This window comes from Strix uralensis, chromosome 2, assembly GCF_047716275.1.
Source record: "Strix uralensis isolate ZFMK-TIS-50842 chromosome 2, bStrUra1, whole genome shotgun sequence".
NCBI classification, from domain to species: Eukaryota; Metazoa; Chordata; class Aves; order Strigiformes; family Strigidae; genus Strix; species Strix uralensis.
In genome coordinates, this window is record NC_133973.1 from 48,782,319 (window position 1) to 48,891,671 (window position 109,353).

The 109,353-nt window shown below is 40.3% G+C and overlaps 2 protein-coding genes and 2 long non-coding RNA genes across 5 annotated transcripts in view; 1 reads left to right on the forward strand and 3 right to left on the reverse strand.

Moving 5' to 3' along the window:
* PCYT1B (phosphate cytidylyltransferase 1B, choline) overlaps window positions 1-21,725 on the forward strand; it is a 47,668-nt gene extending 25,943 nt beyond the window's left edge. For both annotated transcript variants that reach the window (XM_074858592.1, XM_074858593.1), the window contains 7 exons: window positions 1,462-1,561; window positions 2,969-3,085; window positions 6,252-6,403; window positions 7,331-7,409; window positions 10,593-10,735; window positions 12,909-13,097; window positions 18,691-21,725. In XM_074858592.1, coding sequence (XP_074714693.1) covers window positions 1,462-1,561; window positions 2,969-3,085; window positions 6,252-6,403; window positions 7,331-7,409; window positions 10,593-10,735; window positions 12,909-13,097; window positions 18,691-18,897 — 987 coding nt within the window. In that variant the 3' untranslated portion in view covers window positions 18,898-21,725. The remainder of the gene's footprint in view (window positions 1-1,461; window positions 1,562-2,968; window positions 3,086-6,251; window positions 6,404-7,330; window positions 7,410-10,592; window positions 10,736-12,908; window positions 13,098-18,690) is intronic.
* Window positions 360-10,630, reverse strand: LOC141939241 (uncharacterized). Its single transcript, XR_012627514.1, has 4 exons — window positions 10,495-10,630; window positions 2,157-2,401; window positions 1,533-1,737; window positions 360-1,186 (listed from the first exon to the last, which is right to left on the reverse strand). It is a non-coding gene; the product is annotated as an uncharacterized LOC141939241 (long non-coding RNA).
* Window positions 10,619-15,360, reverse strand: LOC141939242 (uncharacterized). Its single transcript, XR_012627515.1, has 4 exons — window positions 14,879-15,360; window positions 14,615-14,776; window positions 14,433-14,527; window positions 10,619-10,703 (listed from the first exon to the last, which is right to left on the reverse strand). It is a non-coding gene; the product is annotated as an uncharacterized LOC141939242 (long non-coding RNA).
* A 10,367-nt stretch (window positions 21,726-32,092) lies between the features above and the next one.
* On the reverse strand, window positions 32,093-92,923 carry PDK3 (pyruvate dehydrogenase kinase 3). The gene is made up of 11 exons (XM_074858591.1): window positions 92,642-92,923; window positions 71,269-71,410; window positions 61,472-61,543; window positions 52,933-53,117; window positions 50,731-50,820; window positions 47,034-47,111; window positions 44,821-44,897; window positions 43,545-43,646; window positions 42,814-42,924; window positions 37,860-37,973; window positions 32,093-36,739 (listed from the first exon to the last, which is right to left on the reverse strand). The coding sequence occupies exons 1-11, from the start codon at window positions 92,745-92,747 to the stop codon at window positions 36,596-36,598; spliced, it is 1,221 nt and encodes a 406-aa protein (XP_074714692.1). The 5' UTR covers window positions 92,748-92,923; the 3' UTR covers window positions 32,093-36,595.
* Window positions 92,924-109,353: the final 16,430 nt, after the last annotated feature.

The following is a 109,353-nucleotide window of genomic DNA, read 5'->3' on the forward strand; positions in this document are numbered from 1 at the left end:
GAAATGCTGTGACTTTCATCACTAAGATACTAATGATGATGATTTCCTGCAACATTTGAGATTATGGAAAAAAAAGGGAAAGAAAAATGGAAGGAAAACCAAAGAAATCTACATACAATTTTAGTGCTTTTGATTAACAAAATTAATACTAAATCAGCAGAAGGAGCTGGATATGAATCTCTTAAGTCTTTGTTGCTGTTTTACCACTGTCCTCTGAGCTTTCCATGCAACAAGCCAGTGAGCCCAGAGGTCAGCAGCAATTAGGCATGACATGTCTTAAAGTGTCTCAGGGATCCTAAAGAAAATAGATACTCAGTGATTAAGCATTCAGCATCTAAAAGTTGAAAAAAAGTGTAAAGGGGAAGAGAGATTCTGTTACAATTGACCATGGGTGCTCAAATTGGTATGACAGCTGTACATCACACAAGTGGTCACTGTCAAAACCCAACCAAGCCACAGCTGCAAGGTCCCAGCTAAGCATGGGGGCGGCAAAGTAAGTGGTAGGTTTCCTTCGGCTTGTCTCAACCACCACCTCATCTCACAAAACCAAAGCAAACCAAAACTCAACTATGATTTCGTAAAGATTTCAAGCCAAGAGCAGTAGAAACATGTTTTTTCATATCAGACCACATGGCAGATAATAAATATCTAAGGTCCTGATCACTGATAACTTCCTACATAGGCATGGGCAGAAAATACAATTTCTGTAATCAAGTTTCCTGGCAGATAATGCCACGTCATTCTTCACACATCCTCGCTCTCTCTCTTTTATCTTTAGGTTATAAGCTCTTCAGAGCAAGTACCCTTGTGGTGCTCTGATCACAGAGCGTTTTAGTACCATTACAGTATGTGTCAGACCAGAGAAAGGAGTAGCAGGTCAGTTAGCTCTAGTTAGGTGGGACTTCTGGTTGCATTCTTGCCTTTATTTTGAATGGCTTCTCAAAATTATACAAGATTCTGATTAAAGACACAACAAAACAACCTGTAGTCCCAGTTACCTGTGCTATTATCAGTGGAAGGAACTGGTGCTTGTGAAGAAATGGCTTGTTTGCAGCTTTCTAAATCCCAGTTAGTTTTTCCACCTATTGTTTGCAGGTAGCAGAATACATTTTACATCTTGGGCCTTTGGAGTCATTGAGACCAAACCAAGGATTAAGCTGCTTCGGCCGTCAGACCTGACTTTGTTCTGCAAACAGAAAAATTATGTACCTGCACCCACCTCAAAAATGCTTAAGCTTCTCAACAAAGGATTAGGTTGCATTATATGTTTGGAAATATTTAGTTTCCTCATCATTTTACCTTGTGTGAATTGTGTATGCTTAGGGGTGACCAAAAACCAAAAATCCTCAGAGAACAAACCAGCATTAAGGCTGGTTACAGCATCCTGCCACAGTTAAATGGTTCTTTTTTAGCTACTTGATGGAAAAAACAAATTTACTTTGTGTTTTTTCCTCCTTCCAGACTCTGACGGCACCTGCTCCATTTGCAGATGAAACAAGCTGTCAGTGCCAAGCCCCCCATGAGAAACTCACCATTGCACAAGCCCGCCTGGGAACACCAGGTATGTGTAGAGAGCTACACCAGCAGGACCATGGGCGCTCCCAGAGCACAGGCTCTCCCTTACAGACATCTGTCAGTGCTCACTTGTGCCTTCCACTTGGAAGCAGAAAGGCCAGCTTGGTATCTGGTGCTATCAGGTAACGGGGAAGAAACCAGCAACTACAGGACCATTATCTTCTGTTAGAGAAACAACAACAGAAAACATTTCAAGTTAGTTTGATGTTTTCATGGATATCTGCATGTTGGTCAGAAGGAAGGCTTGCCAGCCCACTCCAGCCAGCCTGGAAATTGTGTTGTGTAGTGGCTACCTCCTGGAATCTCTTCCTGTACTGCCTCTGTATGCTGGAAAACTTATTTCACTGATGTTCTTATTGATCACATCAGACCTTAAGTGGCCTTAAAGGCCATTTTCCCTTTGCAAAGAAACCATGCCCAGTTTCTTTATCTGGACATTTGCGATTGGGCTGGGGAAATGGGATGATTTCACATGAAGTCCCAAATACATACGTCAGACTCCCTAAATTCCAAGCGATTATTGTAAAAAATCCTTTGTTTACTTATTTTACTTATTTAAAATAAGCTTTTAAAGTACTTACCCTTTATAGGGGTAAGCCATAGCTGTCCAGTCAGCTCTGCAAGGAAAAGTGTTCTCCTGTGGACCCTTGGATGTCCTGACAGCAGAGACATCTCTTTGTAGCACTGAAATGCAGTCCATGGAGGTTGGAGCTCTGTTGCTGTCAACTCTGCTGTCCTTTTGCTTGGAGGTGGCACAGCTGTCAGGTGTGTCTTTTGGTAAAGCAAGTCCTTTTTCTGTTGGGAGACTGCTGCTGAAGATGTCACACTGAAAGCAAGAGTTATAAGGTGATAGCAGGAGGATGGTGAGAAAAATAAATGATAGGCTGGTTAGAGAGAAGAGCTGGGGGAAGTATGAAAAAAGGGAAGTGAAAGGTTTATGTGGAAGAGGTAAGCAATACGTTTTTACAGTGGTAAGCTGTGGAAAAAAGAAAGTCACAGACAAGAGAAGAGGAAAAAGGAGACGATAAGAAAAAATAAGGAAAAAATTGAAAAAATCCAGAAGGCAGAACTGACTAGAAAGGCAGAGAAAAAAGAACAAGACATATGGTGGATCTCTGAATGAGGCAGGAAGATGACATTTTTGCTAAATTAGAATACATGGATGATGGATGATAATAAATAGGCTAAGTCTGAGAGAAAACAGCAGAGAGTACAGAGAAGAACAAGTAACGAGCAGGATAAAACACTGTGAGTTCACCCATGATGCTTGTGAACATCAGAACTGGGGTAAATCTCCGTAATCATCTGATCTGGGAACAAAAACCTGTCCAGCAAAATTAAGTGCAACTTGTTTGGGGTCTGAAAAATCACTGTCGTGTTTCTTTCTCCACAGTTGACAGACCTGTCAGAGTGTATGCAGATGGGATATTTGACCTCTTCCACTCTGGCCATGCTAGAGCTCTTATGCAAGCCAAAACTCTATTCCCAAATAGCTACTTATTAGTAGGAGGTAAGATCAGAGTTATTTATTGCGCTGGATGTTTGCTTCTGTGCTTCAGTATCAGAGTTATTGCCATGCTCACACCCCCAGCTGTTTATTCACTATGACTTTGAATGCTACTTTCACTCTGCGGGCTTTCTATAGGCGATTTGCCTTGAATTACGTCTTACAATTGCATCAATTAAAGTAAAAGTCAAATTCTGCCCTCAGCAGCATGGGCACAATTCCCATTCTAGTTAAAGCAGGTGCCTGCATGACTCTGAGCTTAGAATAGCTCCATATGAATAATTTACCTTTTTCAGTTATTCGCTCAAAATTGTTCAAAGATGGAGATGAGTGAATGAGATCAACCGGTCATTTATTTCTGGCTCCTCGGTCCCTCTGCCAGCCAGGCACAGTCCACAGCCCCTGACTGCCAGGTCAGTACTGTGTGTGCAGACCCAGCCCTCAGCATCAGCAGAGAAGCTAAATCCAGCCCGTTATCATTGGAGACCCAAATGTGGGCCATGATTTGAACATAGTTTTCAGTTCACAGGTGTCCCTGGGCAGGTTACGTTCTCATCAGGTTTTTTTGCTGTGTGGTTGGCTAACAGCTGTTCAGCAGTTGGTACATGCCTGAGGAGTCACTGGAGGGCGGCTCTTTCCTGCCGAGCTGGCTGTGCAAGCCCTGCTGTCGTGAGGCCTCATAAACATGCATTTCGGTTCTAGTTTCCCTGCACTGAGATATGCCTCGCATAAACATTTCACAGCAACCTTCAGCCACTCAAATGCTTACAGCAGTGACGATAAAGCAAATGTGAATGCAACCTTCAGACACTTTATAAGATGCATTATTTTGCGTCTTTGTCCCATATCAGTTGAAAAGGGGAGAAAAACATAGAGCAAAAGCAAAAATCTCCTTATAAACACACTTTTTGGTTTTACTCTTAAATTTATGAATTGTGGCAATTCCTATGGAGCTTCCTGGGAGGGAAAGGAGACATCCCTTTGTTACGAAGGAAACGTTTAGGACTCTTATTTTCCTGCTGAGCCAGATAGCTTGCAGAAGCAGCAAGTGGAGGTGCAAGACTCTGAGGTTTAAAAAAAACACAAGTTATGTAGGTTTTGTTGTTGCTTTTAAAGGAGTGGGGGGGTGTCCCAGATCAGGGAAGGAGCTCTGGGGCAAAAGCCTGGCTCCTTTGAAATTCATGGCATAGCTTCACTTTCCCCTTATTTTTGGAGTGAAGGACAAAGCAGCCAGCACTCATCAGCACCTTTTCCCAGCAACACACTGTGTCTTAGCGTGTTTAAAAATTGGGCACCTTTCCACACCCACATACAATTTGTGCTGCAAAAGCACTGGTATCATGAGTCTTTGTGGGCACCACAACCAACCCCTTCTATTCCTCGTTGTGAAGACAATTATTGGGAGCCAAGATTTTTTTTTTTTTAAATAGACGTTTGTACTTTCCCAAATCAGTCATTAGAGCAGGATGACAGAATCAAAAGGAAATACAGAGATATTATGTCTACCCTGTACATGAACAAACAGTAATCAAAAAATAAAATCAAACCTTTCTACAGAGTTTAAGCAAAAATTACTATTTTCCAATAATTCTAGTAGACCCTTTCTTCCAGGAGAGGGTAGCTTTAAGATGACAGAGTCTGTAAATAAACATAAATACAACCTCAGAAGGGATCTTTCTACTGAAAATGCTTTGATCTCCATTAAATTTCTTGTCAGCAGGCATCAAAAATGACATAATAGGATAGAGTAGCATTTCGCTAGCTGAAATTTGTATGTATATTATCTGGCTTTGAATTTTGCACAAACTCCAGGGCTATCTAAGCCTCCCTACATTTTTCCTACTTTAAAGGTCGTTAACAACCATCACAGCAAGAACATCCATTTTAGATCTCAAAAAAGACTGTGTCTTTGCCAGTGCCTTGCCTGATAGGTTGATGTTTTCAAATTAGAAAGAAGCAGCAGCTGTAGGGCTGCTCTCATGCATCCCTGCAGCACTAATAACATTGCATTTATCATCTGTCAAGTACATTTACTGTTTGTCCCAGTGTCACAGACAAGTGAGATCCAAAGGCACAGGTTTAACCTGTGGTGAAGGACAACCACTGTCAACCCAGCTATAAATGGGTATCACATTATTCCATGTGGGGTGTCAGATGACTATCATAGCTATAATATTGGACAGAGATACAGTTGTGGGGACAGGGCACTGTGTTTTATGCAATGTTATGCTTGTAGGAAGATAATACCTAACTTTTGTAGTCCTCTGGTAACATGGGTGTTGCTTCCCCTCATTTTAAAAGCAACATGACAAAGTATTGGTACATCCAGAGTTAAAGATGCAGGATTTCTGGACTTTTAACTCTGCTCATTCCACCAGAGCATACAGCTTCTCCCAGTCCTTTCCATGGGGCTTCCTCCTGTGATTTCCCATTTGAACATGGCACAAGCCTTCTCTTTTTGTGAAACCTGCTGAACTCAAAGCTAAACTCAGAGACAGATTCCTATAAAATCTGCCATGACTTGTTTTCCATCCGTGTTTATTTAGCGAGAAACTGTTCTGCTGTGATTTAGAGCTTTGTTGTTAGCAAATTCATCATTTAGAGCATGATTTACATGAGAACAAAAAGCAGGAACAGGAGACCCAGAGAGGCTGAGGGGTCTTCATCTTTGGAAACTCAACGAGACATGGCCCTGAGCAACCTGCTGTAGCTGACCCTGCTGTGAGGAGGGGAGTTGGTGATGTCCAGTAGTGCCTTCCCGCCTCGACTGTTTTGTGATACACAAAGTTTGTGAGCACTCTGTGATTGATGACACTGCACTTCTTGATTGTTTTTAAAGCAGTGGCCATCACCCCTGAAATTTCACAGCCTATTAAATCCCCACTTATAGTGGGATTGAGTTGCCTCAACATGTGTATACCGTACCACCTGAGGTGTCCTACAATATCTCACATGGACTCTGGCTGCAGCTCCAGAAAGGGAAAAATCTCTCAGAAGTCTAGGGTTGTACCTGCCAACCCTGAGCAGAACTCTTAGATGCCCTGGAGCACCCCAAAATTAGCTAAGCTAATAACTATGTGCTTAGTGGAATTATCAGAAAATAATCAACTGCTGGTCATGCTAATTCTACTTGGTGTGGAGCCATTTTGTTGACACTTCCATATTTTAGTTTGCAGTGATGATTTAACTCATAAATTCAAAGGCTTCACTGTGATGAATGAAACTGAGCGATATGAAGCCCTCAGACACTGTCGTTATGTGGATGAGGTCATCAGAGATGCACCCTGGACACTGACACCCGAGTTCCTTGAAAAACATAAGGTACATTTCTCCCCTTATCCCTCACTTCTGCTTTGTAGATTGACAGTTGAGAGTAAACAGCAAGTTTGTGAAATTCTATTAGCTGGAGGAAATTCAGTTAATTCCAGGCACTGAAATTAGGTACATGGCATTGCTCGCCTCCATCTTTGTCTGAAAATGTTATTATTTGTCTTGCCTTTTTTTCTCAATATGCTGAGATGATTTCTGTAGTGGGATTTTTGAACAGGAAAATAACACTGAAGAATTATTCACAAATTGACTTTCAGGAAAAGAGATCATGAACCAGGAATGTTATCGTGTAGTGTTAAAGTCCTCAATTAAAGGCACATTTCTTATTAATGGCAATGTGTGCCACAACTGGCCAGAAAATATGTAAAAATGTCATGTGTCCTCTAAAAGGCAGGACAGAATGTCTTACATGCTATTGACTGTCTTACAATATATATGAATCTTAACAAAAGCATAATTAACGAGGATGTATTTTAGTGTCCACATCACTGGGTGACGAAAGGACAGCATGACAGTACTAGGTATACACGTGTATACGCACAGCCTTAAGGAGGCAGAATCAATAATCCTGCCTCTGTGGTTTTGAAAGCCAAAGCTTTGCCACTTGACTTAGCTCTTCCAGTAGCAATAAAAGCAGGAATAGGTGTCTTAGGTTTTCTACAGAATATCACAGAGAGCCAGCCAGAGCGATGTGTTAATGGCAGTGCTTCTGGAGACAAGCTTCCTGTTCTTTCGTAATCACAGAACACAGCAGTTGTAGGCCTAAATCTAGTGCAATATTCTAGGTGATGGCTTTAGGATGAGAATGTCAAAAGCAAGTCAGCTGAAGTCGAGAAAAGAGATGATCCTCCACAACGACCCCCACTGAACCAAAATTCAGTGATGGTGGCATGTGATTCTTCTTCTGTTCACTGGCAGATTGACTTTGTAGCCCACGATGACATCCCGTACTCCTCCGCTGGCTCGGATGATGTATACAAACACATAAAGGAGGCAGGTAAGGGCAACTTCACATTTTTAGCACCTTCCTTTTCAGCCTCATCTCAAATTCTTTTACTGCCTTTTGACCACAACTTCACGTTCTCTTACACCCTCACGGTAGGTACTGCTGACATCAGCAGAAATACTCACTTTGTGAAACCACAGAGGATGTCATTGGCTGAATTCCTGCCATAACCCCCAGGAAACCATTCAGATCTGTCATGAGAGAGTCCCATCTGGGTTTTTTAAATTATTTTAGGGTGCTTGACTAAGAGCTTTGAACGGATGAAAATTAGTTTAGTTCCCACAGCAGCCCAGCCAACCTTCAGTTGTTTGTTGATAACTGTAAACTGATGACTTCCTGACACAGCCCAGTCCGGAATATGGGCAAACAGAGGCAGCTTTCAGGAGTCATTAGGATCTACTTCTGATTTACCCCGGGAGTTCTTTTCACTACACTGGCAGAGAGTTTAAATCAGTACCAGAGTAATTAATTTGCCATACTATGTAGCAGTTTGGTTGACTGCCACATTACATTGAACGTGAACATGCTGAAGTCATCAGAAGTTTGTATCTCTTCAGTTCAAGGAAGCGGAGTTAAATCCGAGGAGATAATGTTAAGCCACTGTTTGCCAGCAGCAGTAATCCTACCACAGTGAACAGTGTGGGAGGAGGAACTGATCACACCTTTCTTCTCCTGCTCCCTGGAGGTGCTGCTTTGAACCCTGGCGAATCCATCCTTTTCCTGGTCTACGTAAACACGTATATTGGAAGCTTAAAAAAATTCCGGAGCAAATCTAATTTCCTGTGCAAAGTGACCTTCTCAGTGACAGCAGTAGACCAGGTATTGACCTGAGCTGAACGAATAAGCTTTTTATAGCAGCAGTTCTTGATCTTTTTTCACTTGCAAACCTTACTGTGGTGTCAGACTCACAACCCTCCTTTGCAAACTGCTGTTCTACAATTTCAGAGCCAGCACCAGCTTACTTCACTAGGCAGTGGAACAAAGGTACTGCTGGTAAGGGCAGTTCACTGAAGGACATACATACAGCATATGTGCTGGACAGGCAGCTATTTTGCTTTTCTTCTGTAAGGTGCTGAGTGCACAGGACAACATGACAGGAGCCCTTGGTGTCACTGCATCGTTACCAGACTGCGCTGGAGAGTGCCCAAACCTGGCACATCCTTCTCTGCTGTTGTTGGGCATGGGTGCAGTGCACACATGTCCTGATGAGAAATTCAGACTTTGCAGAATAGAGTATGGACTTACAGCTGCAGGGATTTGTGGTTTGTTCTGTGTCTTGTCACTGCGAGATGCTGGAAAAGTGACTTCAGTCTTGTATGGCTGAATTTTGTTACATATAAACTGGGAATAATGTTACCTTAATTCTAAAGAGTTTTGAGATCTAGTGCTGTAATAATTCTAATGCTCCAGACAGCATTATTACAACAGTGAATTTCCCCTTCCTCCTAGAGGGTTTTGTTTTAAATAGACTAATGCTGCAGATGCATTTGTGCATTTTCCTTAGTTCCAGTACTCCCATTTTCCCACATCAGGTTGTTGGGGAGCAGAGAAGCAGCTGGGAACTGTGGAGCTTGTGTAGATTCTCATGGGCTTCTCTTTCCCCACTCCCTTCAGTGGGTGGGAGGGCATATGGACAGCGGTGAGCTGGGTAAGGGTGCACTAACTAAACCTCTGCACATCTGTGAAGAATTACTTTGGAAAACATGAATCAGTCCACGCATGAAGCATATGAAAACAAAATCAGTGACTAAAGGTAATGTTCTCATACATGGATTTGCGTATCTACTTGAAAACAATTCTGCTTTTGTCTTAGCAAGGGTAGGGTTTGGATTTTGTTCATTTATTCTGGTAGCTCCTGTCTATAAAGGCTTCTGGCTCAAAGTGCGTTTCACTGCTTCCAAAAATAGTTTCCTGAGTGACTGCTGCAAGCCTGAAAAGCACGATCAGGGAAACCTCTCTGCTTGTGATTAAAATAATCTATTTTTTAGCAAAGTATTAATTAGAGATCAGAAAGAAAAAGTATCACATAGCATTTAGTCACAAGAGGCTGCTAAGCTTCTTGATTCCCTCTCCAGATCTTTTTCTAACCCTGTGAAATTAGCTATCAATGCCTGTCTACTTAAAGTGAACATGTGGGGATTAATTTGCCAGTAGCTATAGCTCCCTTTTAAGACAAAGCACTGCTTTTTTTGCAAAACCATTTCCAGTCTTATCTCACAGCTCACTCTCATCAGCAACTTGATGTTGCAATTGCATATAAGTGAAAGTAGTAACTTTTTCTAGCTCTAAATAACCACTAAACCAAGATGTGCTAGCACTCTGCTATTACTGTCTTTGTGACTTGCATTAACAGTTTAAGTGATCCTGTCTTGATGAGGAGCAATTAAAAACCATATATACCTCAGCTGTGTTGAAAATACAAGCAGTATTAACAAGTGGTCAATTTTCTTAGGGACTGATCTGTCATAGCAGGGAGAGTGGTTATGCAGCCACTGATGTGTCCAGGTGGACACGAAACAGGCTATGAAGACTGATACCCTCAGTCCCCACGGTACATCCATGTTTGTTCACACTTCCATTGCACTTCACCTTCCTGTTACAAGCTACTGGCACCTCCCGGGTGTTTTCCAGTTACTGTAACGCATCTTGTACCCGAAGGTGCTTCCTGGCTTTGGCCAAGGTCAGAAGCTGGTCCGTGTTAGTCAGGACAAAGACCGTCAGATGGTGCAGCACAGGAGTGGAGGGGAGAGTGGAAATACACAGGAGAGCAGCAAATGGCCTTTCAATAGCAGGAGAGGAAGCCAAGCCCCCCCACTCCTTTATATAACGTTAAATAAGGGCTACAATTATGGAAAGAACCGCTCAGTGAATTGGCACAACTGTGAGGTTTAGCCTTCCTGGCTTGAGAGCCCCTGCCAGCCTAATATCACAGCTGTCATTGCGAAGAGGGCAAGTCAGCCTTTCTGAAGACTTGAGGAAAAATGAACAGTATAGCAACACAGTGTCTTCCCTAAGCTCACACAGGAATAACAGGAAGAAACTGGAAATCAGACGGGCAGAATTGCAAGTCTCTTACCTTTGGTCAGGCATTTTTGTGTTCATCCTCAGCTACCTGCCGCAGTGCCTGGTCCTGCCGTGCTTTCTCAGAGGGCTTTCTTTTCCCACTTTGCTCAGGAATGTTCGTACCAACGCAGAGAACTGAGGGTATCTCCACATCAGATATCATCACAAGGATTGTCCGGGACTACGATGTGTATGCCCGGCGCAACCTCCAACGAGGATACACTGCCAAAGAGCTGAATGTTAGTTTTATAAATGTAAGTACACTAATCTGCATTTGCTTCTGAAACACCCTCTCCTAAGACCAGGAACATACAGTAAAGGTTAAAGGATATCTTGTCCTGCTGCTTTTAAAATAGCTGGGAAGAACTTAATTTAAAAGAAACTGGTAAGCTGAGAGTAGTTTTAATTGTTGTTATTAATCAGCAACTTCATTTCCATCTTATGCTTTCACGTTGTAACAAAGCTGCTGCTCCCCTTCCTCCTTGAGCTGTAGGTGACTTAATCACACACTAGGAAGGAGCCCATCCCCCACCGCAGGCTTCTCAGCCACTCACCCAAGACACGAGTTCTTTCTTTATTCCCATTGCGAGAAGGCAGCACAGAGAGCAAAGATTTTGATATCCAAACCTTCTCTACAATGCGACAGGATAAAAACAAAAAAAACCACCAACTGCTGAGCAGTGAGATTACTAGAGGAAGCTAAAGTGGTTTTTAAAAGACAAGGAAGTGTGTTAGGAAGCTGGTACATAAATGATGCTGAAGAGGTCAGAAGCCACATTAGGTAGGGCAAGAGTGCCATTTGAAAGGATGGCTCAAATTATTCATCTTCCGTGTACAGAACTGCACCTTATCCTCCAGTGAGGAGTAAACACTTAACAGAAATGAAAGTTTACTTTCCTTCATTTTCTGTTTCAAATCTCAACTTATGGCCTCAAGATAACCCACATAACTGAAATCTTCCTTGTGACTGGGCTGGCTCACAGCAGCACTTCCCACCTCTTTCCCTGGAGCTGGGAAACCCCCTTGTGAAGGACTGAATTGTGTCATTTCACGAGGGTTTAGTACTTCTTATTTTGAAGCCTAGCAGATAAATCAGGGCACAGATCACAGGGCAAAAATATTTATTTCACTGCTTTTTTTTTCAGCCTTCTGCACCTCTAAAAAGTCCTGCTTGTAAGTACTCCTCCCAGAAGGATCCCTATTGCAAATATCTGTTAAATTAAGGCATGCTGGATGCCTTGGGGGTTCTCAAATTTATCCTTTAGCAGCTCTGAGGTTAAGATGCTATTGCATAAGGTATGCTTCCTTCAGTCTCAGACACTGATGTATCCTGAAGTCCCTCCTGGCATTTCGTTACTTAGCTTATACTAATTTAAATGAAGAAATACTAATTTGCATCAGAGACTGTTCGTGTGCTTCAAAATTAAAAACACAGGATTTCACCAAGGCAGAAGAGCGCTTGTTTCCTCATTAAAGGAAGGGTTGATCACCTATTAGCTTCAAAGTGAGTTTGGTTTCTTTGGACCTTGAGGATTTTGTTTAGCCTTGTGGCCTGCAGAGATGGTTCTTGTGATTCACAAGCTAGAATAAAACCCACCTCAGCACTAAACAGTATTTTTTTTTTAAAGTAAATTAAAGTGCTCATTAAATGAAGTCCCCAGGAAATTAAAAGCCACTAGTGATCTGTGCTTCTACAGAGACCATTACACCGTCAGGGCCCAGCGTTAAGTTAGCTGGGTGGTACGTTTGCAGAGCACAGAAGAATTTCAAGACAAAAGCCCTTTAACCCTGAAGTATTTTAGAAGCTTGGCCCAACAGGAGCTCCCTAACATTATCTTCTCTGTCCCTCTCTTTCTATGTGACTTAGCAGTTAGGAGTTTGCTCTCTTTTCTATAAAGTTTGCTGGCCACAAGCCACTGGCCTATGCACATCTTTATTGCAGCCAGAAGCTCCTGTATTAGCTAGGCTCGGAGGTGAAGTGAGTTTTCCTTCTGCTCTGCAGAAATCCAACCAAAGAGATATTTTGGTTCAAGTTAACATCCAGGCTGGCAAGTCAGCAGTGGGCTGTGTTTGCTAGGAAACCCAGGGAGATTTGCCTTTTGCTTACTGCTAAGTTTGAGCTGTTAATTTCTCACTTGTATCCTTCACAAGATTCATATAATTTTCAAAGTGCATTCATTTTGAAAATATGGAAAGATTCATGTAGTGAATTAAACACAGTAATCACAGAAGACGGTCTTTTCAATATGTACCTTCTGCACTTCATTCCACAAATGTTAAATTTGCATTTATAAAAATAATGTGGGAATAGTTAACCAAGGCCATATGTATTAGGATACATTAACGCAATTTTTTTCTTCTCAGCTGTCAGTGGCTAATTATTTCCAAGTCCCTGTATATTAATCTCTGCCCACGCTTTTAAAACAGGAGAAGAAATACCGCTTTCAAAACCAAGTGGACAAAATGAAAGAAAAAGTCAAGAATGTGGAGGAAAAATCAAAAGAATTTGTTTACAAGGTGGAAGAGAAGAGCCATGACCTCATTCAGAAATGGGAAGAAAAGTCCAGGGAATTTATTGGCAACTTTTTAGAGCTGTTTGGACCTGATGGAGCCTGGGTAGGTATTCTGCCATCCCAGGAAGTTTGAATGGTTTTTATTTCTCCTCTGTAACACAGATGAAGAGCAGATTCTTTTGCTGCAGTCTGTTTTGAAAGCCAGCACAGTAGGATTAACACCAAACCTGCTTGCTGAATCCAGTAACGCATGCCAACATTGCAGCAGGAGGATTTGCCACTTCTGGCTGTTGCTTCTTTAGGATTTCTGTCTTTTGTGAAGGTGCAATGCTGAAAGTGAGTAGAGCTGTGTAACAGCAACATATGAGCAAACAGGCAATAGAGTCTGTTCTCCCCGTTAGCACTAAATAGGACCACACATACATCAGGGAGGAATTAAACACTGGAGGTAGTGGGGGAAACAGGACCATTGAAAAGTTTTCTCTTCATGCTCTGTACTCAGCAGTAGAAGATGTCAATTTTCTAACTTCAAAAACTACTGATTTAAAGTTCCAAGAAGTTGACTGACTGCAGGGAAGGCTCAGGTGGAACTGAAGCACTTTCAAAGCTCTCCTCATTATGTGCTGGCTCCACAGAGCCCATTTACCAAAGGTCCCCAGGTGCCTTGGAAAGGCAGTTCAGAGTCTGCAGCAGCATCCTGGGAGAAGCCCCAGGGCCTCACTTGCCCAAACCAAAGTCATGCACTGAGGGGTGAGTTGGTGACACTTCAGAACCCCGGAAGAGTCCTAGCCCCCATCTTTCAGTTCTGGTATCTTGCCAAACGTTGAGAAGCTGTGCTTGCTTTTACTACTTCCCTTTGCTACATTGAAACCAGTAGAAAAGCTTAATTTGAATGTAGAATTTGTCATTTGTTTGAACAGACCTTCTTAGACTTTCCTAGAGGGGGTGTGTTCTTTTCCGACAAGCTCTGCTCATCTGTGCTGTGGTGAAAGCCCAGGCCCCAGCCAGACCCTCCAGCGCAGGCATCAGCTCGGACGCGCTGCTCTAGCTGCAAGCTCCGAGTGAAGCTCTTGCTCGGTTCCAGGAAATGTGAGCAAGCACGGAGGAGAGCAGCAGCAGTGCAGGGTGAACTGAGTGGAGCAGAGGAAGCACTAGACAAATAATCCCTCAGAACAGCAGGATGTACTTCAGAAGTACGTTTTCAGACTGTGGCACACGGTCAGTCAGGCAGCTCCCTCCTCACTTGAGAGCAAACCCTTTGCAAGAGGCTTGTGCAAAGCTTTTAACTGCTCATGGATTACAGTTTGAGGCAAAATGTTGATAGAGGCAGCAAGCCAGAAAAAACAGTTTAGGACGAGCATGAAGCAGATAGTATTGGAATATTTTTAAAGAGCCAACATGCATGTAATGTTCTCTCAGGTCACTTATCAGTTCATACCTGAACAACTTCCCATCATGAAAGTTACCTTCTGTTGAAAGGATCTCAGCAGAGTTTTTGTTTATAAACACACACTCAGGAAGAGTCACAGATCCCTGGTGAATTAAGTAGCCACGTCACAGCTGTGTCACAACTCAATGCCTCCAAAGCAGGTAGTACCTGCCTTTTACTGGAGTTCTCACCTTTTCTGTGCCACAGGTTGCTGTGTTGATTACCACTCAGTTGAAAAAAGCCTAAAATTAGGCTGTGAAGGCTTCAGAACAGAGACTGCAGCTTTATAATCTCCTTACAGCTATGTCTGTACCACGCAAAGGCAGGTGCTCTCTGAGTAACACCAGTTCCAGCTGTATAAACAAATAGCTTATTTAGCAGTTTGTTCATTGACTGTATGATTTTCCTTGGGGAGGGGAAGAGGGTAAATCTTCTGATGAAAAGCCCAGGCTTACCTGCATTGTAGAGCTTGGCAAGTGTTCCCCATGTGGGATGGTCCTGTGGCCATAGGTGCTGAATAAATAAAACTGATGCCATCAGAGCACATGAAACCCACAGGAGTTGAGATGAGTTTGGCTGTACAGAGGGAGGAAGAATTTAAAAGCCTTGATCCCATTCCCTGGCTCTACCTACTCAACACTGCATACTGATGGCATTTTTAAAAACCCTTTGCTGATAAAACATTTCACCAAATTCAGTTAGAGAAAAGCTGCTCTGCTCCTTCAGGAGCTGGGTGTGGCCTGTTTCCTGAGTTAGTGTTTGACCACAGAGTAGGAAATCTGGTGCAATGACAGAGACCTTTGCTAAGAAAAGAGGAGTGAAGCCTCCTCACAGTGTTGTAGGAAAAGCGTCGGTGACAGCAAGCTGAGAGGTGGTATGGCTTTTTTGAAATGAGTTTGAGCCTTGGCAACAGGAAGGACTTTCAAAATAACGATAACTTGCTATTAGTGTCAAAACTGTTATTAACATTAATTTACCTTATCACTGTTAGTTAGATGTTGCTTTTAATGTTGACATTAACAGTATAGGAATCATTATGGGCATGCTGGATTCCTAGATCAGTAATTTGCATGCCATTAATATGCTATTATTATTTCACAAATAATTATTATAATATGCTTTATGCTAGCATCAATTTTCTAAAAGTAAGGGCCACGTAACCCACAAAAAATGCCCATTTGTGGAAAAGGTCAAAATGTCAGTTTTCAAATGTCAAGATGTCTATAATTCATTGGCAATTTTGCCCACCTGTGCAATCCCCTCTATGTATTTTTTCTGCAAGAGTCTCACAGAGGAGTCAGAAACAATGATTAATGTGGCATGAAACTTTTGTTCTGGTGTGAGAGAGGACCACCATGCAGCCTGACACGGAGGCCCTAATGGCAGGGACGCTGCTCCACGGAAGCAGAAGGCAGCGGGGTTCATCCTACCTCCTCTCAGACACATACGAGCAGGCAGCTACACTTCAGGTCAGCAGAGAGAAAGCAAAGCTGACAGTGCAGCAGGGTTTCTGTGCCTCAGAAGTGTCCCTTCAGACGAGGTGTCCCTTCAAAAGGGCCGGCTTCCCTCTGTTCAGTGAGCAGAAGGTGTCGGGGATAGCTGCACTGGGAAACAGCTGCATCACCTCAGACATCAGCGGGGGCTCAGACAGATCCTACAGGTTGCAACCAGAACTCAGGGACAGTGTTTAGGCCACACCGTGTGTCTGCAGCCTGGACCTGAGCATGGACTTGAAAGAATCAGCAGCTCAAAAGCAGCAGTGCTCCATAACACCCAACTGGCACTTGTTTTGTAAAGCAAAGGAGTATCAACATGTAGGCAGTCAAATTCAGAAGTAGGCAGAATATTTTCACCCAGTAGCAAGTCTGTCAAAAGCAAAGCATTATCTCCCTAAACTGGTTGGGTGTGCCTGAACTTGCTTGAACCAAGGCTTGGAAATTATTTTCCCACCTCTGGTAAAGGTCCAGAGCACACCCAGCCTTGTCTAACCCCGGCACTTCAAGGAAGCTGTTAGCACTTGTTCTACTTCTTCAGCACCCAGTGGCCCGAGGAACACCGTTAGGAAGCCCTTGCCTGCGAAGGGCATGGCTTACCCCGCTAGAGCACAGCCAGAGGGGAAGAGTCATTCTGGAGGCAGGTGAATTATACCACCACCTCCTCCGGCAGCAGTTGTGGCTTCGGCCAGCAGCCTGCTGGTTAAAGCACTAATGAAGGAGGCAGTTGGGACAGGCCAGGCCCTGCCCTGCTGAAGGTGTGAGCACACCAGCTTGTTCAAGCAACAGACTCTTTGCTGGAGCAGGGACTGGGAAGCAGGTGTCCTGCAGCCTGGCTGAGGGCCTTAGCAGGAAGGTGGGATTCTCCTTTCCATCCCTGGCCTCTGTGGCCCAAGGTACAGTTGAGTACCCCCTGGCACAGGGGATACCAGCCAAACTGGGCCACTTCGATCTCCCCCGGCACCGGTACCACACTGCCGTGAAGCGCCACAATGTGACTCAGCTTTTTGAAGTGGCTGGTAAGGCGCCAGGGGCAGGAGGGAGGCAGAGTGTTTTACTTGAGCAGGAAAAAGATATTTCATACCAAACATTTTTTTGTTGGGGGTTATCTTCAGTGAGAGGATGAGACAGACTAAGTCAAGCCAACAAAACCTCAGTTTCTGTGATCTAAAGGGAAATTTTGCACTCCTACCACTGAATTTCAACAGGCTCCGGGGCTTTGCCAGCCTTGGTGACATCCTCACGGCTCTCAGCAGCCCAAACCTCCCCCCATCCAAATGCTTCCTGGCACCATTTATCAGGAGCAACCACCATCTGCTAACTATTGAGATTTTAGGAAGTCGTGACTATTTTGGACATAGCAGTAGTGCAGAGGTGGGTTACACACCGTGGGGCTTTATGCACGAAAGCAAGGCTAAGCGTGGCTCCAGGAAGGAACTGTTCTTTCTTTCTGCACTGCAGCCACATTCAGGCTCTAAAACTTAAGTTAATAAAGGCCAATGTGATAAAGATATAAACTGGGTGAGGGAGCTTACAGAGGAACAGTTACATTTGGTATTTGTGCTCAATCGTTAACGCCCAGGGTTAACAAACACCAGAAATCTGACGGGAAAACTTATCCTGGCAGTGAGTGCTGAGTTTCAAAGAGGGAAAGGAAGAGCAAGGTGGGCAGCCACATGCCCCTTGGCTGGGAGGAGGGTCATCACAGAGCAGAGTTGCTGCAGGGGAAAGGGAAGGAGGAATAAAACAAAAACTCAAGCTGAGAGTCTGTGGACTGCAGGTGCCCAAGCAGGCAAACCCAGAATACAATTCTGCACAAGCATTTTGCTCTCAGACCTGAGTGGCAACTTAACTTTGGGCTGGCTCTTCCGTTCCAGCCAAGCATTCCCTGCAACCCAACTCCCAGTACTCCAGCCAAGGTTGAGACTTCTTGTTCCCCATCCCCAGGAGGAGCAGCAAGGCAGTCGCATTTGGCATTTTCCACACGAAGCCTGCAGCAGCCACACAGTACGCGCCAGATCTCCTGTAACCCAGCCCAGCAGCCTAACGTGAGGCCGCGTAGGCACTAACGAGTAGCAGCGTTTGCCTTAGTGTAGCAGACTGCTTGATGGAAAAGGTGGCCTCTTCCACCCCACCACCGCTGGCCGGCCTCCACTCAGCTTTACAAAGCAAAAATGACAATAAAGCCCAAAGCAGAACATAGAGCCTGCATGTGTTTCTCTTTTCAGCAAAGACGCCTGCATTCCAATATTCCCACCCCCAATTTAAGGGGTTGGGTGGTGCCTGCTCCAGGTAGCTGGGGAAGTGGCTGCCTCTCTTGAGAAGGGGAGGAGGAAAGAAGGCTGGGCCAGCCAGGAGGCTCAGCAGGAGTCGGGTGGTCCATTCCAGGACGCTAAAAGGGAAAGGTCCTGGGAACAAAGAACATTGGGAGTTCAGGCAGAAAAATGACTTTTTGACACACAGAGTGTGACCAACATATACAAAAAATCCAAAGGGAGTTCCCCCTAGCTGGCTTAGGACAATGTACACAGTATTCTCACACTGGGGGTGTCCAATCTAAGAAAAAACGTCACGTAAAAAACAGGTTATCACGAGCACAGTAGAAGAGGCAAAGGCCAAACGTGAGCTGAACTGGCCACGCATCCTAGCGGGTCTATCCTCTGTCTCCCTGCTCTCTCCCAGGTGAGAGGCGCAGCACAGCCCCTGCCTGCCCGCAGACATACCTTCCCCTCCGTGCATTACTCAAAGAGCATCTTTTCACTGTGCTTTTACAGAAGCAGATGTTCCAGGAACGAAGCGGCCGAATGCTCCAGGCTTTTTCTCCCCGGCAGAGCCCGAACAGCAGTCCTACACGAGGCCGTTCTCCATCCCGCTCTCCATCTCCACCCTGGGTTTTCAATAAAGCCTCCCCTCCCTCTTCTCCAAAAGCTGCCTCTGCCTCCCTCAGCAGCATGAGCGAGGGAGACGAGGATGAAAAGTAAAATATATATTTTTTTAACCATGAGACAGAAGAACAAGCTCTGAACTCAACTGCTGGATGGGGAGAAGCGTGAGGAACATCTCGGGTATCTCTGACAGCAGGGAACGTGCTCTGGGAGATGCTGAAAACGGACTGGAGCACAGCAAGGGAGATCTCAGGAAGAGCTTATCCCATCCCCACTCCCTCACGGTGCCTGGAGGCCCGGCCTGCAGTGCTTGCCAGACACAGTACCAGGGACCGACAGAAAAACATACACCTTTGTGCAAGTTCCTGCCCATGTCTCGCTGCTTACAGCTGCGGCCAGGCCAGGGCGGCGGGGAGCTCCGCACCGAGTGGGGCTGGCGGGACGAGCCCCGTTGGCTCCTGAGCCGGACCCGGCACACAGGCGCGCAACGGCTGTGGCCCGTGGACGGAGAAGATGCAGTTGTACTGGACCCTGCTAACCTTTGAGCTCTTCTGGCACGTGAAGAAATGGCATTGCTGCAGCAAATACATTCAGAAAAGGGAAACAGAATTTTACTTTTTTCTTTTTGAATGAAATCTGCCCCAGAGTCCAAACCATGCCAGTGAAATGGAGAGCTCTCAGCTGAGTTGGTGGAAATCCCTTAAATATATTCAAGCTATTGAATGCTGCTTGTTGACCAAGCCTCCGTACGGGGTGTATGTAAAGAGTCAGGCTGTATTTGCTTTATCAAATCGCTCCCCCATGTTCGTAGTGCCTGAACAGCTACCTGATAACTTCTGTTTTGCTCCCTGGCTTTACGCTTTGGAGGCAAGAAAGTAAATGAAAAGACAGCCCCAGCTGGCATGTGTTGTTGTAGGAAATAGATAGTTTGAAGATGTTGGTGATTTTTACTGGTGAAGTCTAAAACACACACGTGGGATCCCAAGGCCTTGGGACATGGCCTCCTAGGAAACCCTCCTGCTCCCTGCTACACATCACCAAACAACGAGCACAACAGTGCTGCTGTCCTCACATGCTACTTAGCCGGTTAAACAATTTCTCAAACTCTATAAGCGAGATGTATTCACAGACACCCTGCCCTCACAGGGGTCCTGAGGCCATTCCTCTACCCTAATGTGGAGAAAAAGTTGGAAAAACCAATGGAAATCTTTTAAACATGATTAGGCATGGGGATTTTCTTTTTCTGTCTGTGACACCCATACAGCCCCAAGCAGAACCACAGAAAGGGTAGCACGAGTGAAGCTTTCCCCTCCCCTCGATGCCCTAGCTGATGTCCTTCCAGCTTGGCAAAGCCAGACCTGCCTGACATCCAGCTCCACCATTCATTCCCACAGCTGGCACCTGGGGAGGTGGCTGCAGACTCACAGGATTTCTGGGCGTGGGGGACCCCCAGCCCCTAAGGCTGCCCTGCCCCACAGCTCAGAAAGCCGCAGGAAATGCCCAGCCCACACCACCGTGGTCGGGCTGCAAAGCAACGGTGCCATTTTGCTCCTGGGCTCGCTCTCCAGCCCAGCGCCTGCTGCGGGACCAGGCCAGCGAGGTGAAGGGAGCTGCCGACTGCCTGTCCCACCAGCAGCCTGTGGGCACAGACCCCGGGCAGCCTGGGCAGGGGGTCGCACCAGCAGAATCGCTGCCGTGCCACTGCTGCCTGGAGTTTCAAACCCGTCAGGACACGCAGGCTGCTGCGGGCAGCACCAGTCAGCGCTTTGCTGGTTCCCTGCACAGGCAGCACAGGAAACGCTGGGAGAGGGCGAGCTCTGAGCGGCTCTTGGGAAAGAACAAGATGCCTGAGTGCCCGAGCACATGCAGCAGTACCTGCTGGCAGAAGTCCCCCCAGGCTACCGTCCTTACCTCAGTGAGTGACCTAGCAGGTCCTAGAACTCCTTTCACTCCTTCCCTTCCAGACACTTTTCCAGGCAGGTAAATTACAGACCCTTTTACCAGGCACCAAATCAGCCCCACGCTCTGTTCATTCCCTACAGCTTTCATCCATTCCCCACTATGGGGTAACCAATTTTCCTTTGGGAACACTTTGCCAGACGCTTCTCGGACTACCACAAGACTGAGTACGTAATGTCTCGTGGCTTACTTTGTCCTCTGGAGTTGAAGCTAGTTCCTTCTTCACAGAGCTGCAAAAAGAGATGAGCAGGGAGTAGGGTGAAAGTGCAAAGGGAGAGCCACAGCTAGTTCAGCTGCCACCAGCTGTGCGCCCGATGGGACGATGCAATTAAGACCTTTCTCAGCCTTAGGCAACCTGTTACTGTAATTTCATACTTGGGATGCACTTGTTAGTTTTTCTGATCCTTTGCAAGTCTTAAGTCTTCCCATCACAAACCGATCCTCCACCACGGGAACCGTCTGCTCTCTATTGGTGCTGTTTATATGATGAGCCATGTCCAAATGCAATGGAGGTGGGCAGGTTTTTGTTCTTTGCTTTTACCATTTGGTTTTTTTGTTTTAATGTCATAGCACTTACTGTTCAGCAGCCCTTGTTCAGTGGTTTGAGTGGAAGACAGCACCACGACTTGTAAATAGGAACTGGAGAAAAACTCACCAGTGACCTCTTCTTAACAGAAGCTGTTTCTCAGAGTCACAGGTGGCTACCCAGTGACAAAGCCATATACTGTACCAGACGTCCGTTCTCATTTAGGATATCAATAAGCTGAAGCCTTTGCCCTGCTGGTACAGACACCAATATCCGTGTGCTGTTCTCCAGCAAACCAGAACCTCATTGTCTCTGGACACGTGGAGGGCAATTTTGCACTTCTGAGTCATGGTTGGGTTTTATTTTTCATGAGTGTTGCTTTAATTCAGTCCTATTTATCAGCCAAGCTCCACATGAAAAATAAACAGTGTACAACAGATACTGCTGCCTCTCAGTTTCATTTTATAGCACCTTTGGACACATAAACACAACCCCCAGCGTAAGCCCCACTGATAGCACAGCGCTTCTTATCCCCATCCTTTGTACCCTGGGGCTTTATGCCCCCACAAATGCCACTACAGCAGTTTTACCAACCTGCCCAAAATCCTGCTTCTTGAGTTACTTCTGCTGCTCTCTGCTCACATGGGATCACCTCTCTCCTTGCCTTCACCCACATTTTTCTAGCTCCAGGGTGAAGGTGGAGAAACACTGCATCAGCTGGCAAGGCCCAGCTTTAGACACCAGCAAGTTTGAGACCTCCCTTACCCTCTGCCCCTGTGCAGTGGAATGGGGAGCCACTATTTTAGTTCTTACTTTTAAGTGGAAGAAAGAGGCAGTGCTTTTGCAACCATCCTGGTTCTGCTCCTGAAAACCATCCCCAGCAGAGGCAGATGCTCTCGTGTGTGCCAAGATGGTGTGTGCAGCTCTGCCAGATTTATGCAAAACTGCAGCAGCGAACATCAGCCACAGGGACAAATCCTGACACTGGCCTCTGGACTTGACTCTTCCTTCAGCTAAGTCAGTCTGATGCCTCAGTGCTCCTGCTTCGCTCTTTCACTTGTTATCCTTTCTGTAAGAAAGAAGCACTGCAGCAGCTGTAGGGAAGACTGATTATTTATTGAACTGTCCTGCCTCAGGCAGGGAGAAGGTGAACCAGCAGACAGGGACTTAGGGCTTCCCAGATAAGATATTTTTAATTACGGAATAAGCAAGCTTCAAAGTCATTCAGCATGGCAGAGAAACTATTTAAAGGCACAGGGTCCACACCAAAATGCTCCCTGGTAATACAAGCTTTATTACTTAAGATGGAATTGGGGCTGTTTTGAGCCGTGTCTTGCATCACTTGGGAGATACACAAGACCTCCTCAGATGCTCCCAGGAGCAGGAGTCAGCCCGGCTGCAGCCCCACTTCTCTTCCTCTCTGAGCTGCCTCCACAGCTCTCTGGAGAGGGACCACGTCTGACTGACGCCTGCCCCCAATCTCGCTGCCTTTCAGATGCCAGTTCTGCACGCACACACCCCCACACTGCTGACAGCGCTCCAGGAAGGGACGACAGGGACCCCTGTTCACACGGGCCTGATCTAAACCCAGGGACAACATCAGCCACCACCGAGTCGGCCCTCCCAGACAAGGTGACACAAAGCAGGAGCTGCAGCACCCTGCGGTAGCTTCTTCCTCTACTGCAGGCAAACACTGCGTTAGGCAGGTTTGGAACAAACTTTAAATCCAGTAAGTGTGAACTGCAAAGTGTTTTCAATTTTGTAACTGGCATTTCGCTGCACTATAGAAACCCTGAAAACACTAGCAAAGAACACGAAGGGAGGTGGCTGGAAAGGCCCCACTGTCAATTCATATGAGCTCATACGAAACAGGTAGGGGAATGTTTGAAATGTGACTGAAGAAGCAGAGATGATTTTCTGCAGTACAAGGCAGAGCTCTTGTGCCAGCACTCTGAAACATCTACAGTATTTCCTTAGTTTTAAAGTCTTCCATCGTTTAGGCATGAAATATAACATTGTGTAACTCACAGGGATGATTTAATTCAAAAGGCTCAAGAAAGGTAAAGCCAACATTTAAAAAACCCATCATTTTATGTGTATATTAAAAATTATTTCAAATACTGTAGGGACATAATTCTCAAGAGAAAGAAAATACTTAGAATAGCACAAATCAGTACTGACAGCTGGAAGCTGGACAAAGTTAATGGAAAACAGGCATTTCAAATGAAGCTACAGAAAAACTGCAGAGGAATCCTGGCTTCCTAAGGGGCCCGGCTCAGAGGCAGGACCATTTATCAAGGATACGGCTATAATAAACCCCCAGCATTGCCCATTCTGCTCTCTCCTGAATGCTGCTTTCCCTTCTGCGCCTGTAAGTCATCCCTCTGGAAAGCACGCTGTTCACTTCCAGTTGCTCTCCCCCGAAAAGGCAGCGGTGAGTTTGGCCTGGAGGCAGGACAGGCTTCACACCTTGCTCAACTCATGGCTACAGGCACACACTGCAAGTGTAACTACCAGTTGACTGTCAAACAGCTGGAGTCCAACATCACTGGTAGATCCTTTACCTCCTTCCCCACTCCAAAGCCATCACTAAACAAGGTGAAGCTGCTTAAACTCCCCTTGGAACATGATGTTGGGGCTTTGCTTCCTCAACTGCAATCCTTGCTCTTCTGCTCCAAAGTCTCAGGAGAATGACTTCAGCCAACAGAGGCCGTCTGGTGGGTCCCCAGGACCGCGCCCCCGTGAGCACACGCCATGTTCAGCCCAGCCTGAGGTCAGAGGAGATTGTTTGGGTGCAGGGCAAACCCCCTTGGGAACAAGAAGGTCCCCTTAATCAACATCAGGCCTATCAACTCGGGTCAACAGAAAGGAAGGGTTTAACACTACATCAAATTTGCTTGTAAAAAAAAAAAGGGTAATAATAAACCTTCATGGGAAAAAGAGTCCCATATGATAGTACATAATTAAGTAGCAATTTCACTTGAGTCTGGTGCAGAAAACAGCTGATCTCCTCCTAAAAAGAGCTGAAAATGGACCAGAAAGTGGACCTAGGGCTTTGCCTCTTGCGTGGAGACCCTTTCAGGCAGCAGGCTATCTTAAGAACTCCTCTTCTGATCTTATTTTGAAGTGAGATTTTTTCCTCTCAAAATATAAGGCGTGTTCCCCAAGTACACACACACAGATATTTTCTGCCCTTCTCTTTCAGAAGGGAAGGCCCTTTCCTGGTGCGTGCAAGGAAAGGCAGCATTAGCATTTCTAATCCAAATAGGAATCAGGGCCATTGCCTTACAGCTCCACTTGAGGGAGAAGAGACAGACGCAGAAAGAAATAAAAATAGCTCAAAGCCTTTGGAAATGCATCTTTGCTGTGCTAATCGGGGAACATGGGGCCAAGACTCCAGAAACAACTGCAGCTCTTCCTATGACAAGTCACTCCGCTGGACCCCCAGCTGCACGCAGCAGGCTCCCATGTTAAAGCCAGCTCCTCAAATAAGAGGTTTGCATTCCCCTGCCCCAGCAGTTATTCATGGTCTGTTTATGGCCAGGCCAATACCTTTCTTCAGCTCAGTTCTTTCACACTTGCTATCTCCATTCCTTTTCAGATATTCTCTCCCACAGCCTTTCACACCAACACAAGAGCCCACTCCATATACCGGAGTGTGGCAAAATATAATCTGAAGACAAACGGACAAAACAAATTTAAGGAGGAAATTATGCCTTTGAAAGTATGACCTCCTTTAATCCTTCTTAAAAGGCAGCTTCGCCTTATGAAAAGACAACTGTCTCCTAAAAGGATTAAAAGGTTACAGGGCTTGATCCCAAATTTCTCTGGTAATACTTCATGGTCTGTGCTATACAGGAAATACTCTACAGACTCTGTGGAGTCATCAGGATTTTGACTACTTATATTTTCCTCTCATCGTTTTGGTAGCTCAGCTTTTCATTTACATTTAGGTTTTGGATAAAAGTCTCATCTCCATAGGCAGGGGAGATCGCTTTTGCTGCCCAGTAAACTGTGTTAAACAATCACAGCACAGCAGCAAATACCTGGGAGAGCCCAGACACACATCTGAGAGGGGGACACCCCAAACCACTACCCTGCCCGATTCTCTGCCATTGACTGTGACTTCAACAAGTACATGTGTCCTGGTTTCAGCTGGGATAGAGTTAATTTTCTTCCCAGTAGCTGGTACAGTGCTGTGTTTTGGATTCAGTGTGAGAATAATGCTGATAAGGCACCAACGTTTTAGTTAGGCTAAGTGCTACTTAGCAACAAGTCAAGGATTTTTCAGCTTCCCATGCTCTGCCAGCGAGCAGGTGTACAAGGAACTGGGAGGGAGCGTGGCCAGGACAGCAGGTCAGAACTAGCCAAAGGGATATTCCATACCGTAGGACATCATGCTCGGTATATAAATGGGGGGAGTTGGCTGGGGGGTGGATCACTGCTCAGGTATCAGTCAGCAGGTGGTAAGCAACTGAACTGTGGATCACTTGTCTTTTCTTGGGTTTTATTTATCTCCTTGTTATATTCCTTTTCATTACAGTTATAATATTTTATTATTAGTGACCGTATTTTCTATTTTACTTTAGATTTATATTTTTGTTATTAAACTGGTCTTCTCAACCCCTGCATTTTACTTTTTTTTCCAATTCCCCTCCCCATCCCACCAGGAGGGGGGAGGTGTGAGCAAGCAGCTGCATGGTGCTCAGCTGCCAGCTGGGGTTAAACCACAACACAGGAGAGAAGCAGGATTCCCCTTTTTAAAGCCGTGTGAAATTCCCTGATCAATAGAGGATGCACTCACTGGTGCACGTGCATGTCAAGTCTCACGTGTATTTCAAATTCTAGAAGCAGCTTGCTTACGATAAACTCTGCCCTCTTCAGCACGCTGTGGTATTTTTAACCTTATTCTATCATTCTCTAATCATATTCCCCTAGAAACAAATCCTGGTTTTCTGTAAAATAAAAGTAACTGTGAACCACAAAGCCATCATCCACTTAGGAAAAGTAGGTGAATTACAGCCTGCTCTTTACAAGGGACTAGCTCTGAATACCAGCAGGGTTGTGTTATTTTAATGTACTAGATGCCATACTAGTCTCTAGCTTTTTTCATTTCAAAACTAATGCATAAAACAGTAGGAACCCAGTTACTTTGCTACTTGGCCATACTGAAGATATTTTGCATCATCAGTTTAAAAATTAACTAGTTTCACTTTTAACAGTGCCCTGAGCTTGCACTGCCACAATACATGATTAAAAGCCGAATGTCGAAACAAAATATGAAGCTATACCCCAGAAAAAATTCCTTTTTTTTTTTCTTTGGTTATCCAAAAGATCTTTCCCAAATGCGTGCATTTATTCCAGGAAAGAACACAGACATTTTGAATATTCATATTGTCCACATGCAAATAGAAAACTGCATAAGGCGTATCTCCTGTATAAGAACTAACAAGAGTCCCCCCAAATAACTAGTGTCCAACTAAATGTTAATCCAATAGTGTAGTAAATCTTGGGTGGTTTATTTTTTTTCTTTCCCCTTCAAGATCACCTTTTCTTCAAACCACCCCACAGCACATGTATCATAGACACACAGAGAACACTGAGAACCATCAGAAAACACCAGCAAGCTCACAGTCTGTATCTTTTAAAAAGATGCAAGAAAAAAAATAATGCCATGAAATCAAGCACCTCTATTCTGACACCTTTTGACTTCCAGTTTCTGGCAGTTCAAGTCAATTTGTCATTAAGAACATAAACTACACAGAAGCTAATTAAAATGCAGTAAACCATTATGCAGAGTGGTGGTACTACCACGCCATCCGCAGAACTGACTTCACCCATTAACTGAATGAAATTATATCTACAGGGAAGTGCCCAGGATTATCTTTTTGCATGTTTTACCCAACTATTCAAATGTTTTCGAGAAACAAAACGTTAGAGATTAATGATATATTTGAGCACTGACAGTTGTGTATCAAGCACCTTGATGAAATACTTTCATATGCCATTAAAAAAAATCTAGACACTTCAGTTCTCTTGCTGTAAAACATGACGTTTAGCAAGCCAGCATTCTCCATTAAGTGCACAGAGTAGCAGCAAGACAAGATGTATTTAGATATACCATAACAAAGCATAACTCCAACCTCTTCATCCATCACAACCAGCTACTTGCAAAATATTTCACAAAGCTGGTAAATTTGTACATTATAACATAAAGAACCAGGCCATTTTACTTAGTGCATAACGTAGCGGGCAGTTTTCAAGCCTACTGCATCGTACTGACACCCGTTCACTGAAACGGACACCCATATCTGAAAATAAAGAAGGAAAGAATATTGTTTCCCTAGTGGTAAAACTTAACTTTTAGTCCACCAACATCCAGAGACATAGAAACTACCACACAGCCACGACTCACATGCACACACAACACCCCAGGTTCCTTTACCTGAATGCAAATCTAAGGGGCTAATCGGCCCCAAGGATTATATCAAGTATTCTCATACCTATGAAGAGACTTGTTAACATAAGAATAAAGAGCAAAGTGAAACAGGCAAGGGAGGTGCTCACAGAAAGCGAAGGGGAAGCCATGCCCACCACCGACCACCTCAAGTCTGCTAGGAGGGCTCCTACATTTTAATAACTGACATCTCACAACAGTGCAAGCGGGCATCAGTTCCCATAACCACAAGAAAGTTTTAATGAAGCTGTCCTTTGGAAGCTTTCTAATACCAAAACTCAGTCAACATGTGACCTTGAAACCTGGCAGGACTGAAGTCTTCTTCTGAAAAAAGTCTTTTAAATCAGCATATTTACAGGCACCTGCTCATTTATTAATTTCAAGAAAAGAACCCACAGTGCAGATCAAGAAGGAAAATCATCTTAAAACTGCCAAACCATGTCTCCTAGTTGCACAGTAGTAGAAGCAAAGCAACATGCCTGTTGCCTTGGACTAGGAGACACAGAGGAGGATAGTCTGGGCCAAAGACAAAAAATTATCCAAGTCACTAGGTAGAGAAGGGTTTTCAGATTGCTGTAACAAGTTTTCTGAATGGCTGATGCTCTTAGACAAAATACAGCAGGCATTAGTTACTACACTCAATTTTCTTCTTGCTACTAGAGATGGTACAAAAGCTTAAAGTAAAAACAGCCTCTGAGTTAGATGATGAATATAAACTCATCTGACAAAAAAATGTTTACTTTTTCCTATTAAGCCTGCCTGATGTTTTGTATGCCAGATTTCATTTAAAAAAACCTGTCTACTGCAAGACTTCTCTTGCCATTCAAATTAACAAATTTAAGTACTGGATGAGTCTACAAGTCTAAAAAAGGCATGAATCGTATGATGAGAAACTGATTGCCTATTACAAATAGTTCTCCCACATAAGCCCATGTCCTAGAGCCATAAATCTTCATTATACTACTGCTGCTGCAACTAGTTGCTTCATATTCTACAGACAGCTACTGACAGATTTTGCAATTTTGAGCTACTTAACCACTCAGCTCCAGTGAATATCCTAACCATGGCAAATGGTAAACAGCAAGAAAGTACAACACAGATTTCTTCTCATCTGAAGTTTTAAAATAAACTCATCTGAAAGAAAATGATCTCAGTTCTAGCAAAAATCTGACCATCTGGAGCCTCATTTATTACTTAATAAGAAAGTTAATGAGTCAAGCAGACTGGGTCTCCAGGCATTTTCCTGCTCTGGAATTGCTTGGTAAGAAACTTTTTTTTTCATTTTCTTGAATAAGTTATGAACGCATATAAAACTTTATGAAAAGCTGAAAAAATTTCAAGGTAGAAAATAACACCCCAAGGCTTCTAACAGATATTTCAGGTGTCAAGAATAATCCAAGAAACTTTAGCTTTAGGGAGATTTTTATAGCAGAAAAAACACAAACCCAAAAGGTGCTCACAGGCTCTAAGAAAACAATGTGTGGTGACAAACCACACTGACGTACCCAAAACAATCAGATACTGGAGTTTCAGAATTCCCCAGTAACTCACTTTTGGTCCTAAACCACTGTAGGAGCTTCTGCTGCTTCCATGTCAGGAAATCAAGAACCCCAAGCAGCAAGGATGAATTGGAGGCGATCCTTAATAATATTGAACATTAAAGGAAATATCACACTCCACAGAACTATTAGGAGGTGTTAAAACTGTAGGCTTCATCTCTGTTCAATTCAAAGGAAGCATCAGCACTGCCAAGATAGGTAGTTCAATCCCTACCTTCAGCGTCTCACTGAATTTGGTCCCTCTAAATCCTGTACATCTGCAAACCAGCAGCCTGAAGTGCTGGGAAGCTGTGCTGCTGCTACCACAGTAACAGTGGTCATTCAAGGGGTTAAACACTCCTTCTGTTACTTGCATTGATATATTAAACCAATGAATTATTAAATCAATAAATTAAGTCTTGATCAACAGTAAGGGCTATAAAACCAAACGCAAAACCCCCATACACTTCTATAACAAAATGGTTCACAAAACCACAATAGTCTAGCTGAATTTTAGTGAAGTTTGAAACATACATAGCATATGGATGGCACCAAAACTGTAATTCAGCTCAATGTTTTGCCAATGCTAACACCTTTTCTGCTTGTAAACCTGTGTGTTCCCTCAAAACCAAGAATTTGGAGAACATGAAACAAAGCTCATTTTTTAAAAATATTACTTCATATTTTCAAATGGCCAAGTTCCCAGTCACCAAATAAGTTTAATTTATAATTGTTTCAACTTAATGCTCTTAAACTGTCACTGTTTCTGGATTCCCCTATGAAAGTGAGAAAAGGAAAATTTTGGGTTCTTGCCAGTGATTTTCTATTTTAGGCAGTTATTCAGAAACAGCAGTTTCTAGACCATAGAATCATAGAACAGTTTGGGTTGGAAGAATCCTAGAATGGTTTGGGTTGGAAGGGACCTTAAAGATCATCTAGTTCCAGGCCCCCTGCCATGGACAGGGACACCTTCCACTAGACCAGGTTGCTCACAGCCCCGTCCAACCGGTCCTAAGAGGCCCAAACTTTTCTTACCTCAGTGTTCTGCGAAAGGAGCAGTGAATACTAGTTAAAGCAAAAGTCACTAGGTTAACCCAATTCTCTTAGACTACAAAAGAAAAAATTAAGTTTTATCCCAAAATACTACAGGTACACATTCCCACCTGCACTCCCTCACTTCCTCACTCCTGCCTCAAGCTACAAACCTACAGAAACCAGGGAGCTTATCTGTGTAGAGGAAGGAATAACGTAGAAAAATATTTGCAGAAGTGATGGACGTAGAGTAATTTCTGTAGTGATTAGTTTTTCAAGAAGCCAGACTCCCACAAATGCTTTTGCAGTGCCATTATTTTGTAGGAAGAGACATCTTCAGATCTGCAATCAACAAAAAAATTCTTATGTTTCAATTTTTCTGCTCAAATCAAGTACAATTTTGTTTTCCATACAACTGTCTTGGTAAATATTTTGGTATCAGATCCTTGGCATAACAGCAAAATCAAGAATTGTGAGGTTCAGCTATGTTAGGATGTAATTTTATCTTTTTAAAAACAAATCAGGTCTTTTGCCACAAGAATCACTGAAAGGTAACTTCAGAATGAAAAGTAGAGTTTCTTCTGAAAATAAGCATTTCACAGAGAATCACATCTGACAGGAATAAAACATATTTATGAAAGACATTAAAAGTTTTAAAGTCTTAATCTACCTGGAAATCTGATACAAACTGGATCAGATTAAATGTACCTGAAAAGTCAGAGTAATACAATACAGAAGCAATTGCATTTATATATAGTTCTAGAACCAACTTAACAAAAAATAAATTATGCATGAGATTTTAATAATAAATCTCAGGGAGGTGAAGGGAGATGGACATGGAAATGCTCAAATGTATGTTTCCACAGAAGATTTCAAATGGCTTTGTGACAAAACAGGCAAAGAAAAATACTTCTATCTAAAATTATTCTGAGCTCCCAACTGCAGCTCTCTGAGGGTGTCCCTCTGTCGACATGTGTGAAGTTGACCTTGGGCTGCTTCACAAACTAAGCTCCAAGTCTGTGAAACCAAACCAGTCCCTTAATGTCATCGTGTAGTTTTTACATATTATTCTTAGCAAAGGAAAGAAAAAAGGAAAGTAGAGTATACACAAGTTATAAACACTGGTATTGGACTAGAATCAATTCCAACACAAGTTACAGAAGACTCAAATTTAAAACATCACCAAGTAATCTCATGAAAAATTAGCTTCGCTCTCCTCCACTATAGGTTCAGTTGATTCAAATGATGCCACCTCAGGGGAAAGGCAACACGAGACCTCTTTCCCTCTTGGATGCCAGCTGCAACACAGGCTAGCTCACCAGTAAGAGTTCTGCCCCACAACCAATGTCGGGAACAAACTAACTTGATCTCCACCCACATCAGAAACTCACATGATAAAACCCAATACAAGTTTAGCACTGGGAACAGTTCATCAGAGATGGCAAGCGTGAAACAGCTAGCAGGTCCCTCGTGTAAGGACAGTCCTTGCTGCAGAGCCGAGAGCGCTGATAGTGCCCCCCTTGGAAACATGCCCCGACATGGCCTGATATGATCTACAGAGGTATGAATTTCAAAGGACTGTCAGTCTGGCACCTCTTGGCAGTATTCAACTCAAAGGAAAAATTTTAATAAATCAATTAATATAAATTTGTTAGAATTATCACAAACACACCAATCCTACTGATGCTACATAAAAAAAATCTCAGGATTTAAGAAACAAATTCTCTATGCCAATTTCTGAGATCTTTTAAGGCAACATAGTACTGCAATTAAAGCACATGAACTTCAAATTTTCTTATTTATTTTTAATTAGAAAGCCACTTCAGTTACACAAGTCTTCATTGTTTCAAATTAATGTCAACAGCGTAAGCCCTGATCCTGAGAACAGATTCATTTAAGTGAGATTACTCTCATACACTGTTTACTTGTGCAAGTATTTGCAAGATTCAGCCCTGAAGTTGCTACACAATTTATATCCATGTTCCTCATTGTGAATAAACTCACCTTTGAACTCAGTAATACATCGTTCTGTCATGTGCCATCATATTCTCTTAAGTTCTGCAAAAACATGTTTATATACATTAATTCATAGGCAGGTGATTACGTCAGGAAGAAGAGATGAAGAGCTATTAGAAATTACAGCATCTATATGGCAACCGAGGAAACATGCAAGGAAACCGAACACCACACAATCAGACATGGTTATCCTCAAGAGATAAATACTAACAATAAAACATTTAGGCTGTTTTCCACAAAATTATTTATATCACTCAAGACCACTTTGCACTTTGTAGCACTTAACACATATGGATCTAGAAGTGCTTATTAATGGGGTGTATGTGTGGGGGTGGGAAATGTCTTCCATGTCAATGAGGTCAAGATTTCACCCTAAATACTAAGTTTGGGTGCAGGTGAATAGAAGATTGCACTACACTGAAAGATCCTTTTTGCTCGCTTTTTAGAGAAAGTGAACAGCTGTTTCAAAGCAAATTCTACATGCCACTGAGGACAAAGAAAAGTGTGTTATCCAGTTGGAGCAGCAAGTGTAGTTTACACAGTCAAAAAGTAGCTTGAGTTTTCCAAGAACACTACAATTAATACCCATATTCTTTAAGTATGTGTCAAGGGACCTGCTAGAAACACTGCCCAAGAGGTAGCACAAACTGCAGCAGGACCAAGACTTTCTCAGTACTATCTTAGGTCATCACAGTAAAGTACAGAGGCAAAGACTGCGCATTTGAGTTGCAAAAGAAGCATTTCACTATCTTCTGAATATTTCTCATCAAGTGCTGCAACCTTGTTAGTCTCAAAACAAAGCCTAGAAAAGCAGGGGGCACAAGTATGTATACAAGTTGGAAAGACTTCAGTATCTACTAATATTAAACTAGGCAGGGGATTCATAAGATTACGTTCAAGACATACACCAGAAAAATGCACACTGGACAAAAAAGTTAAACCATTTGTTACACTACAACATATAGAAGTTGTTTGTAAATTCTCAGGAAGAATGGAGGAGTCAACATCTCTTGCTCAGTTTGTTTCTATTAATCACTAAACACAATAGATAGGAAGCATTTTCACTGAAAACATTTCTTCTATTTATGTGTCCTGTAACTCAAGACAAGCGGGTTGCAATAACATTAGCAGGCCATACATCTGAAATCCATAAAAAAGAAATATACTTTTATATCATCAGAAAGTCAGGAATTAACAGACCCAAGATATCAAAACAAATAGTTATAACAAACTCCTGTCAAAGGTAGAAGTAACTGTAGTTAAACTAGCCACATTAAAACCCCATCCATCCTCATTTTTCAGGCATACCCATTGAAAAACTCTTCTGATCAAAGGTTTGCTGCTGTTGTTTAAGACAGTTTTCAGACTAATACCCCTATGTAGAAGAAACATGGCATGAGGACAATGAGCAAAGAACAATTTATGACATACCGGGGATCTCCACTAAAGCACAGGTGCCTAAACAAGGTTGGAGAGAAGAAAAGTTGCTTCTTGCTTATGTTCACCATAATGCCCATGAACAGACCTTGGGAAATGGAATAAAATGCATTCCTTGTGCTCTACCTTCCTGCTTTGAGCTGTTTGTACATGCTCAAGGTTCTTGAAAATAGGTGCCATTTCAGGAGACTTCAGTTTTCAAGTACTAGAGCCATTCAGTCCTGAAAGTCAGCCAGTTTTTGGGTATAAAGGAGTGAAATGACTAATATACTGTAACATCCTCCACAGTATCTTCAGCTTTCATTCACTGGCTTCCATGATTTATATATTCACTTCATGAAAACAAGTTCGATATGCCTGGCATCTTTTTTTCTTTTCTTTCTGTTCCCCTTCCTCTTTATGTATAAGGAGACAGTCAAAAAGAAGCACCAGGTCAGGGTTTACTACCACAAAATATGATTGCTAATGAAAGCTGAAACTCAGCTTCTTACACAAACTTATTCCTTGGAATGTTTTAGGTAATGACCTAAAGAAGAACTGACCACATGCAACTGGGAAAATAGCAGTTTCATCACAAATTTCTATTTTTAAGCAAGCCCTCCTCTGCCATTACTAGAAAACATACACAACTTGAAGTGAATTTAAAGAACAGTAAGAAGTTATGGGTGAGAGCAGAAGTTAAGTGACTAAATTTTAGTAGATGTGACTTCCAACTGGTGTTTCAGTCAAACGATTACTCTGATTTCACCCCAGCAGCATCACTGTATTGCTTGAATAGCAATTTGCCTTCTCTGCAGCAGTGCCTGCAGTCATGGGAAATTATTGCTCTGGAGACCACATGTGTTATACCCTCCCCTGGCCAGGGTCAAACAAGCCCAGTTCGGGGACAAGGAGGACAGCCCCATCCGCACGCTCCTTCTTCCTACCTGCTGGCAGAGGGGGCGCAGAAGGGCACCACTGACCAGCTAATGGGTCAGACAGCCTTCAGCAGCTGTCCTGGTATTTCCACCTCTGACTAGTATGGCAGCGCTCTGCAGAGACGCCTGTGAGAAAGCCTTAAAACAACCTAGCACTCCAACATGACTTATCTGTACAGTGTAGTAAAGCCCGCAGAACCTCAAGTCCTGCAAACTCGTGAACTATTCAAGTACAAATGCTTGAACTGACTGCAACAGGTAAGAGCAAGGGTTTGCAAGGTAAGGACTGACTCCTCAGAAACGGGGCTATATGAAGTTTATTGCTCAAAGCACTTTGTAATCCTTTGACAAAACGTGCTACCTAAGTGCAAAGTATTATCGTTAAGTCAAACCAAGATTTTTCTAAAAATACCTAGGAATTCCTCAACATTTCCCTGTTTGCCTAACAGATCGGTTCTTTATAAAAATAAATATTGGGAGGACAAAAGGGACAGTTCCCCTAAAGTTTCAGTAAACAAGTTTCATTTTTCCATGCTAAAATCTGCAGTATCTTTCAAAAACATATCAAAATACCTAAGAGAAACTGAGGGTGCATCAGAGTTGCTTACAACTCATCTACTTTATTTCCATGGCTAGGATGTCACCAGAACTTCTAAATTTCACAAATCTTTCTGAAAGGCAGTAGTATCAGAAACAGTATTTGGCAATGACTTGGTGAAGAACAGTTTCCTAATAATCCAAAATAACCTTTACAATACATTTAAGGGGAAAGTACTTAGTTTTTTTCTCTTTGATTTTCTTCCCCCCTTAAATCAGGTACCAGCTGTGTTTTGTCCCTCCCATTTCTATGATATTTCCAGTTTCATGTATTTAGACCAATGACTCTTTCCAAAAGCTGGTGTACAACATCTTTATATACACTACAAATGCAGATTACCAGACTATAGTCAGACATTGAATATATAAATAACTTTGCAAACTATTTACAGGATTTAAACTAATCAGGTTCCGAGCAACCAACTCTCTTAAGGCAAATTCATTTGTATGACTGTCTGTCCGGCCTTTCAGCATTTCTCTCCCCTCCTCAACCCCCCAAAAATCATAGGCAATAAACATGAAATTGAGTTACCCCCTGCCCCTGTATTGACAGAATTTCTCAGATGGAGAGATGATCTAACCACTTATGATCTTTCCTCAAAACTAGGAAAAATGTGTAGAAATGCATTTCTGTGTTAGTGTGTCAAGAAAATCATTAAGGTGCATACCAAGAAGTGGTAGTCCTGATGTCTTATAACAACATAATTTTTGTATGCACTTGACAAATGGGTTTCGGAATCTGGGGAAAGCATCAGTTTAAAGCTGCACAATCCTTTGTAGAACTATGTATTTATAAGCTCATTAGATAAAAGATCTGAAGAGCTCAAAGGGATTTTCTGTAACAGGTGACACTGTGCAATATAAAATGCAGCAAAGAGTGGATTTTCAAAGCGTATGTTTAACTACATTAGAATTTTTCTCTTACACCATATTGCTGTGCAAGATACTATTCACCATTTAAAGGGATTCTGCACATCTTGCCAATCCTTATACTGGAATAAAAATTGGCATTTCAAATAGTATCTTTTTGTTACCACATTTTATTCTTAAGTGCAATCACAGTGCAATCCCTTTTGTCAATGCATGACTGAAGGAACCAAGCATATTCTGGTGAAGTAGACAGGATTCACATACCAAACGTGCTTAGTGCCTTCCTTTAAGTCCCAATCATCACTTTGTTCTTAGTATTTTTCAATGCCCTGATTAGGTCTTTGTTTGGAGATAATTAGCTATTGTGGTTTGAAGGATTTGGAACAAAGCAGAGACTTTATACTGAACGCAGAGGTCATCTCCCACAGAGACAAAAGGTGGCAAATTATCGATTAGCTTTATATTTAGAAGCATCCCTTGGTTCACTGCTAGGATTGCTCCAGTCATCTGCTTCAGGTGTGGTCTTGTAGTGTCGCCATGCTGACTTATTAAAAACGGGAAGTCTTTCAAATGATTCACTTGAAAGGGCCTATGGAAAAACAAAAGCAATGGTAAGATATCATTAGAGATACTAAGAGCAAGATGATACTCTGGGGAGTTTTACAGTTACAACTTCTGTATTGAACAAGTGTCTCTGTATTGAACAAGCATCTCAATTATCCAAGTGTTAACATGTCACAATACTATTTTGAAAGTACTTTAGCTGTGACTAATCACTCTAGTCACAGTCAAAGTACTAGCCATAGTAAAAGTTAAAAGAAAATAATAACACTTTAAAATATTTCCCTTCTTTCCAGGGATACAAAGATAGCAAGAAAAAAGAGTTTTGGTCAAAGACATTTTAGTGAAATTTGTCACTGACATGGGGCAGACAGATACTTTACTTAAACATTTCACTTCAGCAATCTTGGACTCTGTCAGCACATTGATCTGTGAGGACTGATCTAGTTCAGTCCATTACCATGCCTTTTTCCTCTGAGGAAGCCCATACCTTTTTCCTCCACACATACATGAACAGGATTAAACCCACCAGAGACGGACGTTAGCGCAGGATTCCACAACTCACTTGCTACATACAGCGAGGCACAGTGACAGCACTAAGTCAATGGCCTGCATGTGAGCTATACGCTATATTCTTTTGAATTTCCTGATGAAATTCAAGCACCTAGTTTCAGCCTTAAGCCCCTTAGTAGCCTGGGATCTCCCAGAAAAATGACAACAGGATCAATACAGCCTATTGCACAAAGGTCAAGAACTGCATGGAATAAAAAAAGCATTAGTCAGGAGTTAGTCAGTAGTCTTCTCAGTTTTATTGTGGTCAAAACTTCTAGAATCGAAAAATATTAACCAAAACTCTCTCTCATCACACAGTTCTCTGAAAATTCAGCACTTATGACAGATTAAGAAAATGCAAAGATCCAACACAGCGGACTGCAAAAAAAAAATCAAAGCAAACTAACTAGTATTTGTGCCAGGTTACTATTTATAACCTTGGATTTTAGGATTCTGCGTAACTGATTTTGATAAAATATAAAGAAGATTAGCAATTGCAAATTTGAAAACAAGTTGAAGAGACAAAGTTCATTTATTCAGCCTGCTATAAACAAACTGCAATGCATTACTAGCTTCTAAAAGGATCAAATTCATACCTTCAAATAAATTACAGCATCTGAACCAACGCCTTCCATTGAGTAGAGTTTAAGGTCACCTTGAAAGTACCTAGCATACAGACGAGAAATTGGCAAGCCATAGCCAAAGCCAGCCTACAGAAACAAGAAAACAAAAGGGAAAACATGATGGAAAGTTTTAAAAAAAGCAACCCATCATGGCAATTATTTATAAAACAGGAGATACCTAAATATTAGATTTGCATCAAATTACTTTTCAAGCTTTTCTTTGTTACTCAGCCTACACTAAGCTGCTATTCAGCCTTTTGAGCAATGTCCTTTTTTCCTAGGCATAATTTTTTTAGTTTAAATCCAGAAAGGTGAAAAATATCAGAGTCCTGTGCTAGGACTACCCTGTCCATTTTGCACTTTCTCAAAGAGGCATGTAGGTATAACATACAGTACATGCAGCTTCCTATCACCAAAGAGAACTGATACTCTCTACTGCTTCCTCACTATGATTACCACTGCTATAATATTCCTTTCTATTTTTGGTAAAAATCAGATTTTTGACAGCACGTTTTTTCTCCCCCAAGCCTAGGATTATTATTCTCAAACGTCTCCACACTTAAGAGACTACACAAGAAAGCCAGACACAACTCTGTTCACTTCATCTAGGTCACAGTACTAAGTGATTGCTGATGCCACACTGCCACAGAGATCAGAAGACTACTGCAGAAGACTTCATACAAAGCAATACAATGCAAATAATCCTTGCTGTTTACCCATCTAACAAGAGATCAGGATTCCACAGCACTGAATGATCTCTGAGGACTGAGACCCTGTACAGACCACATCATTTTCAAAGCATAATAGACTTGACAGGTACAAATTTTAGATTTTAAGTTTACAACACTAATATTGATAACCATAGCTGCAACAAGGTCAACACTTGGCACCTTTTCCAAACCATTCTTGTCATAAAAAGTTATAAAAAACCAAGTCTCCCTCACTGAGCTAGGGAGTAAGATTTTGGTCTACACATCAAGTCCTTCAGATGACTATCTGCTGAGAACCACAGTGGTTGATTATTCACCCAAAACCACCCCCCCCTGAATTTTTCAGGACTATTCAGAGCAATAAAGGAAGGATTCCAGACCCACAAGCATTTGTCAAGAAGGATATACAATGCCACGGAGTGATACAACTTTTCTATAAAGGTGGATTACAAGAAGAATTAAGACACCTAAAATTTTGGAAAACCAATACACTCATTCCACTATAATACTCCTACAAAGGCAACCTGACAGATAACTGAGAATCATGCCCTGAATCTTAAAAACAAAGCCCCAAAATGATACAACAAAGAGAAGGCTAAGAAGGACTTGTAAGCTTTATACACAGCTAATAAATGGTATCACTTCACAAGAAATCCCTTGAGGGAGGGTTGAACATTAAAGAACAGTATCCATCACAAATTCTCTTGCTGTCATCTACTATCTCTACTAGAACTAGTATCTTTTGACCTCTTTGCCTTGTTTTTACGGAAGTCTAAATTTAGTGATCTTAAATTGGTTAAATTGCTCACTCAGTTCTGAGGAAAATGAGAAACAGAAATGCCAAAGATGCCCTTTCTACTCACACTGCTTGTCATAGTTATTAGTGTTTATTTCCACAGTTAAAACAGTTGCTTAGCTGCACTTTTTCAAACAGTATGCTTTAAAAACTTAATTCTCAAGCACTCCCATTAGAGACACATGCACCACTTTCAAACATCTGGTCTTGAAACTAGATGCATTTTTTTCTTAACCTCTAAAAAATTGATGTTATTTGACTTAGAACTAAAAAAAATTCCAAAAGCTGACTTGCATCTTTTCTGAAGAACAGACGATAAACACATTACAGAAATGAAAAAGCACAGCAACTGAAAGGCAAGTTGTAGGTAGTACATACCCCCAGGAATAGCTCCAGTAAAGTGCAGTATCAAGCAATCCTGAAAACTCTCTCCAGAATTACACCTCCTTAAAACCCATGCCTAACTTCTGTTTGCCTCCTGCTCCTTCCAGGAAAATATTTTTATGCTCTGTGCTAGCCCACATAATTATTTCATGCTGCTCTCTTCCAAAAGTTTCCTGTCAGTCTCTTCTCTACGTTGTCTTCAGGGTATTTTCCAAAACAGGTAGCTTACAAGAAATATGAAGACAACAGATCCCAGATGAGTACCTTAAAGCAAGACCCTGAAAAAGGTCTATTTTGCAAAAGACCATTAACAAGAAGCAATTACTACACAGGTCTGTGCTAGACCTAGAGGACAGAATATAGTCAATGATGGCACATCTGCCTTGAGAAGGCAAAGCTTTTTAGAGCCAGATTCTCATTAGATATTACAGTATGCTTTATACAAATAGGAAATTATTAGATTTCTGTGTTACTAGTGTCTTCAGGTTTAATTAAGCTTAATTTAAGCCATGTTTCTCCCACTATAAACAAATGCTGCCGAAGAGAATCATCATTAAATTCTCTAAGAACACCTAATTATCATTAAACATTACCATGTGTTTCTAATGTTTCCACTATGTGTATAGCAGTACGGATGAACACAAGCCCTGCTAGAATCCAAATGCTGCCATGGTAACAAGGTTTCTCAGCAGTTTTTAAACAACATTTGCAATGACACCAAGAAAGAATTTTCACCTAGTAACAAAAAGATCCCTCTCTTTCACCCTCCAAGTCCATGAACGTTTCATAAGCTAGACAGGAGATCATATAACAAGGGGAGGGAGTGTTAGAACAGAAAAATATGTCTGTTTACACTGCAATTTAGTTTAGAGTATTACCTAAGTCAAGAATGACACAAGCACAGACCTACCTACCTTCTGGAGCACCATAATTCCTAAGTGGCTTGGTCTTTGACACTAAGCAGTAAAGGAATTCTCCCTCTATACAGGCTTCAAGGAGGATTTATTCAGAACCTTTCTGATGAAGGATTTTTATTTCTAGGCTGACATACAAAGTAAAGCATAATTGTTTTTATAACTGGATCTGGGACACAACATGTAATGTGTCAAGCTTCACTGCTAAGTGAAAAGTGGAAAGATATGCCACAGACTCCCAGTTCTTGACTGTTTTTCTTTCTCCACACACATATAAATAATAGAGCTTAACTCTTCTCGACATTCAGTCATGTACAGGCATCGATTGGACTCACAGGGTAAAAGCTGCCAGGTTCACAAGAGAGGGGCATAATCTGCAGGTCTGACTACAGTGATATATAGACTGAAGAGGAAAACGAGGCTTGAAAATGGGGTACAGTAGAAGAATACTAACGATAAATGCCACAGAATCAAAGCAAGCGGTCTTGAAGATGAGGAAATAAACACAGGAATGCATTGCTAAGATGCATGGAGAGAAAAAAAGAATGTCAATCCTAAAATGAACACGTTTTACAATCAGAGCGCCACAAAAGAAGAGACATTTTAATAGTGAATACAACTGGTAATCAAGGTATAAGTTTATAGTGAGAACGAGTTTCAGGAAATCCTTGTAGGCTGATATAGTAAATTGCTGATCAAAGTGAGACAGAACAAAGGCAGATTATGAATCAAGATTCTACCATTCTTGACAAAGAAAAAAGTTTATGTTTGAATTAAGGCCCGTTCCCTATCACTCATCCCATTCAAGATTTTTTTATGAGCAAAGCAAAAAGTTTGAAACATTACTAAAATGTGTTGTAGAGGCAGGAGCTGTGAAAGATTAGTATGTCAATGCAGATACAGAACAGGGTTTCACACCTATCACAGTGGCATCAAACACTGGTGAAAAGAATCCAATATGCTTACGTGCCACAGTGTTATGAACTGTGGACTAAGACAGTACCATAAAGACTTTCTGCTAAAGGTCGAAAAGGAAATTTATTATCTCTGAACCACTCTGAACTGGTTTCACCCTCAGTTCACTTATTTATATCAGAAATAGTCACATACTCTCTATACCACATTTTATTAGCTAACTGAAGACACTTCAAGCACAGAAGTATCAGCAGGAAAAGAAAACAAAACAACCACTTAAGAACATACTAGATGAGAGTGTTCCTGAATAGGGAACGGAAATTTCTCAAAGAATCAACTTTTTCTAAAGGATTTTTCTAAAGGATCAACTTTTTTTAAAGGATTGCATCAGAAGCAAGAGAGAACAAAGATAAGAAGAGGCAAGAATACAGTATCAATATCAATCCACTTATTGAAAGCCAGTTAAATGGAACAGTAGCTATATCACTTTTATCACAATGAACTTAATTCAGAAATAATTTAATTTTAATAATTTAAAAAACAATGTTTGCTAAAAGAATCTATGCATTCAACACTGAAATAATTCCCTGCTTCGCAGAAGCTATGAGGAAATTGTTTGTTTTAAATCTGACCCTGATACATTTCAGAAGGGAATATCACATGAGATATCTCCAACTGAATAGGAATATACCAAAAGCATTCATATCACATGCAGGTTTAGGATTTTTTTTTTAATGTGTTTTTACAGTCCTTAACTTAGATAAAAATAATTTTCAAAGTTCAATATAAGCTTATGCATTACCAAGAGGTGTTTCTCAAGTGCTATAATTCTGACAGTGTGGCTCACCTCTTCAAATATTTATTACAGGAAACTTAGATAAACAGTAATTTACACACCAAAGAGAAGCTCTTTAGGTTATCCACTTTCTCACTAATACAGCACTAAAAATCCTGTCCATTAACCTCTGAAAATATTTTGCTTATGTTTGTTTCCAAGAATATAATGTCAAGACCAAAGAAAAGCAATTTTCTATTCCAAAGACTAAGTGATGACAACAGAACCCATTTTCTTCTGATATCTTTTACCTGCATAGAATTACACATGATAAACAATTTCTTCAATGAAAAACCTGATCCAGTAGATTGAAGGGAAATGTACAATCAGAATAGTGCAAAGGGACATTTAAATACATACTGCAATTGCTTACCAAAGGCACAGCTCTCGAGGGTTCCAAACTAGGCCTGGGTGCTGTTGAGTACATGTAGTTAAACAATCTGTCTATTTTTCTTAAAGGTACACCTCCACCTTGATCACTTATCTAAGGAATTAAAAGTTAAGTTTTAAACGTTATGTTTTGAAAAAAAAAAACCTGCAAAACTTCAGCAGCATTACCTAAATGACTTTAGAAATATTAAAGGAGCAGCTTAGGGACTTTGAGTTTGTCTAGTTTGGAAAAAAAGGAGCCAAAGAGTGACCTCATTGCTCTCTACAGCTTCCTGAGGAGGGGAAGTGGAGAGGAAGGTTCTGAGCCCTTCTTCGTGGGATCCAGTGTCAGGATGTGGGGGAATGGTTCAAAGCTGCATCAGTCATGGGAGGTTCAGACTGGACATTAGGAAGCATTTCTTTACTGAGAGGGTGGTCAAACCCTGAAACAGGCTTCTTAGAGAGGTGGTCAATGCCCCATGCCTGTCAGCATTCAAGAGGCATTTGGACAATGCCCTTAACAACATGCTTTAACTTTTGGTCAGCCCTGAATTGGTCAGGCAGTTGGACTAAATGATCACTGTAGGTCCCTTCCAACTGAAAATATTCTATTCTGATGAACATAAAGCCAAGTGTCAGAAGTGATACAGTAAGTAATTTGCTTTTTCAAATTACAAGTCATACTACTTTAAACTTTGCAGGTTTGTAAGCTGCATATTATTTTTAGACATTTACCTTAATAGATAGATCTTCTTTTCCCAAAGTGACTAAGGTTTTGATCGATGGATAGGTTTCTCTCTTACCTTCATGCAATTCCACTGTAGCTCTCATTGAATTCTGAAGATAAAAAAAAGTGTCTTTGATTCCAACTTTACCATATATGCTTTTTGTGACAACCTAGAACTTGCATTTATTTTGTTGAATCTAGATACTTTGTCCTACATTTGTACACAAGAGAGAAAAAGCTGTATGTAAAACAAATTCCAGAACTCCACTATACGTACTTTTATCTATTTGATATAGAGTCAGAGAATATAAAGATTTTTTTTTTTTCTGTATGAAATCATGTAATTTATATATAAGGGATGACAGTATCCTTCACCTCTACCTTGCAGAACACCAGTAGTGATGTTCACCACAGAGAACAAGCTTTGATTTTCTCAGCCTGGGTCACATAATTGTTAAGTTACCATCTATCAATCTGACTTCATCATATCTATTAACAGAGTTTCCACTGCCAGTCTGTCACAGATTACCATTAGTTACAGCTACAACTTACTGGTTTCATACTGTTTCATGACTTGTACCAAAAATAGTAGTGTACAAATTCTCACCTGTTCTGCCCTAGAACTAATGTTACAAATGGCAAAATAGGGGAAGATCTAAATGAACATACTTGACAAATGCTGGAAAGCAAGCCCAAAATACCATTATTTAGGAAAAGTTTCTCTGACCAAATACATTTTTTCCCCTGAATTTCTAGTGTTCAATTGCACCACCTAGAGACCACCCATCTTATTTGAAAGCATACAATAGCTCTCATGTTCCATTTTCACTGTTCCTCCAATTATTCAGAAAACACAAATAAAACCTAAACAAAGCATGTCAAAGCATGTCATTTACACTTTTCAAAGACATATGGGCTGTTTTCACAATAAAAAAAAGAGACACTGATCCTAACCAGTCATCAAATATGCAATAAAGAAACAAATTTATGAAAACTGCAAGGTAATGAATAGATCATCACTGCAAAATAGACTATTACAAGTGTTTTAAGTTAATGAGCTACAAAAGCACAACAGAAGTAGTGGGAAAACACAGAAATTTTAAGTACACAAGTGCATAAGGGAGGGCTATAAGCCTAGCTTTTAACAGTTTCAAACCCTCTTCACTTAAGAATAACCTTAAGAAAGGAAAACTGAAATAACATTTAAGAGCTGTAACTGAAAAGAATCTCAATTTCAACAATATGTTCACAAAATCCTTCCAAATATTAACAAGTGCAACCTACCTTGAATAATTCAAATAGCATATGAAACAAATGAGAAGGTACATAGACTACTTGAATAGGCTTGTTTGGAGCTTTAGCTAAAAGAAAAAGAAAAAAATTTATTCAAAGCAGTATTTTGTAGCATTTGTATTTACAGGAATAACACAAAGCTGTAGGCAAAGACAAGTATGTAAGCATGTTCTAATTTTCCAAGTGCAAGATTAGCTCCATGAAGTAAAAACATGAATTTCAGTTACTGCTATCACCTGAAATAATGCATTTTAATGATGATTTTCAAAGACATCTGTGTCAGCAGACTTTGTTTAGATATGAAACTTCGCTAAGCAGTGGTTGGTTTTGTACTGACAACATATGTTAATTAAGAGGACTTCCCCACTTAAGTGGGAAACTTTCTTTTTCTTAAGATACATGATATTTAAGCATAATACTTTCCGCACAAAAAGATTCTTAAACTAAAGAAGTTCACTGTTTAAATATTCTAAAAACAACTACATATTTTCCGTTAATTAAAACATATAAAATGTGAAGTATTCATAAAAATTTTCAAAATCTATTTCGAACAGTATCACAGTTTTCTTACTACAAATCGTAACTGGATAGTTTGCCCATTGTGGTCCTGTTGTTGTTTCAGCAGGTGTATGGCTTGGCACAGCTCTGAATGCTAGAGTGCTAACTGATTTAGCAGGAAATAATACAGCTGCATTTAATACATTCCAGGACAGTTTTGGTGCTGAAGATGCAGTCATCCCTGAACATTCAGACATCTACTGGCTTTAAATTATACAGTCACAGCTTGTCAGACACAGCAGCAGTTCAGACTGAAGAAATATCTTTAAATGTCTGCTTGATAAATTGCAGGAAGATACAAACATGAACACAGAATGTGACTGGAGCCAACTTCATCCTTTTTGGCACTGAGGGCTGATAATAATACCAGCTATTACTTTAAGAGACAAAGTAGTGAAAACTCCTAGGAGAAGGAAAAGACCGAAATGATGCTCCACATAATTAGTAGCAAGGCAACCTGCTGTTTTATCATATTAATTTTGTCTGAGTCCATACTCCAATTCTCTTATGCATCACCAAACCCAAGGCTGACTGATTCATACTCATCTGAGGCAGAGTACACATAGAGAACATGTTGTTGTTCTTGTGAGGTAATTTGCAAAGTTGCTTTCCTTGTGTTGATAATAAGATAGTTTAAAGGAAACAAGTAATTCTTTACTCACTTTTTTTTTTTTTTTTTTACAAGATCCAGCAACTTGTTTTCTCTACTGTTGGATCTTTTTACTTAGGCCTTCAAATTAATTTTGCATTGATTCCTCTACTGCAGCACTCAGTACTTTTAGCTCTAAAATAACTGGTTTGGAGGGAGGAAGGTTGGGTCCTTTGGTTTTGGGAGAGGGGGCTGGTAGTAATGCATCAGTGTTGACAATATCTCTTTGTGTACAGAAGTATTTCTACAATATTGAATTGTACTTTGAGCAATGTACATTCCCATATATCAGTCTTTCCATTTTGAGTGTTACCTATTTCTGAGACTTTTGCAGTTCTTCTGCTGAAGTTTGGAAACATCACAGTCTATGTTTGGACAGCTGTCCAAAATTTCTGAGAGGATCACTCAAAACATTTTTTTTTTTAACTTTAAAAAAGCCTACCTTTTGTCAATAGAAATTATGAACAAAAAAATCAGTCAATACACTGACAAGGACTGTCTCATCAGTTTCATAGCATCCAATTTTCATCTTTGGAATCAACTTGAAACACATTTTCATGTGAGAAGTTTATGATAGGACTTAAAGCATAGACTATGTAAAAAAATTTCTGACTCTGCCATCTTACACAGAAGAGCTCACCACTGGTACAGAGACTGACAGTGGAATTTATAAGCATACTTCAAAATGAAACAAATAATTAAAAGATTAGTTAGAAGGCAGGCATGTTTCCTTCCCAGCTATGACGATTCTTGAACACTTTATTTCCTTAAAGTGATAGTGAATTCAGCAGATAGCACTCTGCATTCAGCATCAAGAAGTAAACATGTCATGATGATAAACTATAATTCAGGTGCCCATGTAGACACATAAGAAAAGTAACTCTGCATACAGGACTGCAGAGTTCAAAATAACTTATAATTAACAAAACTAGAAATCACAGATATTAGAAGTACTTTTTCTTACATACATCACAAATTAAATTAATTCCACAATTACCATTGAATTCTTCAACTTCCAGATCAGGTGCCACCAGATAGTACTGTTCACATAACATCTTAGCTGTTTCATAAGCATCTACAAAACAACAGAAGAACACTGATTTATCAAAATCATCTAGAGCTGACTAGCAAAGTTCATCCTGTATGTGAAAGACTACAAGCAGAACACGCATTTTCATAACTAGTTTACGAGTGTGAAACTGGTATTCATTCTAATTCCTTTTTCTCTGTATACTTATAGCCCATTTGTCAAGAAAGGGCAAATTCTATTTAAAGTTCTACAAACAAAAGCACATTACTAGAGACAAGCTATTTTTCATCTTTGTTCAGGCCTTGAAAACCAGAAGGGTATAATCTTAGGCTGACCATAATATCTACTTATTTGTCATGTCCCAATCACAATTTAATGCTTGTTCTTTCCATCTCAAACAAAAAAGGATGACATTGCAACCATAAATTCAGTTTTTCCAAACACAATACTGTTTATAATACTTGTTTTTCAAGGTCTTTTGGGGGAAAGCTGGAATCTTCATCATTCTTTCCTACTGAACAAACAAAACAAAAAAGACTCCCCCCATAATCCAAATCAGGCTTTATGTACTGTCAAAATACAGCAAGAAAGTTTAAGTCATCTTTTATTTGAAAGATTTCTTAGTGGTTCTAAATATTCGCTGGCACCTCATTTGCAAAAATATTTTAGAAACAAGCAGCAAGTGTTAGCTTAAAGAGAAACCACAAATTCAAAGATGTTCTAACTACATTGCTTAAGCTACTTTAATGAAAGTGGCTTCCTTGTAATAAGTGCAGGCTAAGAGCAAGCACATAAACAGATGGGCAGTTCTACAGAGAGAGAGAAATTTTCTAAGATACCATAACAATTGCATTTGACCTCGCCCTACATGTACTCCTTCCTCCTGTCCGAAGTGACACTACAAAAGTCACTGCCAAGACTCAGAGCTATGTGACAAGCACAAAGACAGTCAAATCACTAGTCGCCAGAAAGGGATGGTTACCTATAAATGTCCTCCTTCAAGATGTCTACAAAAATAATCTATAATGTGTCCTAGTATCTGAAAAAAAATTTCTATCCGTGGCTCTGACATCTGCAAGGCTGGACATATCACACAAGGCTGACAAGTGCTGCTTGAGGTCTAGTAAAATGGAGCTAATCAAGACCAGAAAGTTTCTTGATCAAGTCCCAGGAATGTCTCTCAAAATCAGCTATCCAGTAGGCATACTTTGTGTCAAGATGGTCAACTCCAAAAGCTTTCTAAAAGGTTCCCATCATTAACACAATAAAACATGTCCTAGTGAAAAGATCAAAATACCATTAATATCCAAGTTGTACAGAGCACCTCTGCCTGGAATACGCATAACTTAGGGGAAAAAAGATGCAGGAATACCTACACGTAGACGATATTCTAAGGTCATCTCAGAACTTCTGATGGCCTTGGGAGTAATCCTGTGCTTTAGAAAAAAGGGGCATAATAAGCACAGTCACAATCTTGACTCAGTCATCAAAAGCTGAAGATAGCAATGTAGCTAGTAGGACCATAAGGCCATCAAGATGGAGAAAGGAATATGTTAGCACTTTTCAAGGCGTTTCCCTATCATAGAAGTGAAAATTAGATATGGATTCGGGGGCAGGAGTTGGATTCTTATTGCAGAGAAAATCTTCAAGGACTCTAAAAAGCAGACCAACAACTGTGTGGGAATAAACCAAAAGCCCTCAAATACACAGATGTGGAGCAGACACAGCCACTACGCAAGTCCTGAGAAAACAAAGAGGCTCTGAATAAATCCATTTAGCCTCTCTAAATTTAATGTAGAACTCTCATTCATTTTCAAGTAGCAGCCACCTTAGCATACCCTTGAGATGAACAGGAAGGCACTATCACTTCATGATTCAGCCCAAGCAAAACTGTGTCAGAGTCTGAGTGCTCTTACATTTTACCTTTCTCTAAAAGCCAAACCTTTAGCAGAGTCTTAAGACTATAAAAGAGACTGCAAAGTTCAAAGCACACTTCGTGTCATGGCTGGAGGTACGTAGCAACAAGAGTGAAGGATCTATCAGTACATCTAAAATCCCGGCACCAGGAACAAGCCTGGATTTGCTGTCAGCTCAATCTTATTGTAGGACAGTCAGTGAGATACAGAGACCGGCAGACACAACACTTGGTAGAGCTGCTTGAAGAAGTGGCTATTTAAATAATTTCTTCAATGTTTGAAGGGCATATAGAGTTGTAGCTGACACATACAGTGCCAAAATCAACATCTTAGCTGACAAATTGATCAGAATGCTGCCTGTGAACCAGAACATTTTGGAGCCAGCACAGTGTACAGAATGTAAATAAACCCCTCACCAACTCTACAAGGACATGGCCTCAATCACCTTGACTCTAGACAGGCTCTGTCTTTAAGGCTCTGTCTTTGAAAGACAACACTGGATACTGTTTACAATGCCCTCATTTTGTTAGTGATTATTTCTTCAGATGTGGAAAATCTTAGCTATTCACTTGAAAACTGGACTGAGCACCTTCTGACACCATGCACTCCTCTGTCCAAGGCAGGAACTACGAATTTCCTTATCAAAAGAGCTGCTATTTGCTATTAGAAGGAATATCTAAATAAACAACATGACTGTAACATATACAATGCTAACGTCAAAGTGGAGTAAGATCAATCAAAAGAGAAGAAAGCTGCTGACAAAAGGCTGCCTTAGAGCCCAAAAGAGCTAGAAGCCAGGAAGCCTTCATAACAGTAAAAAGCATCTACGTTACAAAGCAAGCTATCATGCAGGTTAAAGTCTGACATAAGAAAGGTTTCCCTCTTACTTCACCAAAGGATGAGAGCAAGTGAAGGGGATAAACACATTCTTCCCCTCTTGCAGCTGCACAAACAGCAGTGAAGGATAGAGGGTGGAATTCACCCTCATAGCAAGGCCTGTATTTGTAAATAGATACACCCAGAGTGTGAACCTTCAGTAAACAAGTTCTTAAAGCAGACAGCATTGCCTCATGCCTATTTACTAACATTCTGAAAGCACATGAACATTCACAACATTAAGCAAACAGGATTTATTAAGCAAACAAGACTTCTAACCAGACTGTGCCAGATCATTCAGGTACAACCATCATGTCTTCAATACATGACAATATATATACATCTTCTGTCTAAGAGAGAATAGGCTGTGATATGATCAGATGCAGATAGTGATGAGGAGTTTCACTGGAATATCTGTACACCTAAGGACATTTTACTGAAAGGCCTAACTAAACAAATGGGAAAATTTCACTTACTCTCAATTTTCTTCAGTACCAGCATCAGATAAAAAAAGCAGTACATGAGAACCTGCTTCTACATATTTTAGGGAAGACAACATATAAAGTTTAACAAAACACTTAGATACTTAATTTGATATTTAAAAGGACAGATTAAAGTTATTAAAAAAAATCAATCGTTCCTTGGTTCTGGTAGCATACCAAAAGTTTCTCCATTCTCAATAATGAAGACATTAAAAGGTCTTAATAAGCTCATGGCTTTATTGTGAGCAACTGCAGAACTTCCATTTCTTCTTTTTTATTTTATTAGAGGAATTTAAATCACCTTCAGGCTCTTGTATCTCAATAACATATTTACGTATATTTTAAGTTGTGGGGTTTTTCTAATCAACAAAAATATTAACTTCATCTTACCTTTAACCACCTCTGCCACATTACAATTAGGATCAATACTTCCAATATGTTTGGGATGAGCAGGATTAATATCTCCACCAAAAAGAAGGGCTAAAAGGAAAAAGAAATGGCAGTAAATTCTCTATTACACTTGAGGCAGCCCAGAAAGTTTAAATCTGATGGTATCTGAAATTTAGTGAATAGTGCATAATTTTTTAAGAAGGTACTCTAGCAAATTGCCAGAATCCTTGTTTAGGAAGACTACTTGCCCTCCCCCTCCTTTTGTTTTTTTCTTTTTAATTTTTTTATAGCTAGGACTAGTTAAAACAAACAGTAGTGTAGGAGGATTAAGGTGAAAACCTACAAAGTGGACTATCAAAAATTAGACAAAACTAAAATGTAAAATGCTTCATTCGTACCATTATATCAGAACAGAAGCACTCACAACAACAAAAATGTTATAGTGAAAAGGACTGATGAACTCTAAGACAGCATTAAAAGCCTTTGACACTCACCTAAACTGCAATTTCACAGCTGGCACAGAGGTATCACTGAACTTTCTCCCTGACTCTCAGCAGTATGCTTCCCAACTCCCTCCTTTGCACAAGGGTCTGGCACTCACCAGATCCTTCACGGAGAGTTTAGCTCTCAAAGAAGTAGAGAAGTTTTACACTTTTTTGCAGAAGTGATTTTCTGCTATTTTATCGAGTTAGCTCTGATATGAAACAGATAAGCAAAAGACAAGACCTGACAGCTTTTCCTATTCCGGTCATAGTGATGTAATACACTGCCACACTGCACCTTGCAGAACTGCACTGTCAGAAACAGTCTGTCAATAATGTATGAAACGGAATGGAACAGAAATTTATACTACATAAAACTACATAAAAATCTGTTTCTGTATTCTGCTTTCCCATTGTCTTTTTCATCAGTGCTTCAAAATTAATATTTGCCAACACAAATGGATGACTAAAATTGCTTAGCATAGAGAAATTGTACAAGGTTAACTAAACTTCAAGCATCTATAAGCAGTTTTACGTTTCAGCCAGTTAAATAAGAGTGTCCATAGGAAAAGCCATTTCAGTTCAATGAAGTAAGTTTAATATTTTAGAACTAGTGCAAATTATGCTAGCACTTGGCCCAAGAATTCTATTAGGACAACTTTTTTACTTATTGCTAGAACTCTTCTATGAAAGCCTTTTAACTTAACTTGGGTTTATGTCTGTCATTTGTCTGCCCAGGTTCAAGTAAAGAATAAGCTGCACATCTATATCATTTTGTATGCTTTGCCACATTAAAGTTATTTGTACACACAGAGCAAGGTATTTGTTAGTCACCTAAAAGGTTACTGGAAAGACATACAACTTGTAGTAAAATACCTTACACTATAGTACTCTGGCATCTGCATTATCTGTAGCATACTACAATTTCTAAGAGCTCATAAAAGCAGAATACTGCACAATGAATGAAGCTCTAGAGTTAAAAGGCAGAAGATACACCGAAAGCGACCACAAGACTGTCCTTTATACAGATCACTTTCTGCATGGCTGCACATACTAGTTAATAGGAGCTGTGCACGTAACTCATTTCACTCTAATACGAATATTTAAAAGTAAGTTTTAGTAACAACAAATGAAACAGAACCTAGTGACAAAGGATGACTAATTCTAGCATTTGTTCATAAATAGGCAATAGGATGTAGAGGGAGAGAAGGAATATAATTTAAAACCAGTTAGAAATACTCAACTTCTTTAGAAGGCAAGTCTAGATAACTAGCTGAAAAAACAGTAAAAATACATATAGTGCATAACCTATTCAAAATTTATGGCATCCTTGCATTTCATTATGAAATAAATGTCAGCACTACAAACTACGTTAAGAGATTTGAGAGCAGAAAGATACAGGTACTCTACTACTATTTAAAAGTAATTCATGTATCACTACGCAAGCTGTCTGTGCCAATGACATTAAAAAGTGACAGCCACGCTGACAGAGCCTGACAATTCTAAAAGAAAGCGTATTGGTGTTTTGGATTAAATTCTGATAACTGTGAAGCCCAAGATTAACCAGTTGCCAGTATATCTTTTACCATAATTAGCACGGAATATTAAGAATTAGTTATGAGTATGAAAAAACACAAATCAAAACCAAAACAAAGCTATGGCTTCAGGTTTAGAAGCAATAACTAATGAGTTCTCAAAGATGAAAAAAGCAATTACTTACTGTGTTGGTTAATAAGCATACGGAAAGAGATGCGGTTGGTGTAGAATCTATCTAGAAAATACTGGATGTTACTGCTAACAAATGGATCAAAGCCATATTTTTCCTTGTATTCAATCACCCCTTGTGCCATGGTTGGAACCACATCATTGTGTCTGTTCCTGACTTTAATTAAAACATCTAAAAAGCTAGAGGAAACAAAATTAGAAATACATTGTTACAAGTGTAATTAAACTGAATCTCTCACTTCTGTTTTCAACCCCCCACAGCATAGCCATATTATCTGTTTACTGTCCCTCCCAGTCAACAAAAGAAATGATCAGAGGTAGAAAATAAAAATATAGCAGTACCTAAACAAACCTATTTAAAGATAAATATTTGGTCAACCTCTCACTCACAGGATCTGTGAAATAATTAGGGCCTCAAATTAAGTTATTCCTCCCCAAAACATTCCTTTAAATTAAATCTCTCTTCATCATTAATGGAAAACATAAGATTTTCTTTTATTGCAATCATATGCACCATGGTAACACTCATTCTCTGCAACCAACAGTATCTGGGAGATTTGAAAGGAAACTCAGAATGAACAACTTGACTGCCCTTCATAGTTCCCTGAGAAGTCTTACACTTCATACTTTCTTCCCAACACCTCAACCCGTGCAGTGTAACTTTTCCTTTACCTGGCATCTATTCTGGTAAGTTTAAATATCAGGATAGGTAATTACTATCAGTGTGGCTTCTGTTCAGTTTCCTTTTACACCGCTGGATGGCAGAGCGCATACAACAGTGCTCTCTGCCAGGCTCTTCTTTGTGGTAGTTCGGGAGGCTTTAGGATATCACTTCCATTGCTTTTAACAAGCACCTGTTAACAACCACGCACTTACTGTGAAACAGCTTGGAGGACTTCTGTTTCTCCTGCCAAGACAGCTCAACACCTATGATCTTCAAAGTGCTCATCCTTTTTTTCACCCCACATGCAAACTCACACATATTTGAAATAGTAATTATTAATAGCTTTCTAAAGCCTAGATGTCGAAAATCAGTACTACTCAGCTCTGCTACATTCTCTAATATTAAATGACTATTAACACCACAACGATTACATGATCTTGTTTTTAAAAAAGAACACACAGTGAAATGCAGCTTTCAAAAGAAAGCACAGCTGGGAGACTCATGCTATGCCTATATCTGCAATTCTGCACATCTATTTAAAAAAAACCATCAACAGCAAAACATTCTCAATAGGTTTATAATGAACACTGAAAATAAATGTTTTTGTTTGTTTTTTTTTTTTTTAATCGAAAGTAGAATATACACCAGCTAAAGAAGAAATCATAGAATAGTTTGGGTAGGAAGGGATCTTTAAAGGTCATCTAGTCCAATCACCCTGCAATGAGCAGGGGAAAGAACATTAAGACCAAAAGTAAAAAAGACTACCAATTAGTCACCACATTTAAAGCAGATGCTTCCTTCCTTTTCATGACCACTTAGCCAGAAGACAATTGTTTGACAGTACACCGTACCATTTTTAACAAGTGAAACACTTTTACAATTATTTCTCCCACTCTATACTGCCAGCTCCAAAGGCATGTAGGATTTACTCTTAATAGTTTTTCCATCATCCCCAGTCTAACCACCAGTTTTTGACTATGTGTTAACAAAACAGTTCAGTAGTCTTTCAACACTGGTTTGTTGCATAGAAAAGGGGAAGTTTTAACTGCCTAATTCCCCAAAACTAAATACTATCACAGTATAGAATGACTGTTCTCCTATCATCTTGCTGACTGAACAACTTAAAATATTTTAATGCTTAAAAGGTTTGTAGACTCTTTTTATGCTTATTAAGTCTTGATTCTGTGTGATCTGTAACCACTGAGCTCTGATGTTAGTTTTCAAGACCAGACCAGTGCCTGCCTGTAGTTATGCTGCTTCTCTGTTTCAGAGCAACGGGACACTAGCTAAAAACAGAGCTGAGAGGCAACACTTACAATCATATCTGAAAGACAACTGACAACACTCTCTACTAACTACTATTTGCTGACAGCTTTACTATTTGTTTTTAAATATCTCCACTGTCCACAATATATACAACATGATGCCTACGTGCTCCATGAGGGCAAACTGTTCACTGACATCCTACCACCAAAGTGCTTAAATGCACAGAGCACTCCGAAGGGCAAAGGGCTAGGAGGTTTATCTGCTACAGACCAGCAACTCACAGCCGAAGCTTAGTGTGCAAATGCACACAAAGGAATTCTTCATTATTGCAGTGATATGACAAACCTCCTATTCAGTCTTCAAAGATAACTGAGTTCACTCAAGTGTTTCCACTAAGCAGATGCTTTTAAAGGACCAAACACATATAGTATATAGGCACATTTCAAAGCAGCAGGGCAGAAATCAAACTCACTTCCTTAATCTCACCGCTCACCCACCCCACACGCCCCTGAAAGACACAAAGCTTTTACTGTACTCAAACTGGGAGACCATATCAAGGAATTTTTAAAATGCACATGGGATTAGCTGGAGAGGGGGAATACTCCAGAATAGCTCTGAAAATTTTATTTAGCAATGACTGGTTGGTTGGTTTTTTTTTTTTCAAAATTCAGTGTATTGTATTTTCAAAACCACAACAAATAATGCAGTTGGTTTGACAGATGAAAAGTTATTAATATGAAGCGATTTTAGCCGAATAAGCTTCAGTGGCTTCTGTATGAACAGAAGAATACTTGATGCATTACCATTGCTATTAAATAAATTAGGCCTATAGATTACTGCAAATACAATTAATGAATGTCACAACGCAAGTTATTATTTAACTCCCTAATGACTATATATATTATTCTGTTTTGATCTATCACCACAGTGCAAGAAAAGAAGTCATAAGAAAGTCAATATAAAGACAAAGGGAATTTTTTCTATGTCTCTTATGCATAGTATTACCTGAAAGATTAAAGACAAGAAAGTGATGAGTAGACTGAAAAAATCCTTTTAAGTGTAACAGACATGCAATGGGGTTTATTTGATTTGCTGCTCTTTTTAAAAGATGTGCTAGCTGGTAGCTGAGAATCACTAGCAAGACAAGTACAAGCTCACACTCTGAAACTATCAGAAAGTATAGCTACTTTAGAAGTGCAAAACTAACTGAAGTAGCATTTCACATTACTTGACAGTAACAAAGTAGAACTTTCTTAATCAAATCTACTCCAATATTTACTTATTTCATATTGCTAACAGAATCACTATTTTAATCTCAGTGCTGCAGAAAGGGAAGTTACTTCTTGTTTACTAAGTTTCTTTTGTGTGTGTTATCTCTAGACATACTGACAGCTTACTACTTCAGTTGCTCTCAGTTCCAGGACACTGCCTCACACACCCTCCCACAGGAGTGCCACAAAGAAAAAAACTCAGCAAAGAAACTCACAGGTATAGAGAACAGAGTAAGTGTTCTTTGAAAGTACACGCAAACAGCACATTTTACAAACCCTTCAATTTTTGAAAAACAACTTCTGCCTCCCTGTGTTTATCTGGATGCAGATTGTCACCGCAGGAAATTTCCAACACTTCTGCCAGCTTACACCCTCTACCAAGCACGGACACCTTAACACTCCTGCAATCACACTGAGAGAACTGTGGAAAGACTTCTACCTGACCACTCTGCAGCTTGAGGAAAGATAATTTGTGTTCCCAAAAATGCAAAAATAACCTGACCTTTTGGCATATGCCCATACTACTGACAGCGACAGTAATGTGGCTATGTTATAGTAAGTCTTCCTAAGGTCTGCTAACCAACAGAATGTAACAAAGAAACTGAAGCACCTGGGAACCTCCTCATCGCAGAAATGCTGAGACAAAAAAATCCCTTTAAAGGATTTTGTCCAATGTTCATAGGAAGGTAACACTCATGAACATACATCTGTCCTCAAATTCATACACTAAGAGCAGAGATAAATTGGGGCACTCAAAAACATTAGCTTTAGTCTAGTCTCTGCACTTACTCCTAACCACTCACCCTCTCTATTGAGTTGGCACTGCTGTCTGTCTTTGCAGGCCACATGGTGTAACAGTTCAGGGACCATAGGGTGGAAAGTGCCTACTTTATCAGCAGATTAATTACCCAATTCACTTCACTGCATGGCTTCATAGACAGCTGTGCCAGTACATGGATAACATCTACAATCCTGTGACACTGACATGTAAAATGGTTCCCTCAGAAAGAAAGCCCCATTTCTGAGAATACCAGAGCAGGCTCCCCAGACAAGCTGAGATCTAACACAAATAGTCAGGGGACAGTTATGTTCAACTCATCAAGTCATTCCACCATTTTAGAAAGCATTCATTGAAGAATTACTGCCAACACTGATACAGCACATCTGTGGATACTGAACCTCTTTAAAACATCATTTTAGATCCCCTTCTCTCCTGTGCTGTTATCCTGATTAGCCATTACAGAAACTGAAGTCCGCACCAGCTGACAAAGACCACTAAGGCACTCATTTAATTTCCAATTCTTCATGGGTTTTGAGTGCTTGAGTTGGACACCACATTCAGTTCCAAACAAAAGCTGCTCGGGAGGTTCTGGGGCAGAAGTACTTCCATCCAGGCAAGTCTCACATTTTGTGATATTAACCTAAAGAAGAGATGGGGGCCATCATGAAATGTATAAGTCATGTGATACCACACAGGGCACTAAGATGACCAAAGGATGCAAGACTGGGTCTTCTGTAATATGAAGTATATAATATGAAATATTAGTATGTGCATTTCTACAGTGTGCTCAATGCAGGAACAATACAGCTGAGAGGAACCAAGAGATGAAGCATGCTCCAACCCCTCTTCATATGCTACTATATACAAGGTACTCAGAGATACACCACAGATACTGCTAGGACAAGAAAGGCTCTGGTTCAAAGGACCGGGTGTACCTTTTATAGTGAACTTTCACATGTCTTTCTCTAAGCAAACCGATCTGGTTGAAGAAAAGTACCATTTCTATTCATGCATCTCTAAAGACATTACCCACAGAGTCCCAGATAATGGCTCAAATTCTGTATTAAATGATATATGCAATTACAGAAGACCTGTAAACATAAATTAACTCAGATATGTGTTTTTTTCCACTGAAAAGTGGAAAAAGTTCATTAACTACTGGAGTTCCTGGTATTTCTCCTCTGTCCATGAGGCATAAAAGTAGGATAGGGCTAGACAGCAGTGACATGGACTACAGGTACAGGAGTTGAGAAATTTGTTAGATTTATCTGTGGGTTATTACAAGATAAAATAGCTAATTACAGCTCAATATCCAGTTAAATGACATAACCTTCACAAAGTTAGGAACAGATGACATGTGAAGAGCAGGAAAATAAATCTGACTTTCTAATCTTAGGTAGCTGTGGTGGTTTAGCCCCTGTCGGGGTCTGAGACCACACGGCCGCTGCCCCTCCCCCACAAAGGGAGTGAAATACAAAGCCCCAAGACTGAAATAAGGAAAGGTTTAATACAACAATGCAATAGCAACACAACAAACAACAACAATAACAATAACAGTAATAGTGATAGCAATGAACAGAGCAAAATAGCTACCAAATACAGCAGTTTGAAGCACGATGTACAAAACCATGAGTGCAAGCTCCAGGCAAAAATGTGACCTGCCAGGATGTGACGTCCGATTTTTTTCCTGCCAGGATGTGACGTCTGCATGGTATCTGAATAACCCGGCTAGAGCTCCCCCCCACTGCTGGGGAAACTTAACCCTATCCTGGTTAAACCAGGACAGTAGCCTACCCAATACTGTCAAGAATAAATTTGCTCGTTAATCAGGTAACACATCTTACATCTCTTTTCACAGGCCAAACTCAGTATAAAAGATGACTCTTACTGTCAAAGTCCCTAACTGGACTTCACCTCAGTAGGTAACAAAAAAACTCCCCAACATCCTTATTTACAGATAATGCAATAATTGCAAGATTTCAAAGATTTTAACAGTTATGCTAAATGAGTAAATATCTGGTTCAGCAAGTATGTGGTATATCATATTAATATAGAGCATCTCAAACAATATTTCCAATTGCCATGAAACAATATCAAGAATGCATGTTATACATATGGCAGAATCAAATAATTCATTTGATAATCATGAACAGACTTGTGATGGTTTAGCCCCTGCCGGGGTCCGAGACCATGCGGCCGCTGCCCCTCCCCCACAAAGGGAGTGAAATACAAAGCCCCGATAAGGACAGGTTTAATACAACAGAGCAACAGCAACACAACAAACAACAACAATAACAGTAATAGTGATCACAATGAACAGAGCAAAATATCTACCAATACAGCAGTGAGAGGAGCAGATGTACAAAACCACGTGCCCTGCGCTAGGATGTGACATCCGCATGGTATCTGAATAAACTGGCTAGAGCTCCCCCCCCACTGCTGGGGAAACTTAACCCTATCCTGGTTAAACCAGGACAAGACTCTAAAAACAGATCTCCAAGAAAACTCAATGTTCATCAACCTTTTGAAAAGTGTATATACTGTGATTTACCTTGAACCTCTCAAGTCCATAAAAAGCTGAAATTCTGTTACCTAAATACAGAACATTAAAGTACCAGAAGCTACGTAACCACCTTGCCTCCACCTGAACATCTACAACATTATAGGCTTAATAGGACCCATGTTACACTTGCCAGGCTCACTTAGATGAGTAGGACATCTTAAGCCATCTCAAAAAGCAACAGACCTATGCTTTGGTAACTTAATCCCACTCAAAATGTTCTTTTAAGTCAAGCAGTAGGAAAACTTACTGCTAACCTAGTCTCAAACAGAAATCCTTGTCCCATCAGCAAACAGGCTGTAAATACAGAATCACAAAATCTAACAGCTAGAGGTAGTCGAAAAGTTCATCTGATTTATCCATTACAGAATAAGCATGCCTAAAACATCACTGAACACTATCTAATCTATTCTTAAAAGCTTTTAGAATGGAATGCTCTACAGCCTTCTGAAATGGTCTTTTTCAGTCTGTTCTCATCAATATCAGAATTTGTACTTTTTGCCCCATGTATTATCTCAACTTTAATAAAAATCAGCCATTTTTTAATTCTCCACTACTTAACTTACAGCAACCAATCATCCTTTATTCCAGTGACTTTTTTTTTTTGGCACAGACTTCCAGTGTCTCCCACTTCAATCTCTTTTTTGCCAGTCTAAACAAATGCCTTCAACATTATTCAGAGGTGGAACTATTCAAGTCTCTAATTCTTGTTCCTTTCACATCAATACCGTCCACATGTGTTTTAATTTCTTAATAGGTAGTACCCAGAACTGAAGACAGTATTCCAGCTTAGGACTCGCACTGAGATAATATTTACTTCCCTCTTGTTCAATAACACTGCAATTCACTCAGTCAGTCTATAATCCTTACGGCTCCTTTTACAGTTCTGCCACGCAGGGAATTTGGTACTCATGCACTTGAATTTCTCCTGCATGTACTGCTTGATACTTAAAAAATAGAGCATAAAGATCTCAGATAACGTGCCCACAACCAAAAGAGCGTAACATCTAAAATGCATTACCTAATAAAATCCTTACTTAACATAGCAGTTAAGGTATCTGAAACTAACCGAACACAAAACACCATTTTTGCACAGCACAGGCTACACCTTGCAGAAACAGAGCATTTGTTGGACTACGGGATGTTTTATGAAACACTTCCTATAAAGCTCTGCTCGATCAGGCAAGACTTCCAGAGCTTAAAAAGAAATTCAAGTTTCAAAGACAAGCTACCCTAAGAAAACTAATCAATGGAACAAAAAAAAAAACCTTCAAGAAGTAATCCCCTGAAACAAAGTTGAGTGCTATACAGTACAGGGTAACGAGAGACCTTAGTGTTGGAGGGGAAGAGTTTGGTTTGAGTTTTTTGTTTTCAAGTCTCTGATGCATATATTGCACCTGTCGTTCTCACATACGGGTGTTTTTTTTTTTCTGCTTTATGCATACAAATTTCAAGGAGACATTCAAAGAGCAATTTTAATATGATTTTGTTATAAAGAAAATTGGCTAAGCTTTCCTTTCTTCTCAAAACGTAAGTAATATTCAATGAGGTAGATGAACACCAATAATTGAAGTCCATTTAAGAAGCTTTCAGATAAAAACAGACTGACACATTGCATGTTTTCAAACTGAAAAAAAATCAAAGTATTAATATACATTACATACAACAGAGTAAATTCAGTGTATACTAAAATGACATTTTAGTCACAAGTATTTGATATGCAAGTATATTCTCACATGCATGTTGTCTTCCCCATACAGCCTTGGAGGAAGCATTTTATGTCATTTCTTAAACTATTAGATTGTAGAAGTGTAAAATACATTGTTCAAAAGCACTTAGATTCCTGTATTCCAGTCCAGATCACAATTTTGGCCTTTGCTGCACAAATTCTACCTTACAAATAAGGTCACTGTTATCCTATAGTACAAAACCACTTGTCATTTGAGACAGATTATTTTAAAATGAACTACCATAAGAAAACAAATTACTCACTCATCCAGAACATGAGGATCCTCAGGACTTTTATTTTCATATTCTAAAAGCTCAAGAAAACTCTGCATGTACCTGAAATAAACAAAAATGATAAAGGAGTTAAAATACTTACACCTAGATTACTTCTGAATTTTTTTTAATCTTAAGACTACAACCTCATCTGAAACAGAAGCATAGTATACAGTTCTCTGCAAAGGCTAAAATGAAGAGCAACGCGGCAACAAAGAGAAAAAAAGCAACTATAATATATTGAATTTAAAAGTATTATTTATGACAGTCCATGATTCAGGAAAACTGCTATATAAATCAAGCTGAAGTTAACAGAAGCAAACCCTCTCTTCAGGTAGGTCTGTAATTTCAGGTAACTTAGTTCATCCCTGGATCTTGATTTCCTGGTCATCCACTTCGTACCGATGTTAGTTTGCTCCCACCTTCCTCAGAGAACGATCCAACGTTCCTTCCAAAATAAAGCTCCAGGAAACACTCCCCAAAAGCCATGCTAACAAGACTGCACCAAGCGGGTCCTACCACAGTACTCCAGAAGAGTACGCCCCTTCACACACTCCCACATCTTCTTACCCTGTACCTCAGGCCACATGACACAACCCTCAATTTCGTAAAAGCACCACTCTTACACAACACAGCTTGCTCCCTAGCTCATACACTCACCACACAGGACCCAAAGATTTAAAGGAAAGTACTACTCAGCACGAACTCAGCCAGCCTGTAGGAACCTAGTCCAACACCAGTATAAATGCCACCACATCACACCACTGAGCCTGAGGACCAGGTATCACCCCTTGAAGCAGGTGCATTTAACAGTATACATGTAGCTTTAAAGATTACAGAACTGGGACCTGTTTCCTGAAGAAAATCACATAAGGTATCAATCACACACATAAAAGGTAGGGTTTCAGTGTTACCAGAAGGAGCTGTCATTCTTCTCCCTTTTGCCCTCCCTTTGCCCTGGTTAAGCACAGTCACATAAGCTATGATAACATCAGTGCTACTCAGATGTGTGTGTTAACAGTTGTAACCACACAACAGCAAAACAGCCAGCTGGATAGTTTTGTCTTGGCTTTTTAATCATTTTCACACATGAAAACACTTCATAGAAAGGTCTAACCGGCTAAAACTAGCACAAGAGAGAAAAGATAACCATAAAGCTTACATAAGGAAAAAGCAAACCAAGTGACCAAGCCTTTCCCCTTTCAGTAGCAGCAACCCACTAGATCAGCTCAGCAGAGGGTCTATGCATAAACTCGGTGCCTATGAGACTGACCCCAGCCACTGAAGCTTGGATAACTTCACACTACAACAAAATCTCTTTTGGTAGCAGCTTTATGTTAAGATCAGCTTAAGCAGGCTATGAAACTTCACCCTACTTCAAGCTACAGCAAAACTTAAGACAGCACTGCTGTCTACGTGACTCCCTCCAGAATCACATGATGCTACTCCACCCCCCCATTTCAGTTGTAGCCATCACAGGTCACTGCGACATTTCTCCCAGGAGACTGACATTTTCAACATGGTCAGCAAGCAACACTAGCTCCTGCCCCTCTGTGTTTTTGTCCTCCTGCGGCCATCACAGATAAATACAGAAATCCCCCAAATGTTTGTCAGTTACAAGCTTGGGAAGTAGCTGATGTCTCTAGTACTGATCATTTTAAAACATGTTCTTTGACACTGTTAAGAGATAGCACCAGTTTAGAACCAGGAATGCAAGAAATTGCCTAAGGTCACTTCAGGCAACAGGCAGTAACTTCAGGAGCCATAGCCCCACTATCCACTGAAAATAAGTTCCTGAAAAGTGCAACATTTAGCAGTTAGATACTTGAAGCAGTTCTAACTATGCAGGAACAGTATACGTGATGTGAAGGATAGAGGGGCAGAGGAAGAATCATCAGGACTGCCAGCTGGAGGAAGGACTGAGTTTGTGAAAGAGTGAATGAGAACTAATCTCCTTTGAGAATGTGTCCTTGCACGCACTCCCCTTTTATTAAGTCTCACTGGAAAAAGCTGCTTTACTGTCTGAACTCAACTGCTTCATCTGCAAGACTCAACATGTAACAAACTATGATCACCTTCACTCCTTTGTTTCAAAGAGGTACATGCTCTTCAACATCATTTGCCTCATATGAATCAAGGTCAATCAAGTTAATCATGGGTACAGGATGGAAAAAAAGGTGCCATTATTACAGTGAGCAAAACACAGTAATAAACAATCAGCAAAGGAACTCCAAAATGAAAGATGGGAAAGTGGTGGACAAGGCACTGAGGCAACTCAGAGCATCAGTTCGGCTCCATAGAAGCAGTAAAATGAGCTTTTGACTTCTCACCAACCAGGCTATGTCACGCAGAAGCAATGCTTAAGACCCATTCCTGTACCTAATTTTGCTCTGCCTCCAGTGAATACATGACACTCCACAACCAGTCTTTGCTACCTCCTTCACCATTTCCTGGATGGGTGATGAGAATATATCTAAGTCATTCAATCCATAATTGTCTCAAAGAGGAAACTGACTTTCTGGACTTTTTCTGTAAATAGAAAAAAAGAGTATCATTCATGTGGCATCCTTTTCTTGCAAATACATTTAGGAATGAAAAAAAGCCATGTAACTTGACTTAAGACCACCAGCATCGTCAGACTGGACTAGTTCTCTCATGCTGTGGGTTGTAGTATAACAAGCAAGCTAAGATCTTCCATTGTAATTAAATAAATATTTGCTGTCTTAAATTTTTTTGTGCAGTAAAAGGAAATCATGCACAATATTTATTTGATTCTACAGGGAAAAGCAATCTACCCAAAAAATACCTGCATAATTTCTGTTAAGGAATCTTATTCTATTCCTCAAATACAGGTTGATCTCTTGCCACACAATGACTTTGTCTACATTAGCATTTTTTATTTCCGAATCTAAACCTACGGTATGGTTTTGAAATGAATCTCCCAACAATCTTCACTGAATCCACACTGCTTATATTTGCAGAGTGGTTTTGGCACTTCTCAGAATGATCAGGTTCTTTTCAGAATGATCAGGTTCTTCTCAGAAGAAACTAAACTGGAAGCTGCTGTAGATGGGTTTCACACATTTGATGCACAAGTCAGCCATCATGATCTGAACCAATATGCGGGCCAAAACACTATGATTTTTCCAGCACACGCATAACACATGCCAGGAGGCAGACTATGCACTGTCACAAGTACCCTCCACACTGTAAAGTGTTTCTCATATTACATAAAAGACCAAATGCTGTAGGTGTCAGCAAGTTTGCCAACAGCCACCCCTCTAACTATGCTCCCCTCTCCCATCCTTTCAAACCTTCCTCCTGGTTTGAAATCCTTTCCCTTCCTACTTTCATTTCTGTTGCCATCCTCCCTGTTTTGGGGAGGCCTTTATTTTTTTTCCTTGCCCTCTCTTTGTTTTTCCCTGCACCCCCAGTCCACTCTTCTACACCAATTTCCATAAAGGCAACAATAGTCCTTTCTGCCTCCCCAGAACACCCAGGTCTGCAAGCCAGCTCTCCAAGGAAATTCAAAATCATGGAATTGTTTAGGTTGAAAGAGATCTCTTGAAATCATCTAGTCCAACCTCCCTGCTCAAGCAGGGTCAGCAAGAGCAGGCTGTCCAAGACCATGTTCAGCTGGGTTTTGAAAATCTCCACAGATGGAGACTCCACAGCCTCTCCGGGCGAACTTCTTGTGGTGTCTGATCACCCTCACTGTAAAAAAGTTTCTTGTTATGTTCAGATGGAATCTCATGTACTTTAATTTGTATTCATTGCCTCTTGTCCTATCACTGAGCACTACTGAAAAAAGTCTTGCTCCATCATCTTCGTTCTGGCCCATTAGGTATTCATACACACTAGTAATACACAATTATTATCAGTGTTACTCCCAAAACCTGCTCCTCTTCAGATTGAGCAGTCCAGGCAGCTTACTGAATATCTCCAAGGAGATACTCAGCTCTCTCAGCTTCTTCCCAGATGCTTCAATAAATCTGTGTCATGAAAGAAGTGACAACTTCTGTTGTGACAAAGTAAGTCAGAGGAGGATATTAGGAAGTTGCTCACCCCCATCTGTCATCATACAATATTACAAAAGTCCTGCTTCTGAAGATCCAGGACAACCACCACACTTCAGAAGCAACACATCAAGTACTTTTTACTACAGACCTCCTACCAGAGATCTCAAACATCAGCAATTCTGTGCTAATGCTGAGGATAAAACAGAAATTAGTATTTCTGGTACTGACAGTAGGCACTACCTGATTTATGTGCTGTGTGGATTTGATTGTTGCCTACCATTACTGGTATGCTGTACTGAGATTCGTACTCTGTTAGCTTATTGGGACATTGGTCTCAAGACTGCAGTCCCTGGAATAATCAAACAACACTACTCCTGTGTTGAAGGATCAGCGCTTTTACCAGGAGTATCAGGCAGGGGCAAGCCAAGTGTTTCATCTAATGCAAGAAATAATTGTGCAGAAAACTGTCTCAGTCAGAAAAAGACTAAAGCAGGTCTCAACCAGAAAAAAGCTGCCAAACATGGTCACCAGTCTTCAGCATAACCAGCAGGCAAAACAGCTTCTGAGGTCATTACGTTGCAGGCTCAAATAGCACCAATGAGGAACTAAGAGTTTCTGAAACAAAGGAAAATTACACAAACTAAATGCTCTAAGGAAATTTATAAATACACTAAAGTAATTTCTCTTTAAACTCTGTGGTGATGCAGAAACTATGGAAGCATGCAATGCTTTTCCTTTAGATAGGGTTATCAACAATATTTAGATATCTCTTTCTGATTCTAATTGATATTACTTTAGAAGTCAAGTTCATTAGCATAAGCACTGTATCCAGCAAGTTAGAGGGATCAGCTCAGAGAAAACGTTATGAACTTCAAATCTAAGTTGCTCAGATTTCTTCCAATCCCTTGACTAAATGAAGCTAGAAAAAGGCAACCTTACATCAAAAATCTAACCTACTGTCCAATGCCTACCACTATTGGCACCCAACCTGGGATGTTGTAATACCCTGTATATTATCCCAAGTCTAAAAAAACAACTGAGAGCTGCAAACGCTGTACATCTTTTATCCAGTTGTAACTTCAGTTTTTACACAAAATTCATCCACCCTACTCCCTCCCAAACAGCTCAAAATTAAAGAAATTAAATTAAAACTTGTTTAAAAGGAAATTTATAACTCTGGTTAGCTGTAATAAATAATTCACAACATTGTCTTAACTACCACCAACATTACAATCTGCCTATCAATGAGCAGTCAGTAATGCAGTTCACTCCTGTAATAGCTAGTGTGTGTAAAAAGGGTCAATTCCCCTTTCATACTATTCATTTATTTCCTTGAATTTTCTTTTTGATTTGAACTGTGGGCACAGATATGGATAAATGGAGGTGGCAACTACAGGATTTATCAAGCACTGAAAAGCAAGATCTTGTGATGTTTTAAACACACTTCACACACAATTACCAGCGAGCTAGAATAAAGGAAAACAGTACCAGAATAAGGGATGACTTGCTATATTATTAGTAAATGAATACAACTATACAGGACACAAATTTACAAAAAAAACCACCAGCACAGACAAAAAAGGAAATGTCAATTATATTTTGCTATCTTCAGTGAGTCATCAAAAGCAGAAATCAAAGCCTATGCCCTTCAAATCTGTTGTCTTTCTGGTGTTTAATTTTTTATCACAATACACTACAATTCATTGGGCAAGCTCTCTGGTTTCAAGCACCCTTCAGCCTTGTTCTTCTGTTAATTACTGCCAGGTAGATTGAATTCTTGTTAGTCTGCCAAATATAATAATTCTAGAATGGCACATTTCATACATGAAATCATTGTAAAAGCCCATAATGTCAGCTCCAGGGTTTGTTTTGGTTTGGTTTTTTTTTCCACACTCATGCAAGCTACCTTTGCTTTTTCCCTATGTTTATTTCACTAAGATTTTACTTTAGAAACTCTCTAACACCTAAGCACTGAAAAGATAAAACATATCTCCATGGTAACACAATCTTGTTAGCATAGTCTGAATGTAAAAAATAAGAGAAAACACAATTACTAATCCCCAAACTGCACTGATTTCTCAAATGGGTCTTTCCAAGGAGATAAATGGAAATGTATAGCCTCTTCCAGGGACAGTACTAAAGAAAAGTAGTAAAATTTGGTCGGGGTTAATTAAAACATGAATTTTAGACATGACTGAGCAGCATACTGTGCAAACCTCACACTCACTTTAGATATTTTACAGGCTCTGACCTTATCCATTTTAAGGTTTTACTGTAACTATTTTCCCTTATCACATAGCCTTAGTGATGATATCCTTCATTATGCAATGCTGCCACATGTTCAATATCCTACCTGCAGTGCACTTTAGCTAGGGATGGCCCTCTCAAAAAGTGGCCTAAAAAAGGCCTACTTCTTTGGAACTAGGAAGCTGCCCATTAATTTTGAAAAACTGAAAATAAGTTGCTGATCCCTAGCACCCTTCTTGTTGATCTGTCCTTTATTTGGAATCACCGCAGTTCAACAGCCAGAACATATTAACTGTGTTATTATTTTGATTCGCTTATTCCTTGCCTTGTGACCTCATGCAAAACATGCACATAAATGAAGGTATAAACTTGAACTGGGACAGAGCTAATGTTTTACCTTTGCATAGGCTGAAATGCAAAACTTTTTTTCTTTAGTCATAGTTCACTCTGTGGGTAATACCAGCTTTATTCAGAAAAGCGTAGCTGAGTAGCACAAAGGAAGGACAGTTGTCTTACCTATCCTAATTGCTGCACACATCAGGCTAAAGAACCCAGAAAGAAAGGAGAAAAAAAAAGAGCACCTTTCCCCAGATCAATGAAGCAATCAGTTGTAAAAATCTGTTAGAAGCACAGTGCAGTTAAGGAGCATGACCATGAAGATGGATTAGAGAACCTAGAAGAGAACAGGACTTGCCCACAGCAGGGAGCAGTTCTGAGAATACTCAGCACTTCTGAGAATACTCAGACATGAAAGATGTGAATACTTCTGAGAATACCCAGAAGTGAAAGGATGAGGCTGCTTCCCAAGGGACCTATAAGGGACTAGGAAATTCATGCAATCCATAATGTCACTGCCTAGCTGGACAGAGGATTGACAGGAAAGGATCCATGCTGTACAGTAGGCAGGGTTAATTTGTTTTCTTACTCCACCAAACCTAAGCTCCATCTATTTACAGAGCCACCTTATTCTAACTTTAATAAAACCTTTTTTAAAGATTAGAAGCTTTTTGTATTTTCAGGTGTGCTGACATTAAGGAATAGACTGGGAACTCAAATTTTAAAGCTCTAGCTCACTTGGAATCTCACCAAAAGCACATGAAAACACAGGCTTCTAGTGCAAAGTGGTAGCGTACATAAATCATAAATATGCTGGTATCTACACATAAATTACTGAAAATTAGCAAATAAACAGATTAAGATGAGTATTACATTAAATAATGTCTTTGCTCACTTGTTTCAAGTGTACATCAGATTTTTTGTTTGTATATTGATAAATTGTCAAGCTTCCTCAAGCTATGTCATAGTAAAAATAAAGGATCATGAAATCTGATCTGAAAAAAAATTTTTTCTTGAAGTATCAAACAAGTGTGTCAAGAAGAGGTTTTTTCATTTTACAAGTTCACAAAACAGCTGAACAGCTAAATTTACATTTATTTATTCTACTGCACAAAATTCAGGAATCTCTCTCTAGGTATGTCTAAACATTAGGTTAAGAAATTATAAATACCTTTTAAAGCCTGCTATCAGCATAGCTGTGTAATACTCAAGGTCATTCACACCAAAGTTAATAAAACTGTTTTGATCTTTTTAGAAGCTATCCGATCCAGTAAATTTTGCCCAAAGTTCATCACCAGTATATCACTAGCATTTATAATCCACAGGTAAGCGTTTAAAAAAGCAATTAAAAGCCTCTAAACAGAAATATAAAAAGTCAACATCTATAATCAGGAAAACAACATGCTACAGTTACTTTTGTTACTTCTAACATAAGATCACAAAAATACTCTTATATTATCTCAGTGAAGATATTCCTTCCCACAAAAGCTGTTAGGTAACTGAGAATCAAAATTAGAAGAACACTATGACAAACATTCTGATTTCAAACTTACATCTCTGGGTTGGATGTCCACTTTAACTTCTTCATCATGTTAAAGTCTGGTATTTTGGACCATTTAGCAGAAACCTATCAGTCTATAGCTGTGGTAGTGCAAATCACATTATCGTATAAAATACACAATTTGGACACGTATCTTACAATCATTATATATTTTAATACACTTGAGACAGATCTTTTTGGTGTGTTTTTAAGTCAGTAGCCTCTATTGTAGCTATTAAAGTCATCCCATGAGTTCTCAAACCTCTAAGCAAAAATTCTGAAGGGGGCAGCCAGTCTAAACACCCATTCAGTTCCTTTGCCAGAAGTGATCCAAATGTTGCTAGACTCTGTATTAGCAGCGCAGAAGCATCTGCCACAGAACATATATTTGGACTAGAATTATGCTGTAGAGTCACTACAGAAGAATTACTTCCTTTTCTTCATTCACCTATTTGTCCACATTTCACTAAAGACAGCTTCACAAGTCATCTAGATCAGAAAAGCCTAAAAGGCCTGCATATTATCTACTCTTTCCTATTTGCCATAACAGCTTCCATAACATCAGATGAAGCCTTCAAACCTTGCAAGCTGCCACTTAACCACAACATGATTGTTATTGTGTGGCTCCACAGCATTTACAATTATTTGAAGCACTTAATCATTATGTTTGAAGTGGTCATCAACACAGCTAGTATTATCTTTCAAAGACAAACATATTTAAACCAAAGTACACAATATCACCTATCCTAATTTATATTTTCTAAGTCTGAAGCTTGATAAATATGGGACCAAACCCAGCAGTCAATGTACAGTCAACACGGAATTTCTTGGCTCAAGGGCTATGACTGAACTTAACAGAAGCCTGTAACATTAGCTGCTGTTACAGTTATATATGCTGTCATTCACAAAGGGAATTTTGTTGTATACTGCGAAGATAGTTTTACATAAATTCTGTGGATCAAGTATTTGCAGGTAGAGAGACAATAAATACCCCATGAACAACAATTTTTAGAGCTTAACACATACAAGGCAGTAGTCTCCAAACCTCACTGAACATGCAAGTAGGCTAGAAATTAATTACTGTGGAAAAGATCACAGAACTTTGAATCACTTTGGATATACACTAGTTATGACAGTGGAGAATGCTACTTACTGGATGACACCAGACTTTTGTCACATTCCGTAACTTCCACTGAACACCAGGTTATGTTTTTAAAGGTTTAGCAATGAGAAAAAACAGATGAGGTCTAAATTTTCTTTCAGTATTTTTGACAAGGGAAGAATAAGGCGAAAGAACAGTTATTTCAAGAAGTCATGGGTGCAATACAGTAAGGAATATTTAAAAAGCTCGCTCTTGGAAGTTTTTGACAGATTCTAATTATCTGGGAGACAACAGTATGCTTTTACTAACTTACAAGACTCTAAATACTCTATTATAGATCTTATCTCTAAGATCCATATTAGAGTATTTACTTAACATTAAACAGAAGAAAATGAAGCTTCATTGGACAAGAAACACGCATTATAAACAATTCACAGCAGAAAACAGACTTCAGTTCAAGACAATTCAAGTTGAGTTGCAAGTAAAACAACACATAGTGTTAGTTTTACAATAATTTTTTAGTCCACTTTTTTTTAAAACTTACCAACTCTGCACTAGCCCAACTGAAGGCCTGTTAAGTAAGTTATCAGGCAACAAATTGACTTCTCTCATGGTGTTAGCTAGTCGCACAGGAAGTTCTTTCCGCAGAAACATGTATGAAGTCTTCTCACATGCATTGTCACGACCTGTTAGAAGGAAGGAAAAAAGATATCCCTTGCAGATCAAATGTTAGACTTCCCAGTGCAAGAAGATTTTAAAAAACCCAACACAAACCACTTATGGAAATAAAAACAGTTAAAAATAGTTTCTTTTGATACCCACCTTCACTTCCCTCTCACTCCCAAGACACATGTTATACTTCTACCTTCCTAGAGCTTAACCCCTTTTATTTGACATTCTTCCTCATTTCACATCATCTCATCCTCTCTCCTATAAATAAAAATGTCTCATCCTATAAATAAAAACCATCAAATACTAAAGACTTGATACTAGCTGGAAATAAGACCCCAAAATACTAGCTTTTATCAGTATGACTTTTCTACTAAAGTGAGCTTTTAAAAAGTGCAAGCTGCACACATAATGGAGGATAAGAAATGAAAACAAAGGGACAAAACAGAATGGCAACAGCTGGCTGATGTTTCATGTCACAAGCTCTTCAAACCTACTAAGTATTTAAACATTTCAGCAGCACCTGGAAAGACCAGAAGTCATCATCCCTCCTAGGACTAGCCTACAAGATGCTCACTAGCCAGCATGAAGGAAAGTGCAGTGCTCATCATCACATTCCCATCTGGAAAAGCTGCAGCTGAGATTATCCTGGACTTTCACTTTTAGAACAAATTTTTATCCAGCACAATATTTTGAAAATTAAAAAAACAAACATAACAAAACAAACAAAACAAAAGGGATCCAGCAAAATAACAATACTTTGGAGCCACCCTAAAGACTTGACATGACTAATAGCATTTTCAAACTAAACTAGTTACTGGAGATACCTATAAAACTTTAACTACAAATATTTGATGTATAATATGTTAGGACTCTTGCCAAAATAGTTCAGATAGAAGATCAGACCTGACTTGACATACTTTTGTATTTTGCAGCATTTCACAAGTGGAGGAACTCCCTATCATAACTAATTTCTAAAGAGTCCAGGTAAATTAAAAATATAATAAAAAAAAAATCCATGTTTTACTTGTAATGAACAGTCAGTATTCTGTGTCTAGAAAGACAGCAAATTTCTTTTGTGACGATAACCAGTACAACCACCTGCATAATTTGTGAGTGAAGGCATAATACAAGAGCTATAAATTATGTTCGAGCAAACCAGAAAGTGTTAAAAGCACTACTAGGCACATAATCACCGAGATTTGCAATTTGAAAGACTCAAGTACAATGCAACCAGCACAATCAAGGTGATACTTTTTAAGACAGTCCCATTATAATCAGCTGAACAGCAGAGTTTTCACCTTCTTTGCATAGATAACATGCATTGATGGATTAGTTCCCAAACTGTAACACAAGCTTGGGGGAATATGCAGGAAGGATTAGGGTTTCCTTTTTTTCTTGCTCATTTAGGTATCAACAGTGGATGATTAAATTCTATTAGTGTCAGCAATTCTATTATTGTTCTTCCAGAAAACGTTTGGACCTAGTTTACTTACTTGCATTTTCACATCTTCAATTACAAATACACACACATCCTGTCAAAATTAGACAAAGGAAACAAGATATTACACTGTTATTTTCTGTGAAGCACAGTAATGATTTCAGAGTTCAATCCTTCAATTAAATTAGATACCAATTCACCTAACAATAGAGGATTGACACTTCTTTGTCCACAAGTCACTGTATATAGTAGCTCTTTTGAAACACTGTGGGGCTGGACAGCAGGAAAGACTCTGACTAAGATCACCCTACAACTTTTGGACCAGAAAAACCCTCAAGACTGAGAGCAAGTTTAGTTATTTTCTAGACAATAAAAAGCAAGAGGAATGAAAGACAGCCCCGACAGAGAATGAGGAAGTGGCAAACAAGAACCCACAGCCTGCGGGTCTCTGAAAGGGCATGGGGGCCCTTCACCGACACAGTCCCCGGGTTTGTGCAAGGCAGACCACAAAAGCTGCTAGACTGGAAAGCAGGACTGGCAGAAGAGACCCACTTCCTCTCCTCCCATGAGCAAGGGCACATCTCTATTTAACCTGTCTCACCCCAGCAGTTTTAAACTGACTCTTTAAGGAGTTGCCTTGCTCTTATGTACAGCTACATTTTAGGTACAGAACCCTTCGTGGTCCCTTTGCATGCTCAGTGCAGGAAAACAAAAGGAAGTTCTGTTTCAGGCCTGTCTGACTTGAAGGTTTGCTTCACCACAACTTCAGTACATCTTTCTGGTTTGGGGAACGCGGTCAGAGTATCAGCTGTTTAGCTGTATGCAATTTTTCTGAGAGACTCCACAGAGCTACTTCAGCTTCTAGTGTAAGGTCAGTTATCTGCTTGCCAAACAGCACGTGCATGGGAAGAGAGAATGGCTATTCACTAGGATCAGCAAGAATTAGATAACCTCCAGGTTTTGAAGCAAAAAGCATACTGTGTCCTAACCATTGCTCCTTGGCTGCTGTTCTTCACAACCTGTACAAACACAGTTGTCAGAATGAGGGACATCCTACTAAGTACAAAAAAAAAATAAATCTGAGTCTGTAAATTAGGTGTTTTCTTAATATAGTTTATCATACACAGGTAAGTCTAAGTTCTAAAGATCTTTCCAAAACCAGCATTCTAGAAAGCTGCAATGCCACATTTGCAGGTTCAGCCTCCAGTCAGATTTTTTTTTTCATAGATTAGCTCTATTTTTGCTTTATTTGTTACATCTTTTTTCAAACTATACAGCATTCTTTCTTAATTTTATCATCATTCCAACTGGGTCAATACACATTGCCAGAACCAGGCTTTTGTCTTAAACACCACAGAGTAAAGCCAGTTTAAATCCATCAGTTTCAGTTCAAGGGAATTTGAAGTCACTCTCCCAGGGTGAAAGTGAAAGTGAAACTTGTGAATAATCTCTCCTTGATTCATCCTGCAGCCTCCAAGAAGTTACTCAATAACACAAATATATAAAACAATGACCTGTTTACCTTCAGATGAATTAAAACGGAAGAAAGAATACAGTAATCTCACACCCTAGTGCAGACTACACTGCACTAGGCATCAGGGACTGTATTTAGCTTTATTTCCAAAAACACGGGGGGCTGTGTCAGAGAGTTGTCTAATCATGGTGCACTGAAGACCAACAGTAGCAGCAGACTTCAAGGCAGAATGTAATGACATGGAAGTATGATGCTGACATGGCATTATAATATACTAGGAGCATTGCTTTTGTTATGAATTACTAATAAAAGGCCCACTGCTTATACGTGAAGCAATGCATTGCAAATACAGCTTTATGCTATCTTGTTAAACTATATGAAATTAACATTCATTTTTAACTCGGAGGAGTCATCAACTTTCACATATAAATCACTGAATCACTAAACTAGAGGAATACTGCAGAAGAGTCTGGTCAGAAGATGCGATGTGAGGATCACTGACAAAGAAAAAGCTTCACACACACATTTTATTTGTAATTTTACTGTCTTGAGTACTCCTACAGACATTGGTGCAACTACTGGTTAAATACTACATGTAAGTTTCTTCCATAGACAGGATAGTGGGACCTCACTGTTCAACTAATGAGAAAACAGAATCTATACTGATGTAGACAGAAAAGTTTCTAACAAGATTATCCATACACCATTGCCACCTTGATATTAAACCAACAGCAAGGACTTTGCCTTCACTATCAGTCCACTACTCGTTATTTAACTCTTAGTGATTAATTAGGGTTCTTTTTTGTCTTGACTTTTTTACTAGTGCTTTTCATCTACATTTTTTTAAGTAAAATGAGTATGTTCAATTAAAAACAGCTAACTCACCAACCACCAAAGGCTTTTTCAAAGTTTTAGATTCAACTTTCTCTGAATGCTAAATGTGCTTCATTAAAATATTACACCTTTAATAACCAAGGATTTGTGCGCAACTTTTATATTCATGCTGAGTTTGAGTTATCTGAATAAGGGCTAGGTTAACATTTCATCCTAAAGAGTGTTTCAATACAAATGTATATTCATTTTCTTTAAGTGAAGACTGATCTGCTGAGATAGCATACTCAGTAATGATATATGATGTACTTCTGCTTAGTTATCAAATACTTAAGTTTAGATTTCAAGCACTAGTAACAAATGAGCACAACAAAAAGTTGTTCAACTTGTGGTTTTAATACTTTAATTTGAGAAGATTTTAAAGCACTTTGTTTTTCTAAAGACTTTAAAACAGATTAAAAGTTTTGGAGTGATATACTGAAAATTTTCTGCAAGTCAGAAGTTAGGGAAGATTTTCATTTCAAGAGAAACAGCTAAAAAAATTATTTCCTTAAACTGACAGCTGTGTAGGTTTCCAACACCAGCACCTCATTTGTGGACGGGCCCACGTGCAACACTATACCCATGATAGAAACATCAAGAAGCAAGAGTTTGAAGCTCTCAATGCCATGTATGAGAGATTAGAAACACAAGAAAGGAGAGAATGCCCAAGAAACCACAGCACCTGGAAGTCTTGGATCCTCTACAACTTACCAAAAGGTCTGAATCATGTTTCTTGAATTGACTGTTTCTAGCCACATATTTATTGGAAATGTTTCAGTAAGCTGTGTAACAGATCACCCTCCCCCGTACACTGCTGCCTGTCAGAACACAGAACAGTCCAAGTCTTCAGAACCTTTCAAAAGTCAACAGAATTTGACTGCATATTTTAGCTAGTCCTGAACATATTAACGGAAAAAATAAAAATGAAGGAAAGAACCCACTTTTAGAGATGTACAAATCCATCAGGAATAACAGTTCTCATCTCAAACCATTGAGTTAAAGATTTTAAATACCATTTCTGAGGTACATCAGCTGTTAGGCACCTAAGACTCTGCATTAGGAAAAGAAAACCCTCTCAGAACAGTGCATCAGAAATGCAATTATTTCAGTTTTCAAAAGTTCTGCATTGATTTTTGTGAAGCTAAAACTCTGACAGAGTTCTACAGAAGAATTAAGTGATATCCTGCTTTGTTAGCAACCTTGTGAAGAATGAAGGACAGATATATTACCAACATTGCAAATTTGATCCTTTCATTAAGTATGAGAGCAATCTCTAGAATTCATTATACTTCATTAAAACCCCTTCTGCTCACTTGATAATCAATGTTTAATGCAGGCAGAATGGCCAAAAATGGACATTCTAGTAGACAGCATGTTTTATTTCATGCATATAAATTTATATGCCCAGAAACACACAAAGCAAATAGATTTCTTTAAAAGTGTGCTTTTAAAAAACTGAAAATGGAAATATTAGAAGACTTGAAGCAAAACACTTCTTATCTACAAAGACAAAAAGAAAGGAAAGTAAGACATCACATGTTATATTGAGTTCACAATTCTATGCACACCATCAATATCTTTTTCCCAGTGGCTGTAGTATAGCAAAACTTGACTTCAATTGAAGAGTAATTCGGTTTTGTTACTTTAAGTGGAAAAATTGTGCCGATGAAATTCTTAAGTCAGGCACTGAAACAGGTTTCCTTCAATGAGGAGTATCACATTAAGGCAACATAAAGAACAAACCATACAGCATACTAGTCTACTCTGCTGCAAGGAACAGTCCCATGCTACTCTTCGTGGTAGAAAATAATTCTGTTTTCTAAAGGACTAGATTTTAATTCAGGGTCAAGAGGCTAGATTATCTTTATTTTTTACTCTTCTTAATGAAAGTTATGCTTTCCAGCTGATTAAGAAACTACCAGATAGTAAGCTATGGCACCTATGGTGCTTATGACTTCACCCAGAATTTGACCAAAGAGGATGAAGGAAAAGCACATGTAAAATACTCCACTCTACTCAACACTAAATTACATCAATTTCTGAGCATCCTCTAGAAGCGTAGGTGGACCAAGCAGAAATCCAGATGGCCACAACAGTAAAATAGTTCATGACAAAGGAATGAATGAATCTGACTGGATTTACCCAAGAAGAAATAGATAAAGAATAGGGCAACACTCTTCAAACCCTTACAGTTCACTACAGAGGAGGCAGCAGTAACAAGTCCATCAAGGACCAAACAAGTATTAGGCTCAAACTGCAGAAGATTCAAGTCATAATTTGACAGAAACTTCCTGATGATAAATACCGTAAAAGACAGCAACGAGCTCTGCTTTTTTGCCATCTCTTTTACTAGTGAAGTTAGAAATCTGCCCAAAATCACATTACATTAAGCAAGTTGATTCAGTCTCTGAACTGGAGATTTGACTGAACACTGCTTAACAGTCTCTGTAGCCCTAATTCTCTCATGACCCAAGAGGAAGAAAGTGATCACTATGTATCTTGTCAATCACCTGCAAAAAACCCAGTGCAACTGCACACAGGGAGAGAAACAATCAAAAAGTGAGAACACTGAAGCAAGTCAGAATTAGTAAAAATGCAGTACAGATTGTGTAAATTAAGTTATACACTAGAAGTTACTTTGACAGAAAAATGTCAATAAAAACCAAGATATCTGTGAAGGAAGTAATCTTCAAATTATTTCAAATGATTACTACTGCATGCATACCTAGCACAAAAACTGAAAGAAATGTCAAGTGCCACCACAGCAGGTCTTTAAAAAGGTTTAAAAAATTAGGCTGTTTAATAAATGCTCTACCATCTTCAATCTTCTGAACAATCTTACCTTTCTGGGCTAATCAGTCACACTATACAAAAGTCATACAGATAAGGATATTCATGGCCTCCTCTCTGCTTCCTTCAAATCTTCAGTTCAAAACTAGCACCAATGAGAGACTGTGATGCCAATCTCGAGACTCATGCCAATGTACAAATTATACAAAGTACAAGTCAATGTAACAAACTGACAATAGATACAGACTTCAACATAGTGAAAATAAGAACATATATTAGTTGAACAAGGATCTAAGCAGTGATCTCCTGGACTTTATACCAAACTAAGGGCAGTGAAGAATATTTTATGGACAACCTTTCATATAACAGCCTTACACGCGATAGAAACAAGCCAGAGTTCGTAACAGTACAGTGAAATGGTACCTACACAAACACTGCTGTATTTGGAATGGTCACCATCCATGAGAGAGCATCTCTAAATGATGGTGGATTTGCTTATGCAGTGAAGTATGACATACCTGAAGAACTGATTTGACTGTCCTTGCTCAGGTTTAAGTTGAGAATATATGTAAACTTATAGACAGGAAAACATTAAGTTTTCATAAAAAGTTCACGCAGAAGGTGGCACTTAATATTAAAATCGATTTTCTTCAATGTGAAAAGGTGTTAGACATTTCCACCAAAAATAAATCATGCCATTTATTCAATTAGACAGGTATGAGAGGCAGAAAAGAGGATAAGAAAACGTATAAATAAAACATGATCCAGAAGCTTCGAGGCAACACAGGTCACAAAAGCAGGCTTGAATGCATTAGGTCTTCTAAATGCAATACCATCAGATGGGGTTATACATCAGTATTATCACTGGTGGACCTTCAATCCAGAAGAAATTCAGGAAGTTCAACTTCCAGACAGTTTTCTCTTCTAATCTATCTTCCCCTCTCTGGGATTCAACTCATCTCCTTATTTTTCTCTTTCACCTTTTACCCCATAGTGCTAAGAAATCAAAAACAAATGTAACTTTGGTAACAAGGCCAAATTAGGCTCTAGGGATCATATGCCTGTAGCATGTAAGGGGGAAAAAAAAAAAGTATTTTTCAATTGGAAAGAACGATCATTCGCCACAGTGCTCCCTCTGAACCAGTATCTTTTCAGTTCCTTCCATTGCAGGGATGGAATTAGACAGCTGTTGCAAAGCTGGACCTAGAGAAAACTTGTTCTGGGTCCTGCAACAAGAGCCACAATTTAAGGGCTATTCACACACATGCAGTAGACCCTGATTCAATTCTGGCAAATTCTACAAATTGCCAGAGCAATATTATGGTGTCCCAAGATTCAGATTACAAAAGAATTAGTTCCATGCAGAAGGCTGTACACAAACCTCGGTTTTGTTGCAGAAGAGGGCAGAAGCTCAGCATGAGACCAGGAACTCTGGTTCCTCCAGAACATTACCAAATGCTCTCAGTGCAGCTGCCAGATTCCCACATCCATGAAATACTGATTTGAGAACAGACTACAGTAGTGGTCCTTCATAGATGATCAAAGTCACCTGCTTCAAAAACTTAATATGGCTGTCATAACCCTAGCAGGTACTGGACTGTCAGGGTCACATCAGAAAAGCAGTAGTAGCTTCTGAGTACTAACACGTATCTGTCAGAGAAAACAGGAAAGGAAGAAACTAAGTGCTCTTTACAGTCTTTTTACTGCACCCAGAGGTCTAGTTCTCCCCATTAACTATGTATTTAACACCAAGCTGAGACAGTAGATACCACACTAAGACTCAAAAGCAGCAAAGTCCCACCTGTTGTATGTCTGAGAGGAGGGACTCCATTCAGAATGCATAGAAACAAGATCAGAAGCCTTTCACCTCCTATCCCTGTGAAACTGCTCCTACTGCTTTTATCTAGAGCAAAACAAAGGAAGGCAGACAGGAAGGCAGTAGTGATTGACTATATCTACTCTCTTAAGCTTCCAGAACACTTTAGCTCCTGAACAGGCAAATTTAAAAAAAATAAGTGAAGCAGAGAGATGAAGAAATCTTCAAAACAATACACAAAAATGATCAAAATATCGGAATAGACTGAGCGAAGACTAACACTATTAATTTGCTGCTGAAGCTAGGGAAACAGAACTAAAGAAGGATCAGTGAATTCCACTGATTATACACCATTTCAGAAGCATGGGCTATATATTTAAAGGCAAACAAGCTATGCCTGCACAGCCCCAATAAATGTGGCCATGAAAAAAGAAAACCAACCCAAAACCAAAACAACCCCAATTCCAAAAGCATTTCTATCCTCCACCAGAAATAACGGCATTTTCAGCATACTCTAGGTATTTATCTCACCAACCACTAAAAATACTAATCCCACAAAAAGCATACAGGGTTTGTTTGCTTGGTAAAAGACAGGGCTTTGTAAAACCCAAAGATGATGAAGCAAAGGGAAAAAATTCACACAACATAACGAGATGCTGACTCTTGCTGACCCTCACTCAGGCTGCCTCTAAGAAAGCTGTGTCTTGAAACGGGATTCCCTTCTCCGACCTACCACACTGTGCTACAGGAGAGCAACCACAGTCTGTACAGCTGTGCCAACACACGTTGGAACAGGACCCAGCCCACACTAACCTTAGGTTTTCAGCCTGCTTTTAGTCACCTCAGACCTAAACTTCAGCCCAAGTTCCATCACTGCTCTCTAAGGCTACTTCCACCAACACCTACAATTTTTTCATCGAAGTGCCCTGTTTTGAGGACATGCTTTCCCTTGGCACATATGATCAGCATATCAAGAGATTGGTTCTATGTCGGTAAGGAAACTGAAGAAACTCCGAAGTTTCAAAAAATGAAACTTGAAGGATTAAGGATGGGAAAACATTTTCAGATCTTACTGAACTATAATAAATGCATCACTTTCATCGAGTCTGAACAATTAAGTTTTGTTAAACAACTACTGCCAGAAAAACAGAGGAATTAAAGTTTGCAAGTAAGCTTTCCCACATAACTTGTTTCTTTTCTTCAGTCCAGTTCCCATTACTAGTTGCACCTCTGCAGTCTAAGGGAAAGCACTGATAGAGGTGCTCAAGACTTCTCAATCTGAATTACTTATGTTCATAGATGAGAATTTAGTTGTTAACGTTGTACAACCATTGATTTTTTACTGTGTCATTTCATTGCTAAATGCAAGCCAAACTAGCAAGCTCACATGCTAGCTAGCTTTCCAGTTAAACTTCCCAACAGTCATGTGACATAGCCTATGGAAAAATTATCAGAGCTGAAGTACAGAAACAGTTGAGCTTAATTAAACATTTTTGGTTTATGAAATTCAACTAACAACAGATGTGAGCACTCTTTGACTGCCAGGCCAATGGCTGCAGTTACTTACTATTCCAAAGGAAAATTTCAGAATACCATTCGCTAATGCAAATGCATTAGCCTAAATTCTGTTGTCTAAATGACCAGTCCAAATCCCATGCACAACCAAAGGTCTAGACTTAAGTTCAAAATTAAATAACTACTCTTCAATTTGTATACATAAAAAATATACTTATCTCCACTTATTTCCAAAATATCTGAAAGAGTCAATTTGTTTATGTCTTATGTGTATTAATTACTATGGCCATATAGATGAATAATACTGGTGCCAAGAGAAAGTCAGTTCACGTTTTCATGTAAACGCAGGCTAAGAACAAAATGTCAGACAGCCGTTATTAGCACAACTGGACAGCTCAACATGGACAAAATCATTACATTTATTACTACAGTAGCTATACACTAATGTAATAATAAATAACGTAGTGATAATAATGTAATAAGCTACAATATATAACTTGCAAACTCCAGTAAGCTTGTTTCAAGTAAACGGTCCTCCAAATGAAACTAACTGTGCTGTAAAGCAGCTTAATTTACTACTGAACTGGAATTGATAAAGAGAAGGAATTAACGAGATGCACAATACACTGCAGATCTATCAAAGTCTTAGCCAAACTGAAATCATTAATTTTAACTCTTAAAGCCACAACCTTCCCGTCACTGAAAAGACTCAAGGGAAGACGTTATATCTATATCTCAAGAGAAATGGATTATCAGGCAGCCACTTGTAAAAACTCTAAACCAGTACCACATATTATACAGAACAACCCAAATTAAAAGCATGAATTTTTAAAATAAGGTTCCCTGATCTAAAACTCTTTAACTGCTTATCACTTGGTTCTAATGAAATAACTTTTCAAATATTTTAAAGCATTTGCCAAGGGAAAGCACAGTAATCTAAAGGATCCATAATGCAGAGGCACTCAAGCAACCACCCACAGGCTGTACTGGTTTTTAGACACGAAGACCCAAGGTTGTCCTTCCTTGGGGCAATCTGGTAGTAGGTTGAAAGTCAGATGAATCATTTTAACAACTAAGCTTTGTCTTGCCTGTATCGTAGGCACTCCCCACAGTATATGACAGGCAAAGAGCCAAAATGTTCTTCAGAGAAACCATGGCCCAGATCAGGTTCCTGATCCTAGAGCTACCTGTGTAACCCAAAGACTTCATCCCTAACCAAGTGCAAGGAGCCTCAAAAAAAAAAAAAAGTGGCTCTTCAGACTATATCAGTTCCTCTTCCACTAACACTAAGACCTAAGCAGGGAACAGCCCAAGAGCAGGAAAGAGGTGCGCATACAGTGCGGCACATCAGCTCTGGCCTAGGCAGTGAAGGGGCTCTGTGGCTTTCAAACGGGAGATCCTGGACAAAACAAATTTATTGTTCTGTTCTGGTGAGACTCGAAATTTTAAAACAAATTTAAATTTATTTTTAAAATGTAGTTGAGGCTTAAAACACCAAGCCAAAGAAACTTCATTCCCCATTTGTTGCTCTCTGATCAGATTCTGTTAGAATAAACTGACCAGAAAAGACTGAATTTTGCTCCTTTGAGCTTATAATCACCTTTTCCTCCCATAAAAGGTGAAGATCTATTTCACATTGAAGGTTATAACTAGATATTCCAAATTTTTAACACTCTCCTCCTAAGCTCTCACAGCTTTGACAACTTTCTCCCAGACCTTTATGGAAAACTTCCATAATTCCCAATAACTGTTCCAGAAAAAAACAAATCTCTGCTTTATCCTTTAGTCCCTGTCAACATGCCAAAGGGAAAGTTATTCCAAATCTCCAGCATAAATAAAATTAATGTTTATGAGCAAAGACTCTCACAGTTAATACCAATTACATAAAAATACTGCCAATACCACACGGTCCAGTTTCCCTTCAGTCTCATTGAGGTAAAGTGCATTAGACTGTTAAACATCTTGTTACAAAATGCTTTTGATGATTAACAAACTACATTGCAAAAAAGGATTCCTCTATGCCACTGCTAGTTACCAGGGTTCAGATGTATTTATCTAGCCTACAAAATCCTTAAGAAAAGCACAAACAAGGACTAAAACAAAGAAGTAGCAGTTAAAATGCAAATTTTTTTTTTTAGCAAAAAGTAATTTTGTAACTTTTTAAACTTTGCCTCTTTCTCTATTTACACAGTCTTAAACCTAATTCTGAAAAATATAAATTAAAATTTGCACAATTCTAGTATTTTTAAGCAATTAAGCCATTGAAAGTATTTATAATACTGTTACTTCTTCTACATTGACTAAAAACTAGTGTGTCAGGGTTTTTTTATATATATAAACACACACACACAGAGAACTGAAGTAGCCTCTTCCCAGCCGAAGAAAATTTAAACAAACAGGACAAAGAAATATGTAAGAGACAATGTCACATTTACATAGAAAGAATCAGAGGAATAAAGGGTCAATGTAATAGTCTCTTGTAACATACAAAGCATCAGAAAAAGAAGAATTGTATCTCTAGGTCACAGTTCAGTGCTCTAATACGTCCTTTTGACCTACTGTTCCAAGAAGAAAAATTACATCTAACTGACTCCAGGAACTCACACAAAATCATAAACACATTCTAAAAAGGATAAGTAGCAGCCTGTAAATTACTTTAGCAATTTTGGGAAAAAGGTGACTCTCAAGACAGCCATTACACTGCGACCAGCTGGGCATCAGTCTGCTTGTGGGAGGTGGCAAGTGACTGCCTTTGCATCACTTGCTTATCTTCTTCTTTCCTTCGTTATTAAAGTCTCTTTATCTCAACCCATGAGCTTTCTCACTTTTGCCCTTCCTACTCCCTCCCCCATGCCAATGGGGGGTGGGAGGAGGGGAGCAAGCACCTGCATGGATGCTCAAATGTTGGACAGGGTCAACCCACCACAATGCTGCACATCTACTATATAGTAATTTCATCTTAAAGTTATTCCATAGTCTTTTGTTTTGTTTTTTTTTAGTTAAGAATTTCACATGGGACTGTGCCAAAACATCACAAAAAGCCAGGTGCAGCATCTACTGGTACTGCCTTATCAAACATCAAATTAATTTGGAAATGAGACTGCCTCAACACAATTTACTGTCTTCTTTACCACCCTATTATCTCTTGGTGCTTATTTATGTATTACTTCAATATTAGCTCTATCACCTTTTCAGCTACTTCAGTCAACCTTACTCTAGTGTTCTCCTTCTCCTTTTCTTTGACAGACAAGTAGTGTATTTTCCCACTTCCACAACCCTGGGACCATCACCATCCGTTATTTCCATGTAGCCTATAAGCAACAGCTGTGCTGCACCAGGCTGCTCACATTTGCAGAAGAAAGTGTTCAGCTGCTCACAAAACACAGCACTGCCTTACTTCTGCTGGCACCCACTAAACCAAGAGGATCTAGACATACTTCAGCTTATCTAAAATTTGTATCAGGGACAGGGGGGAGTTGTGATTTCCTTTAAGTTTCTGGTTGCAATTTAGCTTTTTTTGAAGATCAAAACAAAGATGAATTCATCAGTCTTTATCATTATGTACTTTTATCAAGTAAACGCTACACTCCAGCACTGTCCCCAATTACTATATATTATCTCAGCATCTTTTTCTCTGCTTTTCTATCCCATGACTTTTCACCTTAGCTGTTATTTGTACTGCAACCCAAGATATTTGTCCTTGCTTCTAGTTTTCATATGATTTTTTTTTAAATGAACGGTATTTCTGGCATTCCTAACACTGCTCCACTGCTCTCTTTTGCCTGCATCAGAATCTCTCTTTCTGAAACTGACAGATGATCTTATACTCCCTTATGTCTTAGGAGAGACCCTATCTACCTAGTTCCTTAGCTTGTAAAAGTTATGCTACTTTAAAATCACTAGCTATCATTTCTTCCATTCCCAAGGGGAAGGAATGCTATCAATTCATGATCATTTTAATCCAAATTTAATTAAGTTTCAGATTTTCACGCACATCCTTATTAGTCCAAATCTAGTCTAAAGCAGGCACTTGAACTATTTCTACCGTTTTCTGGAAGAAAAAGGTGCCCCAAACATTCTCAAATCTTCAAGAACTACAAATCCTATCTTTTTGTCCTTCCAGAAAGTAGTTTTGCCAAGACCTCAATTCCTGCCAAGCTGTATTCTCTATCACTTCTGTTACTTGCTAAAAAGAAAAAAAACCCCAAACACTAGCACTGTTTACTGCTTCATGCAGATTAAGCATTCTTGTCCTCCTTCTTTCACCGTCTGCTTCAACGCCCTATTCAGCTTCACCAAAAAAAAATGCATGAGCATGCCCACATGTACATATGCACCCTAACATCATCTCCCTTCCTGAGCACCTGGAGGCAGAGGACTGCAGCAGCACCTTTGGTCAGTCCAGAGACAAACAGAATGCAGACTAAGAAATTTTCTCCTTTTAGGGAAACAAAACACAGTAAGTTCCACCAGTTGGAGGATGCTCGCTTGCAGACTACCAGCCTATGCTCAAAGGCAAGAAATGGCCAGTCAAACCACCTACTGAAGGCAGAATTTCCAATGCTTAGGCTTTGTAAGAGCCAAAAAAAAAAAAATCTACTGCCTTGGTGATCCAGTTCAATCACTGACAGTAATTAATGGAATTTCCACGACTAACTATACTAAAATACTGAGTTCAGAATATATGAAGCCTCAGTCACTCAGAGAAATGAAGATTTCCTTTACTGCACAATCAAAATAGTTAAAATTTAAACCAAAGCTAACGTTTTTCTTGAGAACTTTGCAGAACTGCACTAATGAAGATTTAACTAGCAGTATAATATTTGAAAGCAAGCCTTTTCTGAAAAAAAAAGTGACTAACAAACAAGCACACTTAATCCCTGAAAGAGCCTCCAAAAGTGACTGATATAGATAATTCTGTAAATTAAATGCACCATGATCTAGTATTACATAGCACTCACACACACACAAATCTCTCTATCATATCACAGTTCAATAGTGACTGCTGAACAAAGTTATCCAACCGCAATGACTCTTCCAAACCTTCACAACAATCAATATTAGGCCTTATAAAAACCTCCAATATTATATATAGTATTGGAATATCACTGCCTGCCAGAGACTGGCTGAGTTGTAAATAGTAACAGGTTATAAATAGCAACAGTTGCATCAAACAAGGCTTCTAGCTACTTGCTGTGCTACAGCCCGTTCAAAGAAAACGCTTTTTATGTTAGGAAATGCAAACTATCCATGCTCAGATCTAGGGAATGAAGGACTGAATACAGAAAAGCAATAACCCCAAAATAATTCAAGAACGAAAGCAGATAGACAATCCAGCTTGCACATCTAGTTTTCATTGTGACAGAAGGCTACCCTTTCAAGGTAAAAACAAAACAGCAGTAAAATGATTCTATGCCAATGTTAGGCAAAACTCCTATTGGGATTCTATTTAAAGCTCTAAAAGACATATTTGAAGAATAATACTGAAAAGCCTAAAAAAGATAATTTGATGGTATTTTCATAAGGCTTCAAATAACTCTTGTAATGAATGTATTTACCTTTACAACATCAAGACAAAATACTCTACCACAATGTACAAATATCTCATAGTGAAAAAATTCCAGGCATCAAAGGAGCCCAAACCTACCAACAAAAGCTGTAACAAGCTGGTTGGAAACTGAAGCCAGTCAGATGAAAATAAAAAAGTAATGTCTGACTAGCATTTACCTTTCTGATCTGATTCAGTGGTTAGCATACCAATGGTTAACATTCATGTGAAGAGGAAATTTTTTTTTGAAGATGCATTTAAATCAAGCACAAGTTTTAAGGTCAATGCACAGACAGCAGTAGAAAAAACACAGCTGCAGGCAATAAATGGCAGGTAATTATTTAATAGTATCTTTTGGCCCTAAACTTTGCAAGTGTCTTAGATGCACAGTCTCTCCACTGACATTGTGATTAAAAGAAAATACACTGAAACTTCTAATGGGTTTTTGTGTTAAAAAAAAAATCTTCTAATAGTAATCTTCCATCAGAAGGTTAATAAATATGTTTGGAGACATAAGGCTGCTTTCAATCTCTACTTTCCTACCCCCACATCTTGTTGTTCAAATTGTACCCGCTAGCACCTTTCCAATGGCACGTTTTCAGTTCCAGTGCTGATCCATGCCTGCTGCTAACAAGGCAACATGCGGTGTAAACACTCTTGCAGAAACCTGATCTGATACCGCACATACAACTGACAGCAGTCAACAGCAATGCCGATACCTGGTTTACTCTTTATATCACTTTTGGAAGAGCCCTACAAGTTTTCTCAAGACAGGTAAGTTTAATAGGTACCACATAAACTGAACAATTTCACACCAAAAATTGTATTAAAAAATGGGGAGGACCCATTGCTCATCTTTTCCTCCAGATATGCCCTGGGGCACAACAGTTCCCAAGCTACATGCACACTGTGATTATCTGCTGCATGCTCAGCTGTTCACAGTACAGTACAATTACTAAATTACAACCTTTGTGATATTTTTCAATGCCAGTAGCTGTAGCAGTTGCCACAGATATTTTGATTATAACCTATGAAATCAGGATCTCCTAAGCCGCATTCCACAACAAGAATTCACTATGATTCACTACCTTCTATCTTAAGTATGACCTTTTTGTCCAAACTCATTAGTAACTATGTGGTACACGAACACTAACATACGACAAATAAGGAAGGGTAAGTGCCATTTTGTTAAGTTTTACCTATATGCACAAATAGCTAATGAAAAGCAAAGTTTAACCCCATAGGTACAAAACTCATCCAGAACACTTGGTTTGAGACTTAAAACAGAAAAGGCTAGCATATAGCTAAGTACAACTGGCCAAGATAGCTTTAGTAGTAAACAAGCTCCAGAAGCACACAGTACATTTTTTTGATGAAACAAACCTCAGTCTCACAAAAGTCTCCGGCACTTCATCAGCTGAGCAGCAGCAATGAGAGTATTGCATGAGTATAGTATACTGGCATATGTTCACAATGTAGCACTAGCACAACTTCAAATGACTTTCATGCATGATCAAAGCATTACACAATCAGTATTTCACCTTGTCTTTATTTGTGCTTAATTATTTTATATGTAACCTTTTCAGTACAACCATTCGTTTCACAAAAGGTTCGTTAATACCTTTACTGTCAACCGAGTTACCCCAACATGACCAAAACCAAGCAGTTACATGGAGCTTGCTAGCTCAGGCACGGTTCAGCATTAGCACAGCTGTGAGGGTTTTGGCTCACACCTAGCCCTTATCAAGCCAGGCCATCATGTGGGCATAATGAGCTCAAGTCTCTTTGTGACTTTTTTAAAATGCCAGGACACTCCTAGACATAGGAACTCTATCTTTCCTCATACAGACCCATCTGATGGATTATTTACTTCCCCCAATTGACCCATGTATGTGGTTGCTGAAGAAGACTAAGTGGTATTTTGGATTAACTTGTCATCCTCTAAGGCCCACCTTAGAGGCTGAAGCAAATCTAAACTGAGATGCTGTATCAACATAGATCTCCAGTATGGGCATTTTTTCTCCCAAGTCTAGCCCCCAAAGTGTACAAAGGTTAATGCATCTGAATGTTAAACTACATCTCTACTTACAAGTTCATTTCAGAAAAGGTATTTTAGTAATTATATCAGACTGGGTCATTTAGGAATGCCTGCACTTGGAAATCTACCAAAATAACTTCCAGAATATCTACCTAGTTTGGAAGCACAAAGCTGAATCCAGTTAGTTGGGTTTGTTTTTTTCCAGAGCCAAAGAATTATGGAGGCCCAGATAAACCTGGAATGACATGCTAACATTAAACAAGGTCAAAACTTGTTTATATTAAAACACACTTACAGAAGGTCATTCTTTTGCAAAGGAATGAGATTGCACAAGAATCTTGGGAAATGCACTTTGGAAGAAAGAAATTGAATGAACAGTATTGAAGAAGAGTGTGCAAACAGAAAATAAACACACATAAAAAAGAAAAAAGCAGTACAGACGATCTGAGCTCTCATACTTTGTGACATAGCCCATGACACAGTAACCTCTTACATACTTGCAGCAGCTACAAAGATAGCTGCAAGCTCGACAGAAAGTAAATCCCATAAGGCAGAACATGGTATGTAAACACATAAAGAACTCAGCTATAAAAACGAACTGAGAATCACTGCTTTAAGTATTGCTTCCTGTTTTGTTTCACAGCTTTTTAGTACTAGTGAGTTAAAACAGCCAAACTGTCTTTTATATGGGTTTAATTAACTGACTTAAGCTACCTGAGAAAGTTTAAAATAAGCATAATTAATTTCTATCTTTGGAAGGGAATTGTAACTCTACAGCCCCACTATGCACACAACTGTCATACAACCCACACTGTTATTCAGTAATTAAAAAAGTTTAAGCTGTATGTCAATATACATTGCCACCAACTGTGTTTGAAGAGACTCTTGGGCCCGGAAGAAATACAAAGTTTCTTTCCCTCTGCTCACCAGGACTTTGCAGAGCCAAATTTAGAAGCCAGTTTAGTCTAAACCAACACAACCAATAGAAAAAAAAGATATAACGAGCATATTGTAGTTTCATTATTGCCAGAAATGATGTAAAAAATCCTTCTCCAAATAAATTGAAATTACAGTAAGTGCAAATTCTTTTTTTTTTTTTTAATACAAGAAACACATGTGCATCAGACAACAAAATCACAGACTGCCATGAGAGGGTTATTCACACATTTCCTTTGGGCTTATTTAATATTTGTGGAAAATTTTGTCATGTTTTTGTAACACAAGCACCACATTTACATAGCTCAACAAAAATACCATTTCTTTTTAAGTGAGACATTAGGTAGCCTCTATAAACTGACTACAAAACAGAGTGTCATCTTTCCATCAAACATTCAGGCTAGGTAAACAACGACTGAACTGCACCTTGAGCATGATGCTTGGCATATTTGCTCTCTTGAATACTTGTGTCCTGTGCCACCAGCAAATTCTTTTTTGGGTAATTCAGGTATAAGTAACATAGCTCCCTGATACACTGCATATTGTCCAGGCCTTCCGTGCCTCAAGTGGTAAAACTTTTGTACCAACATCTTAGGTTTTGTTGCCAACTTCTCCTCTAGGCCACTGAAGTCTCCAACAGAATTTGAAATTCCCTAAAGCCATCAACACCTAGGATCACACAAGTTAAGTAACTACATTGTTTTTAATCTATTCGATTAAACTGCTGTAATCTTCCTACTTGAGGTTTCTTAAGTAAATACAGGCACTGAAGAAAAAGTGAAGATGTTAAGTGGCCCATAAGACTTCTTAAGGTCAAGCTGATAGTTTTAGCAAGGCTCGTGATGATCTTAGAAGCCTAAGCTGTAGGCATTCTTTTCTTCAGAAGTTTTAAACGTCAACAACTATATAGTTTCCTGTCAGTCTTAAGACACAAATACATTTAAATATATAGCCTACACACACGCTCAAGATTCCATACACACGTCCACTGACAACAGACTGGAGCACATCCAAAGAACAGGACTGGCCAGACTATAACATACCGTTCTTACTCTGTTCCTTTCCACTAACATAAACCAGGCTTAAAAATCATAAAATAAGACTACTTCTTCTCAAAGAATCATGAGACCTTTTTCAAACCATAAAGTAATACAGATACTACAATGTTTTAAAAAATAACATGATTAGAAGGCTGCCACACAAAAGATGTCCCAAAGCAAGTAATGCAGGGGCTACCTAGAAGGGTAGAAATCCTTATCAAAAAGCAGTTTCTTCAGAGCATCCAATTCATTAAAGCAAAGACTGAAATCTTTACACCTCTGGTCACTACTGAAAAGCCTCACGAACATTAATACTTGCCCAGCAACAATTTACAAACCCAACTTTCAAACAGGTAACAGTGAAATGATTTGTTTAGTGACAGGGCTAAAATAAAGATATTCTAAGTTTTAGGCTGTTGCTCTTGCCCATACAGAAAGACACGGCATAAGGAGCACAAATGCCAGAGCAGGGGAAGCAGAGCAGCAACAGAAGGAGTGGGGAAGCGAGAACAAACTCAAGTTAGCAGAGACCAGAGAGGGAAAGCATACGGTCTAGTCAGGTTCTCCTTTTAATGTAACACAGGACAAGGTGTGATGTTTTTTTAAATGGTAGAAAACCCCATCTCACCGAGATGTGGTAGCAAGCCCAGCGCTGGCTCTTTATACTTACAGCATTCTTTCACTAAACACCATTGCCATAAATGTGCGATTGTTTCCACTTTTAATCGCTTTCTGGCTTAATACCACTGGCTCATTTTTGTCTTCTCGTGCCTTTAGTGTAATAGCAGAATGAAGGAACACTCTATTAAGCTTCATGGTGTTACACAGGGCCTTTATATTTACCCTACAAGCAACATTCATAGGATAATAAAATCTAAACAACTCTTGTGTCAGAGAGTAGGAGCCAAATAACCTCTGATACAGATACAAGAACTTTATCATTATCTAGATCGAAATGTCAGTTTTCTAACAGCAACACAAGTCATTCCTGGGTTTCAGTCCAGTGCTTCTGAAAAGAAAAAAGCTATTTAGTCATCAGCAACACTTCCTCAAGTGCACGAATTTTCCACAAACAGGTCTCCTACAAAGTACTGTCAGAGTTCTCGCCTGAGGTTTAAGTAAGCCAAACTCTGTGTGGCAGATTGAAATTTTCACATTCAAGGTCAATAAATTACTCCCTCCTTCAGTCACTAAGCTCACAAAATTTCCTGTCAGAAACCCTTATTTTGACCCTCTTCCCCACGGAGCTTACTGTCGGGGAATAACGCGAGGGAAGAGAGGCAAGCCTGCCTCCCCAGCCTCCTGCCACCTCCCGGAGGGACCTCATCCTGAGGGACGCCGAGGTGGCGAGGCAGAGCAGCGGTGGTGTTTACCACCGGCTGCCCACGGCCGCGCACAGCTGGCTGTCACCGCAGGAGCCCGCCCCGCACACAACTCCTACCCGACGGCCGCCAGCAGCCTGTGGGGCCTCCCGGGGCGGGGGAGCCGCCGCCAGGCCGGGCCGGGCCAGCCTCGCCGCGGCAGCGCGCACCGCCCGGCCGCCCCCCGCCGTGACTGCGCACCCCGCGCTCCCCAGGCCGCAGGGCCGGGGGCCGGGCCCCGCCGCCCAGATGCTGGGCGAGGAGACCAGGCCCAGGCGCCGGCCTCCGCCGCCGCTCCCCGCGGCCGGCCGGGCCCTCGCCGCTCCTGCGCGGCGGGAGAGCCGGGGCGACACCCGCCTCCCTCAGCCGCCGGCGGCGGGGGGGGGGGGGGGGTGGTGGGCGGCCCCGCCACTCACCGAAGTCGAGGAACTGCTTGATGGAGAGCGGCGAGGGGGAGAAGCGGGAGTAGTACTCGATCTGCTTGGGGATGGGGCTCTTCAGCAGCACCCCGCACAGCCGCATGGCGCGGCGCGGCCCGCCCGGCTCCTCTCCGCCGCTCTGCTCCGCTCCGCTCCCCGGCAGCCACACTAGGGCGCTGGGGCGGCGGCACTGCCACCCGCGCTCATGCCAGGAGAGCGGCCAGCCCGGCGGCGCCCGTCGCCCTCTGCGGCCCGGCCCGGCCCGGCGCGAGGGAAGGGGGGGATCGGCGAGCGGGGGGAAGGAGGGGCGAGCGGGGGGAGGGAGGGGCGAGCAGAGGGAGCCGCCCCCCCCCTCCGCGCGCGCGCGCACGCCCGCTGAGGGTGGGAGGGGCGGGGCGGGCGCGAGTGCCGGGCGCGTGCCGTCCGTCCGCCATCGTTTGCCAACGGCCGGCGCGCGCTAACGCGCAGGCGCAGCGTCGCGAGGGGCGGGGCGGGGCCGTCGTGAGGTGGTGCGTGAGGGGAGCGGGAACGTGTCTGGATCTGGGCTCCTCGGGTGGGAAGCGGGAGAGCCAGGCTAGGCAGGAGGGGCAGAGGCTCTGCTCCGCGTGGCGGAGCGCTCCCGGTGTCTTTTCGGCACAGCCCGTTTCCACCCTGTGACATTGATTCAGCAGCGAGCCTTGGGCAGGTATTTAGAGTGGATCAGTTAATCTGCCTCAGCCAGCCCATAAAATGTTGTATGCACAGTTGGCTTCAACCCGAAATTCAGCCTTTAGAGTATCAGTATTCAACAGGTTTTACAGTTTGCGGAAGAAAGATCACTTTGTTTTATGTAACAAAGCAAGTTTTAAGCGATGGAGAGAACAAGGTTTAAAGGAGGAAGACCACCATATCATAACACGGAGGCCTGCCGGGGCTGTAGGTGGGGCCCTACTGAATCTCTTAAATCCCTTGTGAAAACAGTGCATGTCCAGTGCCCACCAAGTTACAACTCTTGATAGTACTTAGCATTTCCTTAAAAGCCCATTTGTATCTGAGAAAGCACCTGAATACAATTAAAATTAATTTGGATTGCTAAAATCAAAAGTGAAACCAGGGATTTGAGAGCTAAAATGTACTGCTGAATGAAATTGGTTTTTCCTGCTTTGATGTGGTTTAGGTACATTTATGACAAATGCATCCGATGACAAATAACTGGTCCCAAATTCCTTTATTTTTTCTCCAATGAATTCAATATAAACTTCAGCACATACAAGATAATCTTACTCTAATTTTATAACTGACTCACAAAAGAAACAGGTACTCTTCCGTTACTGAAAGTCTCTCTCCATCCTTTCTATCGTGATTGTCCTTAAAGATTTTGAGATTGAGAAATCCTGACCTAATGTACAAAATAACTTCTAATAGCTGGAAAACGTTTTAAAATCACTTCAATTGCAGGTTATAGAAATGACCACCTTGAAGAGGCATGTCGTGTAATCAAGGCTGACAAAATGAAACATCTCCTGTAATTCTGAAGCTTTTTTGGCAGATGAGGAAAAGTGTTTTAAAACTTTTGTTATATACTTCTCAGGATTTGGTTTTGATTTATCTATAGCATAACTCTGAAATGAGTTGTGGAATTATCTGGCAGAAAATAATACCGGTTTGTGTTAAAGACAGAACAATGTTTTGCAAAGTAAGATGAAATTAGCAACTTCAGAGGATGATACATTGTCAAAATTTAAGTCACTTGATTTCATATACCTTTCATATTTTTAAGTAATCCTAGTGTGATTTCACTTCAGCCTCAAAAAATAGCAAGACAACAGTTAACTACTGTGTTGTCTTTCTAAACACAAAACCTTTTTTGCAATATAAACTGTCACGGCATCGCTTTGCTAGGAATTTTTTAAACCTATGTTAACTAGCCCATGTGAAAATTGGAATTGTTTTTGTCTATGCTGATACAGACTAAAACCATAATGAAGATGTGGGCAAAGACACGGGAAAAGAGAGGTGTGCTCATCAAATGGACTCTCAATAGCTCCCCTCGAACGTAACAAATAGATTGAATTCTCTGAAAGCTGTTCATACACACACAAGACAAACACGAATCCCAGACTTACCCAACAACTCTGCCTGACCTTGTGCGTAAGAAGACGGCAAGACTTGCTTGAGAGAACATAAAATTCATGTAGGTAGATCTGTGGTTGTTTCACCAATGCAAGACAGCAACAAGCATACATGTAAACCTAGTTCTTAAACAATCTGCCTAAATAAAAAGAAGTTAGTGGCATAAACCACGCTAAATAGAAATTATCCTGGGATCAACAGACTTAAAGTATAAGCTGAGTTTTGCTAAAAGCAGGTTTTTTAGACTTACTGACTTTCTCATAGCTCATACCTGCCTCATTTATGTATTTCAGCACGTCTAGTGCAGAAATGCTTCCTGCAGCTCATTCTGCAAGTGCCTCCCTGAATCTTTTGTTTATATGATAAAGAGTCTTTACAGGTGTGCATGGAGGAAAGAACTTGCCTCTTAGGAAAAGTTAATGTTAACATTGATAACACAGCTAACATTGTTGAATTTCTTGGGTGCTTAACATCTCCCTTTTATCAAAGGTATTATTTTCATATTTTCCAGTTAAATTCAAAGCTGGGATAACTAGAAGTAGGCTAGGCATCAAAGATGCCCCAGTTTTACACGGCCCTTTAGTAGCCAGAGCATCTTAGTCCCCATTCAGTTAAAAAATCTTGGACGTGCCACCAATGGGAAACTGCAGCACCTGTGAGTGAATCAGGGTCTTGGTATGGACACTTGCCAGAACCCAACGCTGAGGACGAGATGGCCGTGGTGTCCTGGCCCTGAGGGCACTGCCTGGCCCCACTGCCACTGCCTGCCCACCCTCGGGAGCCCCCAGGGAGCCCCAGCCTTCGCAGCACCCCGACACATCGAATCAGTTTTTGTTGGGTCATCACTGTGACAAAGGAGATGGATAATTTAATCTGAGTAACCAATATTGCCTTAATTATTTTTCTTGGTTTTCTGTATTCATGTAAAACCAATGCTTCTGACTCACAAACCGCAGAAACTGAGAGGGAAAAGTAGCAATATCAGGTTTTGCTGCAGAGGGATTCCCTAGAACAGGGGATCTGATGTAGAGCATGTTTACATAACCGAAAGCTTTCTGGTGTTTCCTACCCTCAGAAATTCTAAGTGCTGACTGCTTCCCACTGAATTCGGTGCTGGTATTTAAAAACTGGCCTCCCCTAGTTTTGTGTTTTGGCTGTGACGTATGGTGTATGGCTATGGTGTACCCTAATGACAGAGTGTACGTGGAAGAGCCTTTGCTGCTCTACATATGGTACTAGGCTTTATATGATAATTCAGTGGAGCCACAGGGCTAGATAAAGAACACTTATATGACTAGTGGTCAGAAAATAAGTTACTGGAAAGGAAAGGTCTCCCTAAGTTTGAGTTTTCTCGGTGCTTAGTTATGTTTAGAGATTCACTCCTATAAAAATTTGTAGCAAAACTTTGTCTGGACAATTTAGAAGACACATTTTGTTACATTTTCGGATCTTGTTCTTTCCAGACCTTTATATTACATGCACTTCTGTTTTCAGGGATCAACTCTTTTGCATTTAATGTTTCGTCCAATTAAAATTTATTCGCAGCGAAAATTTCAGATCATTAAAACACCAGAGCCATAATCACCTTAACAAAGCTTGTTTTTCTTCACTACAGAATACTCGGTAGGTCTATAAACTAGCTGCAGGGGATTCAGCATAATGAACTTCTTTGTATGGATGTCAGAGGAGGGGAAAAGGAATGTTAAACTGTAAACCAAGAAAACATGGTTATTAGTGTTTTCTAGACACATTGACTTTATGGAATTCATAGTATTTTTTTAACCAAAAAAACCCCTATATTGAAGTTATTGTAACCCCTGTATCTTAAAGTTCAGAAGCACTTGTTGAGAGTGGGTATAATACAATTGAAACACTAACAATAACAGTAACCAATAACAGTTATTTAGGGGAAATTCACACAGAGAATTATAGTCCCCGAAGTACGTTTTACAAGATGACAGAAAAAACAGCACAGAATAGGAAAAACTACTATAGAGTAGTGTGGTGTTTCATATAAATTCCTTCTGTTCGTAGTACTAATTTTTCTCAGTAACACTGCTGTATTTCCCCACCTGCCGTTATATGCTTTCAGGGGTAGATTCAAGTACTGAATCATGTAAAGCCACATTGGGAACACATGGAGTTTGAAAGGGGTAAGTTTTCTTAATGAAACTTTCCTAAAACTTAAAAAAAAAAAAAAAAAAACCTGTTCTTATTTTTAATAATTTATCTCTTCCTAGTATTTATGCACTCAGATGGGTAAGTATGGATGAACTGTTACCCATAACGGTCAGAAGATGGATAGCACTCAAAGGCATGAGTTTAAAGTAAATATGGTCATTACATTTGGGAATGCACCTGTAGTATTAGATTCTGTTACTATCACAGTCTATATTTTCAGCCATTCTTGTCTATTACCCAAGAAAACAAAGTTTCTTTACCAAGTTTTTTTGCCAGCAAAAGCATTTAGTGTTCCTCATTCTATTTAGTTCATGAGCAAAGTTCAGCAGTCTTTCTAAAGGAACCATCAGGGACTATCAAAAAATATGTTCAGCAAATCTAAGAGTTAGGAAGTTAAAGAAATTCTTGACTCTCTCTGTAAATTAAAATACCGTGGCTTGTCGAAGTGTTTATAGTTAGCTGGCTTAGATGTGTTAGGGTTTTTTAGAGTAGGCACTCCATGACTCCTTCAATTACATAGCTATCCTCAGTAATTTGCTTTAGAGTAAGTAGAGCTGGTGCCACTGTGGTGGTGCTGTCAGCTCTCTATCAGATGACACCATCTGTCTGACCAATATTAATGGACAGAGCTACATTATTCTTTAATAGCCCATGAAAATTTCATCTCTAAGGAAAAACAAATAGGTGATTTTCTTTTGAAATTGTTAAGGCATGCGGGAGAGAATATCCTTGCCACTGAGATAACTGAGAGTAAATGCAGAGAAAAAGAGTTTACCCGCTTCTTTTGGCAGTGAGGAAAGCTCACTTTAAGTTTATGAGTTCACCCACTCTTTATTTAACACTACACCATTAGCCATGCTTTTTCCTTTTGTTTCATTGGTGTTCCTCTCTCTTTCTTTCCCCAGCAGAGTTTCACATCTGCCCCTCTCTCAAATGCATTTTAGGGGAAGGAGGACAAGTTTTTGTGAGCTCCAGGCAGGAGCCAGTCTGTGGTTGTCCCAGTGCCCTACCAGCACCCCAAAGGCACGAGCAGAGTTCTGAACCCAGTGCTCCTGTGGCAGGAGGCTGTTCTCCCAGCAGGCAGGTAAAAATGTCAGTGAGGTAGAAAGTCCCATTTTAACCTAACAGACAGGATAAAGCAAAGTAACAGTTGTCAGAAAGGAACAAAGAAACTGTCTAGGAGGAGTATCTTTATTGCTATGGTACTTTGTCCTACCTGTGCCATAAGAGTGACCATTGGAACAAGCGAGTTAGAGCTGTGATTGGGTGGCACAGAACCATACCACAACAACCCCTTCCCTATAAGACTATGTCTTGGTACTCCTCTTACCATTCAAATGTACAGAAAACCCAAACCAGGTCCTAACTCTCATCTAAAATGTGCAAAACCAAATCTAACCAGCAGTCAGTACACTTATGCCAAGTATTTACATTTAATCTTCTCTGCCAGAAACAACTTGTAAGAACACCATCTGAGGAAGAGTCACGAGATATATACATAAGAAATACATCTCTGGGTTTTGTACTAGATCCTTTAAAATGGGATTGTCAGCCTACAAGGAGGAGGAGGAGGAAGACAGCACTAGCTTGGCATTAGTAGGAGGGGAGTGCCTCTGAAAGAAATTCCATCTCTTGATTTTTTTTTTCTTCTCTTGCTAGGGAGTCTCCAAGGCGAAAATTCAAAACTTTATTTCAGTTTCAGTTGCTATAACCACACCCTGGCATACCTTTATCTTTGGGGAAAATCATCTCAGCACCTTTTTGTTTGCAGAAACTGAAGCCTGCAGGGGCCTTGTGAAGAAAAAGCTGAAAAGGAGTTAGGTCTTGCTACGTGAAATTTACTATGCAGCAGAAGTTCTATCCTCAGATAAATGAAATAAAATCCGCCATTTAGGGGAGTAGATTTGAGTCATCTTGGCTGTGAAAATTCTCAGCTGGAGAGAAATGCACTTTTCGTTCATTTTGCATAGAACATTTGTTTTCCATGCACTCAAATCTTCAAGAAGAAACTGGCAGTTTTGTCTGAAAATCACCATAATCTCACAGGAAGTTGTTCCCATCTTTGCTGGTACTTGACACCCTATCTATCCAGCAGGCTGGAGGACTGGAGGAGCAAGTTTCCCAAGGCTTTCATGCCCCAGCCTCCACAGCTCTGCCATATGGACTGTCCTGAAACTGGGGCTTTTTTGTTTCACTGTCACCCATGAGGTGAGAACTACAGATTCCAGGAAACATCATAGTTTTTATAGAAACATCAAAACATTCTTCTTTGAGAATCCACCCATTTTATGGGATTCTTTAAACAAAATAATATAAGAAGTTCAGCTCCAGAAACAACTGGGAGGAAGATCTGCCGCGCTTGTCATTGTGGAGCTTTCAGAATGTTAAAAATCTTTCAGAGAGTAATTCCTGCTCCTGGGCTGCACTTTCCAGAGGTATCTGTGTGCCAAGAGACACACAAATTAATAACAAATTCTGAGTCCAAACACACCCTTTGTAATGAATTATCAGTCATTTTCCTCTCTCTCTCTCAAAAAAAAAAAAAAAAAAAAAGACATTTTAGGGAAGCACAAGTGCATTTTCTGATTGCCTCCTCTCCCAGATCTTGGCAGTAGAAAATGGGTTGAGAGAAGAGCCTCTGTTCCAAGAGCAGCTCTGCCCTCTGAGAATGCAGTGATATATCACTTTGTTCCTCTGCATCGATCAGTTTCCTTTTCACCCCATTAAGATATTTCCTCATATCTCATGCACCAAATGCTAGAAGTTTTATAATTCAGTATCATATCAAGTGCTTTTCTGAAATCAATAAGCATTACATGCACTAGAATGCCTTTATATAACACACATGCAATTACAGTGGGTTTGGGTATCAGGTTTGTCTGACCTGACACGTTTTTTCTTAACCTGCAGTTCTTACTGTTCATTGGGCTTTTTCACCCTATAGCTTTACACATGAATTGGTGGGGTTTTTAGTCTTAACTTGAGCCCATGGAAATTTTAAACGAATGATTGTAGTTTCTCCAATTTCTCTGATAAAAACACTATTCTTCATTTATTCAACCAAAAAGCTTTTATTGTTCCCATTTTCATATATTTATTCAGTTTAATAAATAAACTGTAATAAATACTGATTTGGAAATGCACAGTAAAGAAACTGAACTGGTTTACATGGCACAAGTTAAATGTCATCTTTAACCTTTTTGTGACATCCTGAACTCCAAGTATACTTTTGCACCTTTTGCTGATACTGCTTTTTGCCAGATTCTGAAGTTCCCCTTCACTGTAGAGTAAACAGCAAGACTTATTTTACTTGATTTTCTGTAATAGTTTGCAAATGGTAGCTTGTAGACTGGTCTAGATGAGAGAATAGGCAAACACAGTGGTTATGTCTATGTACAGTGACTTAACAAATTAGCCCCGGGCATAACTTCCAGCAGATGAAGTTCTGCAGGAGAAAGAAAAGAACCATTAAAGAAGGCTTTGTCTCCTCACAAGTACAAGAAAGCTTTGTCAGGGTTGTAATAGCACTAGTTTTTTGTTAGAGATAAGCTTTTCTGGTAGGTATTGTACAGCCATTCTTGCATCATGATCCTAGTTTCCAGTTCCTCTTAACAGTAGGGAGTCACATCAGGATGCAAGTGTGGTTGCTCAGATCTGTGCCTATAGGGGGGCTCAAGACCAATGCCAAGTAAGAATTGCACAACATTTTAGTTTTTCTTTATATACATAGCCCAAGGGAGAAGTGAATGCATGGTGTTCATTTGGCATATCCATGCATCTGATCCTGGTAAATGTAGTAGGCCTCACTTCAGGCTTGAAGGCCTGCTCCCAATAGCTGGTGGCTTTTCCAGGAGTACGGAGTACCCTGGGCCTCCTTGAAGAAGATGTCTGGAAAACACTGCAAGAGAAACAAACAAATATTTTTTCATCTGTTCGACCTATTAAGCATAATATGCAGCTTGTTTTGCAAATTATTCTGACAATCAGTGGGAAAGCACAGCCCAAGAGCTTCATGGGTGGGGAAGAAACTTTTGCTTCAGTGTTTGCTTGTAGATGTGTGCTTTGAGATAACAGGAGTAATAAAATACCATTCTTCAGGTGAAAAATGGATTTGTGCAGAGACCTGACTACCTGGAAGTCTTACTTTCTCCACGTTGCACCATCACTCAGGCCTGCACGTTTGTTGTAGGATGGATTAGCTTTGAAAGATTAGATATGGATATGGATGGGGACATGGATAAGAATGGACTTACTGATGGTCCAAAGTCATCTTTACACTCCATTAAGCAATTGAATACTAAACATGAGGGTGTCACATTCAAATGATTAGCAACATTTCCACATCCGTATAGTGTTAATGCTTTTCTTCTCAGCTGAAGCTGGGAGTGGTGTGTGATAGGCACGCCAAAAAACAGAATGAAGAGCACAGACCATTTTTATTTTTAAGGTTGCTGAATGCTTGCCTTTAGAAGCCATTTTCAGTTTAACCACTTGACCAGTACCAGCTTCTGGTAGTTTGATGTTACACATGCATAATGAATAAGACATAAATACAAGATGACTTTTCTAAGTGAGGGGAAAGGGAAAAAAGGGTTCATAGGGTGCACTCATACCTGAGGCTACGTCATAAGCAGGCCTAGATATCTATAACCTATAGTTCAAAGGTCTTGTTTGTGCTACAGCTGTTACCCTTGGAGGAGCATGACTATTGAATCTCACTTTTCCAGATAAAATATGGTGTCAAATGTGAGCTGGACTTCTCTACAGAAAATGTCCAGGCAGCCTGGAGATGAGCAATCAATTGCCTGAGATAAAGCAGCGCTGGAGGGAGTTGCTCTCAGAAATTGTCCTTTGCTTGATGCTTTCACATCACTCTGAGGGGGACATAAGGGGACTACTGTCACTGCTCACTATCCTTTTTTAATGTATCTAAGTGAAAGCTGGAGTCCAATTCTGTTAACATGAAAAATAATTTTTCTGAGCCAGGCACAGTGAAGAGAAGGATAACAATACTAAGTGTAAGGCTGCATTTTTCAGGTGTTTTGCTTTTGTCTCCTGACTCGCTGGTTATAATGGTATGGTATTTACCAGCTTGTTTGTCACACTTAGACCTATTGTATAATTTTTCACCTGTTGAGATCAGACTTTGATTATTTTATTGTAGTTTGTATTTTTACATGAAAAATATTTTCACTGCTATTCACTAACAGCTGAAAAATTAATGCCATAAGAATATTAAATATTGTTTCTCCCAATAAATGTCTTACTATACAAGTGAAACTGAGCCCCTTCTCACAGACATAAGTGACACAACCTGATTATGTGACTACTATGCATATAACATGTTTTAGATGTGCTGCAGTGACGATCAGCAGGGTATTAGATTCTGACTGTAGAAACATTAGGCAATGCACACCATTTCTAAGGTATTTTCCTGTCCTTTTCATTCAAACTACATCTCCCTTTCAAATCACATCTCACATATTCATAAGTATCATAGTTGCAATTCTGATCTTATAGATTTGAGTTCACTAAGTTATCAGAAAACCTAAATGCAATGTTTTTCTTCTACAAAATCATTTAGTATCATCCTTCTAAATAACTTTATTTGTGAAAATAAATTAAATATTTCAGTTGTTATGATTATTGCCAGCATTGCCAGCAGGCTGAGGGAGGTGATACTTCCCCTCTACTCAGCAGTGGTGAGGCCACACCTGGACTGCTCGGTCCAGCTCTGGGCTCCCCAGCACAAGAGTGAGATGGACATACTGGAGAGAGTCAAATGAGGGGTCACAAAGATGATGAGACTGGAGCATTTCCCCTGTGAGGGAGGGCTGAGAGAGCTGGGACTGTTCAGCCTGGAGAAGAGAAGGCTCAGGGGGATCTTAATGTAAATAAATACCTGACGGGAAGGTGCACAGTGTACAGAGCCAGGCTCTTTTCAGTGGTGCCCAGTGTCAGGACCAGAGGCAACAGTCACAAACTGAAACACAGGAGGTTCCCTCTGAACATCAGGAAACATTCTTTCACTGTGAGGGTAACGGAGCCCTGGCACAGGTTGCCCAGAGAGGTTGTGGAGTCTCCATCCTTGGAGATAGATATTCAAAGACCTCTCTCCATAGCCTTGGGCAACCAGCTCTAGGTGGCCCTGCTTGAGCAGGGGGGGGTTGTACCAGGTGACCTCTAGAAGTCCCTTCCAACCTCAACCAGTCTGTGATCCTGTGATTATAGAATAGGAATTATGAAGTTGATTTTCATATTTATTGTTACTCAGCTTTAACATTTTTTGGTAAATGTTCCCATATTTATTTATAGTCTCAGCCCATTCCCTCCACCAAGGAATTTGTTTAAAATTAATGTCTGTCTTTCAACATCTCAATTTTTGACAAATACTTTTTATTAAAATGTTTTGCCAGAAAGTCTCCTGGCCATATATACTGATATCACAGAGGCTTCTTTTTAGTAAAATATAGACATTCCACTCAATCTTTATGATTTGGTGTAGGTTCACATAGAGACAAAGACAAATGTGAGGCACATCTGTATAAGCATGTACGTTTGCAGGATGTGGAAGAAAAGTGCACTTAAAATGTTCAGCTCAATACAGCACGGTATTCTGCCTGTCCACACTGAACAAACCAAAAGCAGATCCTAAGAATAATATTCATTATGTAGAAAAATAGCTTAAGACAATTCCAAGGAAGGTAGGAAGCTGAGACAGCTCTGAGGAAGAATCTGCACCAGCCAAAAATCACTTGGCTGCTTTGCTAATGCTCAGGCTTAAGAATCAAAGGGTGCCCAGCTGTTAACAGCTCTAGATAAGCCAGTCCTGAGTTGTCATGGAGTGCTGTCTGTGAACGGCTGGACTTTGCAATGCCACCTAATTTTGAGCCTTTTGGTCTAAGTGAAAAGTACAGTTGGCGACTGCGGCTGTATCAGGCTCACAGCTTGCTACGAGCACCTCGACCGCAGCGAGAGTCTGTCCCACCTCCCCTGCTCCCTTTCTCGGGTGTGCCTCCTTGCCCCACTGGAGGCACAAACCCAACCTTGGGCTGTGCCGGTTTAGGGAGTTAATCTGCAGAAGCAGAGAAGTGCTCCTGCTTCCCCGCTCCTCACCAAAACAGTGAAGAGAAGAGGTTATAGGTCCTCTCTAGCGCTGCAAAGGAACCAGGGTAGTAGTAGAGCTGCTCCATTCAGCGTGAGATTTGTTCAGCCATGTTATAGTATCTCATCTTTAAGCACAGCCTGACTGTAACTATAGCAGTAGCTTTCTGATTCTCTGATGAAGACATCAGGCAGGGAGTTAATTGAAATCAGCAAACTGTAAATGGAATGTGACACCAGTTACTGCTTTCAAAAGACAGTCAAGGTGACTTGAACTGAAAATAGCGTGTTCTCTCCCACCAGCTACCACCTAAATTGCCTTCTCTTGAGAAGATTACAGGTGTCTTATGAGAAATCCTTTTGCAGGACACTACATCTCATTACAAGGCAGCACCAACACCAGTCCTGTACCAATCAAGACTTTCACTGAACTGATTAGACAACTTTTATTGCCCAGTAGGACAATCAAGACAAGTACACATCCATTTTAAAACCAAACAAAACCAAACAACCTTTGTAATCTTATGACTGTAAACGCTTGTTTTATTGAGTGACTTACATTACCCCTATGGAGCGAAGCAGCTATTGCATCAAAGAGTCAGTCATTTAGTCAGAAAGGCAAACACTGACATTGCCAGGAGAAGGAAGAGCTTTATAACCCTTAAAGGAGTATAATATAACTGCACCTCTTGCTACATTTCCAACTGGCAGTGCAGCAGAAGTGGATTTTAGCCACCGCTCTCTGGTATTGCAGTGGGAACATCCAGTTGCTACAGAGCTCAGACCGGTGTTACTTCATAAGAAGACTAACAAGACTACCCTAAACAAGTAAGAGGACTAAAACTGAAAAATCTCCATGTTATCATCAAATAAAACATTGTTTTCAAAATCATGTGAATGTATTTTCAGATAAAAGCAGGCTGAATGGGGCAGAGAGCATCATATCAAGTCATATTTGCAGGACTCAGCTCAAGAGCAGCCCAGGGTGGCCCAGCTCTGGTGCTGGCAGAGGCAGGAGTAGTCGTGCCACAGAGCAAACTTACTGCAAGCTCTATTCTCTGCTAAAGGAGGCACTTAAAACCAGATACAATGGTTTTGTTTTGCTTTAATCATTAATCAAAGGCAAATAAAATGCAATGAAAGAAAGCAAACACACACGCTGTCGCACAAATGCAAGCAGGTGTTTGAAACACAGGGCAGGTTACCATGGCTAATTCAGGGGAAGGAGGTGGGGGAGAGGAAGGAGAGGAGCTTGGAAGGCAAGATTTTGCTTTCATTGAGGAATTTCATTCACAGCAGAGATTCCCGAGTTTTTACTTCAGGTGAGCAAAGAACATCATAGTCTCTGCTGAAGGTGTCTTGGTACTTTACAGTATGAGACTAGGTTGTTTGAGCTGTGCGGTTATAGACATGTGGCTGGCCACTTGTGCTGGAAACATTCCCGAAACTCTCTCCACAAGTCTTTTCCCTTCAGTAGGCACTAATTCTCCTGTGTCACCTCAATGTAGCTTACTCAGCAAGATACTGCTGCAGGCTTGTTTTGTTCACAAGGAATACATCAGCACCAAAGGCAAACCTCTCTGACGAGGCTAACAATGCAGTCCTCTGTAAAAAAGGATTTGATGAGGAAGGAGGGAGTCCAGGCTGGTCTCCCAGTCAGATTCTTACTTTGCAAGTATTTTTATAAGCATGAGTCCTGAAAACTGAAACTGAGATCCAAAAGAAGAATTAGGAAGGGGGAGAGAAAACAGGTTGGTTCCTTGATAGTTAGATTTATAGATTATGGCTATTAGTTAAAATGACAGCACCTGTAGCCCGATGGGGTACAGGCTCAAAAGCTGTTAATGCACTACAAGTAACATGATTTCGGGACATGAAAAGAGAAGAATCACAGCGTGAGATTTAAATCCTAGTTCCTACTTTGAAAGCTGCCTTCTCAAGAGGGAGAAGTCCAATACTCCCCATTCACATGCTAATTCCCTTGTTTCAACAAACTGGTATTCTCCTTCACCTATTCACATTAGCATAAAACAAGGAGCTTGTGTCTGCATTTTTCATAGGCTTCAAAAGACAACCAGGTTTCAAAATTTCCAAAATGCAACTACTCGGGGATGGTTCATACATGCTAAATGCCAAAGTATTGTAAATGCAATACTCATTTGCTTCCTGCATCCAGAATGTAATTTCCATTTTTATTTTAATCACTAGTGATCCATTGTTCCAAATTTCTTTAAATAAATGTTCCCCACTGCTGCCCATAGCTTCTGCAGAAACAATTTTGAATATTTTGCAGGCAAAATAGCAGAAGTGTTGAAATTCATGCAGTTCCTCTCCAGAGTAGATGACTGATGAAATGCATATTTCCAAGCCTGTGAAAATATGAGCCAGAAATAAATAGCAAATGAGATTATCCTTATATTGATTTCTCTGCAGTACATTCTGATTAACCAGCAAATCAAAGAGGTTTTTTCCAGCTGCCCCACTAAGATCATATTCTTCATTGTCCGTATGTGTGGTTTCTGATAAGTAAGTGCTTCTTTTAGTTATCAGATACCTGGGGGCTTTTCTGCTCTGCTATCCAAAAAAGCTTGGTCTTCTTCCTATACATCTGAACTTTCAAAAGGTGGATTCTAATATTCTCTTTGTTCTCTACAAAAGGCTCCAGCACAAAATTTATTGTTCAGATTTTTTACAGACTATTTTAAAACCAGCATGTCTTGCTGAAAACATTCTGATGCACTTGGTCCTTCTTAAGGTGTTGAAGCAACCACAGGGACAATCTATCTGAGGCTGTGGGACATTTTCTATCACTAGAAGGTTTTTTCAGAAATCAAAACCAGTGTGTTTATCTGGAAGACTTTTGGTGATATAATCAATGGTTAGTTCAAGGACTCTGTTGCTGGTGTTATGATGAACTGTCTAGCCTGAACTTCATGACAGTACCAAAATATCCAAAGAGCTAGTAGTCCAACCTGCCCTAATCTTAAAAAAAACAGTGTTAATGATCAGTATGACACCAGTCTAGTGTCACAACAGAGAGCAATGTTATGCCTTTACCTTTGTTCTGGTGCGAATGTGCAGCTAACTTTCAAATGCTAGACAGCAGCCTGGATCTTCAGCTGCCTGTGACCCAAGGCTTGCTTTTGTGGTGGCACAGCTGCGAGGCCTTGGCTGAGTTTTGCTTAGAAAGTTGTCATCCAGCTGCAAGAAAAAGTGTAAGCTAAAGCCACATGAAAGTAAGTACACAGGCAGTAACAGTTAGCCAGAAGATACTGGGGAGGCAAGAAAGATGCAACACCCCAAGAAAGAAGGCAGAGGCTCAGCAGACAGCAACTTGGCTGGACAAGGGATCATGATCCTCTCCAAAGAGCCGTGGAAGTGAAAACTTCCCCTCCTGACTGACAGCTGCCTGCCTGCCCAGTAATACTTGTAATACTTAGCTGAGTAGCCTGTTAGTTGTACCTATGTACTGTATGTTAGCTGATACAAATAGCTGCTGTATGTTTTTAAACCTTGCAGTCTTTTGGCATAGTAGAAGGTGCCCAAGAAAAAACGACCCATTGAGAAATGGTTGCAGGTGTGAGCACTAGTCCTGGCTCTCTTCCTCCTCTCCCTCTGCCCCTGCTTCATTACTTCAAGGACTAAAGTTACCAGATACCACCAACTAAAATGGAGATGGATAACATGCATCACTAGATAGCATTGTTGACTAACAGAAGGGGTTGCTGTGAAGAATTTTTTTCCACTAGTAAGTGGTATCAAAAGGCTCTCTCTAGCCATATTTAAAGGGAGAATAAACTAGGACATTAAATTCTGACTGTGCCTCTTTAACCAGAAGAAGGAAGGAATAGGCTCTCACTAGAGGGCACACTGAGCTTGGATTTTATACATCCTATTCCAAACCAGAACAATAAGGTGAAAACCAGCAAGGTTGAAAACAGCTACCCTGTATGACTGAATCCTCCTATTTTTTTTTTCAGCATGCCTTTAAAATGCTCCAACCCCTAAGCACCACAGACTATGGAGCAGGGCAGCAGGTTATGTTACTTCTCTCTGTGAAATAGAGTTTTTCCTGTGTCTGGTACAATGTCCATCAACACTGCAAAGAACAAATCCCTGGGGCAGTCATGACTGGTACTTCATACAGGGGCAAGGAGAAAGGAGGAAAGAAAAATATCACACAGTAGGCACAGTCTCAATAATTGGTGGCAAAATTCTCTAAAAGCTTTAATTTGAAGGAAATAACATACAGTATAGAGACCAGTGATGGACAAATTCCAGAACTGCTCCCAAATGAAGACTGGGGGAAATTTCACATTAAGCATCAGTAACAGTATCTCCATGTACACTTGGCAGGTAACGTGGCACCATAGGGGTATGTCTGTACAGTGCAATGGTTTGTTTTGAGGACCCGATATCTCCATTATTCACATTTTGACCTAGTTCTAGGCTGATCCTGTGGGCTGAAAACCTGCTGGCAGCTGAGGAGCACTAGGTGCACTCCTGGGGCACATCTCCCTCTTGAGCTTCCCCCCCTCCCCAAAGGCATCCAAGCCAAGTGCTTAGAGATCAGCCCCCTGGACAGCCCAAGGCATCATTAGAAGCACAATTAGAAGATTTGCTTCACAAATGCTAATCCAATTGAAAACCTTACAGCGGACACATCCAGTCCGGCAAGCTGTAAAAATTCATCCCTGGGGAGTTGTTTGCTTTGTGCCAGGCAGGGGGTGGACTTCAACACAAGCTGGAGAACCAGCCCAAGGTCCCCGCACCAGTGCCTCCACTTGGAAGGCAGGGTTCAAGAGCTATATGTGTATATATCTTCACATCCCGTAAACAGTCTTGTGTTGGCAAGGCTGAAAGTTGGAGCAAAAGGTGCGACAGGAGTAACTTCACTGAATTTGTGATTTTTGCAACACAGAGGTGTACTGTGCAGTAAAGGAGAAGTAGCGCCCACCTGGCAGGATGAATACAGTAGGATCCGAGCAAGAACAACTGAAACTGCCACCCATCCCTGGTTTGATTTACGTTATTCCTCTACAGGGATGGTTAGAAGATAAACCAGTTTTGATTCTTACTGCTTATGCTATTGGTAGCAGTGATAACAACAGTAACTCCTACTAAATGTTTCGGGCAGTGTAAGTAAAAGGATGGAAGGAATACAAATATTCTGTAAATATTGCTCCTTCAAAACAGTATCCAGGAGGGGCTGCACCATGCGTTGCTTCCTCCCCAAATAAATCACAGATCCCTCTAACGTTGCAGCTGTGTGACCGCTGCTGGAGTGACAAGCCAGGTTCGTATCGCTTTTT

Coding starts and splice junctions, on each gene's coding strand:
- PDK3 (XM_074858591.1), bottom strand. CDS start 92,747: ATGCGGCTGTGCGGGGTGCTGCTGAAGAGCCCCATCCCCAAGCAGATC. Junction 71,411..92,641: donor CAAGCAGTTCCTCGACTTCG/GTGAGTGGCGGG, acceptor TCCTTCTAACAG/GTCGTGACAATGCATGTGAG. Junction 61,544..71,268: donor GTTGGGCTAGTGCAGAGTTG/GTAAGTTTTAAA, acceptor TGTTTATTTCAG/GTACATGCAGAGTTTTCTTG.